Source organism: Salvia miltiorrhiza, chromosome 3 (genome assembly GCF_028751815.1).
Source record: "Salvia miltiorrhiza cultivar Shanhuang (shh) chromosome 3, IMPLAD_Smil_shh, whole genome shotgun sequence".
NCBI lineage: Eukaryota > Viridiplantae > Streptophyta > Magnoliopsida > Lamiales > Lamiaceae > Salvia > Salvia miltiorrhiza.
Window position 1 is genome coordinate 3,402,534 of NC_080389.1, and position 133,499 is coordinate 3,536,032.

General features: G+C 36.7%; 10 protein-coding genes, 2 long non-coding RNA genes and 1 pseudogene across 23 annotated transcripts; 3 read left to right on the forward strand and 10 right to left on the reverse strand.

The window, feature by feature from the left end:
• Positions 1-1,376: 1,376 nt before the first annotated feature.
• On the reverse strand, positions 1,377-3,651 carry LOC131016996 (uncharacterized). Its single transcript, XR_009099299.1, has 3 exons — positions 3,447-3,651; positions 2,116-2,173; positions 1,377-1,668 (listed from the first exon to the last, which is right to left on the reverse strand). It is a non-coding gene; the product is annotated as an uncharacterized LOC131016996 (long non-coding RNA).
• Positions 3,652-6,770: 3,119 nt separating this feature from the next.
• On the reverse strand, positions 6,771-8,201 carry LOC131018102 (putative late blight resistance protein homolog R1C-3). The gene has a single exon (XM_057946825.1). It carries the CDS (start codon positions 8,199-8,201, stop codon positions 6,771-6,773), a length of 1,431 nt encoding a protein of 476 aa, XP_057802808.1.
• Positions 8,202-8,310: 109 nt separating this feature from the next.
• On the reverse strand, positions 8,311-9,480 carry LOC131018103 (putative late blight resistance protein homolog R1B-13). Its single transcript, XM_057946826.1, has one exon. The coding sequence runs from the start codon at positions 9,478-9,480 to the stop codon at positions 8,311-8,313; it is 1,170 nt and encodes a 389-aa protein (XP_057802809.1).
• Positions 9,481-12,889: 3,409 nt separating this feature from the next.
• On the reverse strand, positions 12,890-15,739 carry LOC131018104 (putative late blight resistance protein homolog R1A-10). The gene has a single exon (XM_057946827.1). The coding sequence runs from the start codon at positions 15,737-15,739 to the stop codon at positions 12,890-12,892; it is 2,850 nt and encodes a 949-aa protein (XP_057802810.1).
• Positions 15,740-33,500: 17,761 nt separating this feature from the next.
• LOC131017011 (uncharacterized) lies at positions 33,501-34,876 on the forward strand. The gene is made up of 2 exons (XR_009099319.1): positions 33,501-34,070; positions 34,580-34,876. It is a non-coding gene; the product is annotated as an uncharacterized LOC131017011 (long non-coding RNA).
• A 3,432-nt stretch (positions 34,877-38,308) lies between these two features.
• On the forward strand, positions 38,309-43,359 carry LOC131016856 (laccase-15-like; annotated as a pseudogene).
• A 4,081-nt stretch (positions 43,360-47,440) lies between these two features.
• Positions 47,441-48,703, reverse strand: LOC131018105 (putative late blight resistance protein homolog R1A-3). The gene is made up of 2 exons (XM_057946828.1): positions 48,455-48,703; positions 47,441-48,340 (listed from the first exon to the last, which is right to left on the reverse strand). The coding sequence occupies exons 1-2, from the start codon at positions 48,701-48,703 to the stop codon at positions 47,441-47,443; spliced, it is 1,149 nt and encodes a 382-aa protein (XP_057802811.1).
• Positions 48,704-55,263: 6,560 nt separating this feature from the next.
• On the forward strand, positions 55,264-60,708 carry LOC131018106 (uncharacterized). The gene is made up of 2 exons (XM_057946829.1): positions 55,264-56,199; positions 56,278-60,708. Exons 1-2 carry the CDS (start codon positions 55,264-55,266, stop codon positions 60,706-60,708), a joined length of 5,367 nt encoding a protein of 1,788 aa, XP_057802812.1.
• Positions 60,709-64,003: 3,295 nt separating this feature from the next.
• LOC131018107 (putative late blight resistance protein homolog R1A-10) lies at positions 64,004-68,640 on the reverse strand. Its single transcript, XM_057946830.1, has 4 exons — positions 68,634-68,640; positions 67,338-68,155; positions 66,839-67,265; positions 64,004-64,242 (listed from the first exon to the last, which is right to left on the reverse strand). The coding sequence occupies exons 1-4, from the start codon at positions 68,638-68,640 to the stop codon at positions 64,004-64,006; spliced, it is 1,491 nt and encodes a 496-aa protein (XP_057802813.1).
• A 4,065-nt stretch (positions 68,641-72,705) lies between these two features.
• Positions 72,706-78,198, reverse strand: LOC131016803 (putative disease resistance protein At1g50180). Its single transcript, XM_057945544.1, has 2 exons — positions 76,873-78,198; positions 72,706-74,462 (listed from the first exon to the last, which is right to left on the reverse strand). The coding sequence occupies exons 1-2, from the start codon at positions 77,906-77,908 to the stop codon at positions 72,706-72,708; spliced, it is 2,793 nt and encodes a 930-aa protein (XP_057801527.1). The 5' UTR covers positions 77,909-78,198.
• A 5,136-nt stretch (positions 78,199-83,334) lies between these two features.
• LOC131016828 (sister chromatid cohesion 1 protein 4-like) lies at positions 83,335-105,220 on the reverse strand. Of its 9 annotated transcripts, none has more exons than XR_009099223.1 (9): positions 99,715-100,588; positions 98,393-98,791; positions 98,129-98,273; positions 97,758-97,894; positions 96,323-97,242; positions 95,927-95,960; positions 90,279-90,562; positions 89,230-89,299; positions 88,161-88,290 (listed from the first exon to the last, which is right to left on the reverse strand). XR_009099223.1 is itself a non-coding variant. In XM_057945588.1 (9 exons), the coding sequence occupies exons 2-9, from the start codon at positions 98,598-98,600 to the stop codon at positions 94,700-94,702; spliced, it is 1,773 nt and encodes a 590-aa protein (XP_057801571.1). In that variant the 5' UTR covers positions 98,601-98,791; positions 99,715-100,587; the 3' UTR covers positions 94,380-94,699. The 9 variants fall into 9 exon arrangements, 2 of the variants coding, with proteins under 2 accessions (XP_057801572.1, XP_057801571.1); XM_057945588.1 differs by lacking the exons at positions 88,161-88,290; positions 89,230-89,299; positions 90,279-90,562 and adding exons at positions 94,380-94,798; positions 95,105-95,234; positions 95,514-95,613 and having other exon boundaries at positions 99,715-100,587; XM_057945589.1 differs by lacking the exons at positions 88,161-88,290; positions 89,230-89,299; positions 90,279-90,562 and adding exons at positions 83,335-83,612; positions 84,053-84,161 and having other exon boundaries at positions 99,715-100,597.
• LOC131016978 (inactive disease susceptibility protein LOV1-like) lies at positions 91,219-93,626 on the reverse strand. Of its 4 annotated transcripts, XR_009099286.1 has the most exons (3): positions 93,269-93,626; positions 91,794-92,944; positions 91,219-91,672 (listed from the first exon to the last, which is right to left on the reverse strand). XR_009099286.1 is itself a non-coding variant. In XM_057945835.1 (2 exons), exons 1-2 carry the CDS (start codon positions 93,479-93,481, stop codon positions 91,563-91,565), a joined length of 225 nt encoding a protein of 74 aa, XP_057801818.1. In that variant the 5' UTR covers positions 93,482-93,626; the 3' UTR covers positions 91,219-91,562. The 4 variants fall into 4 exon arrangements, 3 of the variants coding, with proteins under 3 accessions (XP_057801818.1, XP_057801817.1, XP_057801816.1); XM_057945835.1 differs by lacking the exon at positions 91,794-92,944 and having other exon boundaries at positions 91,219-91,574; XM_057945834.1 differs by lacking the exon at positions 91,794-92,944 and having other exon boundaries at positions 91,219-91,745.
• Positions 105,221-115,144: 9,924 nt separating the features above from the next.
• Positions 115,145-117,830, reverse strand: LOC131018109 (putative late blight resistance protein homolog R1B-16). The gene is made up of 3 exons (XM_057946831.1): positions 116,507-117,830; positions 115,486-115,715; positions 115,145-115,426 (listed from the first exon to the last, which is right to left on the reverse strand). The coding sequence occupies exons 1-3, from the start codon at positions 117,828-117,830 to the stop codon at positions 115,145-115,147; spliced, it is 1,836 nt and encodes a 611-aa protein (XP_057802814.1).
• Between the last annotated feature and the right edge of the window lie 15,669 nt (positions 117,831-133,499).

Genomic DNA, 133,499 nt, shown 5'->3' on the forward strand with positions numbered 1-133,499 from the left:
AAATATTAAAAATTATGGTGGCACGGTCCCCTTATAATTTGAGAGTTTTTTTAATTAAAATGGTACGAAACAACGTCATTTAGGCCTCACAAAAACGACAGTATTTTAAACTTTGAGCTCAAGAACATTCACATGAGATCCTATATATATAAAATATTTGGAGATAATGTGTCATTATTGTAACAATTGTTTTAGACTTATTTATATACTTTTAAAAGTGGAATGTGATTATATAAACGATGCTTTCTTATATATGATAATTTAGATATAGATTTTGTAAAAATCAGAAATAAATTCAAACAATATTATAAATATATATCTATGTCAAGATCAAATCGTAGATAATTTTAAATAATATTGGTTATAGCCTTATAGGTATCACGATTGCCTAATTGATCGCTTATTCATATCATAAATATTTATCTATTTTCATAAATAGTGATAACAATAATATATCATATCATTATTTATATAAATATTTATATAGATTTTATAATTAGTAGAGTTTGATTTGAGGTGGAGTTGTTGATTAGAGATTTAGAAGAAAAATAAGAATAAATGAGAATTTAGGAAAATTAGAATAGAGTGATTATATGCTGCCACGTATGATAGGATTTATTTTGCTTTTATATATATATATATATATATATATATATATATAGGGAGAGGTTCAAGAAAGAACCATAAATAAAAGAAGATCGGAGAACCATTTTCAACCATTCGATCATCAAGATCTACGGTGGATGCATCATCTTGTTGGATGAATGCACATCCTGGGTTCGAATCCTGAAGGGAGCAGTTTTTTTATTTTTTTTAGTGCATTAATTTTAACAGTGAATGCATTAATTTTTACAATGGATGCATTAGATTTGATGGTTCTCCCGTTCTCACAAATAATGTAGTTCTCTCTAGAACCACACCCTATATATATATATATATATATATATATATATATATATATATATAGATTAAATAATAATAATAATAAAATAATTATAACAAAATAAACCATATCCTACGTACGTGGCATCCTATAATCAGTCAATTCTAATTTTTCTTAATTCTCATTCATTCTTATTTTTTTTCTATTTTTTTTATCAATTTTCATATCTATAGATTATTATGTATATAAAAATCATTATATTTCAATTTTCCTCAATTGTCATTTATTCTTATTTATTTATAAATCTGTAATCAATCTCTACATCTAAAAATTATTATATACACTTATTGATAAAAATCCTACACCATTAAATAGTCATACTGTCACAGCCCGGCCTAAGCTAGTGTATAGTTAAGCCGGGGAAAGGTGTGACTGGGAAAGGGAGTAAGAAAATGCAAAAGAAAAGAGATTTCAAAAATAATAATGAACCCGCTTTAACGATGAATTACTTTAATATTGGATAATCATAAGCAATCACTTTTAAAACTCATGAGTAAACAACTTGCAATACACAACGACAAGTTGTCTAACTTTCAAGTGACATAATTCTCAAAGCTATTGATTTAAAATATATACAACACATCGATAAGGTAGAATAGACTAAGTGTTGCAGCGGAATAATTCATGTGGATTACATGTATGAGGACATGGAATCCTGAGCCTGGTTTAATACATATACATCAAAGAATTTGCTCTGCTCGCTTCCATCTGCACCACAGCTTAACCTGCATATTTAGAAACATACGCAGGGCTGAGTACCAAAAAGCACTCAGTGGTCATGCCGAAATAACTTTAAAGCTTGCTCTTAGAGCTATATATTGAACTTGCCATCTCAAACATCACACAGGAGTTTTATTTAAATAACCTGTGTATGCAAAACTGTAAAACTTCTCTATAATCATCATAACATGTACCATATCTACGCATCATATAACTCTGAGTGTTGAGAAGTAGGCCTCCTTCTCAAACACGATGACAAGCTAACACAAAGGTTAACTGTCAACTCTGTGTACACAAATCCTGACTCGCTCAGGACCCGAATTCGTTCTTCTATGTAGATGGTATCATACAAATCTCAAATATTGGCAAGTCAATAATTAGAAAATAAATGCATACACTCAAACTTTATATAATAAAGTATGCATCTTTACTTCTTGAGTTAGTAAGCCCACCTGATACGCTTAATGAAATAAAAGTCTTTGCTTGTTCATTCTACACTGCCACTCGAACCTTCATTATAATGAGGTTCCCAGGTAAGATTGGATAATAAGTAAGTAAATAAAAAGTAAATCTTGAATGAAACTCTATCACTTGAAAGTTGCATCCTCTAATCTGAGTATTCTACTTATATGGACTTAACTAACTAAAAACAAACAATAACATCATATCTCTTGGGATATCTCAAGTTGAAAAAGTAAGAGTAAACTAACCCATTCTATATAGATTAGCTTACAATTAATATCTAAAACATCAATTCAATAATTGACCAATGACTTAAGCATAGTTCTACTCAACTATCCCATGTAAGCAACTTCAAATATGTAATCATATATGAATCTCAACTTTGAAATATCATATAAAATCAACCTCTTTAAAGAAAAAATACAAGCTTTACATTTTTAGAAATCTCTCAAAGTCTATTTTTATTAGAAAGTTACAAAAATACAATACATCAAGTGTATGAAAAATTATATCACAAAAGGCAGAATCTGCCACTGAACTTCGCTGCTTCGCGCAGTACTTTTAAGAAAATTGTTTGACCTATCTAGAGGTCTCGGATTCAGCTGAAATTTTGCAGAGATATAATACTCATAATGAAGTTATCACTGTAAAAATTTCAAGTCATTTGGACCAAAGGAACACTCCCGAAAACCCCTCACAAGACACTGGTTCGTCCAGCAAAACCTGACAGCAACACATTTTCTGTTGCAACTTAATATATAACTCATATCTCTGCCAAATAAGGTTGTAGGAACTCAATTACATCATCTTAATATATACTAGAATGGTTTAACACACCAACATATAATAACATGCTTGACGTCCCCCAATTTCTATCATATAATCTCACTTCACAATCCCCAAGTACAATCACACAAGCATCAAGCAAGTAGCTATCCTATAACAAAAATTCCCAAATCAATTGAAACTAAACTATTAGAAAATCATGATTTCTTGCAAATAGAAACTCAAATAAATCTCAATGATTCCCTCACAAACATATAAATATATATATGCAGCCAATTGATGGAAATAAAGAAGATGAAATTCTAGGGTTCTTGAGGGAGTCAAAACTCGAATCTTTGGGGTAGGGTTCTGATTTCTTTCATCATACTACTTAATTCTAAACAATTACTAACTTGAAACATGTAGTAATCAACATGATACAAGAGGCAAAATCGTTTTCTTCCACAACAGCCTATTTCTCGAAATAGCAAGAAGAAGAGATGGGAGAATTTTCTTCGATTCTACTATCAATAAGACTTAATCCAAGATTTCTCACCTTAATATACGTTTCTGGATGAATATAGGTGTGATTTTTGGAGTGATTCTTGGAGCTTGGCTAGAAAGAGAAAAACTCAAAATGAAGAACAGAGGAAGGGACCGAGACTTGCAGGGGAAGAAGAAAATATTTGGCTTTTCTCATAAGTCTTGTTTGGCGGCTGCCCTAACAAGAATTAAAATAATTTGGACAATATAATTCCTTAAAGCCTACGAAAGGCTTGATCATGATCCAAGTATGAAAAACACGTATGTATAGAGTTATTACATCACTCAATTAACATTAATGTAATATTCTTAACATTTTTAACTATATGTATATAATTTAAAAATACAAACAACTTACACAAAAATTAAATAACATCCGTCACTTCAATTAGTCGAGCAATAAGTCGACTAATAATATTTCGTATTTATCACCATTCTCAACTCTAAAAATAATAAAATAATCCCTTCACTAGGAATTGTAAACTTGCTTCCAAGAATAAAATTAATAAAGGATGCAAGAACACTTAATTATTCAAATTATGCAATCACTGAATTAAAAGCTCATGGTATTATAATAATATATCATCTCATCTCAGTGATTCTACTTCTTTATTCTTTTAAATAATAGAAAATAGAAAATAATATTAATAATATAAACTGTAGTGAAAATGCCGGGTGTTACACATACAAACTTATAGATAAATTTTACTGCATGTTCGAATCTTTATGTTTGTTAAACATAAAATTAATATATGAAATTCAAATCTAAAACATCACTATAAATTAGTATATACGAATTCTATACATATTTTATAATTTTAATTTTCAGATTTCTATTTTTATAAACTTCAAATGAATAAACGTAGGATAGCAAAATTTAATAGATCTAAAAATTAGTATTAAATAATTATACGAACTTATAGATAAATCAAATACTATTAAATAATCATATAAACCTATAAATAAATCTTACATGATGAGTTCAAAAAATGTTAACCTAAGATCTACGTTGTATGCATGGTTCGTTTAATCACCTGTTTTCAAGTACCAAAGCAAAGAGAACGAAAGTAGTTTTCTCTATATTTCACGTCATATCATCAAACACAATGCAAAGCTCTATTTATAAGGTTACAACAAGGGTATTTAAGTCTTTTCCTACATATTTCTTTTCTCCATTCTTCATTTTCCTCCAGGTCTCGCTTCTTCACAACCATTACTAGGAATAGGGATGTCAATCGGGCCAGCCCACCGAGTTTTCGGGCTAGCCCTATCGGGTTCCGGGTTAGTCGGGTGCGGGCTAATCGGGTTGGAGATTTTTTCGAGTTGTAAATCTTCAACCCTAACCCTAAACTTTCGGGTTTCGGGCTAGCCCATCGGGCTAATCAGGTTAAAGGCGTAAAAATAAAATTATCATTTGTATTTTATTATTCCTAATGATCTAATGTATAATGTATAAAATATATACATAGATATTAAAGATATAAAATTATATAGCAAAACATGAAATGCAAAAATATAATATATTCAAGATTACATAAACAAAATTATATTAAAATGAGATAGTAAAATTTAAAATGTATCAATGCACTAGAATCAATCTGGATTATTATTGAATAATTGGTGGATTTGCCATACACGTCTCATTGACCAGAAAAAAAAAAATTTGGTATCACTTTAAAATGAGATACTAATAATTAATTTCTAACTAATGAGATACTAATAATCAATTTCTACAAAAAATCCGTAATTAATTTCACTTTTCTTAATGAGATTGCACACACACACATATATATTCTAACTAATTAATTTCACTTTTTTTAATAAGGCTACATATATATATTTAAGCAAATATCATAGATCTAAACATAGCAGAAGTTGTAACTGGATGCATCAGTCACAATTCTGTCAGCCCACCGGGCCAGCCCATCGGGTTTTCGGGCTAGCCCTATCGGGTTCCGGGTTAGTCGGGTGCGGGCTAATCGGGCTAGAGGTTTTTTCGGGTTGCGATTTTTCAACCCTAACCCTCTAATTTTGTCGGGTTATTCGGGTCGGCCCACGGGTTTCGGGCTGCATTGACATCCCTAACTAGGAATACTCTATATCCCTTTCTCTCTTTTTTTTCAATTTCGTTTTGCTTTGATTTGGTAAATTTCTGTTGACTGTAATTTCTCGAGCAAACGTCGAAGCAATGTCTTCTCATGGGGTGCCTGAATCCATTATGACTATGAGTGATTTAGAGAAAATAGAGAGAAAAATAAAAGGGCCTATTGCATTTGCGGGTCTCAGATTTCATTTACTCCTTTCGTCCACTAATTCAATGCCTACTTGCATTTTTGGTCCGTATCTCTGATTGTTTCTTTGTTAGGATAATGTTTGACATTCAATAGCAAGACAACAGCTTGGACGCGGATGGATAAAAGTTCTTGTTTAACAGAACGAGTGATGACGCGATGGTCGCCATGCTTTAGAATTCAAAGAAAATCAATAATAATTTCTTAATTACAGTTCTCACAATAAGATATTTTTATATTATTGCTTGGGTTAATATCACATTCTATCTCAACATTTCGTTTATGTCTATTCCAACTTTTAAAATTTATCTATTTTATTCTCAAATTAATATAGAGGATTTATTAAATTCAAAATTTATCAAAGGCTCTTGAAGCTCATGTTCTGGATTTGTCTGATCACATTTTCAATTTTAGCTTTAGGACATTCGGTAACAAAATAACTGAATAATAATTTTTTCGGAACGGAGAAACATACGTTTCGAAATAATAATTGTAAATAGGATAACCGTCTTCAAATGACATCAATAATTTTTTAGTTCAAAATTTCTCTATATTTTTATGAGGATTGAATTGATACTGACGATGATGAAATTAGCTAGGGATTCCCTTATTATATTTGACATCTAATTTGAATGGTTAGTTTTATGCATCTTGATTTTTTTTCAAGTGAAGCATGTTTTTATGTTAAATGAAATCAAACCTCTTTACAATTTTTCACAATCACAAGGGATGAGGAGTAAAATAGCAGCCTTGCCTTAGTGGGCTAAAGCCCAATAAAAACCATAAAAGAAAAGGCCCAAGTCTAATTAAGAATGAGAAATGTGAGCCCAACCCTATCATTTCTCTCTCAATCTCTCTCTCTCTCCTCTTAATTTTGGAGACACAGCCTCCTTCTCGGGTGACACTAATTAGTCGCTGCACAATTATAGTAATGTGAAGTATTCTTGTAGTGTTGGGAGATGATAAGAGGTGAGAGGGAAGAGGATTAAAGAAAAATAAGCAAACAAACAAATACAAGAGAGATAATAGTGGTAGAACCTAGCTAGCTAATACACATATACTTCGAAGTTGGGGCCTGCCAAGCTCTGCACTGCTTCGTTCTCACGCGGAAGCCAAACTTTAACACGAAATGGAAGATCTTCCCCTTGTAATTCCACTTGTTCCTCTACGATCTCCTTTGCGCACATCACAGCAGATTCGCCACAATTCTCCAACCATATCTTTTGCAGCGTCAGTATGTCTCCAATTTGAGTCGGGATCTCCTTCAACTGTCGCATATCATCAAGATGAAGCTTCTCAAGGCGTGGAAAGATGGAGTTCGATTCCGCAGTCCAATGCTGCAAACTGGGACACGAATGCAATTCCAAGTATTTGAGGGAAGGGAATTGGCCTTCAACCATTTCCCACTTGCCTGTTCCAAAGCACCCGTACCACAACTTGAACTTCTCGAGAAAGGGCAATGCACCTATCTTTTCCAACAGTTTTTCCCATTGAAAGTAATCATTCATGTCAAGAGTCAACTTCTTGAGGCTTTGGGGGAATGTGAGCGCATACAGAGAAGCTACAAAATCATCCCAACAATCTACGCGGAGGGATTCCAATTTACACAGACATTTGATATTGTTCAGACAATAATAATCATCTTGCTCGATTCCCCGTCTACAAAAATAATTTATCCCGAATTTTTTGATATTGGGAATTCTCTTAACCACCTCTTCACTGCACTTGAAATTTGCTATTCCCACAAGCACCAGTAGATTCTCCATGACTACGACATCATCACTCGAAGGTTCTGGAAGATAAAATCTTCCTCCAGTGATCATTTCAATATGCCTAAGTTGTGGCATTCTCCAAATATCAGCCGGTGCAGTGAACATCTCAAAACAAGAAACAATCAATATGTGCAGATTCCAGAGGCGAGTAAACGAGGTAAAGATCGAGGACATGCTACCAACTCTAACAGCAAGGTGGCGCAAGTTAACATACTGAGACGCAAGGGACTTGATCAAGCTTTCATCTCCAAAATAATGAAACTTGTATGCATGTAATGTTCTAAGCAACCTAGAATACTTAATACACGGGATCCTCCCATATTCACTGATAATGGAACGAGCACGTGGCATAGACTGCAAGTCGTCAAGGACTTCCATCATTGGCGCGTTCCTGGATATAACAACGCGGCGTAGGCTACTTATGCCTCGAGGAGCATGTTGCCCTATGACATGATAGAACCCATCTTTCTTGCTCTGGTTCAAGCATAAATCCCTCAACAAATCATGAATTTTGACAAATTTTATGTTTCCTGTAGACCCCACTTTATCAACTAGAATGAGATTTCTATCAATCAAGTCCTTTAAGAACTCTATGGCAATAGTTTCCAAACTTTTCCCATTCATGGGTTTTAAAAATCCTTCAGAAACCCATAGCTTCACGAGTGTAGAGACTCTAACCGAATCATCTTCCTCAAACACTCCCATATACAAAAAACATGGCTTTAAATAAACTGGCAAATGATTATAGCTCATTTTCAACAGTTTCATGCAATTCTTATCATTCTCCAAATTCACTTCTGAAGCTAAGTTCTTTCTAATTGATTTCCAAACTCCTAGAGTGTTCCCTATTTCTCAAAATACCCCCAACTACAACAATTGATAAAGGAAGTCCTCTGCAATTCTCTACTATTTTCTTTCCAATTTTCTCTAACTCATGAGGGCAACTTCCAACCCCAAACACAATTTTTGAGAAGAGTTCCCAGCTTCTAACCTCATCTAAAAATTCCATTTGAAGGCTATAGTTGTTGTTCAACTGGGAACTCAAGTGGGAAAGCCTAGTCGTCACTAATATCCGACTATAATTCTCATTTTCGGGAAAGAAACGTTGTATCCTATCCCATGCTTCGATACTCCACATATCATCCATCACAATTAGAAACCTTCTACCTGACAAATACTGGTAGAGCTCTAATCCTAGTTCATCTTCACTCTTTTCACTCAGTTGTTCCTTGCTTTTTGTAGTGGCTTCAGAAACAAGTTCACAAAGAATTTCCCTTGTGTTGTATTTTTGAGAAATAGTAGCCCAAGCACAAACATCAAAACGCTGCTCAATAATTTTCTTCGAATAAACAGTTTTGGCAAGAGTGGTCTTACCTATCCCGCCCATTCCTGTGATCGGGATGCATTGGCGCTCGCGTTGGTCCGAAACGAGCCTTTCCAAGATTCCATTCACGACACTCTCAGACCACACCACCATGCCACTACTGTTCTTCCCAGTGGAAGAAGAAGCAGAGACGAAGCTATGCTGCGTATCATGGAGCACCACCTTCTCTGTATTCCTCTGCATCGCCAAACTCTTGATCTGATCCATTTCTTGTATCATATTTTGCACATCTTGAAACAAGTTCATCTCTTCATCATCATCATGATTTGATGAGACAGTGTTCGGATCCTTTGGAGCTTGAAAGCAGCTGAGGAAGCGGCTGCGAATGGTTTCTCTGGATCTGCTCAGCTGAATCTTGGCCACGATATGAGATTCGATGGCGTCTTCAGCTGCATAAGCTGCATCTGCAATACGCATCTCCAAGGGATCTGCTTCGTCGGAAACAGGGGAGTTATTAGCTTCGAGAAACTCCTGCAAGAACGTGATAATTTCAGTGAGGGATTGAACTTGTTGTTTGTTGAGAGAAATCGGAGGAGAATGGTGGCGCTCGAGGTCGTCTATGATATGCATTAGAGAAACCAAGGCTGCGTAGGCCGCCATGATCGATATCAGTTGAAGGGAAACAGAGTATAATTATGAGAATTTTGGACAAGAATTTGATAGAATCTTAATTTAGCTTCTTATTTATACTAACATAATGGCTAGCAACTCAGTCTTAATTGGTCATATTTTAGGTGACATATCTTATCATAGCAGTTGGCAATAATGTGAAAGCGAATGGTTGTGATAATAATTGAGGAGATATATATAACCATTGACTTATTTCAATGTGAAAGCGGACAGATTCTCCTTATTTCAATGGCATGCTCCAATGGATTGCCTCAGCAATGCGATGCTCCAATTTAACCCTTATTGCGAAAATAGTGAGAATTATTTCATTGAATCTATAAACCAATTCTACTGAAATTATAAATTAATTCTACCGAAATCTATAAATTATTCACGATACTTGTTTAGTGTAGAATTCAACGCAATTACTTTGTAGGATGATTAATCCAATTTTGGAGTGAGAAATAATTATCCAAATTAATCGATAAGTATTATTTTTTAAGTTTTTTTAAAAAAATATAATGACTGAATATTCGATCGTTAACAAAGGATAATTTTATTTTAATTTCTTTATATTTAACAATCGAAATATCAATCGTTAAATATTATTTTTATTTATTTTATTGACTAATTCACAACTGAATAATTTCATCGGCTAACATAATTGATATAATATTTTATTTTATGAAAATAATAATGACAGATTATTTGATTGTTAAAATAGTATTTACTTATTTTATTATTTTTAACAAAAATTAACTGCTAATAATGGTCTTTTTTATTTATATTTTTTTGTTTCAATAGACGGTCTTTTTTATTTATATTTTTTTGTTTCAATAGACGATCGAATATTAGTTGATTACTACAACCTATGTCTCAGCTTTTAGTATCCATTTGAGAGTGCCACGAGTTTTAATAAAGTGGTTGTGTGTGTTGTAAGTGAAATAAGGGTCTCACCTTTCATGTGAGTGTTAAAATAATTAAAGTTGAGCAAGGGTCCGACCTACTTTTACTAAAAATATAAATGGATACCAAAATGTGGGACAACCAAAAAAAGAAAGATGAATACTAAAAGTTGGGACAGAGAAGGTATTTTTTAAAGAAATACTAGCATTTGCCCTCCTGCAATGCACGAGAAACATTTTTATATTTCTATATTTATATAAAATTGATACTAACTCAATTATAATATTTATAAATATAATAAAAAATTAATTTTAACTAAATATATTTAAGATGAATATTATTATAACTACAAATAAAAAGAAAATAAGTATATAGTTTACAAATAAGCCCAATAAAACTAAAAGAAAAGTCCCAAGTCTAATAATGAAAAAGAGGGCCCAACCCTCTCACTTGAATTTCTCTCTCTCTTCTCCGGCAATACATTATGCATACAATAAGTACATGCTGATTAATCCACCACATTCAGCTGTAGGGATGACAATTTACCCGCGGGTAATGGATACCCGCGAAAATCCGAACCTATTAGGGTGGGTTTGAGAGGCATTTTATATCTACGGATAGTTTCGTGGTTGCGATTCACTATCCATTTAGTTCGTGGGTATGGATTTGGATACTTACTATCCATACCCGCGAAACCCGTTTACCCGCGAAAAATATTCGCGAAAATACCCACAAAAAATCCTAAAATATGGGCTTTGAATATACATTTGAGATATGTGTGAACATATCATATCTTAAAAAAACACCCAAACAGAATCTAAAGCCTAAGGCCCAACTAATTCAACCGTTTCCTCCCAAAGCTCCAACCTAAACCTAAACTCAAACCCAAACCCAAACCCATAAATTTATAAATTTATAATTAAATTTTATTTCGTGGGTATTCAATGGATAGTGGGTGGCGGGTATCCGACGGATGGTGGGTGACGGATACCTGACACGTAGCGAGTTTCCGCGGGTGACGGGTTTGGATACCATTTGATATCCATGGATAGTTTCGTGGTTAAAAATCACTATCCATTTAGTTCGTGGGTATGGGTATGAATAGTCACTATCCGTACCCGTCGTACCCGATTGCCATCCCTATTCAGCTGTCGGAAATATATACATGAACAGAGCATCAATTACAACAACATGAAAAAGAAGTAGAAGAGTCATGAATTTGCTCAAACAAACATCACCAAATGATGCTCCTTGAATGAAAATTAAATTGAAGGTTGTCCACGAAAATACTCATACCATCAACTATTTGCCTTCTTTTATTTGAGCAATTCAAAACTTCGCGGCTGAAAAAAAATATAAGAAACTATAGGAGTCATCTAACTAAACCATTAAAATACCAACTAGGAAATTAAATTTTCAAACGAGAGGAAGATGCTTAGGCCAAGGTGTGTGCATTTTCACCAATTGTTTTGGAAAAAACTAAATTTGAAACTGATGACTTCATGACTCCATCCATATATTTAGGCTTAACACAAAATCTTGGGTACACTTGGGTGTACCGTACAATCAAATTGATCCGAACCCAGAATAGTATTATTTATATAGATATTTCTCAAGTTCACATAGATATTTAAGATTGTTGAAGCGATAGCGCGCATGCATCCACATCAAACTTCTCCTTGGAGTAACAAATTCCCAACTTTTTAATGTTTGAAATCATTTCCACCATTCTTTTATTGCAAAAGAAGTCTGTTGCCAGCGAAAGTTCCCGCACGTTCTCAAGGGGGTTGTATTCTCTTTCAGGGTCTGGGTACAGTGGATCTTAAGTGATATTGAATACTTTCTACCAAAAATTCACTCATAGTATAGAACTAACCAATTACTATATAGCAAAAGCTATTCATCATCGGTCAAAACATACAGCCAATTATTCAATTAAATTGAATTGTTTTATCAATCATCTATTATCATTCAAATCAAACACCTCTTTACAATTTTTCACAATCACAATGGATAGGAGTAAAATAGCAGCCTTGCCTTAGTGGGCTAAAGCCCAATAAAAACCATAAAAGAAAAGGCCCAAGTCTAATTAAGAATGAAAACTGAGCCCAACCCTATCATTTCTCTCTCAATCTCTCTCTCTCTCTCTTCTTAATTTTGGAGACACAACCTCCTTTTCGGGCGACACTAGTTAGTCGTTGCACATTATAGTAATATGAAGTATTCTTGTAGTGTTTGTTAGCTTTGTTTATTATATATTTTGCTTCTCTGCCTAAGATTACCTTCCCACACTCTCTTAAGAAGTTGATATTCGAGATGAACGACGAGTTGGCGTTGGATGACATGTTGGGAAAGATAAATACATTGCCCCTTGTTGAGAACCATCTCTCTCTCTCTTTGTTGGGAGATGATAAGAGGTAAGAGGGAAGAGGATTGAAGACAAATAAGCAAACACACGAAAACAAGAGAGATAATGGTGGTAAAATCTAGCTAGCTAATACGGTAATACATACACTTCGAAGTTGGGACCTGCCAAGCTCTGCACTAGTGCTTCGTTCTTACGCTGAACCCAAACTTGAACATGAAATGGAAGATCTTCCCCTTGTAATTCCACTTGATCCTCTACAATCGCCTTTGCGCACATCACAGCAGATTCGCCACAATCTTTCATACTTATCTTTTGCAGCGTCGGTATGTCTCCAATTTGAGTCGGGATCTCCTTCAACTGTCGCATATTAGAAAGATGAAGCTTCTCAAGGCGTGGAAAGATGGAGCTCGATTCCACAGTCCAATGCTCCAAACTAGGACAAAAATGCAATCCCAAGTATTTGAGGGAAGGGAACTGGCCTTCAACCATTTCCCACTTGCCTGTTCCAAAGCAACCCGCGCACAACTCAAACTTCTCGAGAAAGGGCAATGCACCTATCTTTTCCAACATTTTTTCCCATTCAAAGCCACGATTCATCTCAAGAGTCAACTTCTTGAGGCTTTGGGGGAATGTAAGCGCATACGGAGCAGCTCTAAAATCATTCGCACAATTTACTTGGAGGGATTCCAATTTACACAGACGTTTGATATTGTTCAGACAATAATAATCATCTTGCTCGATTCCCCCTCTCCCAAAATACACTATCCCCAATTTTTTGATATTGGGAATTCTCTTAACCACCTCTTCACTGCACTTGAAATTTGCTATTCCCTTAAGCACCAGTAGATTCTCCATGACGACGACATCATCACTCGTAGGTTCTGGAAGATAAAATCTTCCTCCAGTCATTTCAATATGCCTAAGTTGTGGCATTCTCCAAATCTCAGCAGGTGCAGTGAACTCCTCCCAACAAAAAACAATCAATATGTGCAGATTCCAGAAGCGAATAAACGAGGTAAAGATCGAGGATATGCTATTAACTTTAACAGCAAGGTGGCGCAAGTTAACATACTGAGACGCAAGGGACTTAATCAAGATTTCATATCCATCATAACGAAACTTTCTGTATGCATAAAATGTTCTAAGCAACCCCGAATTCCTAATATGGGGGACATTCCCATATTCACTGATAATGGAACGAGCACGTGGCATAGACTGCAAGTCGTCAAGGACTTTCTTCTTTGGCGTGTTCCTGGGTATAACAACGCAGCGTTGGCTACTTATGCCTCGAGGACTAGATTGCCCTATCACATGATAGAACCCATCTTTCTTGCTCTGGTTCAAGCATAAATCCCTCAACAAATCATGAATTTTGACAAATTTTATGTTTCCTGTAGACCCCACTTCACCAACTAGAATGAGATTTCTATCAACCAAGTCATGCAAGAACTCTATGGCAATAGTTTCCAAACTTTTGCCATTCATGGGTTTTAAAAATCCTTCTGAAACCCATAACTTCACGAGTGTTGATACTCTAACCGAATCATCCTCCTCAAACATTCCCATACACAAAAAACATGGCTTTAAATAAAGTGGCAAATGATTGTAGCTCACTTTCAACAGTTTCAAGCAATGCTTATCATTCTCCAAATTCACTTCTGAAGCTAAGTTCTTCCTAATTGATTCCCAAACTCCTAGAGTGTGTTCCCTATTTTTCAAAATACCCGCCACTACAACAATTGATAAAGGAAGTCCTCTGCAATTCTCGACTATTTTCTTTCCAATTTTCTCTAACTCATGAGGGCAACTTCCAACCCCAAACACAGTTTTTGAGAACAGTTCCCAGCTTCTAACCTCATCTAAAAATTCCATTTGAAGGCTATAATTGTTGTTCAATTGGGAACTCAAGTGGGAAAGCCTAGTCGTCACTAATATCCGACTACAGTTCTCATTTTCGGGAAAGAAACGATGTATCCTATCCCATGCATCGATACTCCACATATCATCCATCACAATTAGAAACCTTCTACCTATCAAATGCTGGTAGAGCTCTAATCCTAGTCCATCTTCACTCTTTTCACTCAGTTGTTCCTTGGTTTTTTTAGTGGCTTGAGAAACAAGTTCACAAAGAATTTCCCTTGTGTTGTATTGTTGAGAAATAGTAGCCCAAGCACAAACATCAAAACGCTGCTCAATAATTTTCTTCGAATAAACAGTTTTGGCAAGAGTGGTCTTACCTATCCCGCCCATTCCTGTGATCGGGATGCATTGGCGCTCGCGTTGGTCCGAAACGAGCCTTTCCAAGATTCCATTCACGACACCCTCAGACCACACCACCATGCCACTACTGTTGTTCCCAGTGGAAGAAGAAGCAGAGACGAAGCTACGCCGCGTATCATGGAGCACCACCTTCTCTGTATTCCTCTGCATCGCCAAACTCTTGATCTGATCCATTTCTTCTATCATATTTTGCACATCTTGAAACAAGTTCATCTCTTCATCATCATCATGATTTGATGAGACAGTTTTCGGATCCTTTGGAGCTCGAAAGCAGCAGAGGAAGCGGCTGCGAATGGTTTCTCTGGATCTGCTCAGCTGAATCTTGGCCACGATATGAGATTCGATGGCGTCTTCAGCTGCATAAGCTGCATCTGCAATACGCATCTCCAAGGGATCTGCTTCGTCGGAAACAGGAGAGTTATAAGATTCTCTGGATCTGCTCAGCTGAATCTTGGCCACGATATGAGATTCGATGGCGTCTTCAGCTGCATAAGCTGCATCTGCAATACGCATCTGCAAGGGATCTGCTTCGTCGGAAACAGGGGAGTTATTAGCTTCGAGAAACTCCTGCAAGAACGTGATAATTTCAGTGAGGGATTGAACTTGTTGTTTGTTGAGAGAAATCGGAGGAGAATGGTGGCGCTCGAGGTCGTCTATGATATGCATTAGAGAAACCAAGGCTGCGTAGGCCGCCATGATCGATATCAGTTGAAGGGAAACATAGTATAATTATGAGAATTTTGGACAAGAATTTGATAGAATATTAATTTAGGGACGTCAACGACTAGTAAACCTTTGCGATTATATCTTATCTTAGCAGTTGGCAATAATGTGAAAGCTGAAGGTAGAAGAAAGCTAGCCACATAATGTTTCTGATAATAATTGAGGAGATATAACCATTGACTTACAGATTCTCCTTATTTCAATTAAACTTCTTATTGAGGAAATAGTTAGAATTATTTCATTGAATCTATAAATCAATTCTAAAATTATAAATTAATTCTACCGAAATCTATAAATTATTCACTATACTTGTTTAGTGTAGAATTCAATACAATTACTTTGGAAGATGATTAATCCAATTTTGAAGTGAGAAATAATTATCCAATTTAATCGATAATTATTATTTTTCAGTTTTTTTTATAAAAATAAGGGTTAAGGTGCAGATAGGCCCTTCAAGTGAAGGCCCTTAGAGCATTTCAGTCCTCTTACTAACTGTGTGTGCAGATTGGCCCTCGAACTCAAAAAAATGGTGCAGATCGCCCCCTCTGACTTAACACCGTTATGGGCCGTTAGTCAGAGGGGGCGATCCTTTTTTGGAGTTCAGGGGCTAATCTACACATTTTCCCTTTTTGGAGTTCAGGGGCTAATCTGTACACCGTTCATTAAAAAAAAATCACATCTCGAATTCTCCCTCGAACGTCACCGCCCCCAATTGCAGAATCACCCCCAACGAATCGAACTTCGCCTCGCCGTAGGCGGTGATCGTGACCCCAATCGAGATCGAGATCATGTTGGCCTTGGTCTCTGATTTGAAGGCGTCCTTCTTCAACAGCACGCCGATAGTGTAGATGGCGACGGGCATCATCGGCCTTTATCACCGGATTTGAGAGAAAGAGGCAATTCCTTATCGAGAAAAGCTAGGTGACTCCTCATCGAGAAAAGCCAGGCGGCGGGTTCGCCGGATATTGCGGCGGCGATTTCCGACGGAATGGGAGAATTAGGGCTTGTCCTTGATGCTAAGCGTGTGCAGTCGAGCGAGCTCCGAGGTTTAGGGCCCAAGAGAGAAAGAAAGGGGCGGCGCCCTCCGCCGGCCTCGCCGGAGCTTGAATCAGCGACAACGACAATCAAATTTTGAGCGAGAGAGATGAATTAATTAAAAAGTTAAAAGGTGCAGATTAGCCCCTGAACTCCGAAAAAACGGTGCAGATCGCCCCCTTGACTAACGGCCCATAACGGTGTTAAGTCAGAGGGGCCGATCTGCACCGTTTTTTTGAGTTCGGGGGCCAATTTGCACACACAGTTAGTAAGGGGACTGAAACGCTCTAAGGGCCTCCACTTGAGGGGCCTATCTGCACCTTAACCCTAAAAATAATAACGATTGGATATTCGATATTCGATCGTTAACAAGGAATCATTTTATTTTAATTTTTTCTTTATTTAACAATCGAAATACCAATCATTAAATATTATTTTTATTTATTTTATTGACTAATTCACAGACGAATAATTTCAGTGGCTAACATAATTGAATTAATATTTTACTTTATGAAAAATAATGACAGATTATTGATTGTTAATATAGTACTCGATTTTCCCTTCATGCGATGCACGATAATAATTATTAAATTAAGTTAATAATAAATTATATACCACAATTATATAGGTTGAATTAAAACATATTTTCAACTTTCAAAAGTACATATTATAAGAAATCTACATATGAAACATATAACCATATGTTTAGGTTGAGAATTTTTATCCTTATTAATGGGATTTCTCCAATCCCATTTCAATTGGATAAGACTCAAGCCGGTTATCTTAAACTATAGAAATTATCAAGAGTATTGAGATATCTTAAAATTTGAATTCATCTTAATAAATAATGAGTTAACATATACTCCCTCCGTCCCGCCCAAGATGCTACATATTCCTTTTCGGGTCATCCCAACGAAGATGATACATTTCTATATTTGGCAAAAATAAGGAATTTTAAACACTTAATTAACACTAATTAAGTATTCTCTTATTACATTCTCTCTCCTACTTTATCACTTTATCACATTCTCTTTCTTATTTTATCACTTTATTACATTCTCTCTCCTACTTTATCCCTTAAATTCCGTGCCGAAAAATAAATGTATCGTCTTGGCTGGAACGGAGGGTGTATATGCTATCTTTCCCTATTAAGTTAACCCTCAATAGTAAACACCCCCTTACACTATCAAAATTATATGTCTTCTTCCCAAAGTCTCATTCCTAACTTATGCCATGCATATTTTTATAATTTGATGGATCTATAAGGTAGCAAGGGCCTCCTAAGAGTAATATTTATAGAAGCTCTTAATTATTTTAAAAGAATTAGGTATGTAGGCTATAAATGAATACATAACTCCACATAAAAGATTGTCAAACTAATGAATTAATTTAATTTGAAAATTGAAAGTTGAAAGTTGAAAGTTGAACAAAAAATTAGTACGATTACTTGATGAATTAATGTACAAATTAATGTTGCTTAAAGTAATTTTTTAATATATCATAATAGTCGTGCATTATTTTATGTCAAACTAATGCATTATTTTCCATATCTTCTTCCAGTGGTAATTACTAATTAGCATCTACGTCAAAATAAGAGAAATATCGCATAAAGTTGTGTGTTATATTATTTATCCATGATAATTTTTTAAGTGCACATTCTGAAGATATGTTATCCTATATATTAATAATCATATCCTTAAGTATTTACATTTTTTTAATCTTTATTTTGAGGGTTTAAATTATTTTTTCTTTTAATATATAGTAATGTAATCATATTCAAAACTTTTAATATATACTAATGTATTAAATTAAAATAATATCTATAGTAATAATAATAGAATATTTGTAGGAATAAAAATAGAACTTAAATTAACACCCTAGAAGTCAGTATAAAAACTTCAAATCCAAATTGCGAATTAATTAGATGAATAGAATTAAATGAAATATCCTTTATATTGATGTGTAACTTTTCTATATGAGTTGGTCTTACATGAGACTGGTTCTCATCATCAGGAGCGAATAAATAAAAAGTATCTGCTACTCTACAAATAACATTTGTTAGCTCAGTGGTACGCTCCTTCATCTATCATCTCTCATTGGTTCAATTCTTAGTTGCAACAATATTTTTTTGCTTTTTATATATATATTATGATATTTATTGAAACATTACATTTCTTCATATCAATGGTTATCTTATCTTGCGATAATATTTATTTGACCAAATAAATGAAAAGTACAAGTTCTCGTGGGTAAAAATGACAATCATCGCGGAATTTTTTTTTATTTTTTCATCACAACAATAATTACTTTGAATTATCCGTAATTTTCAACCGGCCTGAGACTCGCGACCTGCGCCCAGACCCCGCTGACCCGCGCCGCCCCAACCCTTCCCCGACCCTCTCATCCATACACTCGATCAGTCTCACCCATGTTTTTGCCTTTTTATCCAATCAAATTATTTATGTAATTTAACTTTGCTAATTTTATTTTCGTAGAAGGATAACAATACTATTATTTGATATTATTTATCTAACTAAAATTTTTTTTCTCAATGTGTTTATGCATTTTTCGAATCTTTTTGTGTATATAGATTTAGATTCTTAGTTGAGTTTTTCTTTATAAATTTATTGAATTTATATAGTAAATTTGTTTAAAAAAAATAATAAGTTTTGGATTTAAATAATAGATTTATATGTGATAAATATAGATAAAATTGAACTTGTTTAGAATTGTGATTGTAGTTGAATTCTTTTATGTTCATTATTATGACAATAATCAACTAAATAAAAAAGATTAGAATAATAATAATATGATATTACACTATTGTCCTTAAAATAAATTAAGAAATAGGGACATATTAGGCAAATCAAATTTTGTAAAACAAGGCTCTTTTATAATAGGTATAGATATAGATTAAGGTCCATAAAATTAAGGTCCTTACCCATGCCGTCTATAATGTGACGAATTTCTTGTGAACGGCTTTTTTCCATTTTATGGCTTTTTCTTGTAAAAATGATATATGGCTTTTTAAATATTCAAGAAAAAACAAAAAGGAAAAAAAAAATCACCACTCTCTCTCATGAGGCCGGCAATCCTCAGCATGTAAAAATGATATATCTCTTTCAATGAATTAACCCATATTATTTTTATTCTTCTATTCAAACCAAGTCAACGTCAGACAACAGTTAAGAAGTAGAAGAAAATATAAGAAAATATAGGAGTTATCATCTAACAAAACCGCTGAAATACCAACTAGGAAATTCAATTTTCAAAAGAGAGGAAGATGTTTAGGGTGTAAAGTAAGTAGGGACTAATTATAAGGATAATGAGTAAAGTAAGTTTATGGTGTAAAGCAAGTGATGACCATGAGTGTAAAGTAGGTTTGGCATGAGAATTAAGGAGGATTAGAGGCCTTAATTATTTCTACTTTTAGATTGAGCCATTATCAATAGGATCGTCGTCAAAAATAAAAAGTAGACCATTATTAATAAGACAAAGGAAGTATTATTTTTATCTCTCTAAGCTAATTCTCAAAAGTAAACACGCTTGTGTTAAACGTTTTTATCCAATATAATTTTTTTATAACAAAGTCAACGTCATACAATAGTTAAGAAAATTCTAGGAAATATATGTCAACAAAACCGAGTCAAGACATGCTTTAAAAAACATAGTCATGACCTTAAAAAACATAGACACGCTTTCTTTTATTTTATTCTGCTTCTCTGCCTAAGATTTGTAGGAACCATATTTTGACATATGATTCACGTGCCCGTGATCCATTTCGGATATCAAACGAATACATACAAAAACCATGTGCCTATAGCAAGAGGATAGAATCTTACTTGCAAATCCGGCAATGATCGACTCCAGTGTTGATCTTCCAACTTGTTCCCACGGCAAGACTTGACGTTGGGTGGCAACGATCTTCAAGTCCTCTCCTTTTCCTAGGGAAACGCGCCGCCTTACTTTTCTGTGTTCTCACAGATTTCTCTCTATTTTACCTCACGTAATGTCACAAGTGAATTAGAATTAGGGCTGTACCTATTATTTATACTGGGTATTAAAATCCTAAATAATAAGCCCATAATCTAATTAAACTAAAACAAAGCCCAAAGGCTTAAGTGAGAAATAGATGGACGGACGCCCCATATGGAGTTAAGCCTTTATTGGGCCAAGCGGGGATCTACTAGCTTGAATAAAGTTTGGCCTCCCAGTGCTCGATTTTCCTATTCAGCCCAGAATAAAATCGAGACACAAGTATTAATTTATTCCACTAGAAAATTAATACTGAATTACCTCTTTATTCTTTAGGTGAGTCGGGGCTAGTATTAGACTTAATTAATCCCCGTGTTTAAGATATCCAATATCCATTAATTAATTAATTCCTCTGACGATCAATTAATTAATTAATTAGTCGTTTAATTATAAACGACATCTCGAGTGCTACCACTTAAACTTATTATCGTATCGGAACTAATTCCACCTGCAGGGTTTAATACGATAAACTTATTAAGTTCCTCGAGAGGATATTATCATCCTGTTATTAGCAGGACACGGTTCCTTATTGCAATATAATCGCATGTCGAATAATAATTGCTATCACCCAAAATATCGAGTATATTGAGCTTCAAGAGAACTCTCACCCATGATAAATCAAAGCAATAGTCAATATATTATTTACACCGATTAATCCAACTAAGGTTAAGATTATTTAAGTCGCCGAGATCTTGATTCTTAATTAGTCAGAATATAAGAATTCATCTCACTGTGATCCTGTTCAATACACGAAGGTACTAGCATAAATAAATAGCCAAGACAAACTATTTATCCATTTATGCTACAATCTAAACCAGCAACTCGTCCATAGTTGCCTCGATTGTGAACTCAATTTATATCTCAACTTTTTCCGATTATATGATCTTCTGTGATCTACAACACACCATATAATCTATAGTATGAGATAAATTGGACTATAATAGGATTATGCAATAACAATATTTCAGATAGAAGAATCACAGTGAACTAAGGAATCAATGTATACAAGCATAAAGTCTTGCTTTCAGTATACAACCCTTCAATTCTCCCACTTATACTAAAGCAAACTTTTAGTATACAATGTGACTGAAAAACTGATAATATCCTCTAGCTATTACAAAATCTCCCACTTATACTAAAGTTTAATTTAGTATAGGGAGGCCACGAACTCCAAGGCCTTCAACATGCTTGTTGAACACCGCACCAGGAAGACTCTTCGTGAAGGGATCAGCCAGATTATCAACTCCCGCAATATGCATCAAAGCTACATCACCATGCTTGACCACAGACCGAATGTAATGATACTTGCCATCAATGTGTTTCATGGATTGATGACATCTTGAATCCTTGCTATTCGCAATAGCCGCCTCGTTATCACAATAAATTGTGATGCACTTCGGCAAACTAGGAATCACATCAATCTCAGTTAGGAAGTTCCTGAGCCATACAGCCTCTTTAGCAGCTTCACAAGCAGCTACATACTCGGCTTCCATGGTAGATAGTGAATTGCATTTCTGCTTTACACTTCTCCACACAATGGCTCCACCCCCAAACTTAAACACATAGCCAGTAGTAGACCGCCTCTTATCCTTATCACCTTGATAATCGGCGTCTACATACCCTACCGGTGTCAGATCATCAGACTGGTAAACTAGCGCATACTCCTTAGTCCGTTTAAGGTACTTGAGTATGTGCTTTACAGCAGTCCAATGAGCTTGACCTGGATTCGCCTGATATCTTGCTGCAATGCCTACGGCAAAACAAATATCAGGCCTGGTACACTGCATCGCATACATGAGACTTCCCACAGCCGAGGCATAGGGAATTATCTTCATGCTCGCTATCTCCTCAGGCGTTGTGGGACACATTGCCTTAGATAGTGGAACACCATGTCTGAAAGGTAGAAAACCTTTCTTGGCATTCTGCATGCTGAACCGCGCCAAAACAGTGTCAATGTAGGATGTTTGAGACAAACTCAACATTCTCTTAGATCGGTCACGACCAATCTTTATTCCGAGAATATATGCTGCCTCTCCCAAATCCTTCATTTGAAACTGTTGGGATAACCACTCCTTAATGCCAGACAATACATTCACATTATCGCTAATGAGAAGTATGTCGTCCACATAGAGTATAAGGAATACCAGACTCCCATCGATACAGACCCTATAAACGCAACTATCGTTGACACACTGCTCAAAACCATAAGTTTTGACCACGTCATCGAAACGTTTGTTCCAGGATCGTGAAGCTTGCTTAAGTCCATAAATGGACTTCTTGAGCTTCCACACTAGATGCTCCTCACCTTCCTTGATGAACCCCTCTGGTTGTAGCATATAGATGTCTCTATCTTCCTCAAGATACCCATTCAAGAATGCGGTCTTGACATCCATTTGCCACACCTCTAGGTTCATATGGGCAGCCATGGCCAAGAGAGCTCGAATAGACTTAAGCATGGCTACTGGCGAAAAAGTTTCCTCATAATCGATACCAGGTCGTTGAGTATAACCCTTCGCCACTAGTCTCGCTTTGAAGGCCGTAACCTTCCCGTCTGGTCCTCTCTTGCGTTTGTATACCCATTTGCAGCCAATGGCCTCACGACCAACAGGTAGCAAACATTTCTCGTATACATCCATGGCAGTTATGGATTCATATTCAGAAACCATACATGCTTCCCATTCAAGAGCATCTGGATCTGCTAGTGCTTCTGAGTAAGTCCAGGGATCTTCTTCGACAAGCCCATCATCAACTGAATCCGTAGATTCATTGACAAACGCATATCGATTGGGCAGTTTGCCCTTTGATGCCCTCTCACTGCGACGTGGCACTATTGCAGATTCAGTATTGACAGCTTGTGCATTTTCTGATGAGACTTGAGGTACTACATCTTGCACAATTGGCTGAGTTGGTTGACTTGTCGTGCCAATGTCTTTGACCTCACCGAGGATGATTTCGCTCCTACTTTTGTGGTTATTTACATAGTCCTCTTCCAAGAATCTTGCGTTAGTGCTAATAACGACTTTCTGATCCTTAGGACAATAAAAATAACCACCTTTCGTTCCTCTAGGATATCCTATGAACAGCTTTACTTCAGTTCTAGGGCTCAACTTATCGGCATCCTTGTTCAGCACGTGTGCTGGACTGCCCCAAACCCGGATGTGGTTAAGAGAAGGCTTGCGCCCTGACCACAGCTCGGACGGGGTCTTTGCAACCGACTTAGAAAGCACTAAGTTTAGAATGTAACCAGCTGTTTCTAAGGCATATCCCCAGAACGAAACAGGTAAGGTAGCGAAACTCATCATCGAACGAACCATTTCTAGAAGAGTCCTATTTCTTCTCTCTGCTACACCATTCTGTTGGGGTGTACCCGGTGTAGTCAACTGAGATGTAATCCCAGATTCTAACAAGTATGCTCTAAACTCGTTACTGAGGTATTCGCCACCGCGGTCAGATCGCAATGACTTGATACTTTTACCATGTCGCTTCTCTACTTCCGCCTTGAATGTTTGAAACTTGTCAAAACATTCAGACTTGTAGCGCAACAAGTAAATGTATCCGTACCTTGAGTAATCGTCAATGAAAGTGACAAAATACTCGTACCCTCCACGAGCTTGAGTGGACATAGGTCCGCACAAGTCAGAATGAACCAGTTCCAACACTTCTTTGGCCCTATACCCCTTTGCCTTGAAAGGCCGAGTCGTCATCTTTCCCTCTATGCAGGATTCGCAGACTGGGATTGGTTCTACTTGGAGAGACTCCAAGATACCATCGGAAACCAGTCTTTGGATCCTCCTTAGATTGATGTGACCCAATCTTAGGTGCCAAAGAAGAGTTTGGTTCTCCAGAGAAGAAGCCTTTCTCTTCTTTTGGTTTGTAGTCAAAGTATAAGCAGATGAAGAATAATCGAATGGACACGAAAAAGTATAAAGAGAATCAGCCGCACTTCTAAATAAAACTTGACCATCTTTGATGAATACTGCACTGTCTTCTAAAAGAACAGAATATCCATACTTTCGTAATTGAATGGTAGAAATCAAGTTTTTCCGAAAACCCGGAACATAGAGTACATCTCTCAAAACTAAAACATGTCCATCAATAAATAAATTCACATCTCCAATTGAAACAACAGGTAAGCTTGCTTCATTTCCCATGGAGAGTGCCAGCTCGCCTCCACTAAGCTCCCTTGTCCGCAGGAACCCCTGCAAGGTGTAACAAACATGGTCAGTTGCACCCGAGTCAACAACCCATTGATGGGAAGATCTCGAAACTGAATATGTTTCTGTTACAAGAGCAGTAGAAATACCTTGAGCTTTCTTCATCATGGGACAGTCAGACTTCCAATGTCCTACTTGTTGACACTTGAAGCATTTCCCTTTCCCCTTTGGCTTGCCAACGCCTCCGGTCGGGCCTAGCTTCTTCTTGCTCCCACCTTTTGCTTGGCCTTTCTTGCCATTGGGCCCTTTCTTCTTCCTACCTTTCGGTGGAAAACTGGGTCCTGTGGCAGTGGCCAAAGCCTGTGGACTCTTTCCCATGACCCCCTCGGCTGCAACCAACTCATTAAGCAGTTCATTTAGAGTGAACTTTTTCTTGCCCATTACGGCATTGAGTCGGAAGTTTTCGTAGGATTTGGGCAGAGTGTGGAGAACCATGTCTACCTTAGTAGCATCCTCGATTCCTCCACCGAGCACGTCCAGCTCATTGAAATGATTAATCATTCCAAGCACGTGCTCGCGCACAGACGATCCTTCCGTCATCTTTGAAGACATGAGTTTCCTCATGAGTTCAAAACGGACTGATCGGTCCGATTCCCCAAAGAGCTCCTCGAGGTTCCTCATAATTGCAGTCGCAGTCTCCAACGACTGATGTTGCAGCTGCAACGCAGAAGACATAGTGGTCATAATATAAGCTTTCGCCATATTATTCGCCCTATGCCACCGCTTATGGGCCTCCCTTTGCTCTTCGGAAGACCGAGTATGAAGGTTCGCGGGAGCGGGAGTAGTAAGCACAAACTTATACTCCTCCGCGTCTAGGACAAATCCCAGATTGCGCTTCCATTCCGAAAAATTCGGACCAGTAAGCGGCTTAGCAGATAAAACATTCAAAAGCGGGGTAACAGTCATATCTGAAATATAAACAAACAAGCGCACATTAGAAAAAACACGTTATTGCATAAAGATTCGTAGCAATAATATTGTAACCTTTTGATAAAACAATATTATTGAAACCTCCGTTAGCCCAATCGAATTACACGCAAGCCACGTTCGTGTGGACGTTTACGTGCTCTTCGTTTGACCAGACACCCAGTCTTTAGTCTCATTCCATTGCCAACTTATCCTTATGACAAAATGGGACCAATAAACGGACCTTGACTAGACCACGCAATTTCAAGAAGGGACTCCGTTGGGGAGTTGTACTTGAAATAAACGCCTAAGCTATGACCACAGTTTAGTCAACTTTATGACTATCTTTTATTTTAACCCCTCCTAGAATAATCCATGAAAAACTAACCCGTGCAAGCCACGTTCGTGTGGACGTTTACACGAGAAGCTCCCACTATTCTCAAGGTTAAAATAATTAATTTTAATCCTTTCCAGAATAACACGCAGAAATTAATACATGCAAGTCACGATAGTGTGAACGTTTACATGCAAAACTCCCACTTATTCACAAGATTAAAATATTTTTAATTTAGAAGTTTAACCGACAAAAGCTGCAAATTAATAACGAGTGCAAGCCACGTTCGTGTGGACGTTTACACCAATTATTAATTTACTTTGTCTTAAACCAACTGTGGAGGTCTATATCAATTTTATTTAAAAAATTGAATTTTCCGCTTAGTCTTTTACTTCAAAAGGTTTACAGGTTAAATCACGTTGACACGGAAAACCTAAGCATGCATTTCTAGAACACATGTAATAAAACATGCTCGCTTGAAATTAAAACGTGCTTAGTGAAAACGTGATAGAACCTAGCATGATATTCTATGCGCATTTACATTCACATAAAGCAAATAAAATCATGCTCAAAACACCTTAACGGTGATAAAAACCCACGACATGCTAAGAATAAAAAAAAATTCTTCGCGGCCCATTCGTGGAATCCCATTTCTAATCTATTACATTAAAACAATAGAAAAGAAATAAAAAAAAACTTAAACAGGCTGAGAAAAAAAAAACGTTCCAGCCCCTATTTTGGCCCAAAACGCGCGGCCCAGCCGCCCAGGCCCATTCAGCAGCCCAAACCCGGATCCGCTGACCCACTGACCCGCGTTTGACCCGGTCAAAAATAGGGTTTTTTTTTTGGCCCCAATTGACTTTTCTCGGGAAACGCGCCGCATACCAGCTTTTGCGCCTAGGGTTTCCCGCTGTGCAGAAACGCGGCGCCGCCGATAGCCTCGTCTCCGATCCGTTCGCCGGCGCCACTCCAGACCGCAGCCACCAGCCCCGACGCCTCCTGCCGCGACCTCGTCCGACGAGCTCCTACGCAGCATGCCGGAGCAACTGCTGCTGTAACACGCCGTTGCACTCCATCAAAACTCAATCCGCGCCGCCCGTCAAGCCAGTCGCCACCACCACCGCGATTCATGGCTCCTCCATCTGCCCTGCCATCTACCCTCGTTGCACGGTCGTCGAGCAGGTAGGAGTTGCCGGAGCAACCCCAACCCTCGACGCCGTAGAGCGGATCTGGCAGCGGCTGAAATTCAGCCAAAACAGAAGGAGATGCGATTCAGACGGCCTAGTGCGCGTCAGAAACGGCGACGCCCGCCAGAGGCGCGGCAGCGACAGCCTGATTCCGGCGCCGGGCTCCCGCTGGTCGCCCGGAAAGTTTGGATCAGCATCCGTTCTCCTTCGGGCAGAGGCTCGCCGGAATCTGGACAGATAGCTCCAGCAATCTTCGTTCTTCGTGCACAGTACCATTGTCCGTGTTGAATTTCCAGATTACAGATTACAACAGAAAACGAATACAATTCGAAAAACTAATCTAACCACGGATTTTCTCGTGGTGGAAAAACAATTACAACGTCAAATCGACGTATCCCACGAATCAACAAGCCACGAAGAACAACAGCAGGAAAAACAAAAAAAAAAAAAACTTAATGGTTTTACTATTCGTTTATCCGACAGAGCCGAAATTCTGGAACCACGGCTCTGATACCAATTGTAGGAACCATATTTTGACATATGATTCACGTGCCCGTGATCCATTTCGGATATCAAACGAATACATACAAAAACCATGTGCCTATAGCAAGAGGATAGAATCTTACTTGCAAATCCGGCAATGATCGACTCCAGTGTTGATCTTCCAACTTGTTCCCACGGCAAGACTTGACGTTGGGTGGCAACGATCTTCAAGTCCTCTCCTTTTCCTAGGGAAACGCGCCGCCTTACTTTTCTGTGTTCTCACAGATTTCTCTCTATTTTACCTCACGTAATGTCACAAGTGAATTAGAATTAGGGCTGTACCTATTATTTATACTGGGTATTAAAATCCTAAATAATAAGCCCATAATCTAATTAAACTAAAACAAAGCCCAAAGGCTTAAGTGAGAAATAGATGGACGGACGCCCCATATGGAGTTAAGCCTTTATTGGGCCAAGCGGGGATCTACTAGCTTGAATAAAGTTTGGCCTCCCAGTGCTCGATTTTCCTATTCAGCCCAGAATAAAATCGAGACACAAGTATTAATTTATTCCACTAGAAAATTAATACTGAATTACCTCTTTATTCTTTAGGTGAGTCGGGGCTAGTATTAGACTTAATTAATCCCCGTGTTTAAGATATCCAATATCCATTAATTAATTAATTCCTCTGACGATCAATTAATTAATTAATTAGTCGTTTAATTATAAACGACATCTCGAGTGCTACCACTTAAACTTATTATCGTATCGGAACTAATTCCACCTGCAGGGTTTAATACGATAAACTTATTAAGTTCCTCGAGAGGATATTATCATCCTGTTATTAGCAGGACACGGTTCCTTATTGCAATATAATCGCATGTCGAATAATAATTGCTATCACCCAAAATATCGAGTATATTGAGCTTCAAGAGAACTCTCACCCATGATAAATCAAAGCAATAGTCAATATATTATTTACACCGATTAATCCAACTAAGGTTAAGATTATTTAAGTCGCCGAGATCTTGATTCTTAATTAGTCAGAATATAAGAATTCATCTCACTGTGATCCTGTTCAATACACGAAGGTACTAGCATAAATAAATAGCCAAGACAAACTATTTATCCATTTATGCTACAATCTAAACCAGCAACTCGTCCATAGTTGCCTCGATTGTGAACTCAATTTATATCTCAACTTTTTCCGATTATATGATCTTCTGTGATCTACAACACACCATATAATCTATAGTATGAGATAAATTGGACTATAATAGGATTATGCAATAACAATATTTCAGATAGAAGAATCACAGTGAACTAAGGAATCAATGTATACAAGCATAAAGTCTTGCTTTCAGTATACAACCCTTCAAGATTACCTTCCCACACTCTCTTAAGAAGTTGATATTCAAGATGAACGACGAATTGGCGTTGGATGACATGTTGAGAACCATCTCTCTCTCCCTCTCTTTGTTGGGAGATGATAAGAGAAGAGAGGGAAGAAGATTAAAGAAAAATAAGCAAACACAAAAAAAAAGAGAGATAATGGTGGTAAAACCTAGCCAGCTATATCACATATAACTTCGAAGTTGGGGCCAGCCAAGTTCTGCACTGCTTCGTTTTTTACGCAGAAGCTGAACTTGAACATGAAATGGAAGATCTTTCCCTTGTAATTCCACTTGTTCCTCTACGATCTCCTTTGCGCACATCACAGGGGATTCGCCACAATCGGACAACCATATCTTTTGCAGCGTCGGTATGTCTCCAATTTGAGTCGGGATCTCCTTCAACGCTTGCATATGAAAAAGACGAAGCTTCTCAAGGCGTGGAAAGATGGAGTTCGACTCCGCAATCCAAAGCTCTAAACTAGGACACGAAGACAATTCCAAGTATTTGAGGGAAGGGAACTGGCCTTCAACCATTTCCCACTTGCCTGTCCCAAAGCATCCATTCCACAACTTGAACTTCTCGAGAGGGGCAATGCACCTATCTTTTCCAACATTTTTTCCCATTGAAAGTAATCATTCATGTCAAGAGTCAACTTCTTAAGGCTTTGGGGGAATGTGGGCACATACAAAGAAGCTGTAAAACTACTCCAACACAATACGAAGAGGGATTCCAATTTACACAGACGTTTGATATTGTTCAGACAATAATAATCATCTTGCTTGATTTTCCCTCTCCCAGAATACTTCATCCCCAAATTTTTGATATTGGAAATTCTCTTAACCACCTCATCACTGCACTTGAAATTTTCTACTCTCTGAAGCACCAGTAGATTCTCCATGACGACGACATCATCACTCGAAGGTTCTGGAAGATAAAAGCATCTTTTCATTTCAATATGCCTAAGTTATGGCATTCTCCAAATCTCACCAAGTAGAGTGAACTTCTCCTCGTTACAAGAAACAATCAATCTGTGCAGATTCCAAAAGCGATTAAATGAGGTATAGATCGGCCTCATGCTATCAATCTGTGCAGATTCCACAATACTATTGGGAATGTTGGAAGCAAGGTAAGTTAAATGAACGAGATCGAAGACTAGAATCACGTTACTTTCTAAAATCATAATTCCTGCGAAATAAACGGGCCACAAGAATTTTATTTCTTATTTACTTTTAGATATACTATTGGGCTAGACAAATTAAATGTAAGATGAGATGTAGAATTTGGTCTGGTTTTTCGGGCTAACCCGGCCCAGCCCATAATATTTATACATAAAATACATTTTTTAGATGGGCTATGCTAGAAAAAAGCGGCCCAATATTTTTGAACCAACTGCCAAGGGAGAAAGTGAATAGTAGGTGTTCGATCAATTGTCTGAACCAATACGCAATACTAGAGGAATTTATCCCGAATTGATCACTTACCCACCGTGGGCAAGCGTGACATGCCCACTACTGATGTGATGGGCACTTTGGTAGCCAAAAAAAACAATTTTACTATTTTTTAGTTAATTTTTTTATATAAAAGTCATTTAAAAATTGTGGGGACAACCCCTCCACACATAATGTATAATCTGATGAATGTTCTCGTTTGGAATGTCCGTGGGCTCACAGATGAATCTAAACGAATTATTAAGGAATATTGCATTTTCTTCTCTCTTCTTGTGATCGGTAGGTAGCATCAAGCCCAAGTCAAATTTCAATAAGACAAATACTGCTTGTTGGAAATCGATCAATATGTTTATTATGTCCTTTTAATATATTATAAATTATAAATTATAGATTAAAGTGAAATAAGAGTTTCATTTTTTTATAAAATTATGTAAAACAATTTTACTAAAAATAAAAATGATATAAAATTGGAGGACCGCTTAAAATAACAAAAAATAGAAATTCTCCTATTAGATTGCATGTATGTGTGAGACGGGTCGGATCGGGTCAGGTCAGGATCGGGGAGCAGGTCTGGGCTCGAGTTGCGGGTTTGGGTCGGATAATTCAAATTAATTATTATTGTGATAAAAATTAGTAATAATCCACATGAAGAAAAACATTATACTGTATTTTTTTATATCGATAATTATTTTTTTCTTATAATAATAATTATTTTTATAACCCGTCCATAAAAATAACTCACCTACCCGTTCCTTTATTACACCCTAACTTCCCCTCCCCCCAACCGTCGGCGGCGCCTGCCGCCCCCTCCCCAAACCCCGTCAAGCTTTCAACGGCGAAATCGCCAGATTTCGGATTCACAACAGAGCTCGTCAGCCGGAACGGAGCTCGTCAGAAGGAGTAGCATAGCAGGCGAGCTCCGTTCCGGTTGACGAGCTTGTTGTGAATCCTAAATCTGGCGATTTCGCCGTTGAAAGCTTGAGGGGGAGGGCCGACCGGTCTGGGGAGGGGAAAGGGGCGGCAGGCTGTCACAGCCCGACCTAAGCTAGTGAATAGTTAAGTCGGGAAAAAGTGTGACTGAAAACAAAGTAAGAAAATGAAAAAGAAAATAGATCTCAATAAAAATCACTAACCTGCTTAAACAATAATTTACCAAAATATTTGGTAATCATAAACAATCACTTTTAAAACTCACGAGTAGACAACTCACAATACATAACGACAAGTTGTCTAAGTATCAAGTGACATAATTCTGTAAGCTATTAGTTTGAAATCTTTGCAACACATCAATAAAGTAAAACGCACTAAGCGTTGCAGCGGAATAGCTTAAGTGGATTACATGTATGAAGACATGGAATCCTGAGCCTAATTTAGTACTTATATATCAAAAGCTTTGCTCTGCTCGCCTCCATCTGCATCACAGCTTACCCTGCACATTTAGAAAACATATGCAGGGCTGAGTACTAAAAAGGTACTCAATGGTCACATGCCGAAATAACTTTAAAGCTTGCTCTTAGAGCTATATATCGAACTTGCCATCTCAAGCATCACACAAGAGTTTTATTTAAATAACTTGTGCACGCCAAAACTGTAAAACTTCTATGTAATTATCATAAACTTCACATGCGTCTGCAGACATACTTGTTTGTATTATACCATATCTGCAATGATAACTGTGTGCCGAGAAGGTGGCCACCTTCTACGGTCACTGACCGGCCGATACGCTAAACCGGCTCACGGTCCTAGACCGGCCGATACGCTAAACCAGCTCACGGACCTAGACCGGCCGATACGCTAAACCGGCTCACGGTCCTAGACCGGCCGATATGCTTGATCGGCTCACGGTCCCTTGTGTACACTAATCCTGTCTAACATCTGGATAGAACAGGATCCGAATTCGATTAACTTCTGGTGCCAGATAGGTATCATACATGCTCATAAAATTTTGGCAAGTCAATAACTTTAATATAACTTCATTCATGTAAACATCATGAAATAGTGTGCACTTTAGATTTTGAGTTTAGAAAGCCCACCTGATCGTGGTCTGACGATCCAGGTGATTCTGAACTTAATGCTTTACTTCTTTTCCCTTGTATTTGACCTTCAGTATAAATACTGACTAATAAATAATGAGAACATGATATGAAATTTATTTAGAGAATATTTATGTTGGTTTTAAGGTGATAGTTCTGTTGGAACTTATGAAATGATGACTGGTTGCTTTCTGGTGAACTTATCAATAAATACCAACATATTATCTAAACCAAAACTTAAACTACGATAATCGTAATTCTGGCGTTAATCATAACTCCACTCGCTCTAATTAAAATAATTCTACATGTCTAGGCCATTTAATAAAGGGTTAAGTACCAAATACCCCCCCAACGTTGGGGCCCCTATCGCGTATAGGACCCTATAGTCAGGGTCCGCGCTGTTTACTACCTCAACGTGGCTAAACCTAAGCAAATCCCCCCCCCCCAACGTTGGGCCCCTATCGCGTATAGGACCCTATAGTCAGGTATTAAGTACCAAATACCCCCCCAACGGTGACTTAATGCAGGGGGGTATTTGGTATTTGAGGGGGGGATTTGCTTAGGTTTAGCCACGTTGAGGTAGTAAACAGCGCGGACCCTGACTATAGGGTCCTATACGCGATAGGGGCCCCAACGTTGGGGGGTATTTGGTACTTAACCCTTTAATAAATCAAGCCAATTATTAGCAAATAGCTAATAATCCTTTATACATATTCATAGGCTTAAATTAAAATAAACTCATCTCAATTAAATGAATTAAGGACCCAAACTAATAATTAAGTCCATAATCTAATTTATTATCAAAGTCCAACAACAATTTATTTAAATTAAGCCCACAAAGATTAAATGGCCCAAGTAATTATCCAAGAATCAGTAAATTAAAACTAAACTACAACTCTTCTTTCTTAAAACAAGCAAACAGATTTCTCTCTCTTCTCTCTCTCCTCACACACGTTCTCCCTCTCTCTGCGTTCTCTCACTCTGCGTCTTTTTTTCTCTCTCTCTCTTCCGGCGAGTGTCGCCGGTCCTCCCTGCCTCCAGCGCCGCGAGGCCGGCCCTCTCCTTTCCCCCTTTCCTTTCTTTCCATTTCTCTTTTCCCTAAGTCTCAATCCCCAAATTTAAAATCAAAATCATAGGGTTTCTACCTCTCTTCATCCCCTCTGGAATTCGTCTCTCCGGCGAAGCCTACCGCCCCGCCATCGTCTCTGTCACGCCGCCGCCTCCTCTGTTTCAGGTAAGTCCCTGTCTCTCTCTCTACTTCTGTCTCTGCTCTCTCCCTCGAACTCCCTCTTTCTCTGCCCTCTCTTGTTCGCGGCGGATGCCGCGAGCCGCGCGGCTGCGCAGCAGCGCCGGCGGTCGCCGCTTCCAGTCGGGCCTCTGCCGCGGTGGTTCGCGGCTATGCTGTTGCCATCACTTCCGTGTTTTATCTCCTCTCTTCCTGCTGTCTATCTCTATCTCACACTCTATCTCACTATCTCTCACTCAATCTCCCTCTTTCTTTCGACTGTCGGCAGCCACCGCGGCCGCCGTGGCGCGGGCAGCGCCGGCGGCCACCACCGCCAGCCATGCCTCCGTTATGGTGGCTCGCGGCTGCTGCTGCTACTGCTAATCCCCCCTTCTCCTTCTTCCTTCCCTCTTCTCTATTTCCCAATTCAAAATCTCATTCCAGTAAACTTCCAATCTAATTTCTATTTCAGTTTTAACATCACAAACTAATAGATCTCAAACTATTTTCTGTTCCAGGAATGGGTGATTCGAGATGGTTTCATCGTGGCAGTTCATCTACAGCCCAAGACTCAGCCTTCTATTTGGATTATTATTGATTTATAAACCGTCGTAACTAGATGTATTCTGTAGATGTTAAAGGAAATTGATATTATCTCTGCTATTTTTGATTACTATCTATGAGTGATTACTGAGTTGTAAGAAGAATACTACCTGCTTGTTGCTGTGATAACTGCTGGGGATGAACTATATTTGGATGAATCTCTGCTGTATTATTTAGAAATTTCAGGATGGGAAGAAAATGAGATTTACCGTAACTCACCATATTTATAATCGTTTGAGTCGGTTTGGGTGAAGTAGCTGGGTGGAAAGGTGAGAGATATGTGTTGAATCACATGATACGTGTTTCTTCACAAAATAAGTATAGCTAATTTGATCCGATTGTAAGCTGAACATTCAAGTATTTGGACAAATTGAAATAATATATGGATTTGGGCTTCTTATGGGCCAATAGCAGCTATTGGGTTCCTTTTAAAACTGAATTCATATATAATAACTTGGGCTCGACTACTCCAGCCCAAAATAATTATTGGGCTTTTTACTCTTACACAACTTTTGGCCCATTTATCCATACTTGTTGGGCTTTTTGCATAAAATCCTATCAACCTTAAAATCATGAAATACTCGAGCTTATATGATTTTAAAAATCTCGATATAATCTGCTCCTTAAATAACTAAGTTCAGGTTTTGCATAAAAATTGAGACTTCTCTTTCTTCTTTAAAATCATAGAAAACAATATTAATAATATATATACTGTGGTGAAAATGCTGGGTGTTACACAGGCGGCGCCGACGGTTGGGGGAGGGGAAGTTAGGGTTTGGGAGTGGAGGAGATTGGGGAAGATGATGATGTGGAAGGTTTTTTTTTTTTTCTACATGTCCTAAATGTGCCACCGTGTCAATTCTGGCTGCCACCGTGATAATTCCGGCTGCCACCATGTCATTTTCAGTGCCGGCGTAAGAAAAAACCGGTCACCGAACAAAAACGAGACAAAAATGAAAGGTTATGTATTTAGAGGCATATTTTTAAAAATAGGAGTAAAAACCAATTTCATGTAAACGTTATGGATTTACAGGTAATTATCCCTATTTTTTTTGTTAGATATGTAAATCTAATTTTTATCGAGATAAAATAAATAATAAAATTTATTTATTTAGATTATGTGTAAAGTTAATATATATATATATATTTACTATTAATTATATTTATTAAGATTAATGAATTTTCATATGGAATATAATAGTTAATTAATTAATAAATAATGGAGAATATATATGATAATTAATTAATAAATATGAAAAATATATATGATAAATCATTATAAATGCATGAAATTTGAGGGATTTTGAAATAATGAAATTTGAGAATGCGACATTGTAGATTATCATAGTAGATCATTTTCCTAAAGATATGGGGGTTGATTAATTCTAAGGAATCTTTTGATTTATTTATTCAACAACAAATATTTATTTAAATATTCCTTTAGACATACGAGAAGTTCATTTTCCTAAAGATATGGGGGATCTTTTGATTTATTTATTCAACGTCGCAACAAATATTTATTTAAATATTCCTTTAGACATACGAGAAGTTGGGGCTCTGCTGTTTCTGTAAACTGGTGTGCATTTACATGCTTATTGAAGGTTGGGTATATTTTAATTTATTATGCTTTTATATAATATAAAGATAATTAACAAGGGTTCACTCATCCATTTAGGGTTTATAATTATTTTTTTATATTTATTTGAATTAATAATAGATTATTTGTGTTCATTAATTCAAAGTTAGGGTTTTTTAAATTTAAATTTTTCAATGATAAATACTAATTAGAGTTTATAATATAATAATAATTTTTATTTTTATAAAAAATAATTTATAAAACAAAGAAATGAAGAGTGGTACACGTGGTACACACAATATTTTGGAACAGAGGATCCCATCTGATATAACTACAATCTGTCAGTTGAGTATTAGGTGTAGCTACTAATCTACTCTAACATATGAGAAGTTGGAGATGAGATCGTGTCCCACAATTTTATGTGTGTTATTATGTCTCGTCTTTATACTTAATATTTTAAAAAAAATATAATTTTTTTTTATTATAATACATGAATTATAGTATTTAATTTTTATTTCAAAACATTAATTTTTTTAAAAAGTATATATATTATGACTTTTTATCAACCTATTATTAGCTAATAAAAGTTAAATTAAATGATAAAAAATAATTATATACCCTGTGACATTGTGAATGAGACGTGTTTTAATAAAATGTGAATGAAATTAGTAAATGAGTAAGATTTTAGTTTAAATGTGAGTAGAATCATGTGAAACATTTATAAATAGAAGCGAGGAGGGAGTAACTTTTATAATTACAACTAGAAGCAGGGGCGTAGCGGGGGGGGCTGAAGCCCCCTCCCAAATTTTGAGTTTATATATATATATATATATATATATATATATAGATAGATAGATATATATATATATATATATATAGGGTTAGGTTTTATTGAGAAGCTCAAATGTGTTGAGAAGTTGAGAAGCAATCTAATAGATGAACATGTCAATTAGTTTTTATGAACGTGAGTTTGATCTGGGGTTCGATCCTTGGCGGTGGCGTATTTTTTAACAAATTAAATAAATTCGTATGTTCGTCGGTTATATTTCGTATGTTCAAAAAAATTATTGATCTGAGGTCTAATTGTCATATTCATCAAAATGTACTGACATGTTCATCTATTAGATTGCTTCTCAACTTCTCAACACATTTGAGCTTCTCAATTGAACCACTCCCTATATATATATATGTTTATATTATAAAAGAAATTTGTTTTACAAAAGTTGATTAGCTTGTTATATTCTTCCATCTATAATATATTTAAGGATAATTGTGTTATTTAAAACTATATAATCTATAAAAATATTATACATTATTATCACTATTATGCTCGTCTTTTAATAGAAAATGCCTAAAATGGATGAAATGCCCAAAAAAAAATTGTTTGCTATTATTACTATGCTTGTCTTTTATTATTATTGATTCTAGCTTGTAATTTATTGAAAATATATAATTTATGAAAATATTGTTCGTTATTATTGGTATTATGCTTGTATATTCATAAAAAAATGCCTAAAATGTACGAAATGACAAAAAAAAGTTTGTAATGTATTGAAATTAATTTGTAATATATGGAAACTATATAGTATATGAAAATGTTGTTCTTTATAATTATTATTATGCTCGTCTTTTAATAAAAAATGCTTTAAAAATATAGAATGTCCCAAAAAAATTTGTAATGTATTGAAACTAATTTGTTATATATTTAAATTATATAATCTATGAAAATGTTGTTCTTTATTATTACTATTATGCTCGTCTTTTAATAAAATAATGCCTTAAATGTACGGAATGTTCAAAAAAAAAATCTAGGGGGCGTTCAGCCCCCTCCCAAATTAATTTCTGGCTCCACCAGGACCACCACTGACTAGAAGAGTCTTGTAATGAGCTGTCTAGCTCTTCTGCATGCACTTGATCAAATCTTTAACCATATCTTTTCTTGTAGTTGGATCAAGTATTTTCAAATTACTAAATATCAAGTCCAATATAATATATAGAAAGCGAAAGTCATGCATGATTCACGTGAAATAATTAAATACTCACGTTAATTTAAAAATAAATGAGAGGAAATGTAAGCTAGAAAAGGAAATTAATTCATAGTACACACCACTCAAAAAAATGTCTTGTTATAGGAAGCTCAGGGTTTTCATCCTGTGCTACCTTGGTATTATTATGGCTCCAGTCGATGCTTTAGTTCATCATAAGTTTGAAGTATGTTGGGCATGGAGTAATAATATTAATTAATTGATTTTGTTTTTTATTTATAGAAAAGGTAGCTAATTGGAAGTGTAAGTTTGCAGGTGAGAAGATCTTCACACACAAGGCTATGCACCACCAAAAGCATGCTAACGGTAAACGGGCACTTCCCAGGGCCAACTATATATGCTAGAAGGGGAGAATTGGTGGTAGTCGATGTTATTAATCGTGCCGATGCAAATATAACTATCCATTGGTACGTCAAATTAAAAGCATTTGCATGAAACTGATCATATATCATCATATATAAGCATATATATATGGCGATCGATTTCAGGCATGGAGTAAAAATGCCGAGATATCCATGGACAGATGGCGTCGACGCTGTCACGCAGTGTCCTATTACTCCCGGCAAAAGCTTTCGACAACGAATTCTGCTCTCCGACGAAGAAGGCACTTTGTTTTGGCACGCCCACATCGATTGGACTCGAGCTACTGTGCATGGCGCCATCATCATTCTACCGCCCAAGACACACACTTATCCTTTCCCTAAGCCTCATGCTCAAGTTCCTATCTTACTAGGTATTAAAATTCTCGACCAATATTAATTGTGTTGGAATTCTATTAATTAATGTTGCATGCAGGAGAGTGGTGGAATGATGATGTGCAACAAGTTTACGAGGATTTTCTAGCCCAAGGAGCCGGTGCCAAATTGCCTGATGCTTTCCTCATGAATGGTCAACCAGGCGACCTGTATCCGTGCTCAAAACAAGGTAAAATCCAAACAAATAGGAGTCAAATACTCCCTCCTTCCCGCCCAAGATGCTACATATTCTTTTTCAGGCCGTCCCAACGAAGATGATACATTTCTATATTTGGCAAAAATAAGGAATTTTAAACACTTAATTAACATTAATTAAGTATTCCCTTATTATCTTCTATTTCTTACTTTATTATCACTTTATTACATTCTCCCTCCTACTTTATCACTTTATTATTACACACTTAAAACATTAATCTACAACTTCTTAAATCCCGTGCCGAAAAACAAATGTATCGTCTTGACCGGGACAGAGGGAGTAAAAGTTTTACTAATTAATTTGGTTTGATGCAATTAATGCAGATACAGTGAAGTTGAGTGTGGAGGCGGGCAAGACTTACCTGATCAGAATGGTTAACGCAAGATGAACTTCATTATGTACTTGAAAATCAAGGACCACAACGTGACGGTGGTGGGCGTGGACGGTGCCTACACGAAGCCGCTGAACACCGATCACATCGCGATCACCCCCGGCCAGACCATAGATTTCCTTCTGGAAGCCAACCAGCCGCCCAGCCGTTATTACATGGCCGCCAGAGTCTACTCCACCCCCTTGTCGCATATTTACATCCCCACCACAGGAATCGTGGAGTACGTTGGTAACTACACCCGGCCCCGACCGTCATCGCCGGTGCTTCCATCTTTCCCTGAGATCGACGATGGGGTGGCCAGGTACACCCATTTCAGCAACAGGCTCAGAAGCCTCGCCGACGACAACAAAGTTCCTATCAACATCACCCACAACCTGTTCGTCACTCTCTCCATCAATATGTGGCCCTGTCTCACAAATTCTTGCCTGTTCGACGAAAGGATGCTGGCCAGCATGAACAACGTGACCATGTTGTTGCCCAAAACCCAAAATATTCTTGAGGCCTATTACAAAGGGATCAGAGGAGTTTTCACGCCCGATTTCCCAGCGACGACGCCAATAATATTCGACTTCACGCAAGGTTTTAAGCCAGAGAATGTGGCGCCCTCCCATTTCGGAACGGCTGTGTATATGTTGGACTATAACTCGGAAGTTGAGGTCGTGCTTCAAGGCACCAACTATGGCTTTGGCGATGGAATCGATCATCCCATGCATTTACATGGACACAGCTTCTACGTTGTCGGAACTGGATACGGGAACTTCCACCCAAACACGGATCCGCCAAACTTTAATCTCATTGACCCGCCGTTGGGGAACATGGTTTCCGTTCCAAGAAGTGGATGGAGCGCTATCAGATTTAAGGCTAACAATCCAGGTTCAGTTCCCATCTGCTTTTCCTTTATAAATTAAAGTTAAGCAAGAGTCTCATAGCTTATTAAGTAATTAAAGTTGCATTAATATTATCGCGCGCAGGAGTGTGGTTGATGCACTGCCATTTCGAGCGTCATCACAGTTGGGGAATGAAGATGGCGTTCATCGTTAAGGACGGGGAAGGCCCCAGTGAGAAGATGTTGCCTCCGCCCCCAGATATGCCCCGCTGTGAAGCGCCCCCTGCAGCCTCAACAATTTAGGATTAATTAATTATATCAATCCGCACGTATTGTAAAATAATTGAGTCTTTACTTACACAAGGCTCACCATGATTCAAAATTAAGAAAACCAGCATGGGTTTTTCACCATCAATGTTTCTTTAGTATGTCCACACAAAATGTTACCTTTGATTTTTAAACATTACCCCATAATACAATTTACTATAGTGGGACTCATACTTCAGTCATCCACCACACATTTTTAAACACTATCCCACAATAAAAGTTTTAATGTAAGACCCAAACTCCACTCTTCCACCACATATTTTTAAACACTACTCCATAACAACAACTTTAATATGTGACCCAAATTCCACTCACAACACATTCATCTAGCTTTTCTTAAAATTCGCTCCCAGAAAAGTGAGGAACATTATATTGATCGTGGACGGAGCCATTCGTACCTTTAAAAGTGGTTCATTTAGAAAACTAATAAGAAAGTATAATTAAAATAAAAATGGTAGAATCCACTTTTAACAAGATAGATTAAAATACAAAAATAAGTCATTTTTAACCAAACAAAAGAAGTATAAATTTATTTTAAAATTCGTTATAATTTAAAATACATTATAATTTTTCGGATTTTCAATTGCAGGATAAGTTTTTAAAAATTCGGCATAAGTAGGACAAATTGAGCCCGAAAAAAAATTTATCCTGCAATTGCAAGCCCAGAAAAATTTGTCCTACATTTGCAAAACGCCCAAAGTTACGAGCCTAAAAAACTTTGGGCTCTCAAATTTAATTTAGTTCATCAATCATCATATTTTATTTTCTTCTCCAATATATTATGTTCACGTTTTAAAGTTATTTATCTCCCTTAAATATATTTCCTACTATTTTATATAAATGTGATAGAAAGAATAATTCATAGTAATTTGTCCAAACTGTAAATATAAAAAAGAAAAAGGAAACAAAAAAAACTATACTTTTTGTCTTGTGGCGGTAGCATCCAAACAACAAATTTGTCGAAAACATTAAATTACAAGTGGTGACATACCACCAGCATGCTCAATACACGCATTATTTTAATTATTCATATCATATGGTATCAATGCATAAATGTAAACATAGAAAAATGTCACGAGCTACGACATTTATTAACATCATATAAACAATTGAAGTCTATAAGCTCTCCGAAATAAATTTACCCACATCATGGATAGTTTAATGAACAGCTACAAGTTATCAGAGATAGGTGTTTCTTGCCGTCAAAACACAAATATGGTTCATTAATATCGTTAATATGGACTCCACCACTTTTTTAAATATCATAATATTTTCTAATTTTCGAATTTCCACTTTTTAAATTGGAATATTTTCCAATTTCCTATCAGAAATTGGAAAATATGGAAAACGTTTCCTAATGGGCACCATCATTTTTTATTTTTTATTCTTTAATCACACTCATCCAAAGTCTCAGGCCAAAACAAAACACTTGTTAATTGTTATGAAAGAGAGTAATATATTTATAAAATTATAAAAATACCCTTATTTTATTTTTATTTTTTTAAATCCAGAGGCTCCAGTGACCCCCTGCCCACCCCTGTTCGCATCCCCTCATTAGCGGAATGAGATAAAGTGTACCACACTTTATGTCCCACTTTGTGTTTCATTTTAAATTTTGTTTAATTTCTTATGTATATTTTCTTCAATTTCAACTTTGTATGCTTTAGTTTAATTTTGTGATTATTAACTAGGGTTTATTCCATCAATTTAGGGTATATAATTATTTTTTATCATTTAATTTCACTTTTATTAGCTAATAATAGGTTGATAAATTCAAAGTCATGGTATATACTTTTTAAAAAATTTAATTTTTTGAAATAAAACTTCAATAAAATTCATAGTATTATAATAAATTTTATTTTTATAAAAAATATTTTAAAATAATAGATATAAGCACGGGACACAGTGACACACATAAAAATATTGTGGGACACTTGATCTCATCCCCTCATTAGCGATGGACCGATGGTCTAATAAGAGAATGAGCGACACAGACATAGGATAAAATATTGCGAAAATTCCAATTCAGCCAGAAATAGAAATAGTGTTGGTTAAAAATCAAAATTTGATAATATAGACAATTAACCCTTAATTAATTAAATAATTAATTACCTTGGAGATAGTTTGCATATATAGATAACATCGTAAGCATGGTCAGATTCCCAATCTCAGTTGGAATCTCGCCGCTGAACTGGTTGTAGGCCAACCGCAGATCCTCCAGCTCCGTGCATCGATAAATACTCGCCGGAGGAACGTTAGGTTTCCGAGATGCGGGGCAAGGGTTCCGCTGAGGGCGAGGCCGGAGAGATTGAGGGCGGTGACGCGGTGGTGTTTGGCGCCGCACTAGACGCCAGTCCAGTCGCAGACAGAGGTGTTGGTGAGCCAGTTGCTGGTTAGGACGTTATTTGTGTCCAACGTTATGCGTTTTTTGAAAGCGAGTAGAGCTCATTGATCTGTGGTGAGATCGAGTGATGAGATGAGGGTGAAGAAGAAGAAGAAGAAGAAGATGCTTAGAAGTAAGAGGTAAAGTGTGAAAGGAAATGAGAAAGAGGAGTCCATAGATATGGAGTAAGTGCATGTGATTTTGTTTTGTTAATCAAGTGGGAGGGTATATGTATATATGGAGTAGTATTTACTGAAAGCTAACATATGCCACCTAATTTAATAATTTAAAAAATGTCTTCAATTTTCTCACAATAATCTCTAATTTAAGAATAATAGAATAAGAATGTTATGATGTGATATGTGCCTAACTTTTTACTCCCTCTGTTTCATTAAAAATAACATGTATTTCATTTTGAGTTATCCCACTAGAAATGACATGTTTCCATAAATAAAAAATTTAATCTTTAAAAAGGTGTAGACCGTACCACATTCAATCGATTTACACATTCTCTTTATTTCTTATGTCGAAAATTTTTGAATCACATGTAGACTTGTAGTAGGACGAAGGGGGTACTATTTTTTAAACATTGTGATATAAAGATGGCACGAGTTTGAAGATAAAAAGATAAAGATGTGAAAAGTAATGGTAAATGAAAAATCAATAAAAAGGAAAGTTTTTTTTGGGAGAGATGAAAAAAAATTATGAAGTTATGTGGAGAACGAATGTAGTAATTTAATTTCTTTTTACTTTTATTTTATTTTTAAAATTCTTTTTAGGCCCCCTAAATAAAAAGTCTAGTTGGTCAATACTTCAAGCCATCTTTGATCCTTTGACTTTTAGAGTGCGTTCTCTTGTAAATTTATCATGAAAAAATCAAGGATAAACAATATTTCACCATTTAAATCCCTCATTTCTTTTTCCACATATCCTACTTGACCCTTACTCATTCATCATTTACACTAAAGAAGGGATAATATTATCCCTCCAAAAATGTGTGATAATATTATCCATCATTTGTAGTGTAAATGAGGAATGAGTAGGAGTCAAATAGGAAATGTGAGAAAAGAAATGAAGAATTTAAAAGGTGAAATTTTTGTTTATCCTTCATTTTTCCATAATAAATTTACAATCAAAGAGAATACACCTTAATGGAAAATCACAAGAAATCTTTTTTTCATTTGTTTTTTAGAGGAAAATGACAAGGCATCTTCTCAGACGCATGGGCATTGCAAAATTTTGAAAACAGAAAATGATATCACATGGGCTGACAAATATAATAGACCCTCAAGTTGCCAAGGGTGGAGCCCACAAGGACTTCATTATTCCTGAATGACTAGGGAATGCCTCAAATTAAGTGCTTAAGTCTTTTCTATAGTACAAATAAATTAGCTTTTCAAAAAAAAAAATTGTAGTACAAATAAATTAAATCTACACTCGACTCAATTGGTAATAAAATTAAATAAATATGCTTATGTTAGTCAAGAATGGCAGCAGCTATGAATGTTGGCTGCATTTGTTAGTCAAAAATGGCTAACACACCTACCATTATTTCTTAATTTAAATCGAATGCGCACTTTATGAACATCACCATGTGGAACAAAATGACTTCACATGATAGGAGTAGGTAAGTAATCCATAACCGAAAGAATTACCTTCTCTTTTGCAGCCTCCTTTACGAGAAATTCCCGCACAATATCATGAAGGCTACAACTCTTTATTTTCCCATCAGACTTCTTGTTGGTGACCAAAACTAAACTTCTTTCGACAAGATCCTCGATACAATCTTCTGCCTCATCTTCTAAGCTTTTAGATCCATTTGAAAGTGTTACAAAACCTTCAGATATCCACTGGTGAATAAGTTCTGAGACACGAATCTCATAATCTTCTGGAAAGCTAGCCATATATAAAAGACACGGCTTCGAGTGATTGGGTAAATGGGTATAACTCGAACCAATTATTGTTTCAAGCTGCCCGCCATTCGCAGCAATTTGCTTCCATGAGTATCGAGTATGGATCTTAGATAGAAGTCCGGCCACCACAACAATTGAGAGGGGCAACCCTGCACAATTTTTAACAATTTTCTTTCCAATGTCTTCTAGTTCAATAGGAATGTCTTTATATCCGAACACCTTCTGCTTTAACAAATTCCAGCTATGATGTGCATCCAACAAACTCATGATAGTATGAATGGACATAGAAGAGTCGACATACGCAGCCACATCTTGCAACCTTGTGGTGACTATGATCCGACTACCATTACCAACATCAGGGAACAACATCTTTACATCATTCCCAGGCTTTCTTACTCCACATGTCGTCCATTACAATAAGATACCTCCGACCTTTTAGGTACTCGCAAATTAAGGTTTCTATAGGGGTGTCGCTCTTTGCATCTCTTAGTGCTGAAATTTCTTTTATGGAAGCTAGAAGATTTAGAACAATGCGTTCTACACTATGATCTTGTGATATTGTGACCCAACCACAAGTACTAAAATTTTTAATAATCAATGCATGATTATAAACAATTTTAGCAAGTGTGGTCTTACCAATGCCTCCTGTTCCAACAATTGGGAGGACCTGTAGTTTGGATGATCCCTTGCAAAGCCGATCCTTGATCAATTCCACATCCTCTTCCAAACCAACCACGTCGTCATCTTTGCTTCTTGTAATTGCTGATCTTGACGATCGTTACCCTTGATGCAATCCACCACATCTCCAACGGTTGACTCCAATCTCTCTGCTAGTTCCCTCAGCCGGTTTTCAAGTATGACTGTCGGATTTATCCATATAACATCTGAAAGGTTTTCATCACAGAAGAGATATTCAATAATCCCATGTGTTGAAATTGCTGCCTCTCTGATTCTTTCTTTGTCTGGATAGTGTTTGAGATTCAACTGCAAGACAATAGCTTGGACGCGGATGGATAAAATTTCTTCTTTTACAGAGTGAGTGATGGCGCGATTATCACCATGCTTTACGATTCGATCTAAGGTTTGAAGCAGCGTATCAAGAGCTTCATAAGCCATCTCGATTGGGCACGAGCAATTTGTCAACCCTGTGTTGTGAAGTCGTGTGATCTGTTCAATTTTAACTAACAACATCGCCACATCAAATACTAAATCATCTTAACCAATGATATAATAATGTTTAGATAAAGAAAGATCATCTAAATCATCTGGAATTAGTCACAAACAAGCAACACTAAGATCTCAATCACATAATCTAGCTACACATAACGAAATCCGTTCAAACAGAGAAAACGAAACCTTTCCGAAACGAAGTGGTCCGTTGTTAAGAATCAATGGAATTTAATCGTATCAAATACCTTAAGAACTTGTAAAATTTGACAGATCAAAACATTGATGATGCCAAAACGGAAGCATTGGTGATATTTTTCCTTTTTTGTTTAAAAAAATAGAAAAAAAGAATAAAAAATAAAAGAAATCAATTGGTTTTTCTCTCTTCAGGGGAAATGATTATATATATATAGAGGGGAAAATTCAATGGAGACCACTCCCTTAGATAAATAATAAAGATCAAATCTTGTGCGTCGATCTTGCTTAATCTAAAGGTGATAATTTAACCTTTAATTATGATTTTATTTCATTTATTTTATATAATAAAGATTAGGTTTGTCATTTTGTATTTTCTTCTCCCTACTCATTCTCTCTCTCCCAACTCATGCTCTCTCTCTCAACTCACGCCATCTCTCTCTCCCACACCGTTCTTCTCCGGCGAAGCCGCCGGCAGCAGTCTGGCGCCGCCTCTTCCTCCTGCTGCTCCTCGCCTCCATCTCCTCCTCTGTCTGATCCGCCGTCCCCTCCGAGACCGCCGCTGTCCCCTCCATTCCCCCTTCCCTCGCCTCCCTCTCCAATCTCCCCAATCTGTTGACGCTGGCGTCGCCAAGGAGTGGCCGACGAAAACGGCGATGGTGAAGAGGGAGTTCACGTTCATCAGGCCGTCCAGGGCGGTCACGTGGACGCTCGTGGTGGCGACCGTCGCACCGCAACATCAAGATATATTTCAGAGAGTGATATAGCGACACAACAAACTCACGGGAAAATACAAGCTCAAGAAAAGTTTCATATTCCATATGTTGTTTCCGTATCATCAAGATATATTTCAGACAGTCAAATATTTCATCAGCTCCATTATTAACAACAGCTATTCAAAATTCTACAGCAGGGAAAAGAAAGAAAACAGAGTCATCCAACAAAATACCAATCAGCTAAATCTGTAAAAAATTTCTACAAAGAGCAGTTTCTAAATAATCTCTAACCTGTAACGGAGCGGTCAGTGTATCCGGAATGCTTCACACGAACTTGAAAGCTATCGTTTCCAGAATCCCGTTGCATCTTTTCTATCACTTCTGCGGAGCTTAAAAGACTACGCTTCTCAACCTCAATCAGCTTAAGTGTTGGAATGTATCCAATATTACTTGGAATCTTGTATAGATCATGACACTGACGAAGTATTAGGCACTCGAGTCTAGGGAAGTGGCTAGCTTCAGTTATCCAATCAACCAAACCTGATCTGTCAATTAGCAAGAGCCGCAGCTCGCGAAATTCCCCCTCGGTTGTTATCCATAAACTGCCTTGGCATGCATAGTTTCTTAGTTTAAGCACTTGAAGATTAGGTAACGAACCAATGATCTTCATATGACTCCAAGAAAGCCTCCAACCACTCAAGGTTAATCTTCTCAGTTGTAGAGGAAAGTTTAGACCTCCAATTTCATCAAATTGTCTAGATGAAAGATCTCCACGCATCTCTAATCTCAGTTCATCAAGTTGTCCAGATGAAAAAACTCCAGGCATCTTCAATTCCAGTTCATCAATTTGTCTAGATGAAGAAACTCCACGCATCATAAAACCCAGTTCATCAAGTTGTCTAGATGAAAAACCTCCACGCATCTCTAATCCCAGTTCATCAAGTTGTCTAGATGAAAAAATTCCACGCATATTGGATCCGAGTAAATCAAGTTGTCTACATGAAAAATCATCATGCTTCTCCAATTTCAATTTCTCAAGTAGACAAAAAAATTTAAGATTATTGAGGCAATAGCCCGCATCGGCATCAAACTTCTCCTTGGTGTAACATATTCCCAGCTTTTTAATGTTTGGAATCATTTCCACCATTCTTTTATTGCACACCAAGTCTGTTGCAAGCGAAAGTTCCTACAAGTTATCGAGGGGATTTTGTTCCCATTCAGGGCTCGGTAAGGGTTGAAATGAGAAGGCAATAAGATGTCTTAATTGTCGCAACCTCCAAATCTCCATGGGCAAACGAACCTCAGATCTATAAATAATTAAAGTCTGAAGATTCTGAAGCTTTGATATAGCTGAAGGAACAATACTATTGGGAATGTTGGAAGCAAGGTAAGTTAAATGAACCAGATCGAACACTTGACCTGGCTTCCAATCCCAATTATTGTTTCTACGTAAAACTTGAAGGACCCTCAATGAGTTAAACTTCTCTACAACGCCCTCAGATCTATACCCTTTCTTCGGAATACATATTGTAAGTGTTGCTTCCTTCATACTTTGATGTTAAGCACTGTGTTAGGGCAACACACTAGTGCACACAGAGAAATATTGCAGCGGAAATAAAAATGGGAGAAGACACAAAGAGATGGAAAAATTCTTCAAGTTATAATTTATAACTTGAAGACGCCTTATGGCAAAATGACTAAATGGAGAATGAACACTCACGTTCAATACCTTTACAAGACTCTAGGTATTTGAACATTAGACACTCTCACTAACAAACGAAAACTGGATTCAAGAGCTATACTCCGAAATCCGACGAAATCAATAAATGCTATAAACAATGTTATCCCAACACTCTAAACAGCATTCGTACACAGATCACTCAAATGACTTGATTTTGATCTACAAACTTCGTGATCTGAACTAAGACTTCTCCTTGGTATATATAGGCATCTCAATCTTGCATCCCAAGGTTGAAGTCATGGGTCTTGATAGTGGACAAGTGGCCGTTTGAAGGTTTGTTGAACTCACTCCACTTTGTCCACTCCTTCCCTTGAATTTAGGAGCTTCCAACAGCTCCTCCTCTCTCTCTCTCCTTATCTTCACTTCCTTCTTTTTAGCAACCGAAAATCCTTCTCCTCAAAACCTTGTTTGCAGCTTCAAATCTCAATTCTTGACTAGGTCAAAACACCTACAAAAAAACACACGTGTAGAAAGGCAAAACAAGCACACTAACAAGTGAGATATTTATGGAGTTAGATAAATCAACTCCAACAAACTCCCCCTTTTTGCCTTTCTTCACAAAACCAGAATAACACACTACTCCCCCTCGCTGTAATCTCCCCCTACAGATGTAACATCATAGCCAGCAACAAAACCAAAAAAAAAATTGCAAGCTTAAGAGAACAGCTACACAAACTCTAAACCATCCATCATCAAAAAACAAATTCCCCCTGAATCAAAGACTCACCCTGCCTTCATTACTCCTTGTCCTTGTCCCCTGCTCCATCAGCATCTTCAGCAGCATAATCTCCCCCTTTTTGGGAAGAAAAGAGGGCTGTCACTTGCCCTTTGGCTTGGCTTAAGATGGAAGATGACTCCCCATGGACTATGCTAGCCTGCAGTTCTTCGATGTGCTGCAAAAAAAACCTGCAAAGTCAAATATTTCCTTTTTCCTGTCGGATGCTCCCTCGTGGACTTTTCGACTTCTGGTGGGGTAATGGAAGAGATGGGCGTTGGGTTGAGCACTACTCTGGTGGCTTCCGGTGTTTGAATAACTGGTGGATGAGGAGGCACACTTTCTGTTGCTGGGTTTGTCGCCGGTGCATTCAGAGTCGGCAAACATAACCAAGATCTCCATCTTTCTTCGAGCTTCCCCTGCACAAGCAATTACTAACACAACAGCTGTCAAAACATGCAGGGAATACAAGACAAAACCGATTAGAGAGTTCAGAAAACAACATCAGGTCACCAAAAACAAACAGAAGGTTCATCAAAAACCAACTGCTAACAAACTTCCCCTGTCTCCTCTAAAGATCTCTTGATTTGGTCATTTTGCCTGTTCACTTGCTTCCTCTGCATCTGCTGCAGCATCGTCTACTCCCCTTTTTGGGAAGAAAGAAACTCGACAAAGTCTTTCCTTGCTTTCAAATGGTAGAGTTCCATATCGTTGACGCATTGCAAGATCGATCGAAGATCTGCCACTGGTACTGTGACCATAGCATCTGCCGCAACACTAAAAACAACTTGAGAAGTTCAGAGGTTCTCTACGTCAAACAAAGATGATGAAGAGTGATGAAGATGATGTGATTGCATGGCAATAAATAAAGAAAAACAGATCCAAACACTCAAAAAACAAAATCGTTGAAGTATCTCTTCATCACAATTTCGAAATTTAGGGTTAGAACTTAAGGAAACCAAGATAGAGATAGGCACAAATAAAAATCATGGAAAGCTTCAAGATTCACAAAAAACCGTGGATAAAGAGAGAGATCCCACAAAAAATCGGACACTGGTAACTTCCCAAACGTTACAGATTTTACGCCTAATGTGATTTACCATGTTACCATAACATTCACTAACATATATCTCAGCTTTTCATAATTCACACATACAAGCACAGTACCAAGTAAAATTCACTCATTTGTAGTGACATAGAGTGCATCGTCGCAGCGAACGTCGTGCCCCTAGTCTAAACTTGTGAAAGCAATCGAGGATGACCATTTTGTAAGGTAGCATCGTCGCAGCGAACGCCGTGCCCCCCCAAACTACTTTGGTTTTTTCTGTGCTTTAAATAAATTATACACACACATATACTGAGTTAGTGTAGAGGAACATGTTATAGTAACAGAGACCATCACACAGGCAAAAACATGTTGCATCCAAAAGAATAATCACTTTACACATGATGCAACAAATAAACCCTCTTTATTTAATCACGAAAGCAAAGGCCAAGAGACCTTCTTAATGTGGTAAATCTCTCAAAAACCAAGGGTTTTCTAAAAATATCCACAATTTGATTTTTGGTTTGAACAAAGTCTAGCTTGATTACCTCTTGTTCCACCAAATCGTGAAAAATGTGATGTCGGATTTCAATGTGTTTGGTTCTTGAGTGTTGAACCAGATTTTTCGAGATATTAGTTGCACTGATGATATCACAGTACACCATCATCTCATCGCACATCACACCATAATTCGACAACAATCTAATCGACTCAATTTGTGCCACGGATGCGAATGTATCATCGAAATCCACTCATTCAACTTGAGTATAGCTTTGAGCAACCAACCGGGCTTTGTTCCTCACGATCATTCCACATTCATTGAATTTGTTCTTGAATATCCACTTTGTGTCGATCACATTCCTGCCAGTAGGTCTACGAACCAAATACCAAACATCACTCCGAACAAATTGATTTAACTCATCTTGCATGGCAAATACCCAAAACTCATCACGTAAAGCCTCTTTAACATTTTTAGGTTCAAGTTTTGAGACAAAACACATAAAACCAGGCAAAGACGTGCAAATAGAATATAAGCAAATCATTTTTCGGTAATCTAATGGTTCTCTACCTCGTGTCTTCACACCATCATTCACATTACCTATCACTTGAGAGACTGGATGATTTTTGCGTATTCTTCGAGAAGGCTCACATTTCTCACTCCCTTTTTGAACATCTGCTACCTTATCTTTTTTGTTGTCACTTTGATCTTCAGGGATCTGTGATGTGGTGGCTTCTGTTGTCTCAGCATTTTCTGTTGCATTCCTTGATGTGGTGGCTTCTGTTGCCTCAGCATCTTCTGTTGCATGTGTCGAAGGGACTAGTGCTTCTATCACTTGATATTCCATGTCCTCCTCATCTGTAACACTACTCAAATCATCAAATACCACATTGACAAATTCTTGAACCGTTTGGCTTCTCAAGTTAAAAACCCGAAAGGCTTGACTATTCGAGGAATACCCTAGAAAAATACCTTTATCACATTTATCATCAAATTTTGTGAGGTATTCTCTTTCATTCAGTATGTAACACACACAACCAAAAACATGGAAGTATTTGAGATTTGGTTTCTTACCCCGCAATATCTCATACGGAGTTTTGAACGTACCTGGTCTGATGTTAACCCGATTGTTAATATGGCATGCTGTGTTCACAGCCTCTGCCCAGAAATGTTTAGACAAGTTCTTCGAGGTTAGCATCACTCTTGCCATTTCCACCAGTGTTCGGTTCTTTCGTTCAACCACTCCATTTTGTTGTGGCATCTTGGGAGCCGAAAACTCTTGAAATACTCCTTTATTTTCACAAAACTTTGAGAATGACGCATTCTCAAACTCACGGCCACGATCAGATCTTATTCTTGAAATTCTCACACCACACATATTAGCAATTCATGTAAACCATGTTTTAAAAACGTCAAAGGTTTCAAATTTCTCACGTAGGAAGAATGTCCATGTGTATCTTGAGAAATCGTCAACCAAAATATATACATACCGTTTTCCTTCAATGCTTTCGATTTCAACTGGACCTACCAAATCCATATGAATCAGCTCGAAGCACCTTGTTGTGCCGAAATGTTGCTCAATATGCTGGACAGCACTGTGTGTAGCATGGATCTGCATTCCCCTTTGGCAATTCTCACACCCAAATTTTTCCTTTTGTGTCAGTATGGGAAGTCCACGAACTGCCTCCATCTTTGATAGCCTGTTAAGATTTTTGAAGTTAGTATGCCCTAATCGTTGATGCCACAACATGCCATCGTCTATTTTTGCCTTGTTGCATTTTGGTTCATCAGCCAAATAGCAATTATCAACCGATCTTTGACCCTTCATAATACAACAATTTTGACTATCATACACTTCACAAGAATCTTTGTTGAACTTAACATGCAAATTATCATCGCATAATTGGCTTATACTAATGAGATTTGCCATAAGCCCTTTAACATGAAACACATTCTTGAGAGTATGTAGTCCAGGCACATTTAAAATACCTTTACCGACGATCTTACCTTTCGATCCTCCACCAAAAGAGACATATCCTCCGTCACATACCTGATATTTACTCAAGAGCGCATTGTCACCTGTCATGTGACGGGAACATCCGCTGTCGAAGTACCACGAGCCTGAAATGTTAGTCTTAAAAGCAGTAAACACAACATTACATTTCATCTCTTCCTTCCTTACCCATCTCATCACATTCCTCCTTACCTTCTGTGATTTTTTCTTCATCTTAGCTTTAGATTTCTTTGCGTTAACAAATATCCTCTTCTCGTCGTTGAATTTCCTAAAACAAAATGGTTGTATGTGACCAATTTCAAAGCAATAATGGCATACATACCTTTTTCTCCATTTTTGTTTCTGCTCTATGGGAGTTCCTTCAACCACAAACTCCTTCCCATGGGTTGATTTTACTTTTGTTTTCCCCGGTGTGGGGTTAACAGCGGGCGCAGCTGTGGGCATGATTGGGCGTATTTATACGCATTTATTTGGGGAATTTTAGTATGATTTCTATGTTTAATTCGTGTTAAATATTGTCTTTAAATATGAATTATTGTCTTATATGAATTTTTATGGTATTTGATAGGTTTTGGAGAAAAAGTATTGATTTTGAGAAGAGTTTTGAAGTCGTGAAGCTGTGTGAAGAGGAAGTTGTGCACGTCTGCCGTGGGGTGTGCCCATTTTGACTGGGTGTGAATTGATTACATGGATTGAAGGCTAAAGTGCCGAGAAGAAAGAAATGCTAGGCCACCATGTTTGATTTTGACTGATTTTAATTTAGTTATGTTGCTAAGTGGGCCTTGCGCCACTTTTCTTTTATTTTAAGTTATGAGGATAGACTTTTGTTTTGGTTAGGCCATGCGCCACTTTTTTAATAGTAGAATTAGGTTTGTTTCCTTAGTTATATATATATTAGGAGTGAGTTTGTTTTAAAAAGAACATCACACATATCAGACGACAATTTTGAGGCAGAGCTTTGGAGCAGAACCTTGCGCAACCTTGGCGTTTTCAATTCAAGTTTTATTTCTTTCATCTTTTCCTTGCAATTTATTTATTTATTTCTTGTGTTATTTAATTATGTTTTCTAGCTAAATTCGTTTATTCCGGCAACGATTAGGGAAGCACTAGCGAAATTATTCTGTGAGATCTAATTGTTCTTATACTTTATTTTATGCTTGCATTTGCGATTCTCCATGTTTAATGATATTAATTGTTTTAATCCATTAGATAGTTGCAAATATTTATTGGGTTATAATTAATTATATAGCCAATTGAACCGGTCATCCGTAATTGTGGTTTAGGTTTGATTAGTGGTAAATTGACACATCAGGGTCAAGGGAAAAGCAGTCTTAATTCAATAATCCTGCGTCAGAGTTTATTGGTTTTGAATCGGGTTTCTCTAGATATTAATGCTATCGGCTCATTAAACCTATAGAGCGTCTCTTACGGTTGTCAGTCGATTAGGGTAGTAATTAGTGAAGCGTCTTCCTGGTTACCGAATAATTAAGGAGAAATAAGATCACGTCAGAAGCGTCTTCGGTGGTTATAACTGGTTTGTTTGCATAATTTAAAGTTATTTTTGCATCGATGATCGGAATAATTGAGCTAGGGTGGACTTAATTGATTGCTGGAATTCTTTTATTAATTGTTGGAATTTTTATTCATCTTTTAGTTAATTGGAAAAATTGGTTTATTCGGATTTTATTTATTTAATTTTAAGTTTAGTATTTTCTATATTTTCTTCTCAAAATTTCGTGGTTACTTTGCAGATTTTAATTAGAGAAATTCTCGCCAGTCCCTTGGGAGACGATTTTGCTTACTGCTGTCTGCGCAGTGTGGGCATACCGGCTGACTGCCGGATATTTTTGGTGTAAAACGACGCACCAAATTTTGGCGCCAAAATTTGGTGCGTCGTTTTACACCAAAAATATCCGGCAGTCAGCCGGTATGCCCACACTGCGCAGACAGCAGTAAGCAAAATCGTCTCCCAAGGGACTGGCGAGAATTTCTCTAATTAAAATCTGCAAAGTAACCACCAAATTTTGGCGCCGTTGCCGGGGATTGGTTTTAAGCAGGATTTTACTGATTTCAGTCTGTCTTTTATTTTTAGTTTATGCCACGTTCTTCTCGTACAGGCGTATTAGTTTTTGATCCAGAAATCGAGAAGACCGCACGAAAGTTGAAGAAGCAAGCTAAGGAGTGGAAAAAGAGATCCAATTCTGCTCCACCGAGTCTTGAGGATCAAGAAGAAATTGAAGATCCAATGGGTGACCGTAATAATAGGGATGAGGAGAACGATAGAAAGATCGTTGATCCTCGACAGGAACCACCTCAACTGATCAGAGAGTTAGGCCGTCATAGAAGCAATCGCCCTTTGTGCATTGTCCTTCCTGCCATTAATGGCAACGCTGAAATACGGCCTGGTTTCATTCAAGTGCTACCCAAATTCGGTGATTTACCTGGAGAGAGTGCACACAAGCATCTGGCTGAATTTGATCTAGTTTGCTCAACTCTACGCCCTCATGGTTTTACTGAAAATAATTTGAGGCTATTGACTTTTTCTCATACTTTGCAGGGTAGAGCGAGAGATTGGCTTTTTGATCTTCCTCCTGGTTCGATTAGAACTTGGGGAGATTTAGAAGAACAATTCTTGCGAAAATTCTTTCCTGAGTCCAGAGCTGCAAATTTGAGAATGGCCATTAGCAGCATTAAACAGAAAAAGGCGGAGAGTTTAGCCGATTATTGGGAGAGATTCCAACAGCTGTGTCGCAAATGTCCTAATCATGGATTTTCTGACTACCAATTGCTTACTAACTATTTTTATCGTGGTATGTCTTCTTTTGATAGGAAAATTGTTGACGCTGCTTGTGGTGGAAGCTTGACCAATAAAACTTTGGACGAAGCAAAGCAACTCATCGTTGACATGGTTTCAAATGGCCAACAATATGAGGATGAGGATGATGATCGTTATAGGCCAGTGCAGAAAGTAGAAGATTCCAACATGAACGAGAGAATTGATGCTCTCACCTCTTTAGTTAGAGGACTTGCTGTCTCTAAAACTCAACACGTTCAATGTGGAATTTGCTTTGAAAATAATCATCCTACTGATGCATGTCCATCTCTGCAGGATAATAATACTGAGCAAGCGTGCATGGGATCCGCTGATGAGCAAGAGATGAACGCACAAAGGCAAAGGCGAAACGACCCTTTTTCCAACACCTACAATCCAGGGTGGAGAAATCACCCAAATTTTAGGTGGAGACAGCAGGAACCAGGGATGTACGCGCCGAATCCGCTACAGGTTGGACAGTATGCCCATACCGCACGTCCTTCACCGAGTTCTGCACCCAATATGAGCGATATCATGAAGAGCCTCGCCCAGAGCAGTGAAATTGTGAAGAATTTGGTGCAAAGTCAGCAGGCATTCCAGCATGAAACTCAGGCAGCGTTGAGTAATATGGGCACACAAATCACGCAGTTAGCCACTCAGGTGAACAAGCTGCAGGCGAATCAAGGCCGACTTCCTTCTGTCACGGAGATGAATCCCAAGGAAAATGCAAGTGCTGTAACTACAAGAAGTGGGAGAATTCTAGTTGAGCCACAACCTAAGCAGCAGGACAAAGAAGAAAAGCTCGATGAAGCCAAGGACAATGCAGTTAGTGAAAAGTCACCAGAATCCACCGAGCCTATCTCTTCTAAGGTAAGTGGAAAACCTAAGGTTTCAATTCCTCAATCACTGATTGCACCACCTTTTCCTTCTAGGTTGGCTCAGAACAAGAGAATTGAAGAAGAGAAGGATATTCTGGAAATCTTCAAGAAGGTAGAAATAAACTTGCCCTTGCTTGATGCAATTAAGCAAGTTCCCAGGTACGCAAAGTTTTTAAAAGAGTTATGCTCTAAGAAAATGAAGTTTGGGAATAATGCGAGAATTCGAGTGAGTGAGAATGTTTCTGCTGTTCTGCAAAGAAAATTGCCCCAAAAGTGTCGAGATCCTGGTATGTTCACTATTCCATGCATTATAGGTAATAAGACTGTTGAGAGAGCCATGCTAGATTTAGGAGCATCCATAAATGTCATGCCTTATTCTGTGTATAAGGATTTGCAATTAGGACCTTTGAAAGACACTCGTGTTATCATTCAGTTAGCTGATAGGTCTACTGCATATCCCGAAGGTGTTGTTGAGGATGTCCTTGTCAAGGTCAATGATTTGATTTTTCCTGTGGATTTTTATATTGTTGATATGGATGATCCTGCTAAGCAATCCTTGATTCTTTTAGGGAGACCATTCATGAAAACTGCTAAAGCAAAAATTGATGTGGATAGTGGAATGCTTAGCCTTGAATTTGATGGAGATATTGTCACATTTAATATTTTTGAGGCTATGAAGCATGTTGAGGATCCTGAATCTGTGTTCATGATTGATGTTATTGACCATTTGGTTGAGGAATTTGTTGAGAATTTCAGGGAGGATGAGCTTGAGCATGTTATTTTCAGTTCCCTAACTGAAGAGAACTCCAAAACTGAGGAGAATGAAGCCATTAGAGAGATTATCATGCAGCTGTACTCAACGGAGGAAATTCCAGTTCGGCACCTGTCGAGCAGGATGCCCATACCGACCAGCACAGAACCGATTTTGCCCTCTGTTGTGAAGCCACCGAAGCTGGACTTGAAGGTACTGCCCCAGCATCTGAAATATGTGTTTTTAGGAGAGGATGACACGCTGCCAGTGATCATCAACAATGAACTCAGTGCAGAACAAGAGGTAAGGTTGGTAAGTCTTCTTAAGATGCATAAATCTGCCATTGGATGGACTATAGCCGATATCAAAGGTATTAGTCCCTCTACTTGCATGCATAGAATCTTACTTGAGCCTAATAGTAAGCCGTCTAGGGATCCTCAAAGAAAATTGAACCCTGTCATGAAAGAAGTTGTGCTTAAAGAAATTCTTAAATTGCTTGATCTAGGGATTATTTATCCGATTTCTGATAGTACATGGGTCAGTCCTGTTCATGTGGTTCCTAAGAAGTCTGGTTTTCAATTGGTTAAGAATGAGAAGAATGAGTTGATTCCCATGAGGTTGCAAACTGGTTGGCGTATGTGCATTGATTTTAGGAAGTTGAATAATGCTACTAGGAAAGATCATTTTCCATTACCTTTCATTGATGAGATGCTTGAGCGATTGGCTGGTAAGGAATTCTTTTGTTTTCTTGATGGCTACTCTGGATATTTTCAAATTTTTGTAGCTCAGGAAGATCAAGAGAAAACCACTTTTACTTGTCCTTTTGGCACTTTTGCATGGCGTCGTATGCCGTTTGGATTATGTAATGCTCCTGGTACTTTTCAGCGTTGTATGATGAGTCTATTTTCTGACATGATTGAGAGTTGCATAGAAATTTTCATGGATGATTTTACTGTGCATGGAGACTCTTTTGACCATTGTTTGACTAATCTTGAACAAGTTTTGCAGAGATGTGTCGACACTAATTTGGTGTTGAACTTTGAGAAATGTCATTTCATGGTGAGAGAGGGGATTGTTCTTGGGCATGTGATTTCTGCAAGAGGAGTAGAAGTTGATAAGGCGAAAATTGATTTGATTGTTAAGTTACCTTATCCTTCTAATGTGAAAGAGATTCGTGCTTTCTTAGGCCATGCAGGTTTTTATAGGCGTTTCATAAAAGACTTTGCAAAGACTGCTCAACCTCTCACTAGGTTGCTTCATCAAGATGTGTCTTTTGTGTTCGATGACAAGTGCAAGGAGGCCTTTGATTTGTTGAAGAGTAGACTCACTTCTGCCCCCATCATTCAACCACCAATTTGGGGAGAGCCTTTTGAAATCATGTGCGATGCAAGTGACTTCGCCGTTGGAGCAGTGCTAGGGCAGAAAGTTGGGAAAGAGAGCCATGTGATTTACTATGCTTCCAAAACTCTCAACCCGGCTCAATGCAATTACACAACCACGGAGAAGGAGCTTTTAGCCATCGTTTTTGCTTGTGAAAAATTTAGATCTTATTTGATTGGCTCTAAAGTTGTTGTTTATTCTGACCATGCAGCTCTTAAGTATTTGCTCTCTAAAAAAGAATCTAAGCCTCGCTTGATCCGTTGGATTCTACTTTTGCAGGAACTTGACTTGGAGATTAAAGATAAAAAGGGAGCCGAGAACTTGGTAGCTGACCATTTGAGCAGACTGCAGACTGTGTCGGACGGTATGCCCATACCAGACGACTTTCCAGACGAACAGCTGCTACACATCGACGGTAACACTCCTTGGTATGCTGATTTGGTTAATTTTCTAACTGCTGGAGTTTTTCCTAAGGGAATGGAGACAGCCCGTAAGAATAAGTTGAGGAGCCAAGCAAAATACTTCATATGGGATGATCCTTATTTGTGGAAGACCTGTGCGGATCAAGTGATACGACGTTGCATCCCTGATGAGGAGATTCATTCCATTTTGAATTTTTGCCATGCTCATGCTTGTGGAGGTCACTTTGGTCCCAAAAGAACGGTACGTAAGATTCTCGATTGTGGTTTTTATTGGGAAACTATTTTTAAGGATTCTTACAATTTCTGCAAAAATTGTGACAAGTGCCAAAGAACAGGTAATATCTCTTCTCGCAATGAAATGCCTCAAGTCCCTATTTTGGTTTGTGAAATCTTTGACGTTTGGGGAATGGATTTTATGGGGCCGTTTCCTAGTTCTTTTGGGAATTCTTACATTCTTTTAGCTGTTGATTATGTTTCGAAGTGGGTGAAAGTGAAGGCCACCCGCACTAATGACTCTAAAGTTGTTGCAGGATTCCTTAAAGCTAATATTTTTAACAGATTTGGAGTGCCCCGTGCCATCATTAGCGATCAAGGAACTCATTTTTGCAACCGCACTTTGGAAGCACTTTTCAAGAAATATGGAGTCCATCATCGAGTTGCCACGGCATATCATCCACAATCTAACGGTCAGGCTGAAGTTTCTAACCGAGAAATCAAGAGCATCCTTGAGAAAACAGTCAACCCGAGACGAAAGGATTGGAGTTTGAGACTGGACGATGCGGTATGGGCATACCGCACTGCATTCAAGTCACCGATTGGTATGTCTCCGTACAGGCTGATTTTTGGGAAGCAATGTCATCTACCTGTTGAGATGGAGCATAAAGCTTTTTGGGCCGTGAAGGAATTCTGTTTAGATGAGAAAGTTGTTGGCAAAGAGCGGAAATTTCAACTGCAAGAATTAGAGGAGATTCGATTGGAGGCGTATGATCATGCAAGTCGTTACAAGGAACGAACTAAATTTCTACATGACAAATACATTCGAAGGAAATCCTTTGAAGTTGGGCAGAAGGTTCTCTTGTTTAACGCACGCTTAAGGATTATGCCAGGAAAATTGAAATCTCGATGGTTGGGCCCGTTTGAAGTTGTTAGTGTGAGTCCTCATGGAGCTGTGGAAATCCAAAGCCTCGAAACACGAAAGTGTTTTAAGGTTAATGGACAATTACTCAAGCCATACTATGCTGGAGTCGAGATGGAGTCGTTCAATGCGCTCAGCCTGACGTCTCCAACCATTGTCTAAGGATTTTGAACTTCTTTTCTGTCCAGCCAAGGACGTTAAATAAAGGCGCTCATCGGGAGGCAACCCGATTTTTCTTGCCCTTGTTCTGTTTATTTTCGTTTTTTTTCTCAAGTAATTTTGAAAAAAAAAAAAAAAACTTGGGGTGTGTTTTGGTCAATTTCGCAGGTTTGGGGGTTGCCCTCCAGTTTCTGAAAAGTTGGGGGCCAAGGTGCAAATTCTAGAACTAGGGTTTTTGACTAAAGTCAAAATTCCCTCAATTTGGTTTCCCCCAACGCCACCCCCTCCATTCCGCCGCTACTCCGTCCGTCCACCCCTGCCCCGACCACCAGCGAACCGCCCAACCACCATTCCTCATCGCCGGAAGCTTCAGCCCCTCATCCACCTACATGATTCCATTTCAGGGAAGTTTCTTTCTTTTTGCTTTTCGTTTTTGAAGCTTTTGATTTCTTTTAGTTGTCTGCTGTTGTTTCTGTTTTGGTCTGTCATACTCTCACACAATGAGGACATTGTGTTGTCCAAGTGTGGGGGGGTGTCTTTGTTTTGTGTGTCTTTGCTTTGTTGCTATGTTGGTTTTCTTGTCAGTTTCGAGTTCTTTGGCAATGTTATGATGGATGATGTGAAGAGTTGAAATTAGGATATTGGATTTGGTATGATAGGCTGTTGCTCTTGTGATGGAATTATGCATATGTTTGTAGGTGTTCTTGTATGAGAAAAACGTGCAAAATTTGATCAAAATTACTTGAAGCCTACTAAATTGTGAGGATTGAGCCCTAATGAGCACACATGACTAGCTCTAATTGTTTCTTTGATGAGTGATTGATTCGAACTTCTATGCTGAATTTCTGGTTTGCCCTGTTGCCATAGTCAAGACTGAGTTTGAGAATTTAATGCATGAAAATGATTAAGGCATTTTGGAATAACCATTATTTTGGCCTGAACATATTATCCGAAACTTCACTATTCCCTTAGTGAGCCCGTTTGTGCCTAATTTGCTCCTTTTTGTTTGATGAAAACTCACATATATTGAGCCTTAGCCTGTTTTAGCCTGCTTTTGTCCCTTGAAAACATGTGAATGCACTAGATTATGACGAGATGAGAAGATGAGTACTCCTATAATTTTAGTATGTTGAGAGATAGTTCATTGATTCTATGGGATATATATGCTGTTTAAAAAAAAAAAAAAAAAACAAAAAAACAAAAAAAAAAAAGGAAAAAAGAAAAAAATAGAGTTCTATAATAAAATGCATACGTTTTGAGGATTGTGGATATGTTGAGGAGTTACTCTAGAGTTTTATTGATGGAAGGTCTGGTGTGTTGCATGTTTTCAGTCATATATTGAGCCTTTTTGATCCCTTTTCCTTGTTTATCCCACCTATGCGCACCCTAGCCCCATTTCAACCAAAATGCAAGACCTTTTGATTTGTGCATTGGTTCCATATTTTGGTGGAGATAGTGACATAAGGGCAAGCTGTGTTTGAAGGCATAAAGCTGTGAATTGTGTGAATCTATTCTGTCCATATTTGTCTTTTGAGAGAAATTGAGTGAACTTGGTGAGGCAGGATTGAATTTGCACAATTTTGACTTGAATAAAGAACATGGCATAATTTTCTGAGCAAGAGCATGGTTAGTGGTTTGTGGATGATTGTATCTTGATCAAGATTTTGAGTATTATCTATCATATTGTTGCCAAAGCTTTGTTTTTGCTGTTTTGAGTCTTCTTTTGTTCCTTCCCTGTCGTTTTGTTCTTTTTGGTGCTCGAGGGCGAGCTTTGTTTAAGTGTGGGGGGATTTGATTGGGCGTATTTATACGCATTTATTTGGGGAATTTTAGTATGATTTCTATGTTTAATTCGTGTTAAATATTGTCTTTAAATATGAATTATTGTCTTATATGAATTTTTATGGTATTTGATAGGTTTTGGAGAAAAAGTATTGATTTTGAGAAGAGTTTTGAAGTCGTGAAGCTGTGTGAAGAGGAAGTTGTGCACGTCTGCCGTGGGGTGTGCCCATTTTGACTGGGTGTGAATTGATTACATGGATTGAAGGCTAAAGTGCCGAGAAGAAAGAAATGCTAGGCCACCATGTTTGATTTTGACTGATTTTAATTTAGTTATGTTGCTAAGTGGGCCTTGCGCCACTTTTCTTTTATTTTAAGTTATGAGGATAGACTTTTGTTTTGGTTAGGCCATGCGCCACTTTTTTAATAGTAGAATTAGGTTTGTTTCCTTAGTTATATATATATTAGGAGTGAGTTTGTTTTAAAAAGAACATCACACATATCAGACGACAATTTTGAGGCAGAGCTTTGGAGCAGAACCTTGCGCAACCTTGGCGTTTTCAATTCAAGTTTTATTTCTTTCATCTTTTCCTTGCAATTTATTTATTTATTTCTTGTGTTATTTAATTATGTTTTCTAGCTAAATTCGTTTATTCCGGCAACGATTAGGGAAGCACTAGCGAAATTATTCTGTGAGATCTAATTGTTCTTATACTTTATTTTATGCTTGCATTTGCGATTCTCCATGTTTAATGATATTAATTGTTTTAATCCATTAGATAGTTGCAAATATTTATTGGGTTATAATTAATTATATAGCCAATTGAACCGGTCATCCGTAATTGTGGTTTAGGTTTGATTAGTGGTAAATTGACACATCAGGGTCAAGGGAAAAGCAGTCTTAATTCAATAATCCTGCGTCAGAGTTTATTGGTTTTGAATCGGGTTTCTCTAGATATTAATGCTATCGGCTCATTAAACCTATAGAGCGTCTCTTACGGTTGTCAGTCGATTAGGGTAGTAATTAGTGAAGCGTCTTCCTGGTTACCGAATAATTAAGGAGAAATAAGATCACGTCAGAAGCGTCTTCGGTGGTTATAACTGGTTTGTTTGCATAATTTAAAGTTATTTTTGCATCGATGATCGGAATAATTGAGCTAGGGTGGACTTAATTGATTGCTGGAATTCTTTTATTAATTGTTGGAATTTTTATTCATCTTTTAGTTAATTGGAAAAATTGGTTTATTCGGATTTTATTTATTTAATTTTAAGTTTAGTATTTTCTATATTTTCTTCTCAAAATTTCGTGGTTACTTTGCAGATTTTAATTAGAGAAATTCTCGCCAGTCCCTTGGGAGACGATTTTGCTTACTGCTGTCTGCGCAGTGTGGGCATACCGGCTGACTGCCGGATATTTTTGGTGTAAAACGACGCACCAGGGCATAACATTGAATCCTAATCCAGTGATCTCCATGCTACCTACGGACACAAAATCATCATACCTATGTTGGCTCGAATTTCATTTCTTGATGGTAGCTTGAGCTTCGTCAAGCTGGTTTGTGATGTGATCGAGCTTGACTTCCTTTTGAGTAACTAATGCTTCAAGCTTCGCCAATGATGCTTTTAGCTTGGTGTTCTCGTCCTTTGAACTTTCAAGCTCCTGCCCTTGCTTCTTCCATTTTCCAAGGAGCTTATCATAAAGCTTTTTGAGCTCTATGACGACATGTATGGCCTCTTCGGTGCTTTCTTCAGTGTCACCTACACAGGCATTAAAGCACATAAAATTTGAATAATAATCTGAACCATACCTGTTGGAAATAGGGTCTTCATCATCATCAAGAATTAGTGGTCGCATAAAACCCAGATTGCCAGGCTCCATGTGGAAGCAATTGTTACGATAACAATGAGGATCACACTCAGTGTGTCGAGTGTTGGCTCTGATGACAATTGTAAGTGTTGCTTCCTTCATACTTTGATGTTAAGCGCTGTGTTAGGACAACACACCAGTGCACACAGAGAAATATTGCAGCGGAAATAAAAATGGGAGAAGACACAAAGAGATGGAAAAATTCTTCAAGTTATAATTTATAACTTGAAGACGCCTTATGGCAAAATGACTAAATGGAGAATGAACACTCACGTTCAATACCTTTACAAGACTCTAGGTATTTGAACATTAGACACTCTCACTAACAAACAAAAATTGGATTCAAGAGCTATACTCCGAAATCCGATGAAATCAATGAATGCTATAAACAATGTTATCCCAACACTCTAAACAACATTCGTACACAGATCACTCAAATGACTTGATTTTGATCTACAAACTTCGTGATCTGAACTAAGACTTCTCCTTAGTATATATAGGCATCTCAATCTTGCATCCCAAGGTTGAAGTCATGGGTCTAGATAGTGGACAAGTGGCCGTTGGAAGGTTTGTTGAACTCACTCCACTTTGTCCACTCCTTCCCTTGAATTTAGGAGCTTCTAACAGCTCCTCCTCTCTCTCTCTCCTTATCTTCACTTCCTCCTTTTTAGCAACCGAAAATCCTTCTCCTCAAAACCTTGTTTGCAGCTTCAAATCTCAATTCTTGACTAGGTCAAAACACCTACAAAAAAACACACGTGTAGAAAGGCAAAACAAGCACACTAACAAGTGAGATATTTATGGAGTTAGATAAATAAACTCCAACACATATTATGGTACGGATGTGTGAGCTATGCACATAGTCTTTGAGATGTAGATCATACGAACTAGCACATATGTTGTGATGATCTTTTATGAGACATGGAACAAAATGCCTTCGCAGGATAGGAGTAGGTAAGTAATCCATAGTTGAAAGAATTACCTTCTCTTTCGCAGCCTTCCTTACGCAGAATTGATAACACTCATATTTCCATGGTTTTTAATGTTCATATGATGTTAATTTTATAGGAAATTGAGTGTTGGATGATTGTTTTGTGCTTAAATTGCTTTATCTTGTGAAACATGATTCTTACTCGAACTTTGAAGGATTTTTCAGGTTTATTGAGTTCGAATTTGGAAAACTGTTCTGAAATAGAAGTTGTAGTTCATCTCGATACGAGTTTGTGAGCGCAAACGGATCATAAATCGGAGTTTGGACGAGAAAGTTATGGCCGAAACAAAAACGTCGTGCGCAGCTGTCAAAATTCGGCGATCTAAACGGCGACCGCCGAGTTGGTCGCCGAAATTTCTGTTTCAGATTTACACTGCGAGTGTTAAATTCGGCGAGCGCCAAATTTGGTCATTTTTTAGCCCAAAAACGGCGGTCAACTCGGCGACCGCCGAGTTTGACCGCCGAATTTGACGGGTTTGCGAGTTTTTCCGATTTTTAGAGTTCTTCTGGGTTCCAAACACTGTATTTTACCCTGATACTTTAAATAGGTCTTCTTTTGACCTATCTAGGGTTCCTTTTTCAGTTCCCAACTTTTATTTCTCAGTTTCATAGCTTTAGATTATTATTGTTTTCCAGTTTTTACAGCTTGGATTGGATTTCCACAAGATTGAAGATTCAAGCAGCTACAATTATTTTATTCAGAATTTTATTTAATTCAGTTCTTTCAATTGCGTTCTCATTAATTATGTTTTTGCTTTCTTTTATTATGCTTGGCTAGTTCTTTTATCTGAACCTAGGGTTTGTACATAGCTGATTTATTATGTGTTTATGATTTATTGATATCAATTTGCCTTCCAACTTGTGATTCGTGATTCCTGGTGCTTATTTTCTTGTGAATTATTTGGCCAATATTTTTCATGTCTAGCTGTTCAGTTTGAGTCTTGAATGCGATAATTGTTCAGCCAATTCAGGAATGCATGTTATAGTAGTAGCCTTGACACTTGAATGGGATAGGTGAAACTATAGGGAGCTATTCTTTGTGTACGCTTGGGAGTTAATTTATTCCTTGGAGTCTTGAATGTGAAGGGGGGTAAATTAATCTACTTTCATAGGTGTTCGTTAGAGAAGCTTGTGAATAGTTATGTGATCTCTCATCAGGGTTGGATTAAATTGGTAATTGAATCAATAGATTAAATGCATGTAATTAATTAGTAAAAGTACATCCCTAGGGTCAGAGTCTTTTATTATTTGAGTTTTTACCTTATTTTATTTGTTGTTATTTGAATTTAGTGCTAATCAAACCTTCCTACTTTCTGTTGCCTGTCTACTGTTATAGTCTGTTTAGGAGATAGCTAGAGTTATTTCGTTGTGTCAGTCCCTGAGGATACGATACTCGATTGCTTATTATTTGCTACAATTGTCTGTGTTAGTTGCAGTTTTTGTTGCTAAGAAAATAGTGATCAAGAATTCCCGCACAATATCGTGAAGGCTGCAACTCTTTATTTTCCCATCAGACTTCCTGTTGGTGACCAAAACTAGACTTCTCTCGACAAGATCCTCCAAACAATCTTCTGCGCCCTCTTCCAAGCTTTTAGATCCATTTGAAAGTGTTACAAAACCTTCAGATATCCAAAGATTAACAAGTTCTGTAACACGAATCTCCTGATCCTCTGGAAATCCAGCCATATATAAAAGACACAGCTTCAAGTGATTAGGTAAATGGGTATAACTCGAACCAATTATTGTTTCAAGCTGCCCGCCGTTTGCAGCAATTTGCTTCCATGAGGATCGAGTTTGAATCGGAATCTTAGATAAAAGTCCTGCCACCATCACGATTGAAAGGGGGAGTCCCCCGCAATTTTGAACAATTTTCTTCCCAATATCTTCCAATTCAATAGGAATGTCTTTATCTCCGAACACCTTCTGCTTTAGCAAATTTCAGCTATGATGTGCATCCAATAGCCTCATAGTATGAATGTCGTTAGACGAGCTGACATAAGCAGCCACATCCTGCACCTTTGTGGTTACTATGATCCTACTGCCATTACAAGCATCAGGAAACAAACTCTTTACATCATCCCAAGCTTTCTTACTCCACATGTCGTCCATTACAATAAGATACGTTCGACCTTTTAGGTACTCGCAGATTAAGGTTTCCATAGGGATGTCGCTCTCAGCATTTGAAATTTCTTTTATGGAAGCTAGAAGATTTAGAACAATGCGTTCTACACTATGATCTTGTGATATTGTAACCCAAGCACAAGTACTAAAGTTTTTCCTAATCAATGAATCATTATAAACAAGTTTAGCAAGTGTGGTCTTACCAATGCCTCCGGTTCCAACAATTGGGAAGACCATTAGTCTGGATGATTTATTGCAAAGCTGAATACTGATAGCTGCCAGATCTTGTCGAAAACCAACCACCTCATCATCATCTTTGCTGCTTGCGATTGCTGATCTTGATGATGAACAAACATCGGGGGGAGAATCAGTTATGCTGCTGACTGAGTCCTTACCACCCTTAACGAAGTCCACCACATCTCCAACAGTTGACTCCAGTCTCTCTACTAGTTCCCTCAGCCGGTTTGCAAGTCGGACTGTCGGATCTATCGTCTTACCATCTGAAAGGTTTTCATCACATAAGAGATATCCAATAATCTCATGGGTTGAAACTGCTGCCTCTTTGATTGTTTCTTTGTCTGGATAATGTTTGAGATTCAACTGCAAGACAACAGCTTGGACGCGGATGGATAAAATTTCTTGTTTTACAGAGTGAGTGATGATGCGATCATCGCCATGCTTTAGGATTTGATCTAAGGTTTAAAGCAGGGTATCAAGAGCTTCATAAGCCATCTTGATTGTTCACAAACAATTTGTCAAACTTAATGTTTGTTGGGTTGTGAGTTGTCATCTGTTCAATTTGAATACATCAAAGCAAAACCGAGTGATCCAACCACTATTCGTTTGAATATAATTTTCTGCATTTCTTTGACCAGGTTTAGATCTACTCTAAACTATTTTATTGATGAGTTTAATTATTTGTTATTAGAGTTGAGTAAAATAGATAAGATTGATAAGATAAAGTAAGATCGGATGACGATTAAATAAGCAATTCAGGTTTAGAGTGATAAATTTTCTAGCAAGCGGTGCGACCTCCTGTCTGTGAATAGTGAGATATCAGGTTCAAACCCCACTGCTCCCCCTCCCCAACTCCCCCAAGTCAAGAAAAGGTTTAGAGTGATAAATAATTATTGCGGACTAAGTTATTCATCAGGGCCCAAACATGCATACCAATCATTTGAATAAGTTGGAGTATTTTATCGATCTTGTCTTATCACACTATAAGAAAATGTCTTGTTAAAGATCGAAAATAACGGTCCAGAAAAACATAGCATTAACAATCAATAATTATTTACTAGTTTTCCAAAAAAAAAATTTAAATAATAACGATTGAAAATTTGATCACATTTTATTTAAATTATTTTATGCAATTAACGACTGAAATATCTATCATTAAATATTATTCCCTTCGCCCCCACATAAAACAATATACCCAGATAAGACAAATGTGATGTTTGGTATTATTATTTAAATTCAAGATTAAACTTCAATTTACTAAAATAAACTTGATAAAATAAAAAAAATTACAACATCATCCTACCACCTACCAATTCTGCAAACATCTCCCCCAAACTCTTCGCGAATTTTCTAGCAGAACTTCAACAGAAACACCTCAACAATCACAAAGCCTGCAAGATCAATCATCTCAACGTCAAGGCCCACATCCTCGTCGGTGTTCGATGGGAATCCTTGTAGCCTAGCCTCCAACTCCGACGACACCGTTTATGGGTCTGACTTCACATTTGTTAAATGTAGAGAAAGCATGGGGAATAGAAGTGAGAATTGGGCAGTAGAAGTGAGAGAGAAGATTTTCATTAATCTGGAAACTTGAATTTACAAAATGCAGAGCTCGATCCTTATATACAAAGAAGAAAGAGAAGAAAGGCATAACTACTCTAACCTCCGTTTGACTAGTCAGCTAACCATTTTGCTGACTCAGCTTAACAGAATTTAAGCTAACTAACAGACTATTAACAATAAGCTTAACAACATTAGATCTCCTAGCTAAGTGCTTGGCTCCAATTTTCCACTCACTCTCCGCCGGCGACCGGAAGCGCTCCTTCTTGGTGTGCCGCCGTTGGCGAACAATCGAGGGCCAGAGCCGCCAACGTCTCACTCTCGATGCGCAGCCGCAGTTGGCCGACGTTGTTCCGAGATTGTAGAATAGAGGGTAAATTTGAGAATCAAAGCTTTAATAGAGGATACTGTTCCTACAAGATCATCAATCGCAGGGGTTGGGTAGGACAAATAATCCTAAGCGCTACAGTAAAATTGGACCGGGCCATGGTTAGGTAGAGGGCCTTGCAAATTAAGCATATCAAACAACATGACAAGCCTAGATTATTAAGTTATCTAGGGTTAAACTAGGCTACTAAACTAGCCCTAAGAAAATAAAACTTGGCTGACACCACAAAGGGGTATATGAGACTAAAATATGCACGTATAACTTTTTTTAAGAGAAACAAATCTATACTAATATATCCCTCAAAAAAAAAAAATCTATACTAATATAAAAAATGTACCGAGCACAAAATATAGATTACCTATTATATTCCTATAACAAATTTAATTTTAAGGGTAATGGTGTAAATTATATATTATAGAGTCTTTTTTAATATAACGATAAATTAATAAGTTTTTAATTTATAGTGATTTTTTAATTTCATAAGTATATCGTAATAATGTTCAAGCTGAAGAGAAGACGATTCAACAATAGGTTCATATTTCAACAAGTTACCATAATATTCATATTTTAACAATTATTAATTTATAATATTAACAAAACCTGTATATATATATAACGGGATTCTCTAAAAATTTATTATTTATTATTTTATTTAAATTGGTGATTTTTAAACTGACCTAAGTCGGGACCCAACAAATCTATTAGTTTATAGAGTTTATTAATTTATTTGAGTATTATTTTACAGAGGTTATACTTATAGAATTAAATAGACCAGATTGCTATTTAAAAATTTAAATATAGTAAATATTATATTTATATTTTGTTACTTTTATCAAATAAAATATCATTACAAGACAGTTTAGTATTTGCTGAATTAACCATCATAAGAGAGTATTAAGCAACCTAATTTTCAATTTATTGGATTCTAAACAACCAAGAAATAATAATCACTATTCATGAACGTAAGAGTGTATTCGTTCAGGAATTCTGTAGATTTTCAAAATCTATGGATTTTAAAAATCTACAGATTCCACACAGATTCTTCATGTATTTTGGAATTCTAAACAGATTCTGAACGGATTTTGTAGGGATTTTAACAAGAATTTGACGTGATTTTTACGGATTTGAAATCTACCATCCCAGCGCTCGTTGGAGTTAATTGAGCATTGGGGCAGCTCCCAGCGATCTCTGGGTTCCAGCGACCGCTGGCTTCCATCCCAAATATCATCACTATTCCACCCAGCGACCGTTGGTGCATAAAACGTTATCAGCACTATTCTGTTATTTTCTTTTTATTTTTCTTTTTACGCTAATGAGATGGGCTCTGTTTCAAGCTCAAGCCTGCATCAATGGCGGAAACCCACCACACCAATTCTCCATCGGGCCCAGCGATCGCTGGGTGCCAGTGGCCGCTGGCTTCTTCGAGCCACGGCCGCTGGAACCCACCCAGCGTTGAAATATGAAATCTTCCGAATTCTCGTGGTCGGAAGTCGGATTTGTTCATGTGTATTTTTTGAATGAAATCAATGAAAATCAGTCAAATTTTAAAATTCATAGATTTTTAAATACCTCTAGATTTTCATAGATTTTTAAAAGTCTTAAACGAATATCTCTGGATTTTTATAGAATTTTAAAAGTCTTGAACGAATACCTCTGGATTTTCATAGACTTTTAAAAGTCTTGAACGAATACACCCAGATTTTAAAAGTGCAGAAATCTATTAAAATCCTGAACGAATACACCCCCCCTAAATCTCCAGAAATTACAAACAAAGACTCAAGGGTCGAATTGGATTTTAAACAATTCTTTACACACAAAAACATAACTGAGAAAGACATTTTATTTTGCAGAGAATCGAAAGAAATGAAATGAGTTATGAGAAACATATACTCCCTCCATCCCATTTGAAATATCTCATTTTCTATTTTGGATTGTCCCATTTAAAATGGTCAAACCCATAAATAGAAAGAAATTTGCCCGAGTTGTCCTATTTGAAATGTCTCACTTTAAACCTTTATCACACAATTCGAATCTTTGTCTTCATTTTTTTTTGAGACATTTCAAATGGAATGGAGGGAGTATATTGGAAGTAATAAAACTTAGTATAGTTATTTTGTAAATTAATCGTTAATGAAAACATAAGATGGGTTGGTAACATTTTATTTTGGGAGCTTAGAGGTTATATTGGAATGAATGTTTTCTGCCAGTTTGGTAATTACAAGGTTAAATATGGTGAAATTAAGGGATTAAAAACTAAAATTGACAAATGCGAGAACTGAGATACCAACTTACCTCTATATATATGGTGGGTGGAGACTAAGGGGGGTGTATTCGTTGTGGATTTTCACAGACTTTAAAAAGTCCATGGAATTTAAATTCCATGGAATTCACATAGATTCCAGACGACTTTCAAAGAATTCGTGGTTGGATTTCACCCCGATTTTCACTGATTTTCGAAGAATTTAGGGGATAATTCTGGAATTGAAATCCATGATGCCAACGCCCGCTGAGTCCCAGCACCGCTGGAAACCCAGCGAGCGCTGGAAACCAAAAAGGCATCATGGAAACCCAGTGTTGAGCAATGCGGCGGCAACGGCGTGGCGAGAGACACGGAGCGCGTAGAGAGAGAGAGGCAGAGAATTCAGACTCGCTCGAATCCAGCATATGCTGGAATCCAGCATATGTTGGAATCCAGCATATGCTGGAATCCAACATATGCTGGACTCTCTCAACGGTGCCTGAGTTCCAGCGCTCGCTTAAAATTTCATGGATTTCAATTCTTGTGGTTCTTGGCCGGATTTCGTCGTGTGTATTTTTTGGATGAAATCCATGAAAGTCATTCCAGATTTTAAGTCAATGGAATAACGAATACACCTAGATTTGTATGGATTTTAAAAAGTCTGAAACGAATACACCCAGATTTATATGGACTTTTAAAAGTCTTAAACGAATACACCCAGATTTCTGCAGACTTTTAAAAGTTTGGAACGAATACACCTAGACTTTTAAAATCCATAGAAATCTATTAAAATCCACAACGAATACACCCCCCTAAGATTAAAAGTTTCGGATGATAATTTCAGGGACATGGGTGACTTTGTGGAAATCCTCTCCTGATGCCAATACCCTCTTCCCCATTTCTGGCATTCCATAGATCTTCAGTTCCCGAAGAGTAGAAATGACACTCAATCCATCTGGAATCATCTCCAAATTAGAACAATAAGAAATCCATACATGAGAGAGCAGGGACATGGCTCCTGCCTCCACTCTCAACTCCCTCAACTTTGGTAATTCACATAGCACAAGATTCTTGAGGCGAGGAAAACTATTTGATGGACACGTCATCTCCTCCCCCACAAATGATTTCCTCCCTAACTTCAATTCTCTCAAGCAAGGAAGCTTCCCCAGTATCCCCATTGGATCATCCTCAATCTCACTTTCATACAGGTCCAAACTCGTAAGTTTCGAACTCATGAAGTCACTCCCGCACTCTGGCAGCGCCTTCCCTAACTTAACATTAATCCACAACTCATGAAGATTGGGACATGTGAATGCCTTCTCCAATACTCCCTCATTTGTTCCTAACTCGCAACCCATACTAATTTCAACCCAACAAAACACTAACTTGTCCATGATAGCAATGGCGTCTATTATGGCTGACAAGCTTTCATTGTCGTATATGTGTGCTTCAAAATGTCGCAGATTCTTCATTCTGTCCACACATTTTGATTCATGCACTTTACTATTGAACTCGATCAAACTCTCCAACTCAACTACCCCCACGTCCAATCTTACTCGAAAATTTCCAATTTTTTCCTTGTCATAATAAGGAAAAGACAAGTGTTTTATACGAAGCATCTCCTTAAAAATATTTGGAACTCCAACATTCATCGAACCACATAAATCAAGGGTATCCATGTATACCAAATTCCTTATGGACGATGGTAGCTTATCAAATTGACATCTTCGTAAAGCCAAACGTCTAAGGTGAACAAGATTAGTGATTCCTTTCGGTAACTTTCTTCCTGCAAATTTGTATCCAAACAAAACCAGATCTCTGAGCAATTTGAATTTCTGAAAATCAACAATACTATGTGGGGGAAACTCATTAGAGTAAATGTGATTAAACATTTGAAGAGACCGTAAGTGTTTGCTACACTCTTCTCCACATATGATTGTTAGAAACTTGTCGGGTTCCAGTTCGACTTCTCTTGTACTGAAATAGATAGCCAAATGTCGTATTTTCATATGTTGTAGTAAGGTACTAAGTTTCCCCTTTTGATAATCCAAACTCAGGACACCAAAATTCTCCTTTTCCCCCAATTTCAAACATAGTTCTCTTACTACATCATGAAGTTTGCAGCTCCTATATTTTCCTCCGGGTGGGGAACCATCATTAATTTGAACTTGTACGATGGACCTGGAGGCCAACTCACCCAAGTAGAGCGCCGCGACTTCCATCAAAGTTTTGTCCTTGTCTCGAATATTCTCATATGAAATCATGCCTTGTGCTATCCACATCAAATATAGATCCTCAACATCTATATTTTGATCCTCTTTGAATAAACCTAGATAGAGAAAGCAAGGCTTCAAATAATAGGGTAGACTTTCATAGCTTAAATGTAGCACTCCATTAATCTCCTTTGCATCTCTATATATGTATTTTTTTATATCATCATTTACTAACTCCCACTCCTTCATCGAATTTTTCATTCTCAAGACCCCACCGAGTAAAGAAATTGCCAACGGCAAACAACCACATTTCTTCACCATTTTTTCCCCAATTTTCTCAAAATTTTCTTCCAATGCAAATTCTGCATTCAATTACAAAATAATGAATTAATGCAAATCAAATTATTAAGTGAAGGGTGGACATCTATACGCTGCCACAGCACACAATTTTAATTTCATATAATGTATATAATTAATTTGTAAAATAGCCAAAAGTAAACGAGAATATATATATATATATATATATAGGAGGGCTAAAATAAGTATACTTCTTAAGATATAAAATAAGAATTATTTCCAGTCCTTAGATAATCAAGATCTACGGTTGATTCATCATCCTATTGGATGAATTCATGGTCCTGAGTTAGAATCCCAAAGGTAGCAAACATTTATTTTTCGCAATTCATATCTTTATACAGCGAATTCATACGCGTTCTACATAAAATTCATACATTTTTCTTAGTGAGAATAGAGAATTCTTGAAATAAAAACGAACAGATGTATAAATTTGATAAACAAATCAATGTACCACATGAACAACAATTTGCCCCAGGTTCGAATCCTGCTGATGGCGAGTTTTTCTCTTTTTTTACCAAATACATCTGTTCGTTAATTATATTGATATGTTCGTAAAATGTATAGATTTGTTCAAAATGAATATTATATATATATATATATATATATATATATATATATATAGGGTTAGGTTCAATGAAAAAAGCCTAAATGTAAGAAAGAATAGAGAAGTAATCTCATCCGTTGATCTTATCTAATCTAATGGACATGATTTATTCATCATGTTCAACGGATTTTTTCGTTGAACATTCGTGAACATATACAATATTTTTGGGGGTTCTGGGTTTCGACCCCTCATATGTTCAACGAAAAAATCCGTTGAACATGGCGTGAATAAATCATGTCCGTTAGATTAGATAAGATCAACGGATTAGATTACTTCTCTTTTCTTTCTTACATTTAGGCCTTCTTCATTGAACTTTAGCCTATATATATATATATATATATATATATATATATATATAGGGAGTGGTTCAATTGAGAAGCTCAAATGTGTTGAGAAGTTGAGAAGCAATATAATAGATGAATATGTTAGTACATTTTGATGAACATGGTAATTAGACCCTAGATCAATAAATTCTTTGAACATACCAAATATAACTGACGAACATACAAATCTATTTAATTTATTAAAAAATACGTCACCGGCAAGGATCGAACTCCAGATCAAACTCGTGTTCATAAAAACTAATTGGCATGTTCATCTATTAGATTGCTTCTCAACTTCTCAACACATTTGAGCTTCTCAATATAACCTAACCCTATATATATATATATATATATATATATATATATATATGAAAACACAGTATTATACGATGCTCATTGAATTTAATATTATACTCATTAAGTCGATAATATTATTATCATACACTACTTTAAATAAAATACTACTCCCTCCGTCCCAATATTGTTGGCCACATTTCTTTTTTGGTTTGTCCCACTATTGTTGGTCACTTTCTAAAAATGGCAAAGTTTACTTTAATTAAGTCCAATTAATTAATTTAATTAAAGTTTCTAACTAAACCTAAACCCTCTTAAATAAACACACACACACAAACACACACACTCAGCCCCCCTCCCCCCTACAACCACCGTCCCTCCCCAGTACGACCGCATCACCAGCGTCGAGCTTCTCCACGGCAGCGCCATCCCTCATTCCGCAGCGGCACCATCCTTCAGGGCATCTCCTAGAGGTTCGAAGCGATTTGGGGTTCGAAGCTTCTCTCCCTTTCAATGTCTGTCAATGTTTCTCTCTCTCTCTCTAGGCGATTTGGGGGTTGGAAGCTCGCCGCCCATTTGGGCTCGCCTGTGCGCCGATTTGGGGGCTAGGGCTCACCTATGCACCGATTTAGGTGATAGGGCTAGGGCTCGCCTGTGCGCCGATTTGGGTGAGGGGCGAGGGGCAAATGTCGGTGCCGGCGCCGACGTCAGTAGCAGCTTCAATTTGGTTTTCGATTTTCGGCGACAGTAGCTTCGATTTGGTTTTTAATTTTTTGGTTTCTTGGTGACAGACAAACTCGCATAGCAAGAAAATTTGGGGCGATTGTCTCCGGCGCCGCCACCGGCGTCGACGTCGGCCGAAAAATGGAGAAAAAGACAGATTTAGGTTCAATAAAGAGTTAATTAACTCTTTAATTTTGGTGGACCATATTTAATCAACACATAACAATTCCATTCTTAATCTTCATGCCGAAAAGAATGTGGCCAACAATATTGGGACGGAGGGAGTAATATTTAAATTAATAGAAATTATTTTTAGTTACCGATTAATCTAATTCATAAATGATGATATTTTGACATTTTTATGTAATTTAAATATTTAAAAACAATAAAATATTTTATTCACGGGAGGACGTACTAATATATATATATGTATATATATGTGTGTATATATATATATATATGTGAAGTGACCTGGAATGTTTGTCTGGGCAAATGCTTTCTTCTTGAGTAGTTCCAAAGCATCTTCCATACTTAGAAGCCCAAGTTTTACTGGGTATCCAATCTCTGCAACTTCCTGTTCGCGCGTGGTGATCAAGATTTTGCTCTGTAAATCAAGGATAAGAAAGGCATGCTTTAAGCCATCCCAGTGAGACATCTTCCAAAGATCGTCCACAACAATCAGGCATCTCTTCTCTCTTTGTATCTCGCCTAATTGCCTAATCAACGCCGTGTCACTCACATCATTCTCATTAACCTTCTCTGCTCTTAGCTGACTCAGAATATCCTCCAAAACCGATCTGTTCTGACATTGTTGAGAAATACAAACCCACGCGAAAGACTCAAAGCTACCGTTTTTGGTGTGTTTGATGTGGTTGTACACCTTTCTAGCAATGGTGGTCTTGCCCGACCCTCCCATGCCCCATACTGAAATAACTCGATGCTCTTTGTCCTCGACTAGCAGAGATTCAAGCTGCTTCAGCTCTTCCTCCATGCCCACGAAACACTCTCCGATTTCAAAATCGGGAAAGGTTTTCCGCGACCAATTGTTGTCGCCGGCAGCCGAGCTTTCTCCACCATTTGCATTGTTGATGATGCTCTTCTTTATGCCACTTTCTAACATTTCCTTGTTTATCCTTTCAAGACGGGATTTGATTGGTGAAATCTCCGAGCCTAATTGGCGGATCGACTTGTATTCTTCCAAACTACACGAACATCTGTGGACGAGCTGTGTGAGGCCTCGTCTTCTCCTTGAACACACTTGATAAGCTGTGTGTCTTTCAATGGCAGCTTCTGCTCTGTACACAAGATCTCTGATCTCTGAGATCCAATTGAAAATGGTTTTGCTTTCATGTCGTCTTCTGTCAGCATCTTCAAGGAGACACTTCATCTCTTTGAGCTGGAGTTCGAGCTCCTTCACTTCATCGCCCACACCATATAAAAACCTTGATTCTTCCAACAACAAATCGCGCAAGGTTCCTAGAGCAGTCGACACCACTGCTTCTGCCATTGCCTGCAACAATTTGAGGGTAGCTCAGATTTCTTTGGCTCAAATTAGTGAAGGAAAAAGGATAAGGAGCATGCATGTGGTCGTAATTGTAGAGCCGGTGGGTACAACCACCCTTCACCAATAGTCAATACATATTAAATCCTTTGTCGGTACACCAAAAGTGTCGGCACACAGCTTTTAATAAATAGTTAGAATATATGTATAAAATGAAGAAATTAATGACAAACCAAAATTAATTACGTGATATTTCGAGGGCCTAATTAGGTGAAAACGAAAAAATTGACTACTTAAGAAATGAAACTTCGATACGCATAGCCCACTGACCCCCTGACCCCGGCCCAATTACTACTCCAGCCCAAATGATCAGTGTCACTCACGTGAGTAGCCCGAATTCATCACCAATTAGCCAATTATGTTTAAGAAATGATAGCCAAGAAGAAACTATAGCTATATATATGTATCTCTTATTTCTGCAACTATGAATGAAATGAATTAGAACTTTTATTTTGCAAATGGAGTGTAGGGGTGATTCTATTCATAGCCCTCATTTTACTCATTATAGCCCCCTATTTAAAATACTAGCAGAAAGAACGTGCGTTGCACGTTTAATTAATATCATTTTATGTGATGAAAGTTAAATATATAAATATTATTATATAGTTTGAATGCGTAACTCATGTCATTTATATGATGAAAATGAAATATATATATATATATATATATATAGGGTTAGGTTTTATTGAGAAGCTCAAATGTGTTGAGAAGTTGAGAAGCAATCCAATAGATGAACATGTCAATTAGTTTTTATGAACGCGGGTTTGATGTGGGGTTCGATCCTTGGCGGTGGCGTATTTTTTAACAAATTAAATAAATTCGTATGTTCGTCAGTTATATTTGGTATGTTCAAAGAATTTATTGATATGTTGATATGGGGTCTAATTGCCATGTTCATCAAAATGTACTGACATGTTCATCTATTAGATTGCTTCTCAACTTCTCAACACATTTGAGCTTCTCAATTGAACCACTCCCTATATATATATATATATATATATATATATATATATATAGGGGAAGGCTAAAATAAGAACATTTTTTAAAATATAAATTAGAAACCATTTTCAGTCATTAGATCATCAATATCTTACTCTGTTGGATGAATTCATGGTCCTGAGTTCGAATCCCAAAGGTAGCAAAAATTTATTTTTCGCAATTCATATCTTTATACATAAAATTCATACAGTTTCGTAATTCTTAAAATAAGGGTGGTTTATTGAATAACCTCCCCCCATATATATATATGGAAGAGTTCAATGGAGACCACTCTCCTATATAGAGAATGAAAATCAAATCAGAGCCATTGATATCACCAAAATCAATGAATCAGATTCATCCGAATCCTTCAAGTTTAGGAAATCCCGTAAATTCATCATTTTCCAATTCTGGGAACCAACGAACATTATTATGAACTTACGAAAATAAGTATGTTTATTTGTATGTTCGTTTGTTTTTATACGAACATATCGACGAATATTAGTATGTTCATATCCACTGTAAAAATTAATGCATTCGTTGTTAAAATTAACGCACTCATAAAAATATAAAAAAAATTGCTCTATTCAAGATTCGAACTCAGGATCTGCATTCATCCAACAAGATGATGCATCCACCGTTGATCTTGATTATCGAATGGCTGAAAATGGTTCTCCGTTCTTCTTTTATTTAGTGGTTCTTTCTTAAACCTCTCCCTATGTGTGTGTGTGTGTGTCCGTATATATATATATATATATATATATATATATATATATATATATATATTATAGTTTGAAATGATTTTATTAATTGAATTTAATTAGGAAATTGACTTACTCATTTGTCTATTAAAATTTAAAACATGAATAAATAAAATTATCAATAAATAAATTAAAATGTAACAATCTAATATAAAATTGTAAAAAAATCTATGAAAAATGTCATAAATTATCTAAGCATGGAACTGTTGTGCCCAAAATTATTGCTTATAACAGAAAGCTTAAGGAACTCAAGAATGGTGCGAAAATATAGAGAACTAATTAGTATTGAATGTCGAATAATGTATGCGAATTAATATGATGATTTTACAATGGGATTTTGCTCGTATTTATATATATGCTAAAGTTCAAAGAATTCTAATAGGAATAGGACTCCTAATTTGGACTTATAATAAGACTATAATTCTTTATATTTATCTGTTCCTTCATGCAATCTTGTTCTTTATCGAATGTGTGGGGATATTCGAGATAGGGTCGAATCTGGGGAAATTAGGGCTGCAGGGTTGCAACGTGTTATAGGGGAATTCGGTTGGATTTGCTTCAATCTTTACAGTTTTCAAAGGATGCATATTTTTGTCCTCATCAGGAACAAAACGTACTTTATATTTTTTCTTATTTGATTTTGACGATTGGGGAACTTTTCTTCTTATTTTTGGTTTGAGAGAGTTAGTGGCAACGGCTGATCACCATTACTTATAATTTCAATATAGTCATGAATTTTTTTCTTGATTACTCGTCTTTTTTTCTTTGCGATTCAGTAGGTTGCAACTCCATCGTGGATTTATTCTTTCTAAATATTTTAGTTTGTTTTGATTTAAATGTGTTGAATATATGCAGCAAAGAAAGTTGCACAGATTAAATATAACAAAAATTGTGATGGGGTACGGGAGTTGGTTTGGTTTGAGGACAAATATTATTTGTAAACGATTATACTATGTACATTTAGCATTATTGGATTAGGGCTTGTTTGGTTTTCAGTAAATGATTATGTAGGATAATTTGTAACCAGGATATTTAGCGTAGATAATGACAGATTATTAATACTGAGTTGGTGTTTACTATCATGGCTAAATACATAATATCCTGGTTTAAGTTAATCCGAGGGGGGTGGTATTATTAATCCTAAGAAATCTGGATTAATAATACTGGGTCATGGGATTAAACCGGGTCATCCGCATTATTACTAAATAATACCAAACACTAAACTGATCTATACTAAATTAGCTAATACAGTGTAATTAACCAATATCAAACATGCCCTTAGAGTACTGCTAAACGTACCTAATGTATAAGTACATAATGCCCTTGAAAATTTCTTACCTAATTTAAAATATTATTATTACTAAGCTACCCTTAATTTATTTTGAAAATTTTCTAAAGTTTTTTTTTTTCTTTTTTTCACTGCAACAATTTTGGAAACAAATTAATTGATATGGCCACCAATCCAAATCCTTTCTACCTAGATGTGGTCACTTTATTTTAGCAATGATAGGAAAAGATTTTATTATCACATTCTGAATCCACACATATATGTACAATAAATTGGATCAAACTTGTAGAAAGTGTCATACTTATTTCGATTTGAATACTACAATTTGTCCTAGCTAATTCTTAACTGAGTCCTCAGTTGTTTACTGATACATTAATATAAATTGAAGATTCGTCGTGATGAGCTACTTATGTGATAGTGGACAAATTAAAGAGGAAGTGGACAACTTTAACTAAGATTAGTCTTTGTATTTGTAGTCAGAATTGCTTGCATGAGTGTTCTTCAGTTCTTCATATATATGAGGTGTGCACCACTAAATAAATTATCTATGTCAGGAGAGGAGAGCTTACTCGTTTTCAAAATAAAAGATATATAAGTATATAGTTGAAAGAGAAAAACTTTGAGAAATAAAGTAAATCAACTACGCAAAATCAAATTAACACATATATACCTTAAGCAAAAAAGAAAACAAAAAGACTTGATAAATTAAAGAATGAAGAATGTCTTTATCAACTCAAAAAAGAAAAAAAGAATGAGCACTGTGTTTGCATATCGTAGAGATCTGATACAAAATCATTCGGTAACTTTATTTTAATTATTTCAGATTTATATTTGAGTTTTGAAATAAACAAAACAATAAATCTCACCCTATTTGGTGGAATGCAGCTATCGACTTCTTTGTCTTTGATTCGCGTTTTGAGTTTGATTGAGTGTTAAATCTTGTGAGATCGATTCTTTGGGTTCTGATAAGGTTGTTTACGCTCAGAATGGCAAAAAAACTAAAACTATAAAAAGAAAAAAAATACAAAGGGAAATTAAAACATGAAATTAAGTAAATAAAAAACAATGCTAAGCTTAGCAATTGTCTTCCACAATCACGAACGTAAAGTATCACCAATTAATAGCAAATAAATTTATTTCTAATGAAGCCAACCAAGATTTGGAAGAGCTAATTTGTGCGTTCGAGTCTCTTGATGTTATGGATTTGCATACCAGGATTGAGTCCCTTGGGGCAAGCTTTAGCACAATTCAAGATTGTGTAGGCATCGATACATCTTCAATTAATCATTGATCCTCAATTCATAAATTCAAAACTAAATAGAGTTCTAATGCAATAAAGAAATCTATTCCTACCATATTTATAATTTGATGTAAATACGTTTTAGTTTGGATTATTATAATGTCTATGTTTTAGTTTGAATTATTATAAAGTATTCCTAAAACGATTGATTACATAAATATAATGTGAATCAATAATTTGCGAATTTTCTTGTCACGTTTTATTTATAAAAGAGTCCAAACTTTATATATATGCTTCATAAATGACACATTTTATTTGTAAGTTAATATATTAAAATATTTTGTATTTCATTGGATCCTTATTTGATGGATCTAATAAGTCCGATAATATAAAATATTCTTTATATATATATATATAGATTTGGGTGAAAAATAAATTACCTCAAATAGGTTTATTTTATAACTATATAATATAAAATATGTAAAGGGGTAAAATAGGCAATCCACAAGTTGTCCCATAAAATGCTTAGGCTCTTTTTCTATTAGTATAGATTAATATAAAATAATTATAAATTTACTATTTTATCCTCTCACATTAAATATTAAAAAGCACTATTAAATTAAAAATATGACCATCATATAGCCCCAAAAATAGGGTTGATTAGATTCAGTGTCCCATGCTTATATCTATTATTTTAAAAATATTTTTTATAAAAATAAAATTTATTATAATACTATGAATTATATTTAATATTTATTTCAAAGAATTAAATTTTTTAAAAAGTATATACCATCACTTTGAATTTATCAACCTATTATTAGCTAATAAAAGTAAAATTAAACGATAAAAAATAATTATATACCCTAGACTGATGGAATAAACCCTAGTTAATAATCACAAAATTAAACTAAAGCATATAAAATTGAAATTGAAGAAAATATATATAAGAAATTAAACAAAATTGAAAATGGGACACAAAGTGGGACATAAAATGTGGTATACTGAATCTCATTCCGTGTTTTCGGAGCATAATTTTTTTTTTTTCCTTTTTTTCTGTTTTCCATTCAACTTTTACAAGAATCGGGAACTCATACAGGCAGAACCAAGCAACAAAAATTACAAGATATATAAATATATGATACAAAATATAGTATGATTGGGTAAAACAATCTCTACTGAGTTGAACAGTTACATGCAACAACAACAACCTTATTAGCCAGCTATAACCATCTCTGAAAGCATCACTTGGAAAGAATGAATCTAGTTCCACAAAAAAATCAGAGAGAGAGAGAGAAGCTGAGCTCCTGCATTTCAGAATATGTTTCTGAAACTTTCCAGCACAGATGTGGTTTAGAACTCGGATTTATCTTTTGTTTTAAGGACCTGAAACACAAACAGAAGTTCAATAAAAAAAAGAGGTGACAAAGGGCCAAGCAAATGGCATTACAATAGATCATCAACTGTAATTAAACTATTATTAACAGCGACTGCTAAAAAATCTGTGCTGCCAAAACATGATTGTTCGTCTCAACCTAACGTAATTACAGACTTACAGTCACAGATGAAATATAACAAGGGACAGAAACACAAGCAAACTAATAGGCAACGAAAATAAAGCAAAATACTCAATTCTGGAAATAGGATTTGTTTGGGAAAAGATAATTCTGGAAATTAATGAGCTATTATCAGATTAGGACTTTTGCATGACACAATTGTTATCCAAAACTTTTATCTGCTGAACAAACAACTAACTCGACTTAAATCAAAATCAACATCAGCTTAATCCTCAACCTGAACTAAAACATAAAATTGCAGAACATTACCTTGTACAAGAAGACCAGCCGGTGTTCTCATTATGTCGTGTGTCTTCAGCATCGGGCATATAGTCATCATCCATGTCAGCCAAGTCATCGTCATCAACATTTGGAAACTCTGAAAAGTAGTACAAGGAGATATAAGCCAAGCCTATGTAAATTTATGCTAATGCTCTTCGATAATGCTTCCTTCAACTCTCTGCCTTCTTAATTTGAACAGTCGAATATTTGATCAGCTAGATTATCAACAACAGCAATTCAAAACTCTACAGCTGGAAAAAGCTAATCTGAATAATTTCTACAAAGAAAAGTTTCTAAATAAATCTCTAACCTGAACTTGAAAGAGTTATCCATGTCAGCCAAGTTATTGTCATCAACATTTAGAAACTCTGAAAAGTAGTACAAGGAGATATAAGCCAAGCCTATGTAAGCATAAAAAAGCAGTGCACTCAAATATGAGATGCTCAGATAAAATCAGGGGTCCCAATGGCCTGCGCGCCACAATTAAGAATGTATTTAACCTCAAAGCTCTATATAATGCAACAAATGAAAGATAATTCCAAATTTATGCTAATTAATGCTCTTCGATAATGCTCCTTGAAAGATATAAACATTGAATTGGAGGCTACTCTTCCTTCAACTCTCTACCTTCTTAATTTGAACAGTCGAATATTTGATCAGCTAGGAAAAGCTAATCTGAATAATTTCTACAAAGAGCAGTTTCTAAATAAATCTCTAACCTGGAGTTGAATGAGCAGCATATCAGGAACGCTTCACACGAACTTGAAAGCCACCCTTTCCAGACTCCCGTATCTTTTCTGCCGAGTGTAAAAGATTCATGGACCGCTCATCCACCTCAATCAATTCAAGTGTTGGGATGTCTCCAATTTCACTTGGAATCTCATATAGACCATGACACAGACGAAGCATTAGGCACTCGAGTTTCGGAAAGTGGGGAGCTGCAGTTCTCCAATAAACCAAATCTGATTGGTCAATCAGCAAGAGTCTCAGCTCAGGAAATTCTCTGTAAGATGTGCGCCAATATTCGCCTTTGCAAGCATAGTTTCTTAGTTTAAGCACTTGAAGATTAGGTAATGAACCAATGATGGTCATATCACTCCAAGAAAGCCTCCAACCACTCAAGGTTAACCTTCTCAGTTGTAAAGGAAAGTTTAGACCTTCAAGTATCTTGTCAGCTCGTCTAGTGGTTGGAGGTTTTCTTGGATTGAATGAAATGCATCCAAGTATATTAACAACTAGTCTGAAAGAAAAACCTCCACGCATCCCCAATGCCAGTTCATCAAGTAGTTGTCTGCAGGATGAAAAATCTACATGCTTCTCCAATTTCAACTTCTCAAGTCTGCATAGTTGTTTAAGATTGTCGAGGCAATATTCCGCGTCTGCATCAAACTTCTCCTTGGAGTAACATATTCCCAGCTTTTTAATGTTTGGAATCATTTCCACCATTCTTTTACTGCACAAGAAGTCTGTTGCCAGCGAAAGTGCCTGCAAGTTATCGAGGGGATTTTGTTCCCACTCAGGGCTCGGTAAGGGTTGAAATGAGAAGGCAATAAGATATCTTAATTGTCGCAACCTCCAAATCTCCATGGGCAAACGAACCTCAGATCTATAAATAATTAAAGTCTGAAGATTCTGAAGCTTTAATATGGCTGAAGGAACAATACTATTGGGAATGTTGGAAGCAAGGTAAGTTAAATGAACCAGATCGAACACTTGACCTGGCTCCCAATCCCAATAATCGCTTCTACGTAAAACATGAAGGACCCTCAGAGAACTAAACTTCTCTACAATGCCCTCAGACCTATACCCTTTCTTCGGAATACATATTATGGTACGGATGTGTGAGCTATGCACATAGTCTTTGAGATGTAGATCATATGAACTAGCACTTATGCTATGATGATCTTTTATGAGACGTGGAACAAAATGCTTTCGCAGGATAGGAGTAGGCAAGTAATCCATAACAGAAAGAATTACCTTCTCTTTCGCAGCCTCCCTTACGCAGAACTCCCGCACAACATCGTGAAGGCTGCAACTCTTTATTTTCCCATGAGACTTCCTGTTGGTGACCAAAACTAAACTTCTTTCGACAAGATCTTCCAAGCAATCTTTTGCCTCTTCTTCCAAGCTTTTAGATCCATTTGAAAGTGTTACAAAACCTTCAGATATCCAAAGATTAACAAGTTCTGTAACACGAATCTCCTGATCTTCTGGAAAGCCAGCCATATATAAAAGACACCGCTTCAAGTGATTAGGTAAATGAGTATAACTTAAACAAATTATTGTTTCAAGTTGCCCACCGTCTGCAGCAATTTTCTTCCATGAAGATCGAGTATGAATCGGAATCTTAGATAGAAGTCCTGCTGCCACCACGATTGAAAGGGGCAATCCTCCACAGTTTTTAGCAATTTTGAACCCAATGTCTTCCAATTCAATAGGAATGTCTTTATACCCAAACACCTTCCACTTAAGCAAATTCCAGCTATTATATTTATCCAACAAACTCATATTATGAATGAAGCGAGAAGACTCAACATAAGCAGCTACATCCTGCAGCCTTGTGGTGACTATGATCCGACTGCCATTACCGGAGTCAGGAAACAACATCTTGACATCATCCCAAGCTTTCTTACTCCACATGTCGTCCATTACAATAAGATACCTCCGACCTAGTAGGTATTTGTAAATTAAGGTTTCCATAGGGATGTCACTATCTTTTAGTGTTGAAATTTCTTTCATGGAAGCTAGAAGATTTAGAACAATGCGTTCTACACTATGATCTTGTGATATTGTGACCCACGCGCAGATATCAAAATTTTCCAAATCGGATGTACGATTATAAACAATTTTAGCAAGTGTGGTCTTACCAATGCCTCCTGTTCCAACAATTGGGAGGACCATTAGTGTGGATGATTTCTTGCAAAGCTGATCCCTGATCACTACCATATCTTCTTGATAACCAACCAAGTGATCATCTTCTCTGCTTGAGATTGCTGAACTTGATGATGAACCAACATCAGGAGAATACGTACTCAGTCGTTGTACGCTGCTGACTGAGTCGACGTTACCCTTGATGCAATCCACCACGTCTCCAACGGTTGACTCCAATCTCTCTGATAGTTTACTCAGCCGGTTTGCAAGTATGACTGTTGGATCTATCCATCCAACATCTTCCGAGAAGAGATATTCAATAATCTCATGTGTTGAAACTGCTGCCTCTCTGATTGTTTCTTTGTTTGGATAATGTTTGAGATTCAACTGCAAGACAACAGCTTGGACGCGGATGGATAAAATTTCTTGTTTAACAGAATGAGTGATGACGCGATCATCACCATGCTTTAGGATTCGATCTAAGGTTTGAAGCAGGGTATCAAAAGCTTCATAAGCCATATATCTCGATTGTGCAGAAAAAATTTGTCAAACCTGTGAGTTGTGAGTTGAGTCCTGTGAACTGTTCAATTTTAATTTATCAATGCATGAATATTTTTTCATTTCTCTGACCAGGTTTACCAGCTTGATAGATTCTAAAATATTAAAAATGATTGTGTTAGGTGGTTTAATTAATTTAAGGAATAATTACATTTTATGGTAAATATAGTATGACCTCTAAAGTATCCAAAAAAAAACATAAATTTTCGGCTCCAAAAATGGAATTATGTTTAAAATATAATTATTTTAATCGTGATCTTGCGGAAACTGTAATTATATATTTATAATTTATATGTGTTAATTCTCGTCATGTTTCCGGAGCCTAGTTTTCAACTCAGGCCATTTTTGCAATTATTTTGGAAGGTCGTGAATCTCTTATCAAATTTTGAAAAATCAAGCCATTTAGCAAAAATCAGATCACAAAAAGTAATTAACCCTTTATTTAATGTGGTGCAAACCAGCGTTTGTGGTTTTAATGAACTTTTTATCTAGTTTCCTATTCCAGCAACGTCAAACAGTTTATTAAAATTCTACTGAGTTGAAAAATAACATGCAACAACCACCTAATTAGCCAACTAACCATATATCTCTGGAAGCATCGCATGGAAAGAATGAAACATAGTTTCCACAAATAAATGAGAGAGAGAGAGAGAGAGAGAGCAGGAGAGGCTTCTGAAAGTTTCCAGCACAGATGTGGTTTAGAAGTCGGATTTCATCAGCCTCGTTCGTGGTCTTATGGTGATATCGCCAAACGGAATCCACTCTTCCACATGGATGTAGTCTCTTGTTTTCAGGACCTGAAACACAAACAGAAGTTTGATAAAAATAGGAGACAGAGGGCCAAGCAAATGCTACTACAATAGATCATCAACTGTAACAAAACTATTATTAACAGCGACTGCTAAAAAATCTGTGCTGCCAAAACATGATTGTTCGTCTCAATCTAACGCAATTACAGTCACAGATGAAATATACCAAGGGACAGCAACACAAGCAAACTAATGGGCAACGAAAATAGAACAAAATACTCAAATTGGCTGGAACTCAAAACTCACTCTATTCTTGACCTTAAAACCAAGTTTTCTAGACATAGGATTTATTTGAACTTAGATATGAATTTAGTGCAAAGGTGTAATATGATCATTTACACACAAAAATACTGCTTTCAGAAATATACCATAAGGGTGCGTTTACTTTGGTTGTAAAATTTTCATTGGAAAAAGATTGATAAGGAAAGATGAGAAAATATTCTCTTTTTCTCCTTTTTCTATCCTACTAGTATTTTCCCTCGTGCAATGCACGAAAATAATTTTGTATATATATATAATAAGATATATATACTATATATATATATATTAAATAGTAAATCAATTATAATAGTTATAAATAATTGATTTACTATACTCAATTGATTTACTATACTCAATTGATCGTATATTATAATCATAATATTATCTATGCATTGTTTATATAATTGATCGTTAGTTTTTATAATATATTAGTGGATTTATTTGAATTTTTTGAATGGGTTAATGTGTAAGTGAGATAGTGGGGTGAGTGAGATATAATTTATTTGTAACCTTCATGTTGAATATATTTTCAAAATTGCCATTCAAATCAATTTCAAATTGATTTGAAATCAATTTCTAATTGAAAACTGCTGTTTTAATATAGTATAGATGTTTACTAGAGATAAAAAGATGAGAAAATATTGGAAAATATTTTCACACCCCTACCTTAGGATAATATTATCCAACATTGGAGAGAAAATCAGTGAAAATGAGTTGTCCGAGTAAATTTTCAACCCTGCATGGAGAAAATTTTCCATCATAGTGAACACTAGGAAGCACCGGTACGAATACGAAATACGAATACGATACGAGAACGAAAATACGTCAATATCCCAAAAATCACAATACGAATACGTTAAAAATACGTTTTAATTTTTATAATAATTTTATAAATAATATTAATATATATATCATAGAAACTAATTCATAACCAAATATAAAAAATAACTACTTAATTCTTAAAACTTAGAAGTAAATAAATAAATAACAAAATTAAACCCAGCCCTTACCTACACCAATCGGCCACCCAAGTAAATAAATAACATAATTAAACCCACCCCAATATACCCACCGCCTACCAACAATATTAGAGTGTTAAATATTTAGAATTTAACCCATAGATTAACCCCCAATCTTCCACGATACGCACCCCCAATATAAACCCAATTCACACTCCAATTCATGAACTGCTCCAGAACAGCGGCGGCGGCGGAGAATGGGCTGGGATTTCACACTCCAATTCATAAACTGCTCCAGAACAGCGGCGGCGGCAGTCGCGACGGCGGAGAATGGGCTGGGATTTGCGCCGCTTGCATATATGTAGGGTTTAGGAGATGTGAAATTCAGAGAACTAATTCGCGGTAGGCTTGGTCTTCTTTTTTTTCTTTTTTAAATTGGGTCAAACGTATTTTCTAGTCAACAGGCGTATTAAAAACGTATTTCTCAAACCCTAAAAACAAAAATACGAAAAAAACGAAAAAGACGTATTAAATACGTATTTCAGACGTATTTACACGTATTCATATTTTTTTCGTTTTAATACTCGGACGCTACCCTCAGAAACGTACCGGTGCTTCATAGAGTGAACATATGAAAATGGTGGAAAATGAGTGAAAATATACTTTTTCTCTCATTTTCCATCAAAGTAAACGCACCCTAAAGAGTATTGAGTATATAAAGATCATAATAGATTAATTTGAAGCGTAGGACCATACCAGTGTTTCAAAAAACAATCCTCGATGCTTCCTTGCGTGATTTGCCAATTAAGAGGTTGTCCACAGAGGGAGCATTCCTTCCACACTCTGCCTCTTAAATAAATCCATATTGCAGATACTTGGAAACCGTTGCTTTTGTGCTTGCTTACTCATTTATTTTGAGTAAGCACATTACCTTGCACAAGAAGACCACCCGGTGTTCTCATTATGTCATGTGTGTTCAGCATCGGGCATATAGTCATCATCCATGTCAGCCAAGTCATCGTCATCAACATTTAGAAACTCTGAAATTAGTACAAGGAGATATAAGCCAAGCCTGTGTATGCATTAAAAAGCAGTGCACTCAAATATGAGATGCTCTGATAAAATCAGGGGTCCCAATGGCCTGGCTTAATTAAGAACGTATTTAAACTCAATGCCCCATATAATGCAACAAATAAAGAAAACAGAAAAGATCTGGGATCCTCAAATATTCTGAAGGACTCAGAGACATGACAGCCGGAAATCCACACCTAGAATAGGCCATTCATTGATATAAATCATTTAAAGTATTTTAGAAAGAATTACGAGTATGATGAGGTTGCTTGATTATCAAAGTCAGTTAAGTATTGCCTATATTTTTTAATGTATCTCTAACATCTAGATTTGGAATAATAATAGATTTTCTTTAATTCACACTAAAGATTATGGATTATGTAATGGTCCCAGGGTTAAAAGGTAGACTCACTTGGAAACCATATGGACAAGGTTTTTGTCAATTAACTAAAGAATTATAATAACATTTTCAGTCATCTAAAGAATTATAATTCACAAGTTAATGAGAACAAGAAACTTGTGGCGAAAAAGGGAACTTACATCTCGATCATGTAGGTCAAAACCGGAAATTTCTCCATCCATCATATGATCCGGCAATCATCTTCAAGTTCTCTTTCTGTATATATTTCTCAAGAGTTCTCAAACAAGGATGTCTTTCCGGAATCAAGATGATTGGGACAGACTCTGTGTTGCTCTGCCACTGAACAATGAAAAAGGTAAAATCTTGATTACCAGTCGTAATGAGGATATTGGCGCGTATGTTAGTTGCCCGAGAGCTACCGAAAAGTTGTTGCTACGGTTGGAGGCACTCCGTAAGTGTTGGGTAGATAATTGCAAAAAATTGTAATGGACTGCCACTTTTAGAAGTAATAATCATAAGAGGTATCTTTGCCACATGGTATTCAGCCTCAGATATGAGTTTAACAAAGGAAGAGTGGGACGAAGTGTCCACACAAGTCAGCACATTTTTTAAAGAAGACCCTGTAAGTGTTGGGTAGACAATTACAAAAAAATTGTAATGGACTGCCACTTTTAGAAGTAATAATCATAAGCGGTATCTTTGCCACATGGTATTCAGCCTCAGATATGAGTTTAACCAAGGAAGAGTGAGACGAAGTGTCCACACAAGTCAGCACATTTTTTAAGAAGACCCTGCAAATCGTGTGAACAAGTTTATATCATTGAGTTATGATAGACTACCTTAAAACTTGCATGCATGCTTTCTCTATCTGGGGTGTTTCCCGAGGACTATGAATTCGAGTGTCGAGATTGATTAGCATGTGGATTGGAGAAGAATTCATACAAAAAAAATTAAAAAGGTAATGATTATAGCTTGGAGGAAACTGCAGAGAAGTCTTATAAACAAAAACTTGGTTACAATTAACAAGATCAAACCATATAGTAAGGTGAAAACATGCCGAAATCATAATACATTGCATGAATTCTGCAGGACGAAAGCAAAATTCATGAAGTTTTCATATTTAACTTCTGTCCGAATTTCATGCAATGCATCATGAAACCAGGCATAGTTTTACCTTACTATATGGTTTGATCTCGCCAATTGTGACTAAGTTTTTGTTCATACGATCTTTCAAGAATTTCTCTACAGTCCACTGCAAGCTAAAATCATTATTTTTTTGTATAAATCCTTCTCCAATCCATATGCTATCATAACTCAATGATATAAATTTGCTCACTCCACATGCTATCATAACTCAATGATATAAACTTGTTCACACGATCCGCATGGTCTTCTTTGCAAAATATGTTCAACTGTGTAGACAGCTCATCCCACTCTTTCTTTGTTTCTTCATTAAAACTCATATTTGACCACTGAAAGAAAAAATTCATCACATTTTTTTGCAATTACCTACCCAACACCCACCAAGTTAAGACAAAACAGTCCAAATTATAGAGTGCATCCAACCAGAGCAACAACTTGTGGGAAGCTCTTGGGCAACTAAGATACGTGCTAACATCCTCTTTAACATTCTCACTACGACTGGTGATCAAGATTTTATCTTTTTTATCGTTCAGCGGCAAAGCACACTCACTGAGTATGTCCCAATCAGCTTGATTGTAGGCATCATCCATCACCAAAAAAAAAAAACATACTTCCTCGAGACAAGCAGCAACATCTCGACCTAACTCCAACTCATCTTTTTCTCATACGTCCTTGGTTATAGTAGTGAAGTTTTTTTGAATGGCTTTGTAAATCTTCCTCGCCACCGCATCTTACCCAGCCCAAACATACCAGTGAGCAAAACGACATCAAGATAAAAGGTTTCTTGAATCGGTTGCTTTATTATAGTCCTTCGAAGCCTACCACGTCTCTCTCTTAACGGCCAAGCCTGATCGAAAATATTAAACACACCGAATTCTAATTCTAATAGATGTTAAACTCGGCCGAGCCTGATTGAAAATATTTAACACACGGATTCTAATAGATGTTAACATCATTCTTTTCACCTTGAGGTAAATTACATGCCAATTTTTTTACAACTATCAAATTGTGAAGCATCTGACATTTTTTGCACTAAAATCAAAAGGAATGTAGAGTTTATAGAGTGTGAGGTCATATTGAAGCGAAATTACCCCAAATTAATATAAGAGGGAATATTATCTAATTCAAATTGGGGAAAAGTTCATTAGAATCAGAGGTAATTAAAGGTGACCTGAGGTTTATCAGATATGTCTTCGTTATCGATTCTGAGGTTAGCCTTGGTTAGGAAGAGATCGACCACATCTTCCACCTCATAAACGACGTCGCGAATGTTCTGCACCAGTGCCTTCGTGTGCTCATCCTCTCTCTGCTTCTTCACGGAGTCCTTGAGAAGGCTTTGAAGATGCGGAGATTCCTTCTCCAGGTTCTCGATCTGGCTCCTCATCTCGGTAATTAGCTTCAAGTGTAAAGCAGTAGCTCCTTGAGGTTATTCAGCAGGAACTCCACTGCTACATCCGCCATCGCTCTCCCTCTCTCTCTTCAGTACTCACTACTTACTAGGGTTTTCAATTATAGAGTTTTGTTTATCGAACAATGAGCTTTTTTTTTGTTAAAAAAAAGGATTTAAAATGATTAAAAATTACGGTAGAAAAAAAAAAAGTAACAAGAATTGCACTTTTTAGATTCTAGTAATATTTTAATTTTTAAATATTATTTGTAAAGGGTTAAAATTGAGGTTCACATTGCAAAATGAGTATAAGTTTTTTAATTTTGTTGCAATTAACTCTTAACTCTACCAATGCATTGCTGAATTTGTGCAGAATTATTACTATTTGTTTTTAAAATAGAACATTTTTATTTTGTAATGGTAGTTTGATAAAATCCAATGAATTATCTTCCCGAGTATTAAATAATATTCTGTTACTAAAAATCTCGAAGAAAAATCTTTGAATTTGTGCATGATTATTATTTATTTTAAAATAGAACATGCATATTATGTTATGCATCTTTTATGAAATAGATAAAATGGAGCTAAAAATGTTTTTATCATCATTATAAAAAAAAACTATAATTCTATTTTCCATTATAAATCAAGTAAAATTAAGTTAGATACAAAATGCATCAAAAACTTAGTATCTCAATATTTCAATCCATCTTAATAAACAAAAAATTACTAATATTTACTAAACCTTAAAAATAAAGGCTTCTTACTGAACATTTAAGAAAATCCTTGGTAATATGTCGACAAAAGCAAAGAAATAGAAAACTGAGTCAAGATGATTTGTTTTCTTTTATTCTATTTTCCATTCAACTTTTACAAGAATCAGGAACTCATACAGGCAGAACCATCGAAAAGCAACCTTAATTGCTGCAAAAACTTTGATATTACAAGATATATAAATATATACATATAAATATATGATACAAAATATAGTATGATTGGGTAAAACAATCTACTGAGTTGAACAGTTACATGCAACAACAACCTAATTAGCCAGCTAACCATCCTTGAGAGCATCACATGGAAAAAATGAATCTAGTTTCCACAAAATAAATCAGAGAGAGAAACAGGGGAGAGAGAGAGAGTGAGAAAGAGAGAGCAGAGGCTAAGCTCCTGTGCATTCCTGATTATGTTTCTGAAACTTTCCAGCACAGATGTGGTTTAGAAGTCGGATTTTATCAGAATCGTTCGTGGTCTTATGGTGATATCGCCAAATGGAATCCGCTCTTCCACATGGATGTAGTCTCTTGTTTTCAGGACCTGAAACACAAACAGAAGTTCGATAAAAAGAGGAGACATAGGGCCAAGCAAATACAAGCAAACTGATGGCCGATGGGCAGCAAAAATAAAACAAAGTACTCAAATTGGCCGGAACTTAAAACTGGGACTCTTCTTGACCTTAAAACCAAGTTTTCTAGACATAGGATTTATTCGAACTTAGATACAGATTTACTGCATAGGTGGTATGATCATTTATAGTTTTATACACACAAAAATACTACTTTCAGAAATATAACATAAAGAGTTTTGAGTATATAAAGATTAATTCGAAGTGTAGGAGCATACCAGTGTTTCAAAAAACATCCTCGATGCTTCCTTGCGTGACTTGCCAATTAAGAGGTTGTCCAAGGAGAGAGCATTCCTTCCACACTCTGCCTCTTTAAGAAATGCAGATTGTAGATACTTGGAAACCGCTCTATAAGTTCAAAGGTAATCAGAAATCAATCCATGTGCCAATATTGATAAAGATTTTCTACCACAATGCAAATGACGAAATGTTATATAATACACAAAGATTATTGGGAATAGATAATTCTGGAAATTAATGAGCTATTATCAGATTAGGACTTTGCATGACACAAATAGTTATCCAAAACTTTTTTCTAATGAACAGACAACTAACTCGCTTTAAATCAAAATCAAAATCAGCCTAATCCTTCAACCTGAACTAAAACATAAAACTGCAGAACATTACCTTGTACGAGAAGACCACCCGGTGTTCTCATTATGTCGTGTGTCTTCAGCATCAGGCATATAGTCGTCAGCCAAGTCATCGTCATCAACATTTAGAAACTCTGAAAGTAGTACAAGGAGATATAAGCCAAGCCTATGTAAGCAGAAAAAAGCAGTGCAATCAAATATGAGATGCTCATATAAAATCAGGGGTCCCAATGGCCTGGCTCAATTAAGAATGTATTTAACCTCAATGCCCTATATAATGCAACAAATGAAAGATAATTCCAAATTCATGCTAATGCTCTTAACTGAAATTAATCCTTGAGTAGTTGACTTTACATATATTTACATCAATCCATAAAAACACACACACGTATCTTATCCTGTTCAAAGATGGGGTATAGACAGGTTGATTAAGAAGTTCAAGCAAACCTGTATCATTTCCTTCGGCCAAATAATTGAGTTCCTGCGTCATATTAGACCAGATTGTCAGAATCTCATCAAAGTTCAGAAATAAAGAAAAGAACATGATTCAAAAAAATGAAAAACAGAAAAGAAAAGATCTGGGATCCACAGAAATTCTGAAGGACTCGTAGACATGACAGCTCTCTAACATCATTATTTGGAACAATAATAGACTTTCTTTACTTGACACTAAAGATTCTGGATCAGGTAATAATATCCCAGGGTTAAAAGGTAGACTCACGTGGCAACCCATTTGGACAAGTTTTTGTCAATTAACTAAAGAATTATAATAACAATGTCAGTCATCTTAACAAAAACCAAGTTAATGAGAACAAGAAACTTGTGGCGAAAAAGGGAACTTACATCTCGATCGTGTAGGTCAAAACCGGAAATTTCTCCATCCATCATATGAAGCTGATAAGCTTCGGGATGGCCAGTGTCTTCATATTTATTCATTGACCCACCTTCCAGCATGCTTTCAAATCCTGTGCATGGAAATTCCAAGTCTAGCTGCTCTTTAGATGTAGTACCATATTCATCCTGAACATGGTATTCCGACCCTCCATGGTCAGCACCAGGTATCAGCTCAGCAGCAGGATCTTGTGTCATCTCTGGTAGAATATAATCCTTCTCTCTAAGTACAGTTTCACTCTCGCTCCCATAGCCATCTTTATCTTTCCCTTCATTCCCCATTGCTTGTTCGTGATCAACTTCTGCAAAGTCCAATTCAGCTGAGGGCACAGCTTCCCTCTGATCAAGAACGACAGCTGAATCTTTCTCCGCATATGCATTTGTACCTTCAGATTGAAGCATATCACTAGTAGCACCAGAATCTATTAGAGCGGCATCCAGCATATGCTCCTTATGTAAATCATCTGTACCCACATCAGTTGTCGGCTTGGTCCACTCTTCATTGACTGGTACACTCATGTAATCAACTTCCTCTATCTTATTTTCATTTGGAAGATGATTCTCACATGGCTCAGCTGTTTCATTCTCTCTCACTGTCAAAAACTCATTGTTTAAATCCTGCCCACCAACTTCTATTGCATTGGTCTTACCAGGCCCCTCATGGTCATCCATATCGTGGCTTCTGATAGCAGGGGAAGTTGGATGAAATTCCACCACAGTTTCAGGGAGATTACCATTGTCATCATTTTGGGAAGGCTGCCCCAGTTCAATCACGGTTTGCAGACAGGCATCATGTACTTCATTTTGGCAGACCTTGATTCGACCCAAATCATATACACAACTGTGCAAAGATGCCAATTCAACTGACATGCCTGCAAAACCAAACATATCAATAAAGCAATCACCTAAGATGGTGCTTTCTTCAACATCAATAACAATCTGTACTGTAAAGCAGGAAATTTTGAACCAACCACAAAAATGGTACATTCTTTGTTTCAAATATATCAACAATCAACAGCAAATAGCCAGATAAAATAATAGTGGAACACATAAGCAAAAAAATTCACTCAAATTAAGGCAAACTAGACACCAATGGTGTTACATTCCAATAGAAGCCAAGCAGCCAGGCCTCAGCCAAACAATCTGTGATTATAGGTCTCAGATAAATGATTGCTCAAATGACCACACCTCTGCCCGCCACATAAAGGAAAGGGATAAAGAAAAATAAAAATGCATGGAGCATGCTGCATTGTTGCTGTATAGATTGCGAACTGATAAATTCCGACTTATACCAGATAATAGCATTAGTAACTGAAGAACTCAACATTCAGCTGCTACAAAGTAATATAATAAAGAAGGTAAATCACCATTAGCAACACAAACTCACCAGTAAATACAGGCTCAAGAAAAGTTTCATCTCCCATGTGTTGTTTCCGTATCATTGAAATTTCAGAGAGTGTGCATGGTGCTTTCTTTCTAACACGGCGTATATCTCCTGCGTTAGTCAGCTGTTGACGTATAGCACTACCAAGATAGAGATATATAAGTTTTAACTTGAAAAATAGATGGGCAACCAAGTAGGTAAATTCAAGCCAAAAGAAGAGTGGGAAAACGAGTCTGTTATGTGCAATAAATTACTCTCTCAAATCTCAATTGGTTAAGGCATGAACATTTGTCCAGCTCGTAAAATGTTGAAACCTAAATATACTAAATCTAAAGATCTTAAAGCTAACAGTGGCAAAAAAGAAGAGATCATACTCGCCGTGCAAAACCATTGTATCATCCATAAGAACTTTTCTTTTTGGAGCACCAGACCGAGGAGCAGTGCGGTGGCGCTTCATAGATGTCACTTCAGAAGGAGGAGGTGTTGGCTTTACTCTCAAAATTGATGATTTCCTTCCAACTGAGATAATATTTTCTCATAAATTCACAATCTATTCGAGGAAAAGCAACTAAAGCATATTTTAACTTTGTGCCTCATTAAAGAGCGCTACACAATATAAAACATGAAGTTTGATATACCTAAAATAGAAGACAGTAAATCATCATCATCCGGAACTGATCCCGTCGTTCTTTTGATGCGGACTTCTCTTGAAGATTCAACTGAATTGAGACTTTGTTCCGTTAGTGTACTTTCAGTAAAAGTACGCTTTCTGCCCGCAGCAGTTTTGCTCCCGGTGTCACCTTCATCAAGACCCTCAAAGTCCCCAGGGCTAACTTCCATCATCATGTCACTATGTAAATTTATATGGCCTTCTGGTACCGAAAGAAGCTTTTCAGGAGCAGGCAGCTCAGAGGTAGCATGTGCCAGACCATCGGCTTCAACAGCAGCCACCAGGATATCTTCACCCGATGCATCATGTTGTGCTTTGTTTTCATTCACATTTTGTTCCAAGTTACCATTTAAAGAATGCACTTGACCTGAGAAATTGAATGCACCAATGAATTGAAGCCTTCACCAGCAAATCATCAATAATAGCAAATACTGCTGGGAATGCATAAGAAACCATAATTCCAAAAGCTATGTTTTTTTCCGAATTTTTCTTTTTTCCTAGTTACAGTTGTTCTGCACATGAACCACACACCTATTCAACTTATGAGTTCCATGCTTAGTATTGGTCATTAGTAATTTGCCAAAGGTTCTTGTAATTAAAAAGAGCAATATTAGGACAGAGAAGATCAGGAAAAAAATACATCAGTAATATTTATTACATGTCATGTGACCATAAGAAAGTAGACTTACTCACAAATTTATACACTGCACTACTGCAGCTTCCTAATGTTCATATGTATGGTAATTTCAAGCTTTCTGTTCAGGACACGCGTGTACCATGCATTTACTATTTGGTTTTCCTCAAAAAAAAAAAAAGCTATTTGGTTGTATATCTATAAATGACTAGAGCAGCGTTTAGAAGATTAGTCTTAATAGATAAAAATAATAAAAATTAATTATTTTGTATTTATTTTGATAGATTGAAATTTTTAGATATACATGTAAGGCCCTTTATTTTTATCATTGAAGTTAATTTTGCTTGATTTTTATTTCATTGAAAATGTGAGATTGGAGAAATTTTAATTTTAAGAATAAAAATACTCAATCATTCATATTTCATATTTCAGAGAGTGTGTATGGAGCTTCATCAACTGTGACTAAAGTCATTCTTCCTTCAACTCTCCCTTTTTAATTTGAACAGTCGAATATTTCATAAGCTCCATTATCAACAACAGCAATTCAAAATTCTACAGCAGGGAAAAGAAAGAAAACAGAGTCATCCAACAAAATACCAATCAGCTAAGTCTGTAAAAGATTTCTACAAAGAGCAGTTTCTAAATTAATCTCTAACCTGAAAAGGAGCGGTCAGCGTATCAGGAATGCTTCACACGAACTTGAAAGCTATCATTTCCAGAATCTCGTTGCATCTTTTCTATCACTTCTGCAGAGCTTAAAACACTACGCATGAACCCCTTCTCAACCTCAATCAGCTTAAGTGTTGGAATGTATCCAATAATACTTGGAATCTCATATAGATCATGACACTGACGAAGTATTAGGCACTCGAGTCTAGGGAAGTGGCTAGCTTCAGTTTTCCAATCAACCAAACCTGATCGGTCAATTAGCAAGAGCCGCAGCTCGCGAAATTCTCCCTCGGTTGTTATCCATAAACTGCCTTGGCAAGCATAGTTTCTTAGTTTAAGCACTTGAAGATTAGGTAACGAACCAATGATCTTCATATGACTCCAAGAAAGCCTCCAACCACTCAAGGTTAATCTTCTCAGTTGTAGAGGAAAATTTAGACCTCCAATTTCATCAAGTTGTCTAGATGAAAAACCTCCACGCATCTCTAATCTCAGTTCATCAAGTTGTCTAGATGAAAAAATTCCACGCATATTGGATCCGAGTAAATCAAGTTGTCTACATGAAAAATCATCATGCTTCTCCAATTTCAATTCTCAAGTAGACAAAAAAATTTAAGATTCTTGAGGCAATAGCCCGCATCGGCATCAAACTTCTCCTTGGAGTAACATATTCCCAGCTTTTTAATGTTTGGAATCATTTCCACCATTCTTTTATTGCACACCAAGTCTGTTGCCAGCGAAAGTGCCTGCAAGTTATCGAGGGGATTTTGTTCCCATTCAGGGCTCGGTAATGGTTGAAATGAGAAGGCAATAAGGCATCTTAATTGTCTCAACCTCCAAATCTCCATGGGCAAACAAACCTCAGATCTATAAATAATTAAAGTCTGAAGATTCTGAAGCTTTGATATAGCTGAAGGAACAATACTATTGGGAATGTTGGAAGCATCTATATCTATACCTATTATAAAAGAGCCTTGTTTTACAAATCTATACCTATTATAAAAGAGCCTTGTTTTACAAAATTTGATTTGCCTAATATGTCCCTATTTCTTAATCTATTTTAAGGACAATAGTGTAATATCATATTATTATTATTATTCTAATCTTTTTTATTTAGTTGATTATTGTCATAATAATGAACATAAAAGAATTCAACTCCAATCACAATTCTAAACAAGTTCGATTTTATCTATATTTATCACATATAAATCTATTATTTAAATTTTTTTAAACAAATTTACTATATAAATTCAATAAATTTATAAAGAAAAACTCAACGAAGTATGTTATTAAGTCCTACTAAAATCTAAATCTATATACACAAAAAGATTCGAAAAATGCATAAACACATTGAAGAAATATTTTTTAGTTAGATAAATAATTGGATCCATTCAACTGTTGAGTAACGAGTTGAACGCCGGGATTGTCGCTATTTGGAAGGAAATAGGGACTAGACTGATCTTCATAAGGAGGTGGTTGATTTGTTGGATTTTTGGAGGTAGTGGGAGTGTGAGGTGCCATTGAAGAAAAGAGAGAATTTCAGCGGAAGTTTATAGCTCTGGATACCATATTAGAAAAAAGAGAGTAAAGACATTTTTGATTACTTGAATAGAAAGCTTCCATGCAGAAGAGAAAAGAGTTACATTTATAAGCAAAGAGAAAATTCTCAAAGCGTGAGCATACTAACGGCGTGAAGGCCAGCTCAGCGTAGCTCTAACAACCTACAGCTAGAGTGATAACGACGTCATGTATGTAGAGTGCATGTGTTTATTTATGATTCCTAATAACTAGCAAATTCAAAATCAAAATCAGCCTAATCCTTCAACCTGAACTAAAACATAAAACTGCAGAACATTACCTTGTACGAGAAGACCATCCGGTGTTCTCATTATGTCGTGTGTCTTCACCATCGGGCATATATTCATCATCCATGTTAGCCAAGTCATCCTCATCAACATTTAGAAACTCTGAAAAGTAGTACAATATATAGTTTGATTGGGTAAAGCAATCTACTAAGTTGAACAGTTACATGCAACAACCACCTAATTATCCATCTAACCATCTCTGAAAGCATCACATGGAAAGAATGAATCTAGTTTCCACAAATAAATCAGAGAGAAAAATAGAGGAGAGAGAGAAAACATGAGAAATGTTTATATAGTACTCCCTCCGTCCTCCATAAATATACATAGTTGACCACGACAAGAGTTTTAATGAAAAATTGTTTGAAGTATTGATAGTGGAGTAAAGGTCCCACATTGATGGTATTGTTAAGTAGATAGTGGGTAAATAATGTAAAGTACAAGGGCAAAATTGTGAAAATTGTGTGGGATAGTGTCCAAAAAATGGAGTATGCATAAATTTGGGAGATGTACCCAAAAGAAAATGTATGCATAAATATGGGGGAAAGAGGAAGTATTATTTTTTGGATTAATACCAATTTTGGAGACACTGCCTCCTTCTCTGGCAACACTAGTCGCGGCACATTATTACCACAACCATCGCCCATGCACACACATTACAGAATGACTAACTTAATTAAGCATGTAGTGTGTTTTGCAGGCTTTGACAAGGTTCAAAGTGTTGGGCTGTTCTATACGAATCTCCTGCTCTCTTCTCTATTTCACGATGATGATCTAAATTGCTAACTTTCTTCTAAATTTGGTTGTAAATTTAACATGAAAAAAGAGGAATAATATTATGCCTTCATTTTTATTGACTTGTGAAAGAGTGATATTCTCGTTTTAGAAAATGAATAAAAAACAGGAGAGATTTAAATTGCTCATTTTCTCATCAGTACTCAGTTTCAAAACAAAGGCACACAGATTATTCAAATTTTACAACTCTCTAACCTGAAAATGAGCAGCTTATCAGGAACACTTAAAACGAACTTGAAAGCTATCATTTCCAGAACTCCGCTGTTTCTCCACTATATGTACTGCCGATGAATAAAGACTTGTAAATGTAGTCCAGTTATCGAGCTCAATCAGTTTAAGTGTTGGAATGTCTCCAATATAACTTGGAAGGTGACTTAGATCACGACACCGACGAAACATTAGGCACTCGAGTCTTGGGAAGTGGCTAGCTTCAGTTCTCCAAAAATGCAAATCTGATCGGTCAATTAGCAAGACTCTCAGCTCACGAAATTCTCCCTCAATTGTTTCCCAGGTTGTGCCGAAACAAGCATAGTTTCGTAGTTTAAGCACTTGAAGATTAGGTAATGAACCAATAGTTGTCATCATATCACTCCAAGAAAGCCTCCAACCACTCAAGGTTAACCTTCTCAACTGTGAAGGAAAGTTTATACCTCCGAATGAAAATCCTTCAAATTTATCCAGATTTTTAAATGAAACACCTCCACGCTTCACCAATTCCAGTTCTCTTAATGAAAGATCTCCATGCATCTCCAATTTCAATTTCTCAAGCCCACATAGATATTTAAGATTGTTGAGGCGATAGCGCGCATCCGAATCAAACTTCGCCTTGGAGTAACTTATTCCCAGCTTTTTAATGTTTGGAATCATTTTCACCATTCTTCTACTCCACACAAGGTTCGTCACCAGCGAAAGTGTTTGTAAGTTTTGAAGAGGATATTTTTTTCCTTCAGGTAAGGGTAAAGGGAGAAATGAGAAGGCAATAAGATGTTTTAATTGTCGCAACCTCCAAATCTCAATGGGCAAATCAACCTCGGATCTATAAATAATTAAAGTTTGAAGATTCTGAAGCTTTGATATGGCTGAGGAAAAAATAACGTTGGAAGCAATATAAGTTAAATGAACCAGATTGAACACTTGACCTGGCTCCCAAACCCAATAATCGTTTCCGCGTAAAACATGAAGGACCCTCAGCGAACTAAACTTCTCTACAGCGCCCATAGATCTATACCCTTTCTTCGGAATGCATATTATGGTACGGATGTGTGAGCTATGCACATAGTCTTTGAGATGTAGATCATACGAACTAGCACTTATGCTATGATGATCTTTTATGAGACGTGGAACAAAATGCTTTCGCAGGATAGGAGTAGGTAAGTAATCCATAACAGAAAGAATTACCTTCTCTTTCGCAGCCTCCCTTACGAGAAATTCCCGCACGAGATCATGAAGCTTGCAACTCTTTGTTTTCCCATCAGACTTCCTCCTGCTGGTGACCAAAACTAAACTTCTTTCGACAAGATCATCGAAACAATCTTCTGCCTCCTCTTCCAAGCTTTTAGATCCATTTGAGCATGTTACAAAACCTTCAGATATCCAAAGATTAACAAGTTCAAAAACACGAATCTCCTGATCTTCTGGGAAGCCAGCCATATATAAAAGACATGGCTTCGAGTTATTGGGTAAATGAGTATAACTTGAACAAATTATTGTTTCAACTTGCCCATCATTTGCAGCAATTTGCTCCCATGAGGATATAGTATGAACCTTAGATAGAAGTCCTGCCACCACCACGATTGAAAGGGGGAGTCCTCCACAATTTTGAACAATTTTCTTCCCGATTTCTTCCAGTTCAATAGGAAAGTATGTACCGGCAAACACCTTATGCTTTAGCAAATTCCAACTATGATATGCATCTAACGGACTCATAGTATAAATGGAGCTAGAAGAGCCGACATAAGCAGCCACATCTTGCAGCCTTGTGGTCACTATGATCCGACTCCCATTACCAACGTCAGGAAACAACATCTTTACATCATCCCAGGCTTTCTTGCTCCATATGTCGTCCATTACAATAAGATACTTCCGACCCATTAGGTACTCGCAAATTAAGGTTTCCATAGGAATGTCGCTCTCAGCATCTCTTACTGTTGAAATTCCTTTCATGGAAGCTAGAAGATTTAGAACAATGCGTTCTACACTATGATCTTGTGATATTGTGACCCAACCACAAATATCAAAATGTTTAATAGCGGATACATCGTCATAAACAATTTTAACAAGTGTAGTCTTACCAATACCTCCAGTTCCAACAATTGGGAGGACATGTAGTTTTGATGATCCTCGTAAAAGCCGACGCTTGATCACTTTCACATCTTGTTCAAATCCAACCACGTCATCATCTTTGCTGCTTGTGATTGCTGATCTTGATGATGAGCGAACATCGGGAGAATCAGTTACGCTGCCGGCTGAGCCCTTACCCTTGATGCAATCCACCACATCTCCAACGGTTGACTCCAGCCGCGCTGCTAATTTCCTCAAAATTGCAAGTCTGACTGTCGACATCATCGGTCCACCATATGAAACATTTTCTTCGGAGAAGAGATATTCAATAACCTCATGTGTTGAACTTGCTGCCTCTCTGATTCTTTGTTTGTTTGGATAATGTTTGAGATTCCATTGCAACACAATAGAATGGTCGCGGATGGATATAATTTCATGTTTTATAGAATGAGTGAGGATATCATAACGGTGTTCTAGGATTTGATCTAAGATTTGTTGCAGGTCATCAAGAGCTTCATAAGCCATCTCGATTCTACACAAAGAAGAAGAGTTCTCAAAATTATTGTTTGTTGCCTGTGAGTTGTGATAATGTTCATTATTCTTTATTATTTCAAAGTTAAACGGAGTCATCCAATCACTATCTTTCTGTCAACACGAAACCGCGCCATCCAATCACAACACTAGCTCAGGGGTAGCTTAACTTCTTTGACCAGGTTTTAAATAATTAAATATATCCCCGCTACCTGCTTCATAAATTTCATACCAACCCTTTGTTATTATCTTTCTTAAGTAACTAACTCTAAATTCGGATCCTCTGTATCCAACCTCTGTCCCACTATCTGTCCCAAGCCCAATACTACACCGTTTTAGATATAGGTTATTTCAATTTTCTTTTGTTAATAAGTACTAGAACATGACTTGTATGCAAGAATTGAATGAGAATAGAATGGTGATTCATGTGTTCATTCTCAATCCTATGGCTGGTACTGTTTTTGTAATGAAAATCGTCATTCCCGATGGAATACCTATTCCCATGCACATGAGATTAGTCATTCCTCCCCTCCCCCCATGGTATTATGTATTCCCACGGATATGAGATTGCTATATAATAAAAGTTTATTTGTTTAATTAAATAATTAATAATAATAATAATAATAATAGTAAAAATAATAAAATAATTTTAATAATAATAAATAAATAATATTAATAGTAAAATAATAAATGATAATAATAGTATAATAATAATAATAATAATAATGTAACTACTAATAATTAATAATTATAAAATAATAAAATAATAATAATAATAATAATTTAATATTTTTATTATTACTGTGTTAATTTTACTTCATTCCTATCCATTAGGAATCTTGTATTTCATTCCATTTCATTCCCATTATCATTCCATTCCAAAATCCATTTCATTCCCTTCTAATTGAAATACGTAGATCTCCCTTTAAAAAAGAAAAAAGAAATACGCAGATCTCGGCTAATCTATATACCTCTTATAAAAGAGTCTTGTTTTACAAAATTTGATTTGCCTAATTTGCCCCTATTTTTAAATTTATTTTGATTTGCCTAATTTGCCCCTATTTTTTAATTTATTTTAAGGAGAATACTGTAATATCATATTATTATTATTCTAATCTTTTTTATTTAGTTGATTATTATTATAATCATGAACATAAAAGAATTCAACTCCCATCACAATTCTTAACAAGTTCGATTTTATCTATTTATCACATATAAATCAATTATTTAAATTCAAGACTTATTAAGTTATTGAATACAAATTTTGTTATATAAATTCAATAAATATAGGGATAATTTGGTTTAAATCCATAATCTTTGCCCAAATTTTGGAATTTCCCATGAACTATGAAAGTTTGGTATAAATACATGAACTATTTAGTTGTTTGGAATTTCCCATAAACCAAGTTTTGATATTCAAAAAAATGACCCCATTCTTAAAATTATTATACAAATACCCCACTTTGTTCTTCAAATGGCTAAAAAACCTTGTTTTGATCCTTTAATTTTGTTTACACCTACGCTCGCCAAAAATGGTATCAGAGCGGGTTTTTATAGAGGAATTATATTATATTTAATTTATTTTATGATTAACCTGTGTGGGAGGAGACTCCATAAAAATTTATATGGATCCGGACGAGTGTCCGAGATGTCTTGTATACAGGATTTCTCTCCAATCTTTGGAGAGAGACAACAGTCGCCTATTAGGAGAATTAAGATGGTATTGGCGATCCCTCATGATCAACATTACTGAGGATGAAGAGACTATTCGTGAGATTATTACGAACATCCAGGGATATCTTGATGCCCTATTGAGGAATGCCGAGGCCAGATCGGCAAACCGACGAGCCAGAGACAACCTCCATCAACAATATCATACTTGATGGAACCAAAGGACAAGGCGGGAGTAGCTTTTCCAAGCTACCACAAGATCGAGCCAAGCTCTTCCGACAACGTCAACTTGCGGGAGATTCAGAAAACGGTGAAATATTATGGCGTCAAGCTGTATGAACTACCGATGGAAATGAGCAAAATATCACTCAAACAGGAGGAAATTCTAAACCTCTTGTGTGATATCAAGAAAAAGGTGGAGGACATCGAACGGCGAAAACCATGTTCCGGAAGAATTCGGAATAAATGGTCCAAAGATCCGACATATCCACTACCACTCAATGCAGCACCCAAGGAGTTGCAGCCGGAGGATATAATTCGATTCGTGAAAGGGAAACAACATGAATAACCTTGATCGAATCGGATTAGAAGATCTACAAGAGTTAGCAGAATCCTTTGCTAACCTCAACATGGTTGATCTAAAGATGAACCAAGGAGGAGAGGTGCCCAAAGCCGAGCATCAACAAATAGGGTCGTCAAAGAAAGGTGGGGCTCAGGAAGATTCGAGCCAATATCAACGAACTAGACGACGCAGGCCTCAGATGCGGGATACTCCTGTAGGAAAGGCCACACTTGAACCAATCCATCCATACGGATTGATTCTCAACCTCGATGAAGCTAGTTTCAAGGATTGGGAAGGACTCATCGATGAATGGTCTTCAGCAATGAAGATCGTTATTGCCACAATAGACTATGACAAAGAGGAGTTTGTCAAAATTTTCGAGGCAAGTTTTGCAGGCATGGCAAAACAATTCTGGGATAATGCGGCAACCGAGGGGAAGAATGAGCTGTTTACCAAAACATCAGTTTCAGAAATCCTTGAGGGGGCTACCCAGCAGATTAAAGTCCATTTTCTTGGAATAGGTTTTTTCGAAGGCTCAGCCGAGGAAAAGCGCAAAAAATATCGACAGGCACTTTACAATCTAAGATTGGTGGTGCTAGAGCCAAAAGCTCTCAATGAATTTTTGCGCCTATACACCCTATATGCCCATATGGGGGTGATTGATGATCAAACCGCTATGGACCTATTCTTCACAAAGTTTCTGAGTCCATGGAGAGAAATGCTCATCAACGAGTACGTGTCACCAGGAGATTATCCACTTGATAGTGTGTCAAGGAGGATGTCATACGTTCATAGGAAGCTGTCCGAATGGTTCCAGAAGGCAGCGGACCAGAGAAATCTCAAGAAATTGAGAAGACTCAACAAAAGATCTCCATTGATGTGCGACAACATCGATCTTCCAACAGAGATTGGAGCCGAGTTGCTGTATCAACGGAGGAGCAGAAAGAAACATAGGTACCAACCCTATGAAAAAAGATCAAAGAAAAGTTCTTGGAAGCCAAAAACCATGTGGACCAGACAGAAGGCACGCTCCTACAAATCAGGCCAACGGAGCGGACCATCAAGGAGCCGGTTTTCATCCCAAAAGCGAATCCCGGCAAGAAAAACTTTCAGGCGAACCCAAGCCAAAACAAATGAAAGTTTTAAAGATTGCAACTGCTGGACGTGCGGTGCAAAGGGGCATATTTCAACCAATTGCCCAGACAACGAAGAAAGAAAGATAAGAAGATTCGAATCCACACCGGATATCGAAGATGCTATCTATCACCAAGAATTGATACCCGTGTATCAGTTTGAAGATATATCCTCTGACGAGAGTATATACGAACAAGAAGAAGTCTTTAGCTCTGAAGATTCAGATTCGGATTGGACCAATGGATCAACCGGGGTCGAGTCAGACTAAAGAAGAGAACGAGGTTTTCCACACTCAGACGGAGGATCAGAATGGATTTACTAGCCATTTTCTGATTCCACAAGAAGAGATGGTGAAAAAGCTCGTGAAAAAACTCAAGAAGGAAACAGAAGAGGTACAAACATACCAAGGGTTTTCTAGTGGAAGAATGAATCAAGTTTTACATAGCTTGAGTCCATTCAAAAGGAGGCATCATGTTTATTTCGGCGTTACCAGTCGAGAATTGGCGCTTCCAATTGAGATAACAAGCAATCAGGTGGAGATCCAACTCAGCCGAAGACATCCGGCGGGATCTCAAAAGAATGAAGCTAGAAGTCGCCAGTACGATGAAATGGATTCATATCGGAGCAATTCAGTTGGTAATCAAATATGCTCTATCACCTGGGACAGATCAACCGATTGATGTCGCACTCTGCGACAAGAGGATTAGAGATGCCAAAGATTCAGTTCTTGGAGCTTTCTCAGGCAATCTCTATGCCAAGAAGATTATAACCGAACTTTATCCACAAATCACTTATAATCTACAAGATTCATCCTTCAGCCGAGCCCTGACACTTTATCAGGATTACAAGAGGAAAGATCTAATGACGGGAGGAAATAGGCCATACTCGCTAACTTATCAAGTATCGTATGCCCTATCGAATTCTCACCACACAGAATTATTTCTGGGAAAAGAATTTATTGAAGTTCTAGAAATATTCAAAGAAGTTGCCAAGGCGGTCAATCCGAACCGAGTTGAAATTCCCCAGATCAGGGAAATTGATATCGAAATTGAAGACAAGCAGGTGCTGAGCCATGATCAGAGTCTCAGATTGGGAGCACCAAGACTATCATTCCAGGGAAATAGGCTAACTTCAGGGCCTATAACGAGAAGCTTCTCTCTTTCTTATGAGAGAAGGGAAATTCAGGAAACACTAGTTCCAGACATGAGGGTCAAGCTTAAATGTCCCGAAGAATGGAGAAGGGTTTCCACAAGAATCGATACAACCGAAAGGAAAAATCAATTTCCTTGCAACACGTTGTATTATTTGGCGAATCCAGAAAGCTAGTAACCGATATATCGGAACACTGGTGGTCGGAAGCTTTGAAATCCAAGTTAAAGGCCAAGCCGGACAAGAAGCTGATGTCTTGATCTTAGGACGAAATTTCCTTGACAACTACCAACCATGGTCATGGAAATCAGGATGAATGGAAATCACAATCGGAAACAAAAAAGTGATGATCCAATGACAAGTCCATTCTCTATATACATCTTTGTAGGGATGTTATACGAGAAATTCAAAGCAGAATATTTTGCTACTTATGTGGATTCAGGAGCAGGAATCTGTACGGCAAAACGAAGAGTATTTCCAGCAGAAGTTGAAGAAGAACTGCCTCGAATTGCAGGAAGGGATTTCTCCAAAAAGATTTTGCTCCTATCAAAGGGAGTAAAACAGACGGAAATATTGATCGGCGGTGCAGGACAGACGCCTTGGTATAAGGTCAAAACTCCACCGATATATTTCCATGATACCGGAGCAGATATTTTGTTTGGAAACAATTTTCTGCAGATCTTCAAGAGATATACGCAGGACAATGAAGTCAGGAGGCTGGTGTTCACAACCAATTGTGACCACAAAATCATTGTGCAAAGGCTCGAAGGAGCTTTTAATCGCTCAATGCCAGTCAAATTCCGCAGCAAGCGTGGTGATGATGGCAGACTCCGAAGACCACAAATGAAGGATCAACGGAGATTCAGAGACATTCTGCTCAAATGCAGAACCAAGGGATTCCCAGATCTCTCCGAGGAAGAAACACAGATCATCAAAGTTTCCTTGATATCACACAAAGATATTAGGGAAGACGAACAAGTGTCCATAGCCGACGTCAAAAGGAGAATCCAAAAGTGTTATCACGAGGATCCTTTGGCATGGTGGGACAAGAATCAGCTCAAAGCCACCTTGAAAGTTAAAACTGGAAATGAGCATAAGTTCGTGAGGTTCAGACCTATCCTGATGAACACTCAGGATCAACAAGATATGAGGAGTATAATCAAGGAACACCTTGATTTAAAGCTGATCGAACCAGGGAATTCACCTTACAGTAGTCCTGGATTTCTGGTGAGAAATCATGGGGAGATCAAGCGAGGAAAACCAAGATTGGTCATTAATTATAAATGAATTAATGATATCCTTGAGTTTGACGGATACTTCATCCCGAGCAGAGAACACCTTATCAACTGCATCAGAAGTGCAAAGGTATTCTCAAAGTTTGATTGCAAATCAGGATTTTACCAGATTCGCATGGAGGAAGGGAGTAAGAAGTTCACAGCCTTCTCAACTCCACAAGGACACTATGTCTGGAATGTCATGCCAATGGGGCTAGCCAACGCGCCTCAGATATTCCAAAGGAAGATGAATAATCTATTCAAAGATTATTCTTCGTTTATGTTTGTTTATATTGATGATATCCTTATTGCATCAAAAAACATTCATGAACATGTCAGACATCTGGAGATCTTTGCGGATGTTTGTCAACAAGAAGGACTAGTGCTGTCTGAAAAGAAGGCAGTCATAGCCACCCAGAAGATGGAGTTTCTGGGGATTGAGATCGATGAATCTGGAATAATTCTATAAGATCATATTGTGGAAAAGGTCCAGAATTTCCCAGAAGGTCTCAAAGAAAAGAAGCAGCTCCAAAGCTTTCTCGGAGTTGTCAATTTTGCAGGGATGTTTATCAAAAACCTTGCAGAACAAAGAAAAGTCTTTAGTCCACTACTAAAGAAAGATGTTCCATTCATATGGAAGGAAGAGCATCGGGAGGGTATGAAGAAGTTGAAGGAGATTTGCAAAAATCTCCTAAAACTTTCAATACCACAAGATGAGAATGACCTGGTCCTCAACACTGACGCGAGTGATTCTTGGTGGGCGGCCGTGCTCACAAAAATCACCCCTTATGGAGAAGAACCTTGCAGATATTGTAGCGGTCTCTTTTCCGACAGTGAAACTGTGCGATGGCACATCAACGAGAAAGAATTCTATGCAGTCAGAAAGGCGTTTAAAAAATGGTTGCTGTTCTTACTAGCAAAGAAATTTACTTTGAAAGTCGATAACACTAATGTTAAGGCTTTCTTAACCAAGAAAATAGAATCTAAACCTGAAAAGGCTAGATTACTTAGATGGCAAGCTGAGTGCCAATATTATGATTTTAATATTGTCATTCTGAAATCTGATGAAAATATTCTTGCAGATTTCTTAACAAGGGATAGAGCCAACTGAGGTTGACACCATCATGGAAAACCAGAGGCAGCTCCTGGACGATCTGGAGATGCTACAACAAGAATGGCAAGAGTGCTTACTCCATGCCAAACAAGCGGGAAGGATACAAACGGATGATGAATCCAAAGTAACAAACCGAATACGAGAATGTCTCAAAAAGATGTTAAGTCTTAATGAGGCAACCCACAAGCCGCTCCTGCGCGGGATCATGGCTCCCATGATCGAAGCAGGAATTACCGTACAGGCCGGATTACCTGTAGCAGGGGATTCAAATACTCCTAGCACGAGTCCTAAGGCTAAGGTGTCAAAACCAGATCCTCAATGAAAAGTTGTTGATAAGGCTTCACAGCCCGAACCAACATGTCAACCCTCCACCTCTGGGGAAAAAGAGGGAGAGATCAGTCTTAGGCCATTGACGGGCAAATCTAAGATTGATACTAACATTATTGAAATTTATCCTGTTTGGCAGATGTATCAGTCCAGGTGGGAGAAACTCAACACTAGAAAAGGACTTAATCCGAGCTATTGTCGGGTTGATGTCAGAGGAAAATATCCTCGTGTATGGATGACCACCGGAGCCAATCCTCAGGAGGTCAAGGAATGGTATGAATTTGGGGCACTAGCCTCAGTTTATACTATATCGCCAGCATTCAGCGAGATCAGGGGTCTACCAAAGTGGATCCAAGAAACGGTCTATGATGCTTGGTCAAACAATTCGTCTCTAAACAGGGGAGACGTCCTGGAGTTATACTTTCTCAGTGCAGCTCCAGAACCAGCAGGCAAAGGGAATCATGAAGCTTTCCATTTCATTAATCTTCGGAGACCTGATACGGAGGCCTTAAACCGAGTTAAGGCACCTGATCATGAAGTTTCCATTGTCACGACATTTACGGAGGATCAAATCTCCACAAGACGTGCATGGGGACTATAGGTCTGTCTCACAGAGATGGACAAAGTGAAGTACCAATTCAAGCTCTCTCATAACGCAGGACTTGGATCTTTCTTGTTAAATTCAATGACAGGAAAAACTACAAAGAAAAGAGGCAGACACTCTGGCGAAATAAGATAGCGGGAAGCAAAGAAACCCGTCACAAGTTCTGCAACATGGCTCATTTAGGCCATTGGGTAGACCATATCTGCGCGGAGTGTCTCACGCAGAAAGAACCGGAGTTCGGCAAAGGCTTCTTTCCAAAGCCTAACAAAAAGAAGTTCCGGTCTGACGAGTATGAGGAGCACAAGACTCCACATGGACGAGCACCGCGGGTACCAAAAAAGTAAGGGGCCCGACAAAGAAAAGGGAGTCATGTGACTCAGGACAGGAGGACCACCCACTAAAAGAGAAACGACGAAGTGGGTGGACAATAATGCAGGCCAACTACCCACTAACCAAAATGGGTAATTCTACAGAAGCTCCACTCATCAAAAGAAGACAAAGGATGGTGGAAAAGTTGCAGGCTGGCCCCTCACAGCATTATCAGCTGAATAATTGAGTATGGGACCAGAAAAGCACCACTCACCGAAAGCAAAAGACAAGACCGAGTGGAGAAAAAAGTAGCTGGACCTCACCAACCATTATCACAAAAAGATAAAGGAAGGTTCAACTCCATGTGAAGGCACTAACTAGTGTTGACAATAATGGCCGACAAAGGAAGGTAGCCGTCACCATCCAAGTTAGCTGGACACGAAGAAGGAATCCAAGGCCAACTACCAAGCAATTATAGAGGGGGTCAAACCTCTATATAAACGCAAGCTCTGGAGAGAAGAGATCATCGGAAAAATTCACAACTCTTCACACACCACACTCTCTCTCTAGAAAATTATCTTTGTAATTTTTAAATTTTAGTTTTCAAAGTTTTTTCTTTTTAAGTTTTTAGTTCTTTTAATTTATGTATACAAGTATTAGCTACTATGAGTAGCTAAACAAGTTAGTCTCCTCCCTTGGGGATAATTTTATAAAATAAATTAAGTATTTTATAATTCCTCTATAAACGCTTTATTTTGCCCAAATTTCCGGTTTAGTAAAAATATTTTCTTTATATTTATCAACAAAAATATTCAACGTCGATACACAGTGAAGGAGGAAGGTTGCAACCATCTCTTGCGAGTGCGTGGTTGGATGAAGCCTGAAGGGCGGGAGGTCCGTAAAACGCGACAAGTACTGAATCCTGAAGGTGACCAGTCGGCGAAAGGTATAATGTTGATTTATGTTTAGAATTATTTTGAAGTGTTACGGAAACATGTTGGGCCATGGTTTATTTTGTAAGGAACTCTATAGGGTATTTTAGCATTAAGTTGTGGTTTTTGGTATATTTGTGAACATTTGTGTTTATTTTGGGGCTGATTTGCAATTACTCAAAATGGGTATGGGAAAAACCAAACACAATCCAAAGATGATGTATTTACACCAAAAATTTAAAGTCTATGGGAAAAACCAAAATCTGGATAAAGATTGTGGATTTAGAACAAATTAACCCATAAATATATAAAGAAACGCAACAACTTGCGTGCGGCTGGCTGATAACATCCTCCACACAAAATTCCCGGACGATATCATGAATGCTGCAACTTTTTATTTTCCCATCAAACTTCCTATTGGTGACCAAAACTAGACTTCTCTCGACAAGATCCTCCAAATAATATTCTGCCTCCTCTTCCAAGCTTTTAGATCCACTCGAACTTGTTACAAAACCTTCAGATATCCAAAGATTAACAAGTTCAGTAACACGAATCTCCTGATCTTCTGGAAAGCCAACCATATATGAAAAACACGGCTTCAAGTGATTAGGTAAGTGGTTATAACTCAAACAAATAATTGTCTCAAGCTGCGTGTCATTCGCCGCAATTTTCTTCCACAAGTTTCGAGTTTTAAGAATCTTAGATAGAATTCCTACCACCAGCAAAATTGCAAGGGGTAGCCCTCCACAGCCTTTAGCAATTTTGGTCCCAATGTCTTCCAATTCAATGGGGAAGCCTTCATCTCCAAATACCTTCTGCTTTAGCAGATTCCAACTATCACGCGCATCCAACAAACGCATCATGTGAATTGAGCTAGAATAGCGAACATAAGCAGCCACATCTTGTAGCCTTGTTGTTACTATATATGATCCGACTTCCATTGTCATTTTCAGGAAATAACATCTTTACCTCGTCCCAAGCCTTCTTACTGCAAATGTCGTCAACTATAATCAGATATTTGTTGTTGTGGAGGTATTCACGAATTAAGGAATCGATAGGAATCTTCCTATCAGCTGACATCCCTTTAATGGAAGCTAGGAGATGTAAAGCAATAGTTCCTATATTATAATCTTGTGATATTGTGACCCAACCACACTTAAAAGTTTCAATAATGGAAGGATCATTATAAACAATTTTAGCAAGTGTGGTCTTACCAATGCCTCCCCTTCCAACAATTGGGAGAACCCGTAGTCTGGATGATTCCACCAAAAGCCATCTTCGCTGCTTGTGATTGCTGATCTTGATGATGAACCAACAGCAGGAGAATCAGTTACGCCCTTACCCTTGATGTAATCCACCACATCTCCAACGGTTGACTGCAGTCTCTGTGCTACTTTCCTCAACTTTTTTGCAAGTATGGCTGTCGGCTCTGTTGATCCGCAATCTGAAAGATATTCTCCAAAAAAGAAATATTGGATAATCTCATATGCTGTATTTGCTGCCTCTCTGATTTTTTCTTTGTTTAGATAATGTTTGAGATTCAACTGCAAATAAGTTAGTATAAAAATCCATGAATAAGTTGCTTGTAAAACATGAATTGTCATAATTAATTTAATTAATTGGTAAAATTTTCGCCAACTCGAACTCAAGTTTAAATGATTACTAGCATTTGCACTCGTGCAACGCACGAAAAATATTTTTATATTTTATTATATATAAAATTGATATTAATTTGATTATTATATAAAAATTCTAAATATAATTAAAAATACTATATAATTTAAGATAAATATATTTTAGTTTAATATAAAAATAATAAAGAATAATTCATATTAATAAAAAATGATATTGTAAAAAAAGAAAACAATTTAAGATTGTTGAGGCGATAGCGCGAATCCAAATCAAACTTCTCCTTGGAGTAACATATTCCAAGCTTTTTAATGTTTGTAATCATTTTCACCATTCTTCTACTCCACACAAAGTCCGTCACCAGCGGAAGTGTTTGTAAGTTTTCAAGAGGATATTTTTGTCCTTTAGGCAGGGGTAAAGGATGAAATGAGAAGGCAATAAGATGTTTTAATTGTCGCAACCTCCAAATCTCAATGGGCAAATCAACCTCATATCTATAAATAATTAAAGTTTGAAGATTCTGAAGCTTTGATATGGCTGAAGAAAAAATAATGTTGGGAATGTTGGAAGCAATGTAAGTTAAATGAATCAGATTGAACACTTGACCTGGCTCCCAATCCCAATAATCGCTTCTACGTAAAACATGAAGGACCCTCAGAGAACTAAACTTCTCTACAACGCCCATAGATCTATACCCTTTCTTCGGAATACATATTATGGTACGGATGTATGAGCTATGCACATAGTCTTTGAGATGTAGATCATACGAACTAGCACTTATCCTATGATGATCTTTTATGAGACGTGGAACAAAATGCTTTCGCAGGATAGGAGTAGGTAAGTAATCCATAACAGAAAGAATTATCTTCTCTTTCGTAGCCTCCCTTACGAGAAATTCCCGCACAGTATCATGAAGGCGACAACTCTTTATTTTCCCATCAAACTTCCTGTTGGTGTCCAAAACTAGACTTCTCTCGACAAGATCCTCCAAACAATCTTCTGCCTCCTCTTCCAAGCTTTTTGATCCATTTGAATGTGTTACAAAACCTTCGGATATCCAAAGATTAACAAGTTCCGTAACACGAATCTCCTGATCTTCTGGGAAGCCAGCCATATATAAAAGACATGGCTTCGAGTGATTGGGTAAATGAGTATAACTTAAACAAATTATTGTTTCAAGCTGCCCGTCATTTGCAGCAATTTGCTCCCATGAGGATCGAGTACGAACCTTAGATAGAAGTCCTGCCACCACCACGATTGAAAGGGGGAGTCCTCCACAATTTTGAACAATTTTCTTCCCAATATCTTCTAGTTCAACAGGGAAGTCTTTATCGGCGAACACCTTCTGCTTTAGCAAATTCCAGCTATGATGTGCATCCAACAGCCTCATTGGATGAATGGAGCTAGAAGAGCTGACATAATCAACCACATCCTGCATCCTTGTGGTCACTATGATCCGACTCCCATTGCGGGTATCAGGAAACAACATCTTTACATCATCCCAAGCTTTCTTACTCCACATGTCGTCCATTACAATAAGATACCTGCTACGCTCCAAGTGTTTGTGAATTAAAGACTCCATTGGAATGTCGCTCTCAGCATCTCTTACTGCCGAAATTCCTTTCATGGAAGCTAGCAGATTTAGAACAATACGTTCTACACTATGATCTTGTGATATTGTGATCCAAGAGCACAAATTAAAATATTTCATAACAGATGCATCTTCATAAACAGTTTTAGCAAGTGTGGTCTTACCAATGCCTCCTCTTCCAACAACAGCGAGGACCTGTAGTGTGGACGGTCCCCATAAAAGCCGATTCTTGATCATTTTCAGATCTTCTTCAAAACCAACCACGTCGTCATCTTTGCTGCTTCTGATTGCTGATGAACTAACATCTGCAGCATCAATTATGCTGCTGATCCACCACATCTCCAACGATTGACTTCAGACTCGCTGCAAATGCCCTCAGCCTTGCAAGTCTGACTGTCGACATCATCGGTCCACCATATGAAACATTTTCTTCGGAGAAGAGATATTCAATAACCTCATGTGTTGACCTTGCTGCCTCTCTGATTCTTTGTTTGTTTGGATAATGTTTGAGATTCAATTGCAACACAATAGAATGGTCGCGGATGGAAATAATTTGTTGTTTTAAGGAATGAGTGATGAGATCATCACGTCGTTCTAGGATTTGATCTAAGAGTTGTTGCAGATTATCAAGAGCTTCATAATGTTGGTTATCCTTGACATCATCTAATGATACGCAGCGGAATATACATTCAAGGATTAGATCTAGATTTACAAATGCATCATGTGTAGAGATAGTCACACAACAATAAGAATAACTTACTCGTTGTGTGGTAAACGTGCGTCTCGATTCTTGCCGTGAATCCACTACTAAGGTATCCACGTGTATGTCGATTCGATGCAGGAACGATTCCAAGTGCACGATTCAATCGTCAACAGCTAGGAAATCTCCGATTGAAACTATAGTGCTTTCTTAGTGTTTTGCCAAGCAAAAGCTCTAAGTTAATGTTTTTTGTAATCTTCTCATTTGTAAGGCCAAGCCCTTATATTTATAAGGAAGAAGACAATTCTAAATTGTCTTCTCTTCCTTAGTATTAGAATATATCAAATATATCCTAATCTAGTCCATAATATCTTTCAATCTCCCACTTGGACTAGCATTAGATTAAACACCAAGCACTAACTTTGCACTCTTGAGCGAATCAACAATACACATAAAGTGTGACCCTTTAGGCCTCCATTATCGACGATAATCAAATTAAAGTCTACACAAAACTCCTAGACTGCGTTGTGTAGCGAACTCGATATATGAAGAACGTTTACGTGGATTCTGTAAACAAACCTTTATATGAAGTTTATGTAATATCCCTTCATTCACGAACCACTCGATTGAGCCTAGGATCTGCCATGTGTCTATCCCAATAGCTCAATCATTTTATCTCATCTTTATTAAATGACCCTTCCGATCATATTCAATTATTCTAATTGAATATATCTTTGCATTGGCCAATGACTAACGGTCAAATAATATAGAGAATTTGAAGTGTTCTCTCGAAATTCAAATCGAGGAATGAATCCTATTCTTGGCTCAACTACCATTTCCATTTGCCTCATGATGTACCCAACACAAGCCGTATCTACCCCTTTGATGGAGTGCAAGCATTGTACTTGGTCAAAGCACACCACTCAACAAACAAAATGAGTATTGACCTCAAGTCAAAGGACTATTACATACTCCATACACTATTAAATCATAGACACTAGAACAAATGATTTAATAGTAGGGTATACCAATATTCTCCAAAATATCCATGTGTCCATCACGAGAATCAAATTACTCGTAGTTGTGAGATCAACTACATTCTCTAAGAATATGATGCAGACCACATGCTAACCTATCGCATGTCATCAATATCCCATTCTTGATGACCATTGGTTAGGGCATCTTTAGAATTACACTCAAACCATTAATGTCTCACATCATTAATAGTAGTGATAATTCAAGGGAACAAATAAAAGAATAAAGTCAAACAATAAAACCAAATATTCTAATAAATGCACTAGCCCATGAAATCAAATAACATACATAAATGTGATCAGGTAAGGATGTCTCAATTCAAATTGTTTCTAAGACATTCAAACCAATACTCCCACTAAATTAAAGCCAACTTCCAACATGTCTAACACCCAAGCTCTCAAAATGTTTGTTGTGTTTTGCTATACACAACGGCTTGGTGAAAGGATCGGCTAAGTTATCATCAGTGGGTATTCTTTCTAATTTCACATCGCCCCTTTCAATTATTTCTCTGATCAGATGATATCTTCGGGGAATGTGCTTGTTTCTATTCGTGGGTCTTGGTTCCTTTGCTTGCGCAACTACACCAGTGTTGTCACAATACAACGGTATTGCACAATTGGTACTTGGAATGACACCCAGTTCTTTCACGAATTCTAACAGAGCCACAGCCTCCTTAGCAGCTTCAGATGCAGCAATATACTCGGCTTCGGTGGTGGAGTCGGCAGTAGTGCTTTGTTTGGAACTATTCCAACTAACTGCTCCACCATTGAGGATGAAGACATAGCCAGACTGTGACTTATAGTCATCATGGTCTGTTTGGAAGCTAGCATCAGTATACCCAGTAACTGATAACTCTGGTTGTCCACCATAGACTAAGAAGTATTCTTTAGTCCTTCTAAGGTACTTTAGAATAGTCTTGACAGTTCTCCAATGTACCTCACCGGGATTTTGCTGAAATCTGCCTGTCATGCTAAGCGCATATGCCACATCTGGCCTAGTAGATGTCATGGCATACATTATCGATCCTATAGCAGAAGCATATGGGATCCTTTTCATGTATTCGATCTCTTGGTCATTAGAAGGGCAACCCTTCTTAGACAAGATAATACCATGTCCCATAGGAAGAAATCCTTTCTTGGAATTTTCCATTGAGAAGCGCTTTAGCAATTTGTCTATGTAGGTGGATTGTGATAATCCCAACAATCTATTAGGTCTATCCCGATAGATCTTTATCCCAAGGATATAGGAAGCATCACCCAAGTCCTTCATCATGAAGGAGCTAGCCAACCAATCTTTCACGGATTGCATCATGGAACGATCACTACCCATAATCAAAATGTCATCAACATATATGATAAGGTAGACAATGTTCCCATTCTCGCGTTTACTATAAACACATGGATCCTCTTTGCTTCTGACAAAATCAAACGATTTGATTGTTCTGTCAAAGCAAATATTCCAACTCCTAGAAGCTTGCTTAAGTCCATAAATGGACTTCTCTAGCCTACATACTGCATTCGGCCTTTCTTTGGATACAAAACCTTCAGGTTGAGTCATATAGACTTCCTCTTCAAGTTCTCCATTGAGAAACGCGGTTTTGACATCCATTTGCCAAATGTCAAAGTTATAATATGCAGCTATAGCAAGTAAAATCCTAATGGACTTGATCTTTGCAACTGGTGAAAAGGTTTCGTCATAATCAATGCCCTCGCGTTGACTATAACCCTTTGCCACCAACCTAGCCTTGTAGGTTCGTACTATGCCATCTGCATCTCTCTTCTTTTTGAAGATCCATTTGCAGCCTATGGGATATTTCCCATCTGGCAAATCAACTAGTTCCCAGACTAGATTGAAGTACATCGAGTCCATTTCGGAAATTAAGGCTTCAAGCCACTTCTCCGAGTCGGTGCCCGACACCGCTTCGGTATAGGTCTTAGGTTCATCATCATCTGGATCAACTCCATCATCTTGGTTCTCAACCAATAGATTAAGTCTTTCAGGTGCTCGACGATTCCTACGAGGCCTATGGAGTTGTTCTTGCGTTTGTTCGGGTTGTATATTCTGAATGTGAGCAGGTTCCTCTGTGTTGAACGTTTCAACAGTTTCGGAATTTTCAGGGACATCCTCAAGATTTTCTTGAGGTGGTGGTGACACAACTATTGTATCATCATGTCTTTGATGTATCTCATTGTCTTGAGACGTCTCTCTAAGAGATATTCCCCTTCCCAATAGATCATCAAATACTCCCACTGAATTCTTGTCCACACCATTAGACAAGTTTTCATCCACTATGTTATTTTGCGATTCTTGAATTTCTTCAAGTTCTATCGTATTGTGACCTTGTTCCTTAGAGACAAAGGTGTCTTCAAGAAACGTCACATTCCGGGAAACAATCACCTTGTGATCACCGGGAACGTAGAAATAATATCCAACTGTTTCCTTAGGATATCCCACAAAATAACATTTCTCACTTTTAGATTCCAACTTATCAGTTATCATTTTCTTAACAAAAGCAGGACATCCCCAGGTCCGCATATGGTTAAGACTTGCCTTTTTGCCACACCATAACTCATATGGTGTTTTCTCAACTGATTTAGAAGGAACTCTATTCAGAATATAAACAGCGGTCTGTAAGGCATGACCCCAAAGGAATAAAGGGAGACTTGCAAAACTCATCATGGATCGAACCATATCTAATAAAGTTTGATTCCTCCTTTCGGATACCCCGTTCATTTGAGGTGTTCCCAGAGGAGTCCAGTCTGACCGAATTCCATATGATTTTAAGTAATCAAGAAACTCATGGCTTAAGTATTCTCCTCCTCGATCTGATCGAAGAGCCTTTATACTTTTCCCAAGTTGTTTCTCGACTTCTAACTTAAACTCCTTAAATTTCTCAAAGGCCTCAGATTTATGCTTCATGAGATACACATATCCATACCTCGAAAAATCATCAGTAAAAGTTATGAAGTACGAATATCCACCTCTTGCTTCTGTTGGGAATGGTCCACACACATCTGTGTGAATCAATTCTAGCAAGTTTTTGGCTCGTAACCCCTTCCCAGAAAAAGGTTTCTTAGTCATCTTACCTTTGAGACAGGATTCACAAGCACCATATGACTCAATGTCAAATGATTTGAGATAGTCTAACTTTCTCAATCTTGCTATCCTGTTCTCATTGATATGACCAAGTCTACAATGCCAAAGATAGGTAGTATTATTCGCATTACTCAGCTTAGGTCGTTTGTTTTGTACATTGAGAATACTCCTTTCACATTCAAGATAATATAAACCATTCAAAAGAGAGGCACTTCCATAAAACAATCCATTAAGGGAAAACGAGCATCTACTGTTTCCAAAATGGAAGGAAAAACCTTCAATGTCTAACATCGGAATGGAAATAATATTCTTAGAAATAGAAGGAACGAAGTAACAATTACTTAAAACAAGTCTATTTCCCGAAGGAAGATCTAATCTATAAGTCCCAACGCGTTCAGCAGCAACTCTTGCTCCATTTCCCACGCGTAGATCGACTTCCCCAGGCATCACTTTCTTGGTTTCACTTTCTTGGTTTCACTTAGGCCCTTCAATGTCCAACATCGGAATGGAAATAATATTCTTAGAAATAGAAGGAACGAAGTAACAATTACTTAAAACAAGTCTATTTCCCGAAGGAAGATCTAATCTATAAGTCCCCACGCGTTCAGCAGCAACTCTTGCTCCATTTCCCACGCGTAGATCGACTTCCCCAGGCATCACTTTCTTGGTTTCACTTAGGCCCTGCACATTATTGCAAATGTGTGAGCCACAAGTTGTATCTAATACCCAAGATTGTGAATTATCAATAGACATGTTTATCTCAATGACAAACATACCCGAGCTCATACCCGATGCACCTTGTGCCTTGTATTTCGGGCAGTCTCTCTTCCAGTGCCCCTTTTCATGACAGAATAGACATTCATCCTTTGGCAACTTCGGCCTTTTCTGAGCCCCTCCACCTTTAGGCTTCAAACCAGCATCAAATGCCTTCTTCTGCTTTTTCTTCTGCTTGTACTTCCTTTTGGAAGACGTGGCAGTAGAGCTCACCATGAGCACAGATTTGCCTTTAGAGGTGGAAGACTCATAGGTCTTCAACATGTTATGAAGCTCAGGCAGGCTTGCCTTCGTGCCGTTCATATTGAAGTTCACAATGAAGTTTTCAAATGAGGCAGGCAAAGACTGCAGAATCAGATTGACAGAGACAGTAGCGGGTAGCATCGTTCCAATCGATGCCAACCTCTCAATCAACCCGATCATCTTCAGTACATGATCAGAAACCGGACTCCCTTCCTGAAGCTTACACTTGAAAAGATCTCGGAGTATCTCATACTCCATAGTCTGAGCTTCTGAAGCATACAGACTCTTCAAGTGTTTTAGCATATCATAAGGGAACATGTGTTCGTGTTGCCTCTGTAACTCCGTAGTCATAGAGGACAACATCACACATTGTGCCGATGTTGCATCCTCGACATGCTTCTTGTGAGCAGTTTCATCAAATGATGCATACTCAGCAGACTGCTTGTCAGGAATGACAGTGATTGGGTTGTCCAAGACATACTCAATCTTCTCTAGCCTTAAGACCAGACGCAAGCAACGGAGCCAATCCGTAAAGTTTGACCCAGTCAACTTGTTTGTTTCTATCAAATATTTCAGTGACAAATTCGACATATTATCTGATCAATAAATAAAGAAAAGCAAATTAGAAAGAATAAACTATGATCACATTGTATCACTAATCAAACAATGGGCTATCGTATTGATTAGCTCCCACTAATTTTAACATATCTTACGCCCCCAACGTAAAATACGAATTTATAATCCATATAAATCTTAGTGGTCCAAGATCCAAGTCAATATTATGCAGCCTCTGCTTTGCTGATGACTACAATAATATTACTTAGTAGGCCTCTAAGTCAATTGCAACAACAATTTTGCAACTCTTGGTTGATTAATCAAATTAATCTGCGTCCTTAGATCATTCTTGGTCGCTTTGCGTTCCAAAATAATTTAAGTAAGTCAACCCCATCACACGGTGCCAACCTATGAATGAGTCTTGGCCTTGTCGATTTAGAGTATACAATTTTATGTAAATACCCTTGGACGAAAAAGGTTAGGTACTCAAACAATTATGATGGATGACGCGTTTTGTGCTTACACAAAGACTTATATTTAATGGGGATTTAGAATGTGATACTAATTGCTTATATTTAATATCCAATATTAAATAGCAAAACAATTACTGGGTGCCGCCTACCCAGGCATATAAAATGCGGACCACACATATTGGGCGCCGCCTACCCAAGATAAAAGCGGTCTTTAACTACTATAGTTAAATAATAAGCATAAAATCAAATAGCATGCTTATCACATAAAGACACAAAACCTCTACGAATAAAATCATTAATCAAATTAATATTTTATTCTCTAATTGAATATGGGTTAATCAATTTATATTAATTCTAAATTAATATAAATTTATTTCTATTATTATTAATTCAAAATTAATAACAATAATTTAAATTTATTAATCCAATTAATAAATTAATTCTGAAATTGGGGTTCAATTATTAATTCTAAATTAATAAAAGATTTTTTTTTTTTTAATAAACTGTTACTGCCCAAAACACAAGCCCAGCCTTATTTAAAACGCAGCCCAGCAGCCCTAGGGTTATCAGGCCCAGTCCGGGCCCAAGAACCTTAACAGCCCAAATTCAATTTCAGCAGCTAGGGTTTGGGAAAAAGAGGTTTTCAGCAGCAGCCGCTGCCCCTTCTCCTTCCCGTCGCCACGCCGCCCGTCAGCCCGCCGCCGCCGCGGCGCGCGAAGCGACGACGCCATCAGACGTCGCGCGTCCACGCCGGAGGTCTCCACGCCGGTCGCGGCTCGAAGCCGCGTCGGAGGGGACGCGTTTTCAGCGGAGGAAGAAGCGGCGCTCTCGCTGGACGGATCCCAGCCGGTCGCGGCTCGAAGGCGCGTCGGAGGTAAGCGGCGACGTCTCCAGACGCCTGCCCGCGTCCTCACCGTTCCTCAGCCATTCCGGCCGAAAGAGCACGAAGCTCCTCGTCGCCGTTCACAGCCGTGAATCCGCCGCCTCCGGCACGCAAGACCTCCACCATCGCCGGACTCCAAGACCGAGTTGGCGGGTCTGTTAAAGAGTGCAGCGGACGTCGGCTCGAAGCCACGACGCAACCAGCGGCCGGTGGTCGGGCGCTGCACACCGGCGAGCCCCGAGCCACCTTCGCCGCCTCGTCCAAGAAGGCGATCGGCTCAGATCCAGCGAATGGCCCAGCAAAGTTAGCCCAATTTCAGAAAATGGTTTCGAAATTTCTTATTCCCAAATTTCCAAAACTTGCGATTTCAATTTCCAGTTTTTAGATTTCTAAAATCACATGCCCTTAACCCATAAACAATTAGAACACAATAGCAATTGTAAATCGAGCCCCGGGCTCTGATACCACTGTTGGTTATCCTTGACATCATCTAATGATACGCAGCGGAATATACATTCAAGGATTAGATCTAGATTTACAAATGCATCATGTGTAGAGATAGTCACACAACAATAAGAATAACTTACTCGTTGTGTGGTAAACGTGCGTCTCGATTCTTGCCGTGAATCCACTACTAAGGTATCCACGTGTATGTCGATTCGATGCAGGAACGATTCCAAGTGCACGATTCAATCGTCAACAGTTAGGAAATCTCCGATTGAAACTATAGTGCTTTCTTAGCGTTTTGCCAAGCAAAAGCTCTAAGTTAATGTTTTTTGTAATCTTCTCATTTGTAAGGCCAAGCCCTTATATTTATAAGGAAGAAGACAATTCTAATTTGTCTTCTCTTCCTTAGTATTAGAATATATCAAATATATCCTAATCTAGTCCATAATATCTTTCACATAAGCCATCTCGATTCTACACACAAATAATTTCACAAGATTATTGTTTATTGGTTGTGAGTTGGGAATCTGTAATATGTTCAATTTTATTTTATTTTCTTAATTTCAAAGCAAAACAGAGCCACTCATTCACTATCTTTCAGTCAATGCAAAACTGTGTCATTCAATCACTATTCTGTCGGTGCGAAACCGCAGCACCCAATCCAATCACATGCTAAGAGGGTGTTCGGCTAAGCTTATTTTAAAGGACTGATAAGATGTAGTTTCTTAAGATCTTATAAATTGTCAAAGTGTTTGGGTAATGAGCTTATAAGCTAGAGAGTGAATATTTTGTTAAAGAGAGAAAATCGAAAATAGATGAAATTAGAATGATATATGATAAAAATAAAAAAATCATATCGAGTTTATAAAAAAAATAAGTTGGAATAGAGGAACTTATTTTTTGGGGAGTTTATAAGCTTTTAGAGCTTATTTTTATAGCTTATGCCAAACACTTTGAAAGAGCTTATAAGTTTCTAAACAACTTATAAGATGTTTTAAAGAGCTTATTAGCTCAGCCAAACACCATCCAACTAGCTCAATGAATTCAAATCTCCCAATTATATATAGAGGCGTTTACTTTGAAGGATTAGTCTTGATAGATAAAAATAGTAAGATTAATCTCTTGTTTTCTTTAATGGATTGAAACTTTGGGATATCCCAAGACTTTGGATAATTTCTATCATTCAAGCTAATTTTGATTGATTTTTATCCCACGATAAGGATGGAATTAGAAAATCCTACTCTTAGGGTGTGTTATCTTTGATGGATAAATTTATCATGGAAAAAAGATGGATAATAATAATATGTCTTTAAATACCTTCTTTTTTTCCCTCATTTTCTACAAAAGAGAATTTCACCATATTTTGTTCCTTCTTTCCCCTTCAATGAGGGATGATATTATCACTCTATTTTTTATGTGATAATATTATCCCTCCTTGAAATGAAATGAATAAATGAAAAATGATGAACTTTTTTTTTTGTAGAAAATGAGGAAAAATAAATGAGGCATTTAAAGGTATAAATTTTTTATATCCCTGAATTTTCCATGATAAATTTATTCACCAAAGAGAATACATCCTTAAGGATAAAAATACTCGATCATGCATGTAATAAATCATACAAAGTAAACATCCCCATAAAGTATTTCAAATAAACTTCTTACTGTGACAAGGGCGAGAACTTTTTTCATTATATCTATAAATTAATTGTACTGAACTCTAAAGGTAATTCACAATACTATTTGTTTAATATTATAAGTTTTTTTTCTTCTTTTTTGAAGAGAGTTAATAATAATTTTTTATTTTTTCCGTGATGAGTCGAATACTATCATGTTTTGGATTATCCAACAATACTTTTAATTTTATCTACAAATATGAGTAACATATATATCATGATCTTGAAAAATCATCAATCAATTTTGAGGTTTAAAATGCTCTACTTGATATATATTGAAAAGATTGGGATAGAATTAATCAAGTGGGAATAGAATTATAAAAAGAGTGAAAAGTTGAATATAAACTGAAATTAACACTAAACTTCTGTGCATTTCTTTGACTAGGTTTAAGTCTACCCACTACCTACTTGATAAATTTCAAACCAATCTCTTTTTATTATCTTTCCTAACTAACTTAATTTGGACTCTTTGTTGCATGTTGGGTTTTTGATTAACAGGATAAAACCCAATCACGTATTCAAAAGTCATGTGTTTCTTATTTTTGGGAATTTTTACTTTCATTATTAAGAAATTAAAATACATAATTAAATATGACAGTGAGGTCTCGGGTTCAAACCCCACTGCTCCCCCTCCCCAACTCCCGTAAATAAAAAAAATAAACAATGAATTAATTCGTACTTCTTCCGTCTAGTTGTTAATGACTCACTTTATCTTAACTAGCAGTGAGAACGTGCGATGCACGTTTAACGTACATACGATTTTATACTATGAAAATAAATACATAAATATTATTATATAGTTTTGAATATTTTTTTAATTAATTGTATTTATGAAATTGTCTTATTCATTTGACTATAATTAAAATTTTAAAAAGAAATCAATAAAACTATTAATGAATAAATTTAAATGTAAAAAAGTAATATTCATAATATATGTACGTCTAAATAAAAATGCAAACAGATCTATGAAAAATGTCGTAAAGTATCTAAGTAAGGAGCAAGACGAATTTTAAATCTTTTCTTATTTGATTTTTGACGATTAAGAATCTCAGAATGTTGTTCAACGGCAAATCGCCGTCACTTGTAATTTCAATGTATTCATCAAACTTTTTATTGGCTACTCTTATTTTTCTTTTATTTTCTTTTTTTTTTGGGTGAATGTTTCTTTTCTTCCTCTTGAGTTAGCTCTTCTTCAATTTCTCCAACATTAATGTTTTCCATTGGTTGCGTCTTTTGGATTGCATTTGCTACAATATTGAGATTTCCACGTTGATTGAATTAATTAGGATATATAAACATAACTTGTAAATGAAATATTTTATACTTTTTGTCAAATATCGAATAACGAATCAACAATCATATTAAAAAATTTATATTAAAATCGACAATTTTTTTAAAAATTAAAATGCATATTGCTATCTCCAAAAACAACAAAGACAATAAAAATTATGAAATTTCATTTGCTACAATATTGAGATTTCCACCTTGATTGAATTAATTAGGATATATAAACATAACTTGTAAATAAAATATTTTATACTTTTTGTCAAACTAGTGTACCTCCCGCGCTATGCGCGGTAATTGTGATTCGTGTAAGTTCGTGCATATATTTTATAATTATTAATATAAACTAATAAAATTAAAATTTGATATCAAATTTATTATTTGCAAATTAATCTAATATTTTCATATAATCAATATAATTTATAGAAAAATATAACATGTACATATAGATATTGTATTACTTATATAAGGAGTTGCTATAATTAACAAATCAAATTTTAGAAAATGAATGAATACATAATTTGAATAATTAAAATATTAGAAATAAGAAAAAAAAATGAAAATTATAGAAGTTAAATTGCAGCTACGCATTTTAAGTAAAAAATATTACTTTCTAACATATAAATATAAATTGTTAATATGATAAAGTTTATGGGTTAAATCACAATCAATATAGACTATTAATTTTTGAAAGATGCAAACATTTTAATAATGCTAATATTGAATTAGTTTGTTCTATCTTTTTATGGAATATTTAATAGCTTATTTTGTTTAAAAGAGTTAAACTGCCGGCGGTTTCAAGGTAATCAATTAATTTTAGGTCGTTTAGTGGTGTTTATAATTTTTTCCATAAATTCCAACTATATCCTTCTAATTGAATTTATTTACATTTACTTTGCTCTTTATATATATAAAGATATGGAATAACGAATCAACAATCATATTAAAAAAAATATTAAAATCGACAAAATTTTAAAAACAATCATATTAAAAAAATGAATTTTAAAATCTATGAATTTGTAAAAAAAAAAAATGCATATTGCTATCTCAAAAAACAACAAGGACAATTAAAATTATGAAATTTCAATTGCATGCCGAGTGTCTTCAACACAATGCGAATCAATTGCATCTTTTGATTCTTCATGATTTTGTTGTCCTATTAAACATGTAAATATACTATTATCAATGATAAATAAACATAAAATAAATTTTCAAATAAATAAATTACCTGCGATCAAAACTTGAGTGTAGACAACATTTTTTGTCTTGTATCTGTTGTCTTCGGCTTCATTAGCACTTTAGTAGTAGACATTGAAGTTCCTCGTGATAGATATATAATTATCCATGGGAAAAAATACTGGAGATGGTAAATATGCACCAATATTTGGTATAGTTTGTCCTTGAGCTTTGTTTATTGCCATTGCGAAATGAAGTTTGATAGGAAATTGCTTTCGTCTAAAGTGAAAATGATATGCTTCATTTTCAGCGGGTGAAAGAGCAGTGGCGGAACCAGGATTTTCAAATTGGGGATGCAATAAATAATTACATGAATATAAAAAAATATTTAATGATAAAAATAATCATACCCAAATATTATCTAATTTTAAAGTTGATGGTTTGTTTTTAGGTTGGGTTTATATTTTTCTTTAAGATTATATTTTTAATTGGGGGTGCAAAAACTAATTTTAAAATAATTTACATATTAATCTTAATACTACTAAAAATAAAATTGGGGGATGCAGCTGCAGCCCCAAGTTCTACGCTGGATCCGCTAGTGTGAAAGAGGAATTCCATAAGCATTACGTATGAAATTATTCTATCATGCATCCCAAAATCTGGGAAAACTTTAATTATGGGATCATGTTTAAAAAACAATGCTAACTAAATATTTTTTTTATGTGTGCTACAAGTGAAAAGGCAAGGCAATATCTTTACAAGAATCTCTACAATATAAACTGGAAAAACAAAGTCTGATAGGAAAATTGCTTTCGACTAAAGATATTGGTGCATGAACTTGTAAACACAAATTTTTGTATTTCAATTTAAGAAAATACAAAAGCGCGTTACAAAGATAATTTGATAGAATTTGATAGAGTTTTGCGGGTTGCAATCTCTAGGTGATCCTCTGATTCTTCTCTTCCATTTGATTCTCGAACAATCTCGAAGGTTCTTGAAATATTTGATTTGATGACGACAAATCCAAAGGGCTTCAAGCTATGATTTTGAATTGCACGTCGAAGTTGATTTGATTTGGGGAAGAACGTCCTTAGAATTTTGTAAGAACACCTTGAAGCTTTCGATCTTGAAGATTTGAATGCTTGATTGTTTGAAGATTTGAAGGTTTGATCACTTGAAGATTTGAAGATCTTGATCACTTGAAGATTTGAAGGCTTGATTACTTGAAGCTTTGAAAATCTTGATCACTTGAACTCTTGAAGAATGCTTGAAGAATACTTGAATCCTCCACTTCTTCCACTTGCAACACTTGAGAGAATTCTTGTGCTCTTCAATCCTTCCCTCCTCTAAGATATCATTTATGAGCTCTCTACACCCCTATTTATAGACTTTAGAGATGGGCCTCATGGGCTTTTATGGGCTTTGGGCCTCCATGTATTGACTTTAGGGCTTTAAGTGGCCAATAGGCCCATTAGTTCATTATATTAAATATTAATTATATATCTATTTAAATTAGGAATAAAAATCCCATTTAATAAAATAGAAAATATAATTGAATATTTAATTCATGAATTTACACGTGGCACGATTTAATTCGACGACAAATTTAATTGTCTACAAATTGCCCCATCGAGACTTGTTTATGGACGAAATGTCTTTGGTAATATACGAGTCTCGAAATTTATTTTGATAGTTTAAACTCTTTATCAATGAGTTCTTGGCTTTCTTTGAATTTACAAATAGTTTATACTCATATTTAGGAGTTCTTCATTTAGATTTTGAATTTTAAATAGTTTATACTCGTATTTAGGAGTTCTTGGCTTTCTTTGAATTTACAAATAGTTTATACTCATATTTAGGAGTTCTTGAATTTCTTCAAACTTATAAATAGTTTATACTCGTATTTAGGAGTTCTTCGATTTGAATTTGAATTTGTAAATAGTTTATACTCGTATTTAGGAGTTCTTCAATTTGATTTTGAATTTTAAATAGTTTATACTCATATTTAGGAGTTTTTCAATTTGATTTTGAATTTTAAATAGTTTATACTCGTATTTAGGAGTTTCTCATTTGGATTTTGAATTTTAAATAGTTTATACTCGTATTTAGGAGTTTCTCATTTGGATTTGAATTTTAAATAGTTTATACTCGTATTTAGGAGTTTCTCATTTGGATTTGAATTTTAAATAGTTTATACTCGTATTTAGGAGTTCTTCGTTTAAATTTGAATTTGTATTTTTTTTTTTTTTTTTTGAAATTGGCGGCCCAACTAAGTCCATTAAATGTTTGAGAAGGCAGTTGGCCGAAATTTTAGTGGAATAAACAATTCCCTTATTTGTTATCACCGAAAGTATTTAAACTTTAGCAATTACCTTTGGGCTTAGCAAGTGGCTTGGTGGCCCATTTAAGAGACATTGGCCCAATACTTTAAGAAAAATGGTCAGCCCATATTTCTACCGAGCTAAAGGCTTTGATTCCCTCCCTTTTTGGTACTCTCTTAGGAAGAGACAAAAGTGAGCAGGCGATTTCAAAGAGGGGAAATACCCTCTGCATGTGTACTTCAAGCTCTAATAAATGAGATTTGTTTGAGAGCTACAGGCAGCCAAAGCTTCAAGTCATTTTTGGCAAGGCAATTTTGGCTACTAAAACAACATCTTACTCGTTCGAAGTTGGGGCCTGCCAATCTCTGCTTGGTTCTTACTTCTTCGTTCTTACTGTAAACCAAAGATAAGTACATTGCCCCTTATTGAGAAGTTGATATTGCAGATGAACGAAGAATTGGCGTTGGATGACATGTTGGGAAAGATAAGTACATTGCCCCTTATTGAGAACCATCTCTCTCTCTCTCTCTCTCTCACAGCAGATTCGCCACAATACTCCATCCATATCTTTTGCAGCGTCGGTATGTCTCCAATTTGAGAGCTGAAGGTAGAAGAAAGGTAGCCACATAATGTTTCTGATAATAATTGAGGAGATATAAGCATTGTGACTTACAGATTCTCCTTATTTCAATTAAACTCCTTATTGAATAAATAGTTAGAATTATTTCATTGAATCTATAAATCAATTCTACTGAAATTATAAATTAATTCTACCGAAATCTATTTAAATTATTCAGTGCAATTACTTTTGTGGATGATTGAGAAATAATTATCCAATTCAATCGATAATTATTATGTTTTCAGTTTTTTCTATAAAAAATAATAACGACTGAATATTCGATCGTTAACAAGGGTTCATTTTATTTTAATTTTTTTTATATTTAACAATCAAAATATCAATCGTTAAAAACTATCTAATAATCTATCCCCCACTAGATGTGCTCTTAATATTTCATCCGTGCACAAAAATTAGTCATTTTTTTATTTATTTTTTTCATTTTGAGATGTTCACAAAACTTAAGACCTTTCCAGTTTTAAAAACTACTAGCAGAAAGAACGTACGTTGTACGTTTAATTAATGTTATTTTATTTGATAATCTATTATTTTAGAAAATCTATTAATTCATTACTTTTATTAAATGAATATATTTATTTATAAGCCTTATCAATAGCTATATATATATATATATATATATATATATATCACATAGATTAAGTGTAATATCTAATGAATTAATATAATCTTATAAATATATAATATGTAAAATAACCTTAAAATAAAATATAT

What these genes read in the sequence shown, in the direction of transcription:
- LOC131018102 (XM_057946825.1), bottom strand. Translation starts at nt 8,201, where the DNA reads ATGGGAGTGTTTGAGGAAGATGATTCGGTTAGAGTCTCTACACTCGTG.
- LOC131018103 (XM_057946826.1), bottom strand. Translation starts at nt 9,480, where the DNA reads ATGGCGGCCTACGCAGCCTTGGTTTCTCTAATGCATATCATAGACGAC.
- LOC131018104 (XM_057946827.1), bottom strand. Translation starts at nt 15,739, where the DNA reads ATGGCGGCCTACGCAGCCTTGGTTTCTCTAATGCATATCATAGACGAC.
- LOC131018105 (XM_057946828.1), bottom strand. Translation starts at nt 48,703, where the DNA reads ATGAAGGAAGCAACACTTACAATATGTATTCCGAAGAAAGGGTATAGA. An exon ending in TAATTATTTATAGATCTGAG is followed by an intron (nt 48,341 to 48,454) that starts GTTCGTTTGCCC and finishes GATAACTTGTAG; the next exon opens with GAACTTTCGCTTGCAACAGA.
- LOC131018106 (XM_057946829.1), top strand. Translation starts at nt 55,264, where the DNA reads ATGCCACGTTCTTCTCGTACAGGCGTATTAGTTTTTGATCCAGAAATC. An exon ending in CTTTAGTTAGAGGACTTGCT is followed by an intron (nt 56,200 to 56,277) that starts GTCTCTAAAACT and finishes CCATCTCTGCAG; the next exon opens with GATAATAATACTGAGCAAGC.
- LOC131018107 (XM_057946830.1), bottom strand. An exon ending in TGCAGGATGTGGCTGCTTAT is followed by an intron (nt 67,266 to 67,337) that starts GTCAGCTCGTCT and finishes TTGCTAAAGCAG; the next exon opens with AAGGTGTTCGGAGATAAAGA. An exon ending in GTCTGATGGGAAAATAAAGA is followed by an intron (nt 64,243 to 66,838) that starts GTTGCAGCCTTC and finishes ATGCCTGTGTAG; the next exon opens with GTGACACTGAAGAAAGCACC.
- LOC131016803 (XM_057945544.1), bottom strand. Translation starts at nt 77,908, where the DNA reads ATGGCAGAAGCAGTGGTGTCGACTGCTCTAGGAACCTTGCGCGATTTG. An exon ending in TGCCCAGACAAACATTCCAG is followed by an intron (nt 74,463 to 76,872) that starts GTCACTTCACAT and finishes AATTGAATGCAG; the next exon opens with AATTTGCATTGGAAGAAAAT.
- LOC131016978 (XM_057945833.1), bottom strand. Translation starts at nt 93,481, where the DNA reads ATGAGGAGCCAGATCGAGAACCTGGAGAAGGAATCTCCGCATCTTCAA. An exon ending in ACATATCTGATAAACCTCAG is followed by an intron (nt 92,945 to 93,268) that starts GTCACCTTTAAT and finishes ATTTTCGATCAG; the next exon opens with GCTTGGCCGTTAAGAGAGAG.
- LOC131016828 (XM_057945588.1), bottom strand. Translation starts at nt 98,600, where the DNA reads ATGATGATGGAAGTTAGCCCTGGGGACTTTGAGGGTCTTGATGAAGGT. An exon ending in TTTACTGTCTTCTATTTTAG is followed by an intron (nt 98,274 to 98,392) that starts GTATATCAAACT and finishes ATATTATCTCAG; the next exon opens with TTGGAAGGAAATCATCAATT. An exon ending in GGCCGAAGGAAATGATACAG is followed by an intron (nt 95,614 to 95,926) that starts GTTTGCTTGAAC and finishes TACTACTTTCAG; the next exon opens with AGTTTCTAAATGTTGATGAC.
- LOC131018109 (XM_057946831.1), bottom strand. Translation starts at nt 117,830, where the DNA reads ATGTGGTGGATCAGCAGCATAATTGATGCTGCAGATGTTAGTTCATCA. An exon ending in TTATTGGGATTGGGAGCCAG is followed by an intron (nt 115,716 to 116,506) that starts GTCAAGTGTTCA and finishes AATATCTTTCAG; the next exon opens with ATTGCGGATCAACAGAGCCG. An exon ending in TGTTGGAAGGGGAGGCATTG is followed by an intron (nt 115,427 to 115,485) that starts GTAAGACCACAC and finishes GAAACTTTTAAG; the next exon opens with TGTGGTTGGGTCACAATATC.